At 38.1% G+C, this 121896-nt stretch overlaps 5 protein-coding genes across 11 annotated transcripts; 2 read left to right on the plus strand and 3 right to left on the minus strand.

Annotated features, from left to right (window-relative positions):
• Positions 1-2155: 2155 nt before the first annotated feature.
• Positions 2156-46450, minus strand: loxl4 (lysyl oxidase-like 4). 3 transcript variants are annotated; one of them, XM_079636424.1, is made up of 16 exons: positions 46299-46429; positions 41108-41141; positions 38527-38760; positions 35346-35671; positions 34773-34987; positions 24809-24847; positions 24466-24679; positions 23329-23509; positions 17137-17291; positions 15560-15727; positions 14410-14572; positions 14077-14320; positions 7564-7679; positions 7343-7479; positions 5184-5295; positions 2156-5091 (listed from the first exon to the last, which is right to left on the minus strand). In XM_079636424.1, the coding sequence occupies exons 1-16, from the start codon at positions 46299-46301 to the stop codon at positions 5021-5023; spliced, it is 2412 nt and encodes an 803-aa protein (XP_079492550.1). In that variant the 5' UTR covers positions 46302-46429; the 3' UTR covers positions 2156-5020. The 3 variants fall into 3 exon arrangements, with proteins under 3 accessions (XP_079492550.1, XP_079492549.1, XP_079492548.1); XM_079636423.1 differs by having other exon boundaries at positions 38527-38827; positions 46299-46419; XM_079636422.1 differs by lacking the exon at positions 41108-41141 and having other exon boundaries at positions 38527-38827; positions 46299-46450.
• Positions 46451-49799: 3349 nt separating this feature from the next.
• Positions 49800-57892, plus strand: LOC307010582 (uncharacterized protein; the record flags this gene model as incomplete). Its single annotated transcript, XM_079635370.1, has 3 exons — positions 49800-51288; positions 51720-56731; positions 57076-57892. The coding sequence occupies 2 exons, from the start codon at positions 49800-49802 to the stop codon at positions 56216-56218; spliced, it is 5988 nt and encodes a 1995-aa protein (XP_079491496.1). The 3' UTR covers positions 56219-56731; positions 57076-57892.
• Positions 57893-60583: 2691 nt separating this feature from the next.
• On the minus strand, positions 60584-82898 carry LOC307010057 (uncharacterized protein). Of its 3 annotated transcripts, none has more exons than XM_079634428.1 (16): positions 82593-82898; positions 77761-77834; positions 73970-74050; positions 73717-73773; positions 72930-73115; positions 72698-72823; positions 70484-70532; positions 67451-67541; positions 67227-67368; positions 67022-67126; positions 65307-65385; positions 63946-63979; positions 63765-63839; positions 63576-63678; positions 63203-63306; positions 60584-62741 (listed from the first exon to the last, which is right to left on the minus strand). In XM_079634428.1, the coding sequence occupies exons 1-16, from the start codon at positions 82645-82647 to the stop codon at positions 62615-62617; spliced, it is 1488 nt and encodes a 495-aa protein (XP_079490554.1). In that variant the 5' UTR covers positions 82648-82898; the 3' UTR covers positions 60584-62614. The 3 variants fall into 3 exon arrangements, with proteins under 3 accessions (XP_079490554.1, XP_079490556.1, XP_079490555.1); XM_079634430.1 differs by having other exon boundaries at positions 60584-62784; positions 82593-82860; XM_079634429.1 differs by having other exon boundaries at positions 60584-62781; positions 72930-73117; positions 73716-73773; positions 82593-82777.
• Positions 82899-83615: 717 nt separating this feature from the next.
• On the minus strand, positions 83616-107643 carry pyroxd2 (pyridine nucleotide-disulphide oxidoreductase domain 2). 3 transcript variants are annotated; one of them, XM_079635529.1, is made up of 16 exons: positions 107535-107643; positions 100135-100154; positions 99946-100039; positions 99646-99719; positions 96114-96269; positions 95835-95988; positions 95622-95683; positions 94518-94615; positions 94293-94434; positions 93124-93258; positions 92605-92677; positions 90960-91116; positions 90577-90731; positions 84912-85018; positions 84649-84769; positions 83616-84486 (listed from the first exon to the last, which is right to left on the minus strand). In XM_079635529.1, exons 5-16 carry the CDS (start codon positions 96246-96248, stop codon positions 84416-84418), a joined length of 1410 nt encoding a protein of 469 aa, XP_079491655.1. In that variant the 5' UTR covers positions 96249-96269; positions 99646-99719; positions 99946-100039; positions 100135-100154; positions 107535-107643; the 3' UTR covers positions 83616-84415. The 3 variants fall into 3 exon arrangements, with proteins under 3 accessions (XP_079491655.1, XP_079491653.1, XP_079491654.1); XM_079635527.1 differs by lacking the exon at positions 107535-107643 and adding an exon at positions 101032-101270; XM_079635528.1 differs by lacking the exons at positions 99646-99719; positions 99946-100039; positions 100135-100154; positions 107535-107643 and adding an exon at positions 99132-99276 and having other exon boundaries at positions 96114-96834.
• Positions 107644-107736: 93 nt separating this feature from the next.
• On the plus strand, positions 107737-118374 carry slc25a28 (solute carrier family 25 member 28). Its single transcript, XM_079635530.1, has 4 exons — positions 107737-108127; positions 114158-114386; positions 115506-115562; positions 116780-118374. The coding sequence occupies exons 1-4, from the start codon at positions 107762-107764 to the stop codon at positions 117316-117318; spliced, it is 1191 nt and encodes a 396-aa protein (XP_079491656.1). The 5' UTR covers positions 107737-107761; the 3' UTR covers positions 117319-118374.
• The last annotated feature ends 3522 nt before the right edge of the window (positions 118375-121896 follow it).

Below are 121896 nucleotides of genomic sequence, written 5' to 3' on the forward strand. Positions count from 1 at the left end.
TGGGTTTCCCCAGACTGCCTTTGCGCAGCGCGATTTTATTCTCGCTGAAAGGCAGTCTGGAAACCATGGACCTGTTTTTCGCCTCGTTTAGGGAACCAATCACAGAACGGGGAGGGAGCAGCAAGACGATGACGACATCTTTGCGACACAACTAAGCAGTTTGTTTATATCTATGGAGTCAACATGGCAGCAGACGCGAAGCTACCTTTTGATGCAGCCTTAGATATTGTTCTAAGTAGTTTAGATCGCAATTTTATTTAGAAAAAAGAGCAGCGTTTGGCGTTAAACCATTTCTCTACATACGTCGTCTGGTATAATGGAAACGATTGGCTATGAGCTACGTACAGGCGCATTTGATAGACATTCTTAGCACCCAATAAACGGCGCCGGCGCATTCGTAAACCACGCCTCAAATACGAGAAAATGAACATGTGGTTCCCAGACCCAAGTCTCAACGAGAATTGGGTCTGGCGTTAGCCAGGCTAACTCGACACCAGAGCTGACCCTACTCGCTGAGCAAATTCAAATTGTGCTCTCGCGAGAACTCTGGATTTCCAGGTAGTGCCATATGTGCAGAATAGACAAATGCATTGATATGAGGGCTGAACTGTGAGGTGTCTCGTGAATGTTCAATGCTTTCAGTTACACAGACATGCTGAATGTGTGCAATGTCCTAAGTGGCAGTTGCAACTTTGGATGAGCATTTTCCATATCTCTTACAGGAACTAGGTCTACAGGGAAAACTTAGGGTACGTTTACATGACAATGATGTACTAAAAAGTTAGCATTTTCAGGCCACCAAAACGCTGCTGTTGTGTAAATGAATTTTCAGCATAATTACTACTGTCTTCAGGGTCACACGATCCTTCAGAAATAATTCTAATGCTTATTTGATGCTTAAGAAAAATTTCTTATCAATGTTGAAAACAGTTTTTATTTTGAAAACTGAGACGCATTTAAGGATTCTTTAATGGATAGGAAGTTCAAAAGAAGAGCATTCGTTTGAAATATATATCTTTTGTAACATTATAAATGTTAGTGATAGTTCCCCCCAAAATGAAAATTAGCCATTGATTTACTCACCCTGAAGCCAGGTGTATTTGACATTCTTCAGAATTACATAAAAAAATGTCCTGGCTCTTCCAATTTTCACATTCACAGCCGTTATTTTAAGCCATGTCCACACGGACACGGGTATTTTTATAACCGTTTTTCCTCCTGCGTTTTTGAAAAAATCTCCGTCTACATGAAAACGCAAAAACACGCTATCAAGCGCCGTCAAGAGCATTCCACACCAGCAGGCGGCGATATAACCCTAACCGTAAAGCCATGTTGGCCAATCAGAAGCCGTCAGCGGCGCACAATCTGACGTCAAACACAGCGGGTAATGGCGCACACTTTGACGTCGCAAGGCAAAAACTCCGGTTTTACTGTCTACACGACAACACTGCAACCGGCGTTTCTGAAAATCCTCACCCTGGCAGGGGTTTTCAAAAATGTTCGGTTTCAGTGACCTGATACTGCGTTTCCGCGTGGACGAACGGGCGAACCGCGTAAAAAAAGTCACTGTTATAAAAATACCCGTGTTCGTGTGGACAAGGCCTAAGTCGATAAAGTTTTAAATATGAATATTTTTCTTACAAAAACTTCAGAAGGCATTTATTAACCCCCTAGAGCAGCGTGGAGCACTTTTATCATGAATGGATGCACTTTGATGGACTTTTTTTTAATATAACTCCGATTGTATTTGTCTGAAAATATTATGTAATACCTAGGATGGCTTCAGGGTGAATAAATCATGGGGTATTTTTATCAGCTATCCCTTAAATGTCATTTTTGATCAATTTATAAAATAAAAGTCGGTTGCGTTTACTATTATATAACTGATTATTAACAGTTACAGAGATTATATCATTAATTACAACTACAATATAGTAGAATTATAAAATATGATGCGAGTACCGGTATTACTAATTTTGTATTTGCTTTGTCAAAGTAAAATGTTTCCGTATATGCCGTCTTTTTTACTACAACGGTTTCAATTTTTTTTCCCCCTCATCTAAAGCAGCAGCTTAAATGTATTACATTTGTTTTTTGGTATGAAAACAAAAACAGTCATTCACAAACACACATTTATTGATAATGGAGTCCCTGTGCAATGGATCACGGTACACAGTGAGCAGAAAAAAACAGAGTATAGGTAGCTAAAGGAGACCTGATACGCCATATTTATTCACATTTGAGATCAGTTGTTTGCATTGACCACTGTAACACTCATCACAAAACAGTAACAAGAGTTTTACATCACGTTGCAGTTTCTGGAATGATTTGGGTATTACTTTCCCATTTATTTGTGTCCTGGCTGTCCAAGTGATCTTAAATAATTTCGAACACACAAATTTCATCCCTGAGAGTATTGCAAATTACAATAAGAGCTTAAACTCTCCGCTACTCCATGAAAAACTCCCAGACAAGTGCACAATTAGCACCAGAAGATAATAATATATTATGGACTGAAATCAATTAATGCACTAATAATATTAAGATCATATGATAACATGCAAATCATAAATAAAAGTATAGATGAAATAACAGTTCAAGAGTAACATGGTGAACGTAAAGGTACACAATAGAGGCACAGAATAAGTCATATTTATGATCTTACAAAAACAGTATTTCGTGAAAAGGAAAGTTGATCTATGCACATAAAATGGGCACAGATGAAAAATCACTCGTGTGTTTATGAAATCGACCATTATGGATTATACTTTGAGATAAATAACATGAGGATTTGAGATAAACAGTAGGAACAAAGGACATATCAGTTTATTACATGCACAATAACCATTGTTTAACAGCGTCTTGTATGTACTGTGCAAATAATTACAAACATAAAGACTGATACAGTACAGCAAAAAAAAAAAAAAAAAAACTTGTTAGATGTATAGATTAAGAATATATGTAATGCTCTGGCCCATAGATATTATTGAAGCTAGATTTGAACTCATCATTAAATGCTGTGAGCACTTCATAGTATTCCCAGCATCCCTTTTATGCTTTACACTACTTTTGTTTTTTTTCAGGGCATTGTGACAAAATACTCCTTATATTTATAGATTATAAAAAAATCTTCAAGTACACGCTAGACTAAGAAAACAAGTTCCATTCATCCACAAATCAAAGCCCCAAGATGTTAAATGACAATTAAAGCAGTCAAGCATTTATTAACTATGAATTGTCAAACTAATAAAACTCTCATCCAGAAATTTTGTTTTTAACAATGTATTAAATAAATTAATCTTTAGCATATACAACATCCTTTATTATCGTTTAAGATTTAGGAAATTCACTGAAAAATAACGAAAAGGTCTATCAAAAATGGAAAGAAGGTATACAATAATTAATTTGTTAATAAACAAACAAACAAAGAGATGTGTGTTGAAATATGGTAGTGAAAGACCCATTTCTACCAGAATACTGACGGTTCATCAATAAAGTGCTTAATTCAAACAGCAGAATTGAAGTTATAAAACTAAAGATATAAAAGTCATGAAGATATAAAACCCATAAATGAGCAGAAAACACACTGCATTTGGATGTCATATTAAATAGATCATATTGTAATTAAATGTAATGGGGGTTAAATGTAATGACAAATTAAACATTATACAGATGCATTTATTATATAACAACATATTTATTGTTCTATAATGTCAGGAAATAAATATGTGTACATGTAGACAACAATAAAAAAAAAAGTATTTTCTAATACTAGTCTTATGGTCCCAAAAACTAAAAATTTTCTCTGAAACTAAAAAAGTCTCTGAAAACAACGTCCCAGTTACTCAATGGATAATAACTAAAGCATCAGTTCACCCAAAAATACAAATTCTGTTTTTATTTATTATTAGATTCTACTCTTATGAGTATAATGGGAAAAGACTGTGGCTATCAAGCTCTAAAATGACAAATAATGCACTATAAAAGAATATTCCATGTCTTCTAATGCAAAGTGATGTGTGTCATGAACAGAATGAGAATTTTAGAGTGAACGAATCCTAAAGTTATATTCTTTCGATTGATTTTCAAACATCTGCTAGACTAAATTCAATTCCATGGACAAAACCATTTAAAGGGGTCATGATATGATAAATCTAATTTGCTTTGATCTTTTGAGAAATAAGAGGTCTTGTTACCATTAAAAAGTCCTGCAAGTTTCATAGTTAAAAAACAAAACATTTATTTAATCAAGCGTTGGGATATTTCAAGCGTTATTGTTTGGATATTGTGGGATTTGTTCCATCACACAAGCAAATATATTTGCATATGCCTGACTCCAGTTATACCTCATCACACCATAGGCCCCAGCCACTGGCGCTCAGTCGCTTAGTGGCTACATGTTTGTCCGAAGCCTTTTGTTTAGTAAACCAGGCACAGTGTAATGGAGCGTTGACAAAGAAACTTTTTTTGAAAGATGAAGCGGCCAACTTTTTTTAAAATTGACAGCAGCTGCACAAACCGAGAGTAAATGATTTCATAATGCTTTGTCTGTAAATTACGGTTTTATGTGGAAAAGGTTTCAAAACACTTACTCGTGTGTAATAGCGAGTGGACGTTGATACTATTTCTTATGCAATGACATTAGCCAATCATAACAGTGGCCATTTACAGACAAACCTTAAAGGAGCCGCCCCTTAAAACTGATCACTTCAGACAGAGGGTCAGAATAAAGGTGGAAAATATTTGTTTTTCTGCATGTATATTTGTTTGTGTGTGTATGTGTGTATGCAACAACACTTTATTAACATCATAAGTGAACCTCAAGAAACATATGAAACCAATCAAAAAAATCCATGTCATGACCCCTTTAAAAATGTAGCAGATCTCTTCCAATGTGGTGCTACTGGTAAACTGTTCTGAGATCAGTTGACAAGATCTCTTTGTCTTTCACACAGTTTATTGTCCAGAAAGCCACATTTCCAGGACCCATCCCTTCCTCTCACCTATCTTTACTATGGGCTCAGATGAAGTTATTGCTGATCTGACGCTGATGTTCAAATAAATCCTCGATTTCAGCGCTGTAGGCATCACCTGTGAAAGAAGAGTGCATCAGACAGGGAATTTAGATACTAGTGCGCTTGAGCATGCATGTTGTGAATCATTCATCGATATGGGGATCATACCTGCATGGCAGCCGTACATAAACACTCTGTGTCCGTCATATTTACATCGACAACGCATGACGTTGTTCATAAAGTCTGATTCAGCCATATCCAGGGACGGATTAACCTCAACCTGACAAAACACACACAAGAATGAATAGAACCGGTCGGTAATTAGGTCAATTTGTAGGGCAACCCAGAGGGACAATTTACCATGGGTTCCCTCTGGAATCACTATTAAAAAAAAAAAAAGTGAATGAGTGATTGTGTGACCCTGCTGCCCAAATGAGCTTTTCTTGGGCACATTAATGGGATAGTTCACCAAAGTTGTTCCAAAACTGTATCAGTTTCTTTCTTCTGCTGAACACAAACGAAGATATTTTAAAGAATGTTGGTAACCAGACAATTGACGGTAGCCATTGACTTCCATAGTTTTGTCTTTTCCTACTATGGAAGTCAATGGCTTCTATCAAATGTTTAATTGCCAACATGCTTTAAAATATCTTATTTTGTGTTGAACAGAGGAAAGAAACTAATACAGAGTTGGAACAATTCGAGGGTAAGTGATGACAAAATGTACATTTTTGGGTGAACTATCCCTTTAATTTAGCAATTTCTATAGCATCCTTCCCATGGGCATTTAATGATTTTGACTTTTCAGTATGAGTTCATTCTCTTTTTTTGGCTCATTTTACCTGTAAAAGAAAACCTGCTCAATACGTATGCACATCTGAATGTAAGCCGTTTTACACTTACAGCCCTCGCTAACAATTATAGATCACTTCTTATAAATTATTATATAAAAAATAAATAAAGTAGTTATTGGGTTTGGAATTGGTCATATGCTTGGGGAAAAAAAATATGATCAAAATATCGACTTGCCTAATAATTATATAATGAATTAAGGATGACCTGTATTAAATATAGACGTGTTTTTTTTTGTTTAGTTTTTTTACAATGCCAGCCTGAAATAATACTATTGGTATCATTTAATTATGGCATTGTAAAACTTTCAAAGTTCCAGACATGCAGAACCAATAAGGACGTGGAGCTTGTAAGGAAATGTTATGCAAACAGTTTGCACATCAAACCACTTTACAAATTGGCTCCACCAAACCAGACTCTCAAATTACTGTTATAAAAACGCATTATAATAATTTAATAGTCCAAAAAGATGCTGTAAGCAGGGTAAGAAGTCAAAAGAGCAGCTTTGAGCAACAGTACGTTATAAATTGAATGTGATTATGCCTACTAGGCTTGAGAACTTTTTAAACGCTGATACAACAGCTTTTATTTTCAACTCCTAAAATAATATTCTTAGTAGCCGAAGGTAATTATTCTTGAAAGCACATTCTAGATGAAAGTATCACTTATCTTTTTTTTTTGTTTTTTTTTGCACTTTTAATGACGCTGCAACTTTAACTCTGGACTGTAGAGATCTGGGTCTGTCTGAGCATATGTTTGAGTGAGAAAGCGCCCGTGAAACTAGCGGGCGTAAATTACTCTGAACGTAATTGACCATGTCTAATAGAGGGGGATATAGCATGCTTTTCTCCTCCAGCAGGGAATGCTTAGCATTGGGTTATTTTTGGTGTAGAATTAAAGACAAGCAACTCAAGGAAAGAGCAACAAGTTTGTCTGGTTCATGAAGTATAGATGCTTCATTTACACAGCGCCTTTGCTTGGCATGGGATAGCTGGCGTCATTCTACATGGAGATGGTAACTCTGACCTTTTGACTATCACCACGGCTCCTTGCTGTGCCATATATAGCGGCAGCCCGATGCCGGTTTGTAATTAGCATCTGACAAACGTGCTTAAAATACATGCAAATCTACCGTGGCGACATTTCGAGCAAATAAATCTTCAAAAAGGTCAGAGCGAAGGTACACTGTAATTAAAACAAAGCTTCGCATCAACCTATATTTTACAACTGGGATGTATAAAAGGCCTCTTGATTGGCCCCTAAAGCGGCTCTTTGATTGGCCGGTTCTGCATGTGAAGCTCAGCTGCGGAAGTGCCCACAGTGATTTGGATGATTAACACGTTTCCAAAGTTAATGACAGAGAAAAAGGGGAAAAACTGCATCCTGAAAAGAGAATCCACTCTTGAAAGAATTGTGAGAAATGTTTTGTGCGTGACTCCCGTCTTCCACCGTTCAGATGTTCTGAATCATTTCACCTGCATGATGTAGTCTCCAGGTCTCACGTCGGTGATGTCTATCCACTGGCAGTCGATGTCGTGGCGGTACGTGTCCCAGCAACCCACAGAAATGCCTTGATCTCCATAATTGTAGCATGAAAAGCGTTTGTGAAGTCCTGGAGATAAACACAAAAACAGTTTCATTTGCTCTCGTAAACCAATTTGCATTAGTATAAGGTTTAACGTAACTAGTCTTTTACCCTCAGGACAGAAGGTGTCTTCCAGACAGAAACTGGCTTTGTGTCCTTCAGCCACTCTGCTTCCGTTGAGTGTGAGGAGGTCATAATGCGTGAACACTTCAATGCTGTGATAATGCCTGCATAAAAAAAAATGTAAGTACAAGTAGCATTGTATAATTAAGTGATTGCCAAGGCAAGAATCACTATTGCCCGTACTGTACATACCTTCACTGCTCGTGCTAAGCACATAAAAGATCATTTAAATCATGCAACTTGTTCGAGGACGATATTGAGAATGCATCAAATGCAGACTTGAAAGAATCGAACAGTTAGAAATCCCAGAAGACGCTGCGGACGGAAGCCTGTAAGCTTTAAACTTCCTGTATTGACTGTACGATTTCGTCAATCCTATAAGATCATTACAAATCACACTGTACAAAATGGATCTAATAAACTTTGTGCAACATGTATGTAGATCGTACGATGATGACGCCTATTGAATAGTAGGCTACGCCGCAAGTTAGTACAGAAGAATAAAACGTCATCAGCATGCGTGGTACACAAATAGAGCAAGATTAATCACACTTTGGCAATTGTGTTTTTTATGTGTGCTGAAAAAAAAGAGGAGGGAGGAGAATATGGATGCGGTCATGACTAGGGAAAAGAGTTGGCAACTTGGCATGCCAATTTTGCAAATGGAGCTTGAGGTAAGTAGTTTTAATTTTTAGCTCCATGTCGCAATGATCAATACGCCATTTCATGTTGCATTTTTTTGGGTTAGTCAGTAAACGTAGGTCGTAGCAGCAAACACACTGTGAGATGATCATGCTAAATTTCTGACACTGTCAGAAAGTTATCGCAGGTCGCAAGACAGTGACAAATTCTCTCACTGCACGACGTTTAGGATCCACGACCACAGAAATCACAACGATTAGTAACCTTTCATCTGGGACAGCCCAAAACCGGAGAATGTGTACCGGGCAAAAGAGATTCTTGCTGCAAGCTCACAAATACGTGATGACTCGTGAACATAAACATTTGTCTGTTTGTTTTGCCTAATTTTAATAAAGTAAAGACCTAAGAAGGACTGCAGTATTTTTGGGGGCACATTAAAGTCCCCATGAACAGGAAGTTGCAACCGACTTTACTTCCGTGTTGTGACGTATTTGAATATTCCGTGAAACAGAATATTGAATAGAGGGCAGGGTTTTATTTTAGCGCACCTCCTCTCCATCCCTCGCTCATTGCAGACTGACGGTTGGAGGGAGTGGTTAAAGATATTCAACCCAAGCCGTCAAACCGACGTCATCATAGACGGAACGCCATTCCAGACCGAAAGCAAATTTTCTGATTTTGATTAAAGATTACCATGAAAAACTATTTTTTTTCTGTGTATTAACTTAATTAACACAAATGAATTGTTCACCACAAGACTAGTAATGTGCGCTTACAAAGTAAATAGGGTCAATTGTGATTTCATGACGACTTTAAAATAAATACCACTCAGAATTCCTTAGCAACTGCATAGTAATGTTTTAGTAACACCGTATAATCATGTTAAATATGCTATATACCACCAAAGACTTTAGATATACAAAGACAGTGCACTCATATTACTTGAAGAAAGAGGAAAGCACAATGTGGCGGAATAAATCCTGCCTTCTAAATAAAAGAGCCACAAGCTAATTGGTAAATTCATTGCGCGTTTAGAACTGCATGTGCTTTGGCTGGTCAAACCTTGAAAATAAGTTTTTTTTAACTCCATTTAAGCATAAGAAACAACATTTATGGGACAGTTCATGTCAGATTGTGTTGCCGATTTTAAATGTTATTTAATTGGGAGTTCAGTGAACAGTTTTTGAGATTTCAGGATTCCCCCATTCAAGTAGATAGGACTTGATAGGATCCCCGAAATACAGTATCTGCCCGGAGGCGTCGCAAATATTGGCGCAGAGTGAACAGACTTTCCTTGAAAGAGACTTTGATACCACTCACCCACAACACCATAGAAAAATGGCGGGAGTTTTCCTCAATTCCAAAATATGTAAATATGTAGTTGACTTATATTTCATGCTAGCTTGTGAACATGGGCAGAACAAAGGTTCACTATAGACCACTGTCTAATGACCTCACTGCTCCTACATGAAGGTGTTGGCTGCTACGGTAACACCCTATACAGGAAGTTGTTGTTATGCTGACAGGGTTACGCTTGCTGAGTTGTTTATTCAGCTCGTCTGAATAGACTGCTTTCAAATGCCAACTTCTCTGGTGTTTTTAAAAGATTAATAAAACAGGTTTGGCCTGTGAACACGCAAAGCCCACAACTCCTCCACAACAGAGTGCCTTGTTCCCACAGAATGGGTTTGCAATTATGTTCAGAACACATGTAAAGGGAGTGGAGGTGCTCAAAGCAGTTAATTAATCTGAAAGATGACGGCAAGCTTTCTGACCACCCATGACCGGTTTTATAAACAGGAGTGTACGTTCCTTTCATTGCACATGGAAATGACTGAGTGAACTCAACTGAAAAGAAATGTACCCACAAACACTCTTCTAGAATAAGATTGTCATACGTCAGGGTCATTCCAACATTATTTAGTTTCATGTGCTGTCTGCATTATTTTAGTACCCGAGTTATTAAAAGAATATTATGCAAAAGCTGGTTCTGAGTGTTCCAGTTGTGGAGGATGCAGAAGACTATCATGATGTTATCAATGTACTTTACTGGTGTCACATTGTTAATGTGTTTTCTGTTGTTTATCATGGACTTTTAGTTTGTTTTCCATCTTCAGTGTTTTCATCATCTCTGTCGTCATTTTCATTAGTTCATTTTCGTCACCTGTTTAGTTAATTAGTCTTTGTTAATCATCATCATCATCACCTGTCGTCACTCGTTGTCATCTGTGTATTTAAGTTCCTGTCTCTCACCTTTCAGTTGTCGGTCAATGCTTATGCTAATGCTTATGTTTGTTTATGTTACGTTGTATGGAGAGTGTTACCCTTGCCTGTACCAGTTTTGTTTAAGTTTTATTATAGTAAAAGTTTGAATTGGAACCTTAGGCCTCTGCCTGTCTTCATCCGCACCATACCCGTGACAGATTGACCGACCACTGAAGTAATGGAGGACGCTATGGAGGCATTTCTGTTTGATCAGAATGGGAGTTCATTGGAGGAGTTTGTGGATGTTTACCTGCATCTACATCAGGATGTTTACTGGGAGGAAGAGTTTCTTAAGCAACGGTTCTGGAGAGGACTTGATGATCCACTGGCCCAGATATTGCTGCGCAGGGACTTAGATCGACCGTTTATTGAGTTTATGGACAGAGCTCTTTGGGTTTGTGGTTCCTCCCTCACGGTAACACCAGCCGATCCAGAGGCACCGCTGGTCCCGTCCAGCCCAGAGCTTCCTGCACCGCTGGTCCCGTCCAGCCCAGAGCTTCCTGCACCGCTGGTCCCGTCCAGCCCAGAGCTTCCTGCACCGCTGGTCCCGTCCAGCCCAGAGCTTCCTGCACCGCTGGTCCCGTCCAGCCCAGAGCTTCCTGCACCGCTGGTCCCGTCCAGCCCAGAGCTTCCTGCACCGCTGGTCCCGTCCAGCCCAGAGCTTCCTGCACCGCTGGTCCCGTCCAGCCCAGAGCTTCCTGCACCGCTGGTCCCGTCCAGCCCAGAGCTTCCTGCACCGCTGGTCCCGTCCAGCCCAGAGCTTCCTGCACCGCTGGTCCCGTCCAGCCCAGAGCTTCCTGCACCGCTGGTCCCGTCCAGCCCAGAGCTTCCTGCACCGCTGGTCCCGTCCAGCCCAGAGCTTCCTGCACCGCTGGTCCCGTCCAGCCCAGAGCTTCCTGCACCGCTGGTCCCGTCCAGCCCAGAGCTTCCTGCACCGCTGGTCCCGTCCAGCCCAGAGCTTCCTGCACCGCTGGTCCCGTCCAGCCCAGAGCTTCCTGCACCGCTGGTCCCGTCCAGTCCAGAGCTTCCTGCACCGCTGGTCCCGTCCAGCCCAGAGCTTCCTGCACCGCTGGTCCCGTCCAGCCCAGGGCCTTCGCCGCTGGTCCCGTTCAGCCCAGAGCCTTCGCCGCTGGTCCCGTCCAGCCCAGGACCGCCTTCGCCGCTGGCCCCGGTCAGCTCAGAGTCCTCTTCGCCGCGGGTCCAGTCCAGTGCTGACCTCCCCAAGAAAATTTTGGGGGGGGGCAATAAGTCCTCTGAGGGGATCGTGGAGGCCCTTCCGACACGGTCGCCATGGCCGCCCGAAGGGTCCTCACCGCCATGGCCGCCCGAAGGGTCCTCACCGCCATGGCCGCCCGAAGGGTCCTCACCGCCATGGCCGCCCGAAGGGTCCTCACCGCCATGGCCGCCCGAAGGGTCCTCACCGCCATGGCCGCCCGAAGGGTCCTCACCGCCATGGCCGCCCGAAGGGTCCTCACCGCCATGGCCGCCCGAAGGGTCCTCACCGCCATGGCCGCCCGAAGGGTCCTCACCGCCATGGCCGCCCGAAGGGTCCTCACCACCATGGACGCCTGAGGGTCCGTCTGCTCCGCCCTGGAGGCTTCCTGCTCCAGATCGGTCACCTGTTCATCAGCCTCCAGGGCGCCCACCCTCCCACCCCTTTGGATGTTTTACGGCGCGAGGACGCGCCTGGGGGGAGGGGGGGGTTCTGTCACATTGTTAATGTGTTTTCTGTTGTTTATCATGGACTTTTAGTTTGTTTTCCATCTTCAGTGTTTTCATCATCTCTGTCGTCATTTTCATTAGTTCATTTTCGTCACCTGTTTAGTTAATTAGTCTTTGTTAATCATCATCATCATCACCTGTCGTCACTCGTTGTCATCTGTGTATTTAAGTTCCTGTCTCTCACCTTTCAGTTGTCGGTCAATGCTTATGCTAATGCTTATGTTTGTTTATGTTACGTTGTATGGAGAGTGTTACCCTTGCCTGTACCAGTTTTGTTTAAGTTTTATTATAGTAAAAGTTTGAATTGGAACCTTAGGCCTCTGCCTGTCTTCATCCGCACCATACCCGTGACAACTGGGACTGTACACCGAAAACTGCGCTTGACTCACCACATGTCTGGATGGATATATGCTGCACTTATAAGACTTTACATTGCCATGAAAAAGAGTAAGAAAAATAATTTTCATATAAAACTCATTTAAAAAAAAAATTTAAGAATAAGTCATAAAAAATTTATTTTAAAATTGATTGAAATTAATAAACAGGGGAAAAAAGCAAAAAATAAATCATATTATAAAAATAATAAGAACAATAGAATAATAATACATGATGATAATATTAATAATACATTATATATATATATATATATATATATATAAATGGGCTTGACATTAACTTTTTTTGCTCAGCATTTTCACTGGCCACAATTTTGACATCGATACCATGGGGAAAAACTGCCGTTTAGACATTCTTAATATTATCTCATTATTTGGCAGCAGGTACACTATATTAGACTGCTGTCACTTTAAGACCTGACACAAGGATCTATTAAACTGTTACACGCATTTTCTTTCTCAACATAAAACAAAGGACTGTGTTTATGTGAATACTCGTCAAGACCGGCATTTTGACATTATTTTCGGTGTATTTGACTGTTTAAGAGCAATAAGCAGTGAAAAAATAATGCAATTTAGTACTGAGAGGTGGCTTTATGTGCGCGTAAAGTGAGTAAATGGTGTGAATGAGAAAAATTATGGGAAATACGGCAATCCCATGTCGAAATTCAAGCCCTGTAACACCAACAATATTCATCCAGAGCAAATGAAACGAGTGAGTGAGGGGAGGCGGGTTTGTGTGTCAACTCGCTGTCGGAGTGATGGGGGAACTAGAAAATGTACAGTATCGTGTATCTTTTCTGTGGACAATGAGTATTGGAAGCGTTTCAGATATTTCAGTATTGATATGTATTGAAAAATCAATATTTTTGACAACACTACATTGCATGTGGTTTATTATTTCAGATACCTTTTTGAAAGACTACAATTTGAAAATGTATATATTATATATAAAATTCAACCCACCAAAGTGGCTAGTAGGAGTGACTGCGTTACTCGCCACTGCTGAAATGAAGATGAAAATGAAATATATAATGCATATAAAAATATATTTTAAAAAACTATTAAAAAGAATATGCAACACAAACAATATAAAAATAAATAAAGCAATAGATAGACAGGAAAAGAAAAAAGTGAAACAGGAAAGAAAAAGTCAAAATTATAATATAAAATTATTATTAATAATAATAATCTGAAGAGAATAAAATAACTTTAATAAAAAAATAAAAAAAATTGAAGTACTCATTGCAAACTGGATTGCAGGTAGCTAATGAATAAGATTCAGTTTTTGTCACAGAAGCATCTGTGCAAATGTTTCGTGGTTTTGGGGTCCAGTTTCCGCATCATACTGTATTCTCAGCAAGGGGAGCTTTTTATTAAACAAGATGACCAAACTATGTTTTCCCAGCAGCTCCCAGGCTGTTGTTTGATTCTGTATAGATAGACAATAAAACAGAAGAAAGAAGGAAACCCTCACCTGTGGCACTGGTGCCAGGTCCAGGACTCTCTTGTGGAGCGTGGACGGAAGTCGGCTCTGCCCAAGTTCATGATACGAGAGGAGAAACGCAGAAGCCGGCGGTGTCCGTAGGGCCACTGCATACGGCTGGCAGAGGAGGAGAGACAGTTCTCCTCATGAGCACAGGTGAGCAGGTGCAGAGGCCTGTCTTCCAGGTAAGCGCTCTCCTGCACGAGCTGTGCATCCAAAACCAGGTCAGGTGCCGCTAAAACAAGATGTTGATTCATTCATTGGGATCATTCAGTGCAGATAAAATGATAATATGCATCAGATTTGATCATTCCAATCACTTACTTTCCGAACAGGTGACACCTGCCGCTTTAGCCCCGCCTCCTCGAGGGCAGTGGATGTGATTATTCCGACGGCACTGCTGGATGGACATTTCTGTTCCCACACAGTGAGTCCCACTCAATGTCACTTCTTGTGCCGAAGGGTCTCCTTGCCAATAATATGTGTCCTATACAGAAAAGCCTAATCTTATTTGTCTGCATATGGTATGCTGCTTAAAATGCAAGACACTATGTATAGGTAGGTAGTTGACATTAAATACGTTTGGGAAGATGATATGCCCTCTAGTTTCACAAGTTATGAATAATCTTAACTATTTTAATTCAGCACATCCTACAGTTCTTAATTATGATTTGTACTTAATATGATTATGCTGTATGTATGCAGCATTTAATAGTTAAGTGAAGTAACAAGGTGAAGCTAACAAGTTAACCAAAAGAAAATGAAAGAATGAAGAGCTACAAGACTTAGGATACACATACACCTATATTAATTCATATTCATTTTAACTTAAAATCTACACGATTATGTAAAGCTACTTATTTATGGGTCCAGAAATAATGCAATTTTACCCTTCTTCCATTTTTTTGTGAAAATGAAGCACATTAATTGTCCAATTCTCGTCCAAAATATAGTATAAATTATACTGAATTTGTACTGAAAACACACACCAATCCTGAATTTATTTAATGCAGATTATTTGGAGGAAGAAAGATGAAATGATTTCCATTACAGTTTTAAAACAATTCATTTTTAATGAAGTGAATGCTGAACAATGAATATAAATAACCCTAACTTCCTTCATTCATTCATTTATTTGGGGTGATTTGGGGTTGCGATATGACCAGGACATTTATTTATGAGATTTCGTAAAACAGTTTAGTTCTCCACATGCAGTACAGAGATAGAATCAAGGTAAACTGTGAAATGAGTATAAGTATACTGTAACTGCCTTGATTCCTGTTCTCAACTATTTCTAAACCTGCCCCACCTCTTCATCTTCACAAAACAACTACTGTATAACACTTATGTTTCCCAGAAGTATCCTAACCCCTAAACATGCACAGGAAGCTCACAAATGCACACAGACTGAGGCAACCAAAGCAACATATTCAGAGCGATTCCTGGAAAACACAACATTCTTCAGCAGTCTCACCTGATGGGCACGTGAGGCGAAACCAAAGCCCAGTTGCCTGCACACCACCATAGCTTCATTTATTCCCCAGTTTTCACTGCAAATCGTCCCCCAACGCTTTCTGCCCCCCACCTCCATGAGCACCTCCACACGACCCTCAGCCGAATCCCTGCCGCCTGCCAACCGCACCTGAAACACAAACATGCTCAAAGGAGTGAAAACTGTGGCCTCAAAGAATATACAAACACTTTAGCAAACAAATGATGCTAGAGCTTTTCTCAGAACTAACTTCACTTTCCTAGGTGGTGTTTAGTGGATTAAGTGTGTATATTTAAAATAAATACCATAATGCATTTAAACGTACATATTTACATGAAGCATTTGGCAGAAACTTTCATTAAAAGCTTATCTATTTATCAGTTTGTGTATTCCGTGGGAGAAGAACCCATGACCTTGGTGTTGCCAGCGCCATGCTCTACAGTTTGAGATACCGGAATGAATAACTACCATATAATACATTATATAAAATAGCAAAGTCTGTATATTTATTTAAAGTAAATGTAATTGAATGCACTAAATGCAAAGACATTTTAAATAACGTATATTTTAAGAGTGGCCAAAATGTGTACTTCTCAGCTGGCAAAATGGGCTTTCAATAAAAATTTGAAAAATAAGAAAGGTGATTTTTCAAAATTATTATTATTGGTTCTTACTGACTATAGAAAACAGAGAAAAAAATGCTGTTGTCTTTTGCCAAATAGCTAGGGAAACTTTTAACACCCATAATGCACTGGGCATGTTGGCGACCAAGGCCACTCCCACCAGTCTGCCATGAATTTGCTTACGAGAGTCAAATACCGCTTTACTTTAGTAGAAATACTTTTTTTTAGCAAACGTTTAGTCACTTGACTTGTATTGCTCCCGGATGCAAGAATTCAAAGAGTAAACATTTAGTAGGAGTGAGTTATTTTCAGATTCCAGTGAAAGATCCAGCGTGTTGTAGGTCGTGGCTAATTTAAGGCTGCAAAGAATCGTAAATACGGAGAGAACGGCGCAACGGAAATTTGTTAAAACCTCAATGTTTGTAGTCAACATTTCAAACTTGATGAGCACGAACACTGTTTTAGGCCAAACGGACGGGAAAAACTAAAAGAACGCCCTACCGGCCAAGGCAAAACGCTGTCGCGTACAGGCAAGAAAGCTGTTGTCAGTGTTCCATTTGTACCATAATGCAACATAATGTAAGACAAAACAATAAAGAGTAGTAAGACAATACCCTTACAATAACGGTTTTGTTAATAACCATCTGTTGATCTGACTGTCTGTGGCCAGGTATACAAAAAATGGAGAAGAATAATCCGTAGTTTTCACAGCTCTGGATCTGTAAAAAGTCCTTTTGCTGACAAAGAAACGTGAATGTCTCTCTCCAGGTAACATGGAGAACAAGTCAACATTATTCATTTACATACTGTATACTACCAACCGACAAAGCTACACTTTAAGAGTCCAAATATTTTGGGGGACTACTGTGCAGATAACATGACTGATAGGAGCTACCTGAAATATATCAGAGTAACCTGTGATCGTTTTTTGCTCACCATGGTGTCAACGCCTGTCTTAGGAACATAGCACTTGACAGAAGCATCCTGGCTGTGTTTGAATGTCCAGGGTGCGACTTCCTGGAAGAGACAATCCAAAATGGAGCGCTCTGTGCCAGTGCACCGCACAGAGTTAATGTGGATTGGCCCCGTCCCTGTAGAACAAACAAACAGTAAATGTCACTGGGGAATCACACGTTAAAAGTCTCAAATATAAAACAAAATAACAAACACCCGGCTTGTTTGAGTTCCCTCCGCCACAGAGAACACTAGATACTTTCTAACCGACCCTTTACAAAAATTGCCTTAAAAACATTACTGACCAACTGTAAAAACTCTAGAGGACAGTGGCCCTGCAGGACCGAAGTTGCCTATCCCTGTTGTAAATGGTCCATTCTTATGGGCAGTGTTGGGGGTAACGCATTTCAAGTAATGTGAGTAATCTGATTATGTAATCAGATTAGTTTCAAGTAACTATAAGTAACACATTACTTTTAAATATACAACAAAATATCTGAGTTACTTATTCAAACAAGTAACGCATGTTACTTTGTTTTCCCATTTATAAACGGACAACTCTCCTGCCCCCATGTTGAGAGAAACTCTGCAAACCTGCAATAATTATATGTTAGATAACACAAAAACACTTTATGTATTTAATCTCACATTATTAACCAATGTCTCTGCTGCTGACCTTCGATGATTCAATACTTATAAGCAAAAACTATTAGATAAACATCACATTTGTGTTTTATTTTTTTGTTTTTATTGCTGAGGTAAGTGTCAAACTTTCTCTTGCTGAACGGTTAGTTTGAGCTGAGCCTTCTACACAGACGTGAATTTACATTTCCTTCAACCTGAGGCTTATTCATGTCACTTTTGAAATGAGAAAGATGAGAAAAGGTGACGCAAAAAGTAATGCAATTACCCACTTTGGAAACACTTTACTTGAAGGGGTGTGCAAAAGACTGACATGACACCTTCATAATCAAATATGAAGGAGGTTTTATTCATGTGTATGACAACTGACATTAAGTGTAATTCGCTCAATTATGACATTTTTAATGCAAATATGACATTGTTTGAGATGTCTTTGTTATGACAACTTGACTAAACCAATACATCATAACCTGTCAGTGTCTTTGTCATGACAATTTGACATTACTAAGACAACATATAAATATGTCATAAACGGATCAATTATCAATTATTATTTATCAAACATGATAAATTAATTATCAAACTTAAGAAACTACTTCGCTTCCATAGTTAAGCAACTACTTTATGTCATTAAATGACATTTTAATGACAAATTCAATTTGTACCACTGTAGTTGAGGTCAAGAAAAACGTCACAGTTATGGCCTCATGACAGCCGATGTCAAAACCAACCACCTGACAGTTTAATGTAATGTTGTTAACCCATAAAGCTAAGTGGTTTCTTAAGTTTGATAATTAATCTGCTATGTCGTGTTTATGACATATTTATGACAATTTATGTTGTCTTGGTAATGTCACAGGTTATGATGTATTGGTTTATTGGTTACATCTCAAACAATGTCATATTTTCATTAAAAATGTCATAATTGAGCAAGTGACACTTAATGACAGTTGTCATAAACATGCATAAAACCTCCTTCATATTCATGACATGTGATGCAAGTCTTATGCACACCCCTTCAAGTATAGTGTTACCGATACTTTTATTGGGAATAACACAATATTGTAACAAAAAGTTACAATAATGTGTTCAAAAAGTAACTTTCCCCAAAACGGGGACGTTTCAAAAGATGTGTAGTGTTAAAGCAAAATTCCTCACACACCAGAGGGCCACACATGAGTCTGATATCTGATATATGAAATCATTATCATCACATTCTTGAGGTTCTATGGAGATAAAAAGCTTGAAAAAAGTATCAGATGTCACAGTTCATTTCCCTCTTTGTTTACTGTGACGCCAAAACATCGGTTGAAATCAGAGTCTGAGCAGTGTGCTAAAATTGCAAATCTGCAGCATAAATATACCAGAGCAACATTAGTGTAAGAGTAATTATATCGTTTTTCTCCCCGTCTCAGAAATACATGCTGGGGAAATTCAGGGTAAATGAAGTGGAGCTGTATGAACTGCAGTGGAAAAAACGTGATTATGTGCTATTGCGCTGCTCCCGGCTAAGTTTGGGGATCGTACTGATCAAAAAAGACCGATTTCTAACAGAGCAATGAAATAATGACCAGCTGTTTAGTTTCGAAGCAAAAATGATAGAGCACAAAAGCAAACACGGCACCCCGTTTGGCCTCGCTTCTGAAGCAAATTGCTAGAGATTGGCTAAAACCATGAGGATTAATATGGAAATGTTCCCTCACAGAGAAAAAATTATACATAATCAAGGATTTAAGCAAAGAGTGGAGACCGAAAGTAAAAGTTAAGAGTCATTGAAAAAAACATTGATCGACTACAGCAAAAAAAGAAGAAATGCATAAGACGTCTAATTATTGTTCATATCATTTCTCCAGTAGACAGTATGATGACATCATAATTTGGACTCAAATGGCTCAATCAAAACTTGTTCTTTGTGTCATGTGCTACTAAATATAGATATACATATAAATAAAGAATAATATATTGTTACAAAATAAATATACACTACCATAAAAGTTTGGGGTTACTAAGAAGCATCTAATGCTCACCAAGGCTGCATTTATCTAATCAAAAATACAGAAAAAAATAAAAAAATATATATATATGATTATACAACCTAAAATAGCTGTTTTCTATTTCGCTATATTTTAATTTATTCCTCTGATGCAAAGATTAATTTTCAGCATCATTACTCTCTTCAGTGTCACATGATCCTTCAGAAATCATTCTAATAATCTGATTTGGTGCTCAAAATACATTTATTGTTGTTATTATTATCAGTGCTGAAAACTAAATATTTTTGTGGACATTTAAAAAATATGTTTTATTTATGAACATTATACTGTGATTGGGTTTATGGTTACTTTTAATCAATGAATGCTTCCTTGCTGAAATATATATATATTTTATTTTTTCAACTTTTCAATATTAGCATAAATATAAAACCGTGTATGCACAAAAAGGCAAGTAAATAAGTAAGTATTCCAGAAGTGGCTGAAGGAAAGGGAGTGGTTCTGCGACTGACTGCAGTGAATAGTTTCACTAGAGTGTGGTTTACGGAAAATTGACATTTTCTTCTCCCTAAAATAAAACAACATATATATATTCCGCATTAATGGTGTGTTCTTTTCATGGAATGACTATAATCCCTATTTTAAGAGCAGATTAAATTGCTATATAAGAAATATTTCTCTTAGCCAAGTGCATGTGTCAGCATCAGTTCAAAGCCAGAGGAAAAACTCAGTGTGTACTACATACACAAATATATTCTCACCTACGTTTTGCCAGTAAAGCAAAAGGTGAACCGGTGAACGTGACTTTAAATGCCTTGTCTATAGTAAGGTAAAACGTGCTAATACTGCATTCAAACAAAACTCGAAACGCTTACTTACTGGGAGGTCAGACTTAGAGAACGCCTCAACAGAATGTGTTGCTTCACGCCGCATTGGCCTTAAAAGATCTACATTGTCATACAGGGTTCATGCTAACTCCACCATAAAACTATTTTTGAACAAAACAATCCGCAGAAAGAATGTGCTCCACAATGCAGCCACAATGACATCCAATTTTCAAACTAGTTTCCACCACTAAGCACATTAAAGGGATAGGTCACCCCAAAATGATGTAAATGATGACAGAATTTTCATTTTTGGGTGAACTTCCCCTTTATGTTATATTAAATGTCTGGAAAATCTGGCAGTGCAATAAGCACTGTACCAACACCATTATTCAGGATCATTTCTAAATGTGGTAACCACAGTCTGGTACATGTAGCCCATCTCAACAGATTTCCTATTTTTACCGCCTGTCCCAAACAGTCCAGCTCTGTTCTGTCATTGAAACACTCATTTGTGTCTCTTTTCACTCACTATATGTTTTTGTGGCCTCGGCTGCACTGGGAAAATTATACATGACATCTAAATACCTAAAGCCCTCGACGCTATAGATGGACAGAAATCATAAGCTTTGATCTCAAGTAGTCTTACATTCAAATGGGTGAATTAAAAAACCAGCAAGTGTAGTCACTTTCTAAAATAGCTTCTTTTTTTTGCCACACCTGCCGATGAAGGGTGTATATATATATTGTCTATTATTATTAACCAACATTAAACTATAATTTACATTATTTGTTTTATTTCAAATGTATGTATTTTTGTCTCAATGACAATAAGATTTAGCTGTTTTTCTTTGTGTGTTATAGACTTTATAGAATTTGATTTATATAACTTATGCTCACAAAGGCTGTATTTATTTAATAAAAAATACAGTAAAAACAGTAATACAGTATTACAATTTTAAATAACTGTTTTCTACTTAAACAGTGTATATTAGCTTACTTACCCTTACAAAAAAGTTGTTTATTAAGTGTGCTATTACTTCTTTAAACTAAAAATAACTATTTATTTATCAGAAATATACTTAAAACTATATAAGTATACTTGAGTTATACTGACAGCAAAATTCAGTATATTTGACCTATACAGATATATGGCCTCTACTTTTACTCAACCTTTTGATCGAGATATTTTCTAAGTATACTTGGCTTGTAGTTGTGTTCACTCTTTTGATTGAGTAGCCTATTAAATACTTTTTTCACAGTTTTATATACTGTGTACTATTAGTTTCCTGAGAGTATCCTTCAAAGTGTACTTTCATAAAATAAAAAGTGTGCTGCAAGTATTTAACTTGTAAACTATCAGTATACCTATAAGATCACTTGTACTGTAGGATAGTTGCAGTACAAATGAAAAACGTAGTTGTAAACTATGTGTACTCAACATTTACTACTGTTAAACTTAAAATATACTTAAAAGTTTAATTTATACACTAATTTAGTCCCAAGGAGTAATTCAATAGTACACTTACAAGTATACTTCTAGTACATTGATATTAGTATACTTACTACATAAACTATACCGGTACTTAAAAATATACTTGAACTTTACTTAAATATACTTAATAAAATTAAGATGTATACTTAATAAGAACTTGATGTATACTTATTTTTTGCAAGAAATATTCCATCCATGTGTAAAAATAAGCCTAAAGTGGTAACACTTAACAGGTACTTAACTGGTTGCTTTGAATTTAATTTTGAAGTTGCCATTCCTAAAAAAAATATCAGCCAGTAACAGGCAAGTAACACATTACATAGCCTATTACATAATTTGGCACTTGTCGAGTGTTAAATCAAACCTTGATTGGATTATTTTCATTAGATGAAAGTAGTCAACCTTAGGCAGGTTCATTTCAAGTCTGTACTTTCATATGAGTCACTACTGGTGCATTACAGCTTGTATTTTAAAGTAACAGACCCCTAAAATTATCATAATCCATAAATCAACATTTCATCCTTTCAGTTCTTTGAATGGTAGCACCTGATAAAACATAATTATGAGTCAATCGTCATTTCACTTCCTTCCTTTAAAAAAAAAAAAAATCTGCACAACATTAGTGGCTGTGTTTTTCATCAGTGCGATATCTGGAAGTCTTCAATAAATTGCTCCTGTCATCGCTTCACTCTGACCGGATGAGATAATTGCTCTGCCAAAGAGAAAAGCTGCCGCTCGGAATACAGATCAGCGTTGAGTTTTGTCTCCGTCGGCTTAAATAAACTCACATGCAGTGTGTGGATCTGAGGCAGAGAAGTTCAGGGAAAGTTCCCTGGCTTAAATAATCATTCAATCTTACATTCATGCTTTGCGCCTGGAGAGTGTGATTTCGCATAATGTAAGACATCCTCATGTCACGTCACAGACTTCATATTCAGCTGCAGACAGGCGTATCCCACAGATAGGCAGAGCTTTCCAATTAAGCTCAGACTCAGACTTCGTTGGAATCATGTGCCAAACTCAGTATAATAACCATGTTTGTAGTTATGAATCACCCTCTTCCCAAAAACACCATATTGGCAGATTAAAGGAATAGTTCATCCAAAAAGGAAAAATCTGTCGTTTACTTACCCTCAAGTAGTTCCAACTGGGATCAGAATTACGGTAAGTACATTTTTTTGGGTCAACTATTTCTTTAAGCTGAAACTTCTGTAATTCTCACCTTGACCCATGTATGCTCCGGAAAGAGCCTCTTTGGCCGAGCCGAAGCCCAGCTCTCTGCACACCACGCTGGCTGAGATACGGTCCCACAGGTGGTCAACCACAGTTCCCCACTTCCCCTCGCGCATAACCTCGACTCTGCCTTCTCCCAGACGTGGCCCTGACTTCAGGCGCACTGACAGCTACAAGAGGAGAAAAGAGATTGACATGGTTACTTTCAGGAAATCATATTTTTCCACCTCACTCCCAAAGTACCAGGGTAATTATAACCACAGACGTTTGAAGACCACTAAAAAATATCTGTTTATAACCCATGACATAACGTTTTTAAAAGTTTGTTACGCTCACCAAGGGTGCATTTATTTGATCAAAAATACAGTAAAATAATACTGTAATATTATGAAATGTTATTATAATTCACTGCTATTCTATTTTAAAATGTAATTTATTCATGCGAATTTTCAGCGTCATTACTCCAGTCTTCAGTGTCACATGATCCTTCAGAAATATGCAGATTTTTTGTCTCAAGTACAATTAATTATGATCAACATTGAAAACGGTTGTGCTGCTTAATATTTTAGTGGAAACCTTGATACATTTTGTTCAGGACTATAATGGCATAATGAGGGTCGAATTAGATTATAGTAATTATTAGTGTTATTAAGTGATTTATTTTTTGTGATTTTTGAGTTATGTATTCAGTATAACCATTAAAAATGTAATGATGATCAGTGGGGACAAATTGGTTATTCTGATACAAACATATCTTTTTTTATACATTATACAAACATAAAAACATATTTTTTCATTTTAAAAACGATTTAACCATTGAATACCGTATTAATACTTTCGTCATTTCCGTCACCGACTTTGACATTATCGTTGTGTGTCACATTAAGAGTGATGCAAAGGACAATTTGAAATCCGATTTGAGCTGACAGAGTGTCCAGACTGAGACGCATTCTGTAAAACTCTGATTGAAATCGCATTTCAAACCACCTCCAAATGTGGTTTAAATAAGGTTTGAAAAATTCAGATTTCATGTGGGGGGGTTTTCCTGTCCAGACTTTCAAATACCATCTGGATAAAATCTGGATATGCAAACAATCAGATTTTTGCTGGCAGTCTGAACAGTTACCTGCACAGGGTGAGGTGCCTGGGGTCTGCCAGAGGACATACGAGCAAATTGCGGTCCTGGGACACAGCGGACCACAGCATGGCGACCGTTCTTACAGGGGGCGGGGCTTCGCGGGATTGACAGCTGGGCGTGACACTCCGCTAGGCTGGGCTCTGTACCCAGACAATGTACTTTCTCAACCCAGAATCCCTTCTTCTTGGTCATCTGACTCAATCTAGGAGACAACATAGTTCACAAGAGCATTAGTATATTAAGGTAAATTATGAGTAATAAGATGATCTGATGTGAAGAAATATGCTTTAGTGTGCAAGATATTCGGCAAAGAAGAGTAAACTGAATTCACCTTGTTGTTGAATCCTTGACCTTTTTATCCCATATTTTTCTGTAAATGGAAAAAAAAATGCTGTTAATAATATAAAAATATTATTAATAATATAAAATATATTTGTATATTTCCATATTACACTGGAAATAAGGCGAAATAAATGTACAGAAAGCCATAAACCACATGAGATTTTGTCGTTAGGAGGCACTTATAGTGAGTAAAATCTCACTATTCCAGGTCTTGAGCGGTTCATTACCATTGTGTCTTTATTCAAAATACTTTAAACTAAAGATTCATCTGTTTACATTGCTGTTATAATAATAAAATGTATGGCCCACAGACACAGACATCAAAGAACATATGTTTTAACTTAATCTACCACTAAACTGGCTTTCAAATATGTACATTCTATAAACAGATATTTCCACTGGCATGTTGGTATCCCGGAATGGGCAGTAAGACTTCCCAAAAAACAAACATGAGACAAACTCGAGAGAGAGCGAGAGACAGAGAGAGAGCGAGAGAGAGAGAGCGAGAGAGAGAGAGAGAGAGAGCGAGAGACAGAGAGAGAGAGACAGAGAGAGAGAGAGAGAGAGAGAGAGAGAGAGAGAGAGAGAGAGAGAGAGAGAGAGAGAGAATGCACCTGTCATCACAGTGACACATTATATAATCACTGTCATCATCCACCGTCTTTCCAACTAACCCAAAGGATTTTACTCTGATTTAGCTGAATCTGTTTTTCTGACACACACAAAATAGTTGATCAAATGTCTACTTTAGTAAGGACTTTCAAAATATGTAAATTCAATACATATTTAATAAACTCATTTTCCTGACTGAAGCGTCTTAACGAATAAAATTCAAGAGATAATATCAGTCAACAGAAAAGAAACAAGTCAACTGCTGTGTGGAATCTCCAGTTTAATGACCTCATAAAATATTCTGGATGTTTCTACCATATGACATTCTGTAGCAGAGTAATATTCTAGTAACTCGTGTCTAAAGCTACAGAACTATCTTAAAAAAGATATTTACAGCTGGAATTCAAATAAATAATTGCATATAATTTATACATTAAGTTGTCCTTTTATATATCAAATGTAGTTCTCTGAACATGAATAGATACTTTACAATAACTCATATATATATATATATATACAGTCTTACAGTGGCTGGCACTGAAATACCCACCTGCTCATGTAATTAGTCCAAGAGTTCCACCCTTGGTTTACTGCTGAACCAAGAAAACTTAATGATAGAGAGAGCTGGTCTGTTTGGAGACAACAATCATGCCACTGTTTTAAGCATTAGTCTATACACATACACACAAAACTCAATCTCTCACTCTCTCTCTCTTAGAAATGCTGTTTAAGCATTTATTGAAACAATAGAGTACTCAAATCTCTCTCTAAATATAGTACATCTTAAGGACCAATCTCTACAGTCCTGACATAATACAATACAGGGACACAAGTTTTCATGAAAAGGTTTCTTTAACACCAGCCACTTTTATGTCTCCAGGGTTGATTGTTATTAAAAATCCACTTTCTTTATTTCCTATGTGCAGGTCATATATTTGGGCATCACCTTTAATTAGAAGCAAAATAATTGTGCCTCATCCTGTACAGTGTAGTGATATAGTACAACATATAAATAATGAAAACAATGAAAAATCTCTCACACCACAACACCGAATGTTGAATGCCTAAACTGATTATTGTGCTTGACCCTCAAAGGTGATTCTCAATGGACTGAAAATGTGTAAATCCTGCAATTAAATGACACTGAGCCAAATATCACAGTACAAACTCCATAAATATAGAAGGTGATTTTTCTTTCTGAACACAGTCTGACTGCTTTCGACTGAAGGAACAGAATCCAAACCATGAAAATATTATATTTCATTTTTTGAGATGCTCGTCTAAGGATATTTGATTCTTATTGTGGTTTAAGTCTTTCAGTTTCCTCTGTGACAGAGTGTGTCCTGCTGACACAGCAGCCTATGAGGCGCAGCTATAATTGTAATCTGCCTTTCCCTTACTCGCCAGAAACGTGGAAATCTTCTGAGGGACCCAACATTTAATTACAGCATCTTCAGCTGAGGATCCAGAAGAAGCAGTGTCAGGGCGGGGTGGCTCGCGATCTCTGAGACGCTGAGTGGGAGCGCGAGGGATCGCTCTTCAGTACATCTGCCAAGTCTGGTGCTCTTTGGAGACTTAACAAAATGCACGTAATACATGGTGAGGTCAGGTACTGGGCACGCTCACAGACGAGGAAGAGCCAAACGGAGATTCTCTAGGACGTAAGCCACAAAAGCCACAGCTAGCTCTATAAGCTCTAATTTAAGTTCAAACAGCATCTTCAAGTTGCTGTTTGTGGCATGTCTTTGAGTCATGCATAAACAAAAGCTTGCTTAGGTGTTTCTGTGACCTCAAGATTAGGATTCTCAGGAAAAGAGGTACAAAGCCTAAAAAAAAGATAACAAAAACCTGTCAACGATTTTATCTGCAGGGTAAGAATTTGTTTTTGGTTTTTTTAGCATAAAAATGTAAAATTGCTCAACGCTCAAGCACATTTATCGGGGGATTTTGTAATGTAGCACCAGATAGACCTTAGGAGAATCATCAGCAGAAAGCACGTACAACACTTGCACAACGCCCCAGCACAAACCTAAAAAAGCTTGAAGGCCGCAGACCCATAAGATTAAGGTGGTGCTTTTTATAATGAGCACATGGGATGGCATGCCAGCATGGTCAAAGTCCATTCACACGATGGGAATAAAATAGTTGTGATGCGAGTGTGGTAACTCAAAAAAATGCCTCTGAACCACCACAGCATATAAGAGGAGCAAAATAAGGCAACAATGAAAATGAAGTGAGAACATGAATAAGAACGAAAAGTAGTAACTGTTAGGAAACCTATTTCAAACCAAATTATTAACTAAACTAAGAAAACCTGCTCAGAGTTAAATGGATTTACTGCTCAGCATGGTCATGAAATAAAAATGTGCTTGTGGAACAGACAAATAAGAAGGTTGGTTGGTAGGTAGGAAGGAGGGGAAGAATATAAGAAGGGAGGTAGGCAAATACTGTAGATTTGGTGGATCGGTGGATAAGTAGTTTGGGTAAATGTAGGTAGGAAGATAAAAATGGTAGATATGTAGAAAGTAGGTAAATGATAAGTAGTTAACCCAGAAGGTAGGTAGACAGGAGGGGGATGAAAATAAGTAGGAAGGTAGATAGTAGATAAGTATTTAGGTACGTAGGCAGTTTGGTAGGAGTGTAAAAAATTGGTAGGTATAAAGGTAGGTACATAGGAAGGTAAAAAAATAGGTAGATAGGTAGGTATACGTAAATTATACGTAGATTACTAAGTAGGTACAGTAAGTAGGTAGATAAGTAGGATGGTAAAAAGATTGATAGGTAGGCAGATGGATAATGTGGATAGGATTATAAGTAGTTAGGCAAGTAAAAAGTAGAAAGGAAGGTAAAAAAATAGGTAGATATGTAGGCACTTAGGTCAATTATAGGTTGTTATCCAAGTAAGCAGGTAGGAGGGGAAGAAAATATATAAGGTAGATAGATACTTTAGATGGGGAAGTACAGCAAGTTAGTTTGTGGATATATGAAGTAGGTTTAAAAAAAGTAAGTAGGTGTAGGTATTGGAAGGTGTAAAGATAGGCGAGTAGGTGAATGATAGGCTGACACATGGTTGCAGGCAGACAGATGAAGAAAGAAGGCAAGTTTATTTATATAGCACATTTCATACACTGTGGTAATTCAAAATGCTTTACACCGAAAGGAATTAAAATAATCAAAGGAAAAGGGAAATTAAAACAGTTATAAAAGGAATTAAAAGAGTAAAAAGATGATACATAGATAAACTTCTCATCTGGCAAAACACCGGATGTATCATATTTTTCACAGCTCCAAGTTTTACTCTGAGATTTTCTCATGGTGATTACACTGTGTCTGTGGTGTTCTTTCGGCGCGCCTAAGACATCTATTGGATGTCTCCAATAGACCCGATTTATCCCTAAAATCAGACAGAAGGAGCTCTAGGACTGACTCACAGGGGTAACCCCGGGTTCACTGCCTCATCAGTCCGCACCCAAAAGATTTGTTCGGAGGCTCTAGGAATGGAATCGATCCAGTCCACACCCCACAGAACCTCGGGTTTAAAGCTGCAGTCCGTAGTTTTTCCTCTTTGTCGCCATCTCTGTTCGAAATCTGCAATTGCAGTTATTCGTGGAATGATCAACTTTACGCGAGTTGTGTCTCGACACGGCACAGCGCGGATGAATCCAATGTTTTGAGGAGAATGTGCGGCTGTCAATCACCGCGCCGGTGTGGATACTAGAGATGCGCGGTTGGCGGTTACAGCCGCGGACTCCGCGGATAAACCGCGGATCGGGCGGATGACGTGACGAAAAATTATATTTTAATTAAATTTGGGCGGGTGGCGGGCGGTTGAACCAATCAAATGAAAAATATATGTATACATTGTTAAATATTGTTATCTGACTATACCTACATCCAAAAAAAGAAAATAGGGGAATTACTAACGCGCGTGCTCGGCAGAGAGGGAGAGAAAGAGAGCAAGAGACCTCGCGTGCCTCGCGCGGTCTCTTGCTCTCTCTCTCCCTCTCTGCCGTGCACGCGCTACGCGGTTTGGAGCACAGTCTCTATCTCGCGGGCGCGCTCGCTCTAGATTCCGGGAGATTTTAACTAATGCGGGAGACTCCCGGAACTTCCGGGAGACTTGGGATGTCTGCAATGAAAATATTGTACAGTAGCCTATCAGATAAGGTCAGGTTTGCCGAAGTGCGTTTATTTTAGGCTATTTATTTATTTGTGTCCCTGTGCGCCGATCGGAGACGGAGTTCACCGCTGATATTCTGAGGTAAGAGCTTTCTAGTCTTGCGGCTGTCATCAGCAGCGCCTTGCATCGCCCAATCAGCGGATAGCGGGCGGGTGCGGTTTTGAAAATCGGTCAAAAATGTTGGTGCGGATGGATGGCGGACGGATGATGAGTTTTGTGATGCGGTTGCGGATTAAATAATAGCCCATCCGCGCATCTCTAGTGGATACTGTCATTCGGAATCACAGATTCTACTTTTTGGAAGTATGACCAACTTAAGCATTTTCACAGGAAAATGTCATCTGAACAAGTAACATCCACTTTTGTTCCGACCAACTAATGGAAAAAAGCATTGCAGTAAATCGCGCTGATTAAATCTAACGATCGCTTATCATATCACATCAAACAGTGCAAATTATAATTTGTTCTCAAATTGTTAATGTTAACAACATCAGCATTGCGTGACTACATTTAATGCCCTTCCGATATTTATCCTTGTTTTCGCATGGGAGTCTCTTTTTCTGTAGCCACTCCGAAGTCCAAAGTCTTTTGCATTTTACAACGGGTGAATCTCCAGTTGTCACCGGTGATTGTCGTTTGAACCTTTCTGGATCTGCCATCAAATTAATAAGTTTAATTATATCAAGTGCTGTGAGAAACTGCTATAAATCTCTACCTCCAACATCCTCACACGCAATATAGCCTGCTAGCCGACTGACTCCTTCTTTATGTGTACAGATGTGACGTAATCACGCTAATACATGCTCTAATTTCCTGCAGAAATCCACCAGTACCACTGGAATTAAAAACCTTATAACAAGCTTACCGTTTAGAATCGAGCTAAGGCCAGCAGATAGTTTTGAACACTTGCTGGTCATGTACTTGCTCCAAAATTTATTTTGGATCATTTTTTACCCCAAAAAGTTACGGACTGGAGCTTTAATTACACGTCAAACTCACTACTCCACCACAGACCCACGTCATCAGCATTGTTTCATCTCTCAATTTCTCCAATTAAGTAATTTATGTTTGTCTCTTACCCAATTCTCAGTGCCATTTGAGTTCAGTTTAGAATCAAAAGGAGGAATACAGTGCAATAAGTTGGACATACAGTATATACAGTTATATAAAGAATTAAAATAGTAAAAAGATTTTACATAGATACATAGAACTTCTCATAGAACTTCTCATCTGGCAAAACCCTCGGGTTCACTTCCCCACCAGTCCGCAAAGAATAAGAAGAATAAAGTTCCAACATGAGTTTGATAACAAATATCCAATTGGTAAACAGAAGGTGGCATCACACATAATCGTAAGACAGACCAGGGGTGCGTTTCCCAAAAGCACTGTTAGCCAACTATGTTCGCAAGTTCCGTCATTATCAGCATAGTTCAACGAGTCGGTGTTTCCTGAAACCATCGTTCCAACGAACATTCGCAAACAGCATCGCAAACTTGTGTGGTTGGAGTGACAGCTCTCGACCAGTCGTTAGAAGCATAGTTTTTAGGTTACATGACATGTGGACTTAATAAATCCTAATCTTGAGCCAGATAAGCAAGCTGACATTCAGTACAATCTGAATCTTTTATTTAGAATACAATCAAATGTTTGTAGTTTGTCAAGAGATTTAAAGCGTCGTTTTTTGAAGAGTGTGTGAACTACGTAAGAACGAGCCTATGATTGAATCTGGAAAAAAAGCAAAATAACTGAGATAAATGAGAAATAGACCTCAGGTGGGCCCTATCTTGCACCCATCGCAATTTACTTTGTACACCGACGCATGTATCATTCCTATTTTGCACCCGCGCACAGCGAACTTTTCCCTCCACAGACGCACGTCGGTAGATTAGGGAATGAAGTTGCGCTCCCGTGGGGCGGTTCAGTGAAAAGAGGAAGGCGTGTTCCGGCGCAAGGGTTCCATGGTGCTATTTTGCAATTTCAGAAAACAATTCCGCCACTGACCAGGAAAAACCTAGTCTAAAGACAGTAGCGAGTTGCGCGTTAGTCATATGCTATTTTAAGGGTGCATGCTTGGCCATTGTGTAGCGTGTGAACAACGCACATACACTTTGATTCTCTAATCTAAACAGACGCAGCAGTTTTCATTTTTGCAAATCATACATTATTACAAGGAAACATATTAACACACGAGGGAAATCATTGTTGTGTCCATGAAGATGTGAAAAAAATAGGCATAAATCTAGCTCACACATTTACCCTAATTATTATATGCCTCTTTAACCGAAGCTTATTTGGGTGGGTTTCTCCCATCCCCATACAATGTCACTTCTTTGTCTTTTACGGCCCTGACGAGAACGTCAGTCTCCTCGGCTGTGAACCGCTCCTGGCGTGCGCCGGCAAATCCGCCGTTATAATAGCAATCAGCCATGGAACAAGTGCGCCTGCTCTGAAAGGGAATGTGAGAGGACGCTCTGATTGGTTTATTTCACGTTACGCCTAAACCACACCTATGAATAATGAAGCTACTTCAGACCAACCCCTTTTAGATTTGCGTCGGGCGCAAGAGTCATTTATCCCGCCGGTATAATAGCAACAGCGCCCGAGATCCGCCCACAAAGTTACTTGCGTTTCGCGTTTGATACTTGCGTTTCAGATCGTTAAAATAGGGCCCCATGTCTGTAATTTATATCAAAACATTTCGCGTTGATCTCAAACAGTTTCATTAAAAGAAGTTATTACTCAACCACCAAGTGCGTGACGTCATAAACCAAGGTGGTTGAATGACCACTTTGCGACAACATGGTTTCGGGAAACAGTCGTGAGTCGTGACTAGCTAGTTGATTTCTCCAACGATGCATCATACTATGGAAGTGAAGCAGCGAGTTACGTATTTGTACGGGAAACAGACCCCAGACAGAGAATGAACGTGAGGGAACAACTTATATAGTGACGCAAACAAGACGATTAATAGAACACAGCTGAACCAAACAAACTCATAATGACGATGACCATGGTAACAAATGAGCGGTGGGAAAATCAAACAAAGCAACATGAGAATTAATGAAAACAAAGTAAAAATCTATGATAACTAAGACAAACTGAACATTACTGTGACAGTGACTAGGTCTAACCCGATGGATGGATGGATGGATGGATGGATGGATGGATGGATGGATGGATGGATGGATGGATGGATGGATGGATGGATGGATGGATGGATGGATGGATGGATGGATGGATGGATGGATGGATGGATGGATGGATGGATGGATGGATGGATGGATGGATGGATGGATGGATGGATGGATAGGCGGATGGATAGATGGGCGAATGGATGGCCGGATTGATGGGCGGATGGATGGGCAGATAAATACTATAGATAAGTGGATAAGTAGTTTATGTTGGTAAAAAAGTTAGGTATGTTCATATGTAGGTATAGACAACAAACATGAGCACATAATTGCTCCAAGAAATTAATGTTTTCTAAAAATATCCGTAATGGACCTGGTCATCTCTGATTCAGTATGTATGCTCTCTAAAATATGCTCTCTAAAATATATCATCCTGTATCCTGACTGTAGGAATCAAGATCTAGTAGAAAAACATTCACAGTACCATCACTGTTACTGTTATGTATAACCCATTATGTAGACAACCTGTATAAATGCCCTTTTAGAATAAGAGCTATAGTGAAATATAGCCCAGAAACTCCCAACAGTAATCTGCTCTTTACATACCGTACTTAAAACAACTGATCAATAAAGACAAGACTGTGAAAGCACAGCTTGGTTGGAAACACTCTGTGAGGAGGCAGGAGAAAGTCAAGGGTGACAATGTCAATAAAATCATTAAACAAACCTGAAACTCTTTCTCCAACAACAGACACTTTGAAGGCTTTAAACTGATGTCCTTTTCCAATAACAATCAGCAGGAATATTAGACTTCTTACTTAAATCTAAGCGTTCAGAACAGACCGTTCATTTCACGAGCACTGGGGTCTAGATAGCATCAGTACGTTTGAAAGATCTTTTAATCATTGCTTAAGTGCTCAAGTTTGTGAAAGGTGCCTGGGGAACAGAGATAAGGGAAACAGACATGCTATTCCAACCAACAGAGGAGGTGAATCTTTCACTTTCCACTACATGCAGAGACAAACATCTCTTTGTGCTTAGAAACGTTTTCTACTCGCAATATCATCATCCTGTGTGGTCCAATAAACATAGAAAATCCAAAAACAGACAAAACAAGGGGAAAAAATAAATAAAGATAGGATCACTTCAATAACAGGTATCAGTCTTTCTATACATATAAAACTTTTTTTTTATTATTAATTTTAGGTCCCAATTTATATTAAGTGGTTTTAAGTACTATGTACTTACATCAAAAAATAAGTACAATGTACTTATTGTGTTCATGTTGTATTGTAAAACACTTTTGCTGCTATTGCGGTGTGATACGGGTAAGGTTAGGGACAGGTGTGGTGGTATGGTCAAGTTTTAGGGTGGGTTAAGGTATAAGGGAAGGGTCAACAGTGTAATTACAAATGTACTTACATACATTAATTACAGCTGTAATTACATGCAGGTATTTAAAAAAAATGTATTTATTAAAATTTTTTACATTTAAATCATTAAGGTTATGGAGTATCTTTTTTCCTCAAATATATATATATATATATATATATAATATTTCACAATATTACTCTTTTTATTGCATTATTTTACATAAATGCAGCCTTGGTGAACATAAGAGACTTCACAAACGTTCAAAAACAAAACAGACCCTAAAATTTGTCATTTTAAATTTAATATCAATTTTTAACCAAATTTTAGCTGTATTTACTTGAACCTTAAACAGCGTGTAAAAATAAAACTGTTGCTGGCTGCTACAATTCTGCTACATGTGAACCAGACAGTCTTTTCCTGTCCAAGTGGGCAGTTTTTGGACAGAATATGCAGCAGTCTGGACTATTTTATGTTATTAGTCAAAAGTCTGGGAAACCCTGTACTAACACAATGACATTCCCAAAACTAATATCATCCAATAACAGGGAATTAGCGCTAAATGTTGGATTTTAATATAATACTAATTATCTCAGGACCAAAACCTCAGAGAATAATGCCAGTGCACATGTATTTTTCATTAGAAGTGCAAGACTCACTTGTAGGTGTTCATGTTGGGCTGCTCCGCGTCAGGAAAGCCAAGCATCCCACACACAACTCTGCTGCTATTCAGACTCCAGCCTTTATCACACACCTGTCTCCATCTCCCAGCATGCTTTACTTCCACCACACCCTCCGTGACAAGAGTGCGCCTCTTTGTAACCATCAAGACTGGCTTGAGACGGACTTCATCAATCCTCACCCTACTGGCAGACTAGACAACACAACATTTTCTCATGAGCATACATGCAAGTTTGCCCAACAATGAAACATCTCATTGTTTACGTCATATTGATCCAAACCCTGTATTCTTTCATGTGATTCATATATACAAATGGCATAAAAGTACTATAAAAGTATTGGAAAAAGTGGTCAATTGCAACAAGTGCACTAGATTCCAAGTAGGATATTCTTTAAAAAGTATTATTTTGTGTTCCACCGAAGAACAGAAGTAAGACGAGTTTGGAACAACATGAAGATGTTGCAGATGAGATTACTTATGGATTAAAACGTAAAGGATTCAGTTTAGGGTTAATCATAAGCATTTCAGATCAACTTCATTCTCTGTTTACCGGATTATGAAACTGCTGTCTGGAGAATTGATCCCATCCGGTATGAACCTGGGAATGTCCATTGCCTTGCCTGAGATGTGCAAGTGTTCTTGAACCGGAGTAAATGTCCTGCCAACGGTTGGAGGAGACTGCGTTTGGTCTGAGAGCGATGGTGTGCCCTCTTCTGGTGACTCCAGCATGCACTTGGTCCAGCCTTCTCTCTGGACTACAGACCACCCCGAGATCCTCAGTGTGTTTGCAGTCATGAACACCCCACCCGTTTGACTTGCAGTCTTTCACAGTTTTCTCTGTTCCTTCACACCTCACATTATCCATCCAAATGGGGCCTGTGGCAGATGTTACAGGTTATAAAAGCACTAGATGAAAAAAACATCAGTTATGAGTTTTAAATGCCCTTATTATGCTTTTTTTTAATATATATATTACCTTTCGTGTAGTTTGAATTTAGCTGGTTGTGAATGTAAAATGTCTTGCAAAGTTTCAAAGATCAAAGTGCATGACAAATGGAGTTATTTTCTCCCAAAAGAAGGAACCGTTTATGAACTGCCTGAAAAAAGTCATCAGTAATTCCAGACAGTCTTAGGCTGTGTTTACACCTGGTGTTAAAATGCGTTTAGTTGATCGGATCACAAGTAGATGAGGAAGACACATACCCGTTTACACCTGGTGTTTTAATCCTTCTCTTTTGTCCACTTCCAACCACCTATAACCTGATTTCTTTAAGGGGAAGATGTGTATGTGTTTTTGTTTTTTTTCTTCAGATCTTTCGATCTAATGGCCAAAATAAGCTTGCGCAATTTACATACGAATGTGACCGGAGACTATGGAAAGAACACACGGAGAGCATCAGTTTTCGTTTCTGCTCTGACAGCCGCAAGTCCACGCCAAACATGGTGAGTGTGTGTTAGAAATCAGGAATGGTAAGAGAACATTGTGCTTGGTACGTTTTTCGTCTTCAAACAAAACTTGGGTCTCCAGCCGACAAAGTTTCAATCCCGTCTGGCAAGCATGCGTCCCATGAGAGTGAGTAGAAGGAGAGTAGGCGGCATTTTGTGGCTGTTCGAACATATTCAACCACATGAGCGTTTACTCTACAACAGCACTGCCATCGAAAGCATTTTCTACTATCTCGGGAAGTGGTTGAAAGTGGACAATCTCAAAATGTTTTAGACCCAGTTTACACCTGTATTTAGCGTCGTCCACTTATGATCTGATCGACCAAAATGCCTCTTAATATCGGGTGTAAGCAGGGCCTTACTTCCTACTTTAACCTACGCAAGTTTGTAACAAATGTGCATAATGCCAGCCAATGGTCCTCATTGGCTGCCACAAACAACGTCTACTTTGATCTGCCCTCAAACACTAGTCGTAGCAGAGGCATGGAAAAGTTTGGTTCGTGTTGTCAACATGTCGAGGAGACCGTTTTCTAAGCTGAAAAAGCAAATCCACTTTGCATGCACTTCCAAAAGATGTGGACTCGAATTGATATAGTAAAAACGATGCCAGTATCATTATATGGAAATGGACGTTTTGTTTCCAACATGCACTGTAAGCGGTAGACCAGTCACAACAGACTGTGGCATCTAACCAATCAGAGTAAAGTAATTTCTTGGAAAGGAGGCGTTTAGAGACACCGGACTGTTGATCAAACCATTTCAGACACTGTAGCAGAAAAAGGTGATGCTGCAATGTATATTTAGAGAAAAATAAAAAAATGTGTGTTTTTTGTTTTACCTTGGATGCATGTAAACCTATATAATATGAGACCCCAGAAGCAAAAGTAGGAAAAATATAGGAACTTTAAAGAAATAGTTCAACCAAATATGAAAATTATGTCATCTGTTACTCACCCCATTTGCCATGTCGTTCCAAACCTGAATAACTTTCTCGTTTTAACACAAAAGGTGAATTTTGACATTTTTGTATGATAAAATTAGTCTGTACAACTCATATATTCTGAAGTCATATGTCATACGTTTTGTGTGACGAACAGATCAAAAGTTGTTATTCACTGAAAACCCTGATATTTGAAAGTTCATATGAGAAGTAAACTAATCATTCTTTTAAGTCAAATATTTGCAGTGAATCAGTCGATCCAGTTCAAAACTGGTCTGAATCATTAATTTTAGTATCAGACTTTAGAATCAGAGTATGGTTCTCAAGTTGATTCACATTCAAGGAGAAGATTCATTATCAATGAATAATGACTTAACTGTGTGTTATGTCCAGACCACAATTGATCATATCTGCTTGGAAGACTTGAAATACAACATACAAGTCGCACCGACCACTTCTGTGAGACACTTATGTTTCTTTCGACATTTTTTTTAGTGTAAAGCTTCAGTCTCAAATCGTTAAATAAAGCAATCACTATAAAACGTATTTTGTGTTATTTTGTGAAAAGAAAGTCATAAAGGTTTGGAACGACATGAGGATGAGTAAATACGGGAAAAAATTTGGGTGAACTACTTTTAAGCGAGATACTACCAATAGTTCAATTATTGTCATAAAATATATATTTTTTAAGAAAAGGTACATAAGTATACAGCAAAAGTCTGCAGACATCATTTACACAACACTTCTTTAATATGGGAAAGACGTTTCACCAACAAAAGCATTACAAAAGAGCTCTGGTGAAGCTGTCTGAAGGGTTTGTTTTAGTTTTAATGACAATGTTGTCCTGCCAACTAAGTGTTATACATGCTTTGGGTTAGTGGCTGTCTTTATAGCTGCCTTAAAGTGAAATTACAGGGAGCGATTTGGGCGATGTAAAGAACAGTAGCTCTGTGCACTTGCACTAGTGAGAAACAGCTATTTAAAACAGCAATGCGCCTTCATACGCAATTGCGCTCAAGCCTTTCACATAATCCACAGTTAAATGTGAAAATAACAGAGATTAAAACTCTTAAACATCAGCTATTCAGACAGCAAGTTTTTAAAATACTTAAAGGAATAGTTCACCCAAAAACTCAAATTTGGAGCATGGCTGCTTTCATCATTCATTTATATTGTATGGAAAAGAGCAGCACTGACATTCTGCTAAACATCTTTCTAAATAAAGAAAGGCATTCAGGTTTGGGGCAACAGTGAAGGTGAGTAAATGATGACAAAATCTTAATTTTTGAGTCAAAAGAGATTCATAACCCACATTCCATGTATTTTAATAGATAAATTCACTCACCCTCTCCCTCTCCGTACTTGGCACTGTGCGCCCATGTTATGCCACTTTGGAAACCCAGTTCCCTGCAAACCACATTAGCGAGTTTAATATCGACCTCGTCATCGCAAACGGTGCCCCACGTCCCGTTGTGCAGGACTTCAACTCGTCCCTCGTTTTCTCTGTGGCCGATACCTGCCAGCCGCACTTTGGCAGCGGGAGCACGCCTTGACCGGACAGGCGATTCGGGACGTGCATCTGTGCACAAATAGAGGAGCACAAAGGGAAAGATGGCCCGAATCATGACTGCACACAGATGAAGCTTCTGGAATAGAAAACAACAGGGGTCCATGTTAATAAATCAACAGCTGAGTTAAATTAACAGTAATTAATACTGTAAGTTGCACTGAGTGAGTGATATAGATAAATTGAGTAGTATTCGGCTGGTCATGTGATCTCAATATGGCAGCCTCCATGAGGTGAGCCACTGCATGTACAATGAAACTGCTTTTATTAAGCTACTGATATGAGTCTTTGTCTAAACATGTTTTACAAAAGCAATATTAAAATAAATATTAAAGAGTCCGAAATTCTCATCCGAAATTTTCACGCGTTAAAAAATAAATACGACCTCACGTTGTGTCAATCACGTTTACTTTCACGCCTCCAAAACTTTCATTCGTCATAAAAAAATAGGAACGGGTTCAATTTTCTGTGTTTTTCGCATCCGTAGCAACTAGCAAGCATTTTGAGAGGCGTTTTGACAAATCAGAGCCACCGAATGACAAATATTTTAGACTTAGTGTGCTAGGCAATTTGACCATTTGACATTTCACTTTAACGTCAAAATAAAAATGTAACAAATTATATTTTTTAATAAAAACAAATCTATTTGAAGACATCATACATTTTATTTTACATTTTTAAATCTTAAAGCTGCAGTCCGTCGTTTTTCCTCTTTGTCGCCATCTCTGTTAGAAATCTGCAATTGCAGTTATTCGCGGAATTATTAACTGTGCGTGGGTAGTAAATCGGCATGAAACAGCGCGGATGAACACAATGTATTGAGGCTGCCGCGTCGCTGTGGATACTGTAACGTTACTGTCATCAGCAATCTCAGAGTATACTTTTTGAAAGTGTCAACATTAGAATTTTCATCGGTAAATGTCATCTGAACAAGTAAGTAACATTCACTTTTGTTCTGACCAAATTCGGGGGTGGGGGGAAGCATTGCAGTAGCTATATCATGCTGATTAAATCTAACGATTGCTTATATCACGTCAAAACGTGAAAAATATATTTTTTCTGTAGCCAATCTGAAGTCCGAAGTCTTTGGGTTTTACAACTGGTGAATCTCCAGTTGTCACTGGTGATTGTCGCTTTAAACTTTCGGGATCCGCCATACCAAGTGCTAAGCTAAATCTCCACCTCCATCATCCACACACGCTAGCCGGGGACTCCTTCTCTATGTGTACAGAAGTGACGTAATGACGCAAAGACATGCTCGAAATTCCCGCGGAAATCCACCAGTACCACTGGAATTAAAATCATTATTACAAGCTTACCGTTTTGAATCGAGGTAAGGCAAGCAGATCGTTTTGAACACTGGCTGGTCACGGTTTTTTTCAAAAATGTCTTTTTTGATATTTTTAAACCCAAAAAAGTGCCGGACTGCAGCTTTAAGTTCCATCCCAAATGACGCACTAAACACTATGCACTTACATAGTTACTAGATTTCTAATTAAAAATGTAACATTACACTCTCTCAAGTCGTATTTATCACTGGGAAGCTTGGGAATAATTTTAACACCCAAATTCACGAGTTGGTCAGGCCACAAACTTTAAACATGGCGGAGGAGAGAACTTTTGCTGCTGTGACTGGGGTTATTTATTCGTTTTTTCTACAACAGCAACATCGCCTTGTCTTGTCGTTAAAGTAGTGCATATTTACATGTATAAATAACCATTTGAAGCATATTGTATGTTTTATACACAACGAAAATTTGACGTATTTGACTGAAATTCCAGAATTGTCAGCAAGCTGACTATATGTAGCATGGTGAATGTTTATGGTTGTCAATGAATGGGAGCTAAATATAATTTTGGCTTCAATACAATTTTACCAATAAATAGGCAAGAATAAACCTGCTGTCCTCCATGATTTATGTTCTTTCCGACAACAAAGCACTTGAATGCGACGAGCTCGTGATCACAACTTCAGAAGTGGGAAATTGTATGCATGTACTCAACCGTGTAGTGTACGAATTTGATAAGGTTATTTTGTCAATCAACAACAATGACATTTTATCCAAACAACAAACATGAATAATAAGCTATTATTTCTCAATCTCTATATATGGAGACACATTATTAGAGATACAATTAGATATCAATGTGTATATAGATATCAATGTCAAATGCACATAACATTTCAACCTCATCCAGGTAAGTGGCCAGAAAACATTGGCCTAATTCATGAATGAATCAATAAACCCCACTATAACATAAAGCATGCACTAAGAAAAGAAGAAGAAACACAAATTCAATAATATCATTAGGAGCCCAAGCAAACGCACCAAAGAGTTAAAAGTCAAATTTCACTCACCTGGCAGCCACACGTAAGTCACGTCAGTCACGGACTGCAGGAAAATGAATGAAGGAGAAAGTTGAACATACACTCTGTCCCTCTCCTCCCTCTCCCTCTCTCTCGCTCCATCACTTCTACATCCCTCCCACAGATGTCTCCATCTTTATCTCAATGTGTTTCACATCAATGCCTCTCCAGCAGAATTGTGAATTTTTTTTCTCGTTTTGTAATATATTTGCATATACGTTTTATACAGTACATACATTCATATGACAATTTACCTAGGCTACCTAATTTGTACCATTTATGTACAAATATGCACTCTTTAGGTACAAAAGTGTATATGTGTGTGTGTGATCATTTTCTTCTAAATAACTCAGAGCATATGCATGTTTGCTTTTTAGGTCAATGAGACTCTAATGAACTTTCTATTATATTATAGAAAATTAGAAATTATATTATATTTATAGAACTTTGTATGATATTAACATTCTATTATACTTTCATAAAAACAATTTACATTTAACTAAGAGTTTTATGTAACGCATCAAATAAGAAGTTGCTATTATAGTTTGACATTTGGCATTTTAAATTGTGATCTGCTCACACACAAACTTTTTATGGCCAACTTTGTAACACCGAAGCCACAGCAAGATCTCGAGTCCTGAATAACTCCATATGTCACAATTCCAAGTAACTAAAAGAAGCTGCATAACCACATAGTAGATGTTTCTTCAGTGAGCTGACCACAAACCTCACTCCCAAAAAAGCAAGACATCCTTCTCTTTAAACCACAGTAAGGATTGTCTTAAATATCTCCAGACTCACCTCGTCCACACTTCGTTTGGTAACTCTATAGATAAACCGGACAGCAACTTGTTTTTATTTGCAAATACTTTAAATGTTTACATGTCTGTGAGATTTATGAGAGAAAAGTTTGTGACAAAATTAGCATGTTCTGTTGATAGTGTATTTCAGTTTTAACAAACCTCAGAAGGACTGGTTTAGATTCACAGGCATATTTCTAGCAAAATCAGATTCCATAACTGTGCGCAAGGTGGGCAGCACCTCAGAAACAATTACCGTAACTTCCATGCACAGATTTAGAAACAAACAAGAGAAATTTTAAATCGCCCACAGGGAAAAATGCCCTACCATTAAGAGAAAATATTTAACAATTTCCTTAATTACCTAACCTCTGTTCACATATTCGCTGTCAATTGAAAACTAGCAATTTAGTTGTTTTTGTGCCAAAGTTGGTGTGACTATGTGCTTGAATGCAGGTCCTTCCCACTGGGTAAACCAAGACAGGAAGGGGGGGGTCACTGTTAGAACAGCGAATCAAAGAGAAATCTTGCCAACTGACTGGAAGAGAGAGCAAAAGAGCCAAAAATATACATCCCAGCACCTCAAATCAACAAGATTGCTATTTCTACCTATATACATATACATTATGTGTGACTCATCATGGGTGGCATATGTGACATACACTGGCTGCCAAAAGTTTGGACACACCCACTCATTCCTTATTATTACTGTTTTTCCACATTTTATAATAATGGTAAAGTCATAAATACTATAAAATAGCACAAACTGAATAATGTAACGATTTATATATACTCCGCAGCTTTCACTCAATCAACTTCATGAGAATTTACTAAATTAAGTTACATTGTGAGTTACAAAGTCGCAACTGTAACATTTTGAGATATACAGTAGATTTGCTATTATATATACAACAGATGTATCAAAACAGCCTGGTAATTATATAGTCACAATTACACAGAATATAAAATGACAATTGTGAGATTAAGTGGCAATTATATATTTTTAACTAATTATCATGCATCATCTGGATCGTCATCTGGATAAACTATTCAAAAAAATTATTATAAAAAAATGTGTTTTCTAAAAAAATTATATTTTATTTTTTAATGCTTTAAGCAAAGTGCTCAGTAAATTGACCAAAAGTGACAAAAATTATATTTCAAATAAAACATCCTGAACATTTTCCACAAAAACATTAAGCAGCACAACTGTTTTGAATACTGATAATAATCTATTCAATATTTCTTGAGCAGAAAATCAGCATATTAGAATGATTTCTGAAGGATCATATGACCTGAAGACTGGAGTAATGATGCTGAAAATTCAGCTTTGCAATCACAGGAATAAATTATACAATATATGAAGATAGAAACAGTTTAAATTGTAATAATATTTTACAATATTACTGTTTTACTGTATTTCTGATCATACATGCAGGCTTGGTGAGCATAAGAGAAGACATTTTACTATTAAAAATCTTACTGACCACAAACGTTTGTCTGCTAAGTACTTTCAATCATTTAAAGCATAAACCTTTAGATCAGAAATGTTTATAAGACCATGAGAAACAAATTCAGAAAAATGCATCCAAACTTTGACTGTTAGCATACTTCACCTAATATAATACAATGCTAGTAGAAGCATCATTAGCTGAGAACACAAGTGGCATCTTCAGCATGATGATGGTTCCTTAGCAAGTGTGTCTGTGCAGTATGTCTAATGAACATGGATGGCAAGTCCTCATTGACTGTGTGTGTGTGTGTGAAGGGAAAGCAGAGGCTCTTAAGAGACGCTGCTGTGGTTGGGCGCTGCCTCAAGCTCTGTAATTACCCACCGAGACCCGGCTCTGCCCTTAGCCACAATTTGCGGTGCCATGAAATAAATACATGCTCTTCAACAATAAACAACTGCCTTTTCAAATTACAGCACCTCCTCCGGTTTACCCCCACCGTCATCTCCTGTTTTCGCTCTCTTCTCATGAGTCGCAAGTTTCATAACGCAGGCCTCGCACGTCCATGAAGGGCACCACTGTCTGAGAAAATACTGCCATGGTTTTCACGAAACGCTGCATAAAGCACTGGAGTTTGTTTTTTAAGCATGCTGCCAGACTTCAGAGCAAAGTTAATTTACAATATTGCTGATGTGACAAATCACAGCACAGTTTTGTATAGTTGTTTAAAAAAAAGTGAAGATCATGTCACTAAAAAATATATTCTATTGTTTCTCTGTTTCCATTCGAAGTTGCGAATTTAAAGTCCCCATGAAATCAAAATTGAAGTTGTTTTTTTTTTTTTTTATATGTAAGCCTAATTGTTATCTATAAGCTAGTGTGCTCCAAAACAATGACAAAATTCACATTTAGAAGATATAAGCATTCAAAACTTACAGTCTCTCACCTCCACCAATATGGATCAATATTTTGTTGACATCACACTGCACTTCAGCTTCTCATCAGCTTTTCTGTCCAATCAAATGCTCTCTAGAATCTAAAATGTCCAACATTATAAATAGACGCTGAAGCTGATGCTAAAATCGGTCACTTGTTCACACATTTACTATTTTCATGGTGAATTGGACCTAGTGCACTATATAGGGGGTAGGGAACGACTCAGACAGTGTAAATATGCTTTCCATTGGGGCGAATGAAGTCTTGTTTCACGTTAGTGTCACTCGTGCGCAGTCTGCTCCGGTCCAGAGACATGATAGCACAAAGCGGATCGATTCGGCGCGGACCAGAAAACGTATCGGACCCATTCGAATTTTGCACAGAATTCTATATTGTAAAGCGATATGGAGGAGATTAGGTGGAAACTGCGGCTTTACTGAGCTCAACGGCTCTGGCCGAGCTGTCTTTGATATAAACTAAACACTATTGGCTATTTTTAATACATTGACTATCATAGTAAGAAAAAAAATACTATGTTGACATGAGTTACAATTTCCAGTTTATGTAGCCTACTACAATAACCTATTTAATTTGTGCGTCACCATTTAACTATGAAGAATTGCGCCATCAGCCAATTTCACGGCGTGGTTTCTCACAGAGTTAAATTAGTTAAAGCGGACATAAGGCCTTGAAACGTGACGTAAGCTACTGCCCAAACGAAATCCAAATTCTGAGCACTTTTTACTGTCTCAGTCTTTTTTATAGACACTTGAACTTGGCAAATAGGATGCACACAGTCGTATTGTGCCATCATCCCATTTTACGGCAGAGTTTCTGGGCCGTCACAGAGTATGTGTCAAAGCGGACATAAGGCCGTGATATTAGAGGTATACGGCCCTAACGGAAACCACATTTTGAGCAAATAGATCTTTATTAATGCATGCACATCCATACTCTCGTTTTCTTCATAGTAACATGGCAGTGGGCATTGGACAATGGAAAATCATCTCTAACAAAGTGTATTACTCTTATTACACAAATAAGAGATTCACTGTGTAGTCAGCTTCACGGATTAATATAACGGAACTTTGTGAGATCGCGTTCATTGAATGAGTGACAGCTTTTTAGTGATTATAAAGTCTAGGCTTAAAAAAGTCTAGGCCTCTTGTGCGCGTCTAGGCCATAGGATAATAATTAATATAATACATTCATAATTTGAATAAAACTTTTGTTTGCCATGCTTGACAGGAGACCATACATTTCAATACATAGGCCCAGCCGCATATAAATGCGGGATCCACTCTCAAAATTTAGATGACTAACACACGGCTAACAAGATCTCAACAATGTCTTCTCTCAAGTTTGCCAGAATTCTAAAGCCTGCAATCAAAATTGTGAAATCTCAATAAGAACCCTAATATTTCTCATCAAATTCTTTCAAAACCAATCTGAGCTGACATATCCACAAGCAATTTTACTTTCATAATCCAATAATCTATTGTATTTCAAAGAAACACACATTTAACAAGAAAAGTTGTGAGGCAACCATAGGACTGTAAGTTTCATCTTACATCATATTTTGATTAAAGATTATAAAGACAAACTATTTTTTAATTGTGGATGATTCAGGCAGATCAACCATGAAATAATAACACAGTCAACATTAAAGGGGTGGTTGATTATGATTAATGATTTCACTTTTTTAACTTTAGTTAGTGTGTAATGTTGCTGTTTGAGCATAATCATCTGCACAGTTACTAACAACGCTCAAAGTTCAAAGCAAAGAGAGATATTTTCTTTTAAAGAGATCGTTTTTTTAAGGACTACAACAAACGGCTGGTACACAAGCTTCCTCCCGGGTTAGTGACATCACTAACCCTAACATTTACATAAACCCCGCACCCTGAACACGATTTATATATTATCAAGGCAGAATGCTAATCAATGACTGGAAGATAACTACTACACATAAGCTACATAAATTCATCAACTAACCATTCAGAAATGTCCTGTTGCTTCTACATGTTGTCACTTCTTCGAGTCTCTCCTTTATTGTCTGAATCTGGTTTGAACATAAAAGGCTAAACGTTTTTGACAAGTTTTTGCATGTCTGTGTGAGTGCAAGCTCTTGAAGCTCCGCCCTCTGTGAAACGAGCAGCAGATCATTTGCATTTAAAGGAACAGACACAAAACAGTGTGTTTTTGCTCACCCTCAAGAAGTGACAATTTTAACATTCTATATAAAAAAAATATGTGGGGTATTTTGAGATAAAACTTCACATACACACTCTGGGGACATCAAAGACTTATTTTACATCTTGTGAAAAGGGCATTATACCACCCCTTTAAGAGCATGAAAAAATATAATTGGGTAAATAAGGTTTAATTTTTTTCATGATGCCTTTAAAGCTAGAGTAGGTAATGTTGGAGAGCTAGCCAGATTTGAAAGTGGCACCTCTTCTAAGCTCCGCCCCCTCCTGTCAGTGCTCCGTCCAAAGCTACGCCCCCCCCCCCCCCCCCACAAACATGAACGCGCATCCACATTTGGAGTCAGCTGCATGTACCTAGTGATGCGCGGGTTGATCCAAAATGTCATCCAAAAATATTTTTAATGATATTCGGGTCGCGGTCGGTCGGGTCGTTTACCTTTGTAATTTATATAGTACTAGACACAATGTTCTATGAAATACACAGGTCTACACTTTATTGGCTGAATGCGCGAGGATGACGTACGAGCAGTCTGCAGATGAAAGTGGGAAATCCTTATTTACCTTTTGAACGCTGAGCGCGTTATTAACTTTTGAATAAAAGCTGACGCGGGACAAAATGCCCGATTTCCCAACGCGTTGAACTGAGCAATGCCATTGTGCCATTTTAATAGGCTACTTTTAAGAGCATATAGCTCAGTAATGTCAGTTTTATGTAGCCTATTTGCTGAGAGGGGGCGGGGTTTTTGTTGGGAAAGTCCGGGGAGAGACGCACACGTCGATTAGACTGGATAAACACATGCAGCATCTTAAAGCAGCCCTCAGTAAGATCGGGATTTCTTTGTTGTATCCTCGCGTTTTGCTCGGAGGTTTCTCTCTAGAGCTCCCCCCCGCAGCTTCGGAATAGATATTTGACAACAACTGTTAAAAACTCGCTGGCTATTCTCAGACACTAGAGGCTTAGTAGATCAACGACATCAAAGCAGATGGGAAACTCTTTGCAACGTCGTCTTCATTCGGGTTCCAACAGCGTGAGGGAGCGCAATAATGACAGCATTATAGTATGACAGCCGCCGGCCCAAAGTTGCAAACGCTGTTTTTCCGCTCACGGGCACCAGGGGGGTGCGAAACCACCACCATTCAACCCAAAATAAGTAATATAACCATTCTAGTGACTCTGAAGTTGATCAGTTAAGGTAAAAAAGTTACTTAGTTCACCTTTAATTGTTAAGAAAATGAAACGAAATCCCCTAGTTCCTCCGTCTATGGCCCATGGCATGACGCGATGAGCATTTACTATAGCTATTTTAAAAAACGCGGGTCAGGTACAATATTTTCTTTCTTTTTTTTTGCGGTCCGAGTTACTGGCGGGTTAGTTGAAAACGTCGGTCGGGTGCGGGTTGTTTATTGACCCGCACATCACTGCCGCGCATCACAGTGGTGCTCGGGCACGAGACATGAAGGCATCTGATTGGTTCTTTACATTCGCACCGAATGGCAGTGATTGGTCAGAGTTTTTACTGTCCTACATGTAACACAGGTTAGAATTCAGCTATCTAAGAAACAAAGAATATAATATAATTTTAAAATAATTATATTTCTAATAAAATACTGAAAGTATTAAACAGAAAAACTGAATAAAGTCATTGCAGTTTAATAAAATAAATTGATAAAATAACTAAATGCCTAATTAACATATTCAGTCTGGACAGAGACTGCGCGTGACGTCATTGAGACGAGACGCGAAAGCAACGAGAGACGCACGCATTGCTGATCGCGAGAGGAAAAAAGCTAAGATAAATCTGAGGCAAATATCTAAATAATCCTTGCTAATATTCAAATAATATGATGTATATTATGTTGCAGACCTATTATTTAACTATATTGGGTTATTTTTAGAACGTGATTGTTGATATTGGCGCTGACGATTGTTGATTGAGAACCCCTGTGAAATCCAATGTGGGTTAAAAGCATATGAACCCCGGATTTGGTGAGTTTCTAAGTAATATTTGTTCAACTTACTGAAAACTGAATGTTATAATTGTTTATTGAAGTTTTCAAGCGCTTTATGTTTGTAATAGTTTCTGAATGAGTGTGAAATGTGATGTAATATTCCAATTAAGCACTTACATGTTATATTGAGCATAATTACATGTTCTGTAATTACATATATCTTTTATATATGCTGAATATGAAAGAAAAGGGTTTTTGAATACTATTTTCATATAGATTGATAGATGATTGATTAATGTGTAGTGTGTGTATATTGTGTTGTTCTAAAGGAAATGGTGTGTAAATGCTTTTTGAAACTTAAGACGCTATTTGTATAAACAGGTCAGGTTTTTTGTGTGATTGGATCAAACCCTTCATACAACGAGATGGCGAGCCTCCCAACCGAACCCCTGTGAACTTGAGAAGTGCAGACGGAGTAATCCTGTGCGTTCCGATGGATTAGTGCTTCTACTGATCAGGTGGAATCCAATTTATTGCATATTCTGACTGGTAGGACCTGACTAGTCAATTATTTGGCACTATTGACTGTTGATACAAAGCTTTCATCTACACCAAGAGACTTTTGCACACGCTAACATATTTTTTTTTACCTTGGATGACCGCGGAACATTCATTTATACACATTGTTGGAATTGTGGAATTGTTTTCAAATTGTTTCAAATTGAACCATTGTAATATTTTACTTTTCTTTTCTTATTTCAATTGTTTTAATTTGGGTTTATACTTTCTATGATCTTTTATATAAAGATATAAAAAAACCTAAAGATAAGAAAAGATCTTATTAAACTAACAGTTAGTAAAACTAAATATCTATAAACCGAAATAGAAACTAAACAACTGAAATATAAGACGAATACCTAGAAACAAATAGAAAAGAAAGCTATTTATAAACCTATTTAAATAGCGAACAGAGCTCAAGGGATACCAAAAAGAACAATTATTTCATTTGTTTTTATTTATTTTTCTTCTATTGTTGTTGTGGTTGTATTACATTTGTTTTATCGTTATTACTTTTGCACCAACAAAATACATTGGGTCATTTCCAGCTATTCCCTGTGTCCTTGTGTGCCTTGACCACTTACCCTCCTGTAACGAACCTAGTCACTGGTCCAATATCAGGTGCCTAAAGTAACCTGTCCCTGTGTCAATTAACTCTTGTGTTACAAAAGTGGCGAGCCAGCAGCCAGGAGTGGTATAGTTTGTAAATTTAAAAAAAAATTAGGAAGGGCACAAAAGTAAAAGGAAAATCAAACTAAGTGGTGCAATTAGAGTCAAAATGGAAGTAGTTGAGCTTGAAAACGTTATAATTGAAAACTCAGTAATAATTAGTGGACTGACCGACACAGAAATTGACGAAGATCTAACTGACTTCCTGAACAAATATGGTTGTATCCATAGACACCTTACCATAGACGATCCCAAATCGCCTTACCATAAAGAAGTCATCGTAGAGTATGGAAGTTGTTCTGCAATAGTAGCTCTCAAACCCCTGTTGCCCTACACTTTCAAGAGCCCACACAACGTTGCTTACCACATAAAGCTTCTATCAAATGTCTATACCTCAGCAGTAACTGAAAGTGCCACAACCCATTATTTTGCTGAATTGAAGAGGATAGCAAAGCTCAGTGGCAGAACTTTCGACGATCTCTTGAAAGAGCAGCTTCTTGCAAACGCGACTGATGTCGCTGACGATCCGACTAATGCAAATGATCTTGAGTCATCTCAAATGACTGGTCATTCTTCCTCTGACATTCCGCTTCTAACCAAGCGAACTGAGCATTCAGATGAGAGACGAAACTCAGATACAGTCCAAAAATCTAGTACAGGAAGTTTTTCACCCACACTTGAGACAAAAGATGTGAACCCACCTGAAGTCCAAAGGATGATCATTGAGCATATTTTGAAAAGTGCTGATGGCGCTTCAACCTCTAGTGCATCAGTCAGGCTAAGAGTGTTCTCAGGCAAAATTCCCCGACCTGTTGGCGAAGTTGATTATGACACCTGGCGGAACAGTGTAGAGTTAATTCTCCAAGATTCTTCACTGTCTGACTTACATCGTTCTAGAAAGATATTAGACAGCCTGCTGCCGCCAGCGTCAGAGATTGTTAAGCAGTTAGGTGCAAAAGCTTTACCTGCCGCTTACCTCGATGTCCTAGATTCTGCTTTTGACACTGTAGAAGATGGTGATGATCTCTTTGCTAAGTTTCTGAACACGCTGCAGAATGCAGGGGAAAAACCTTCTTTGTACTTGCAACGATTGTACACCAACCTTCTCAAAGTGATGAAAAGAGGCGGTATTCCTGTTGATGAAACTGATCGACAGCTCCTGAAACAATTCTGTCGGGGCTGTTGGGATGACACGCTAATAGCCAACCTTCAGCTTGAACATAAAAGGAACAAACCACCTCCATTTCCTGAGCTACTTCTGCAGTTGCGCAGTGAAGAAAACAGATACTTCACAAAAGAAAGTCGCATGAAGCAGCACTTAGGAGTGCAGAGACAAAGAGCCAGTTCCCATGTCGTCACTGCTAATCATCTTGATCTGAATCACAATGAAGTGTCAGAACATACAGAAGTTGCCGAATTAAAGAAACAAATCGCTAAACTTGAGAGCCAGCTTGCTAAGCAGAAGAGCAAAACGACAAGACCAAGTGAATTGTCATCAAATGATGCTGTTCTTGAGCTAAAGCAGCAAGTTTCAGAGCTCCAGAGTCAGATGACAAAGCTCAGTGTACAAAAGAACTCAGAGTCGAAGAGCAATTCAAGTAAATCAAAGCAAACGCACACACAAGTTCGCAAAGACCCTCCTACAACTGACCATAAACAACCTCACAGGCCTAAGCCAGGCTATTGCTTTCGATGTGGCGAGGATGGACATGTTGTTTCAATTTGTGAAAATGATCCAAACCCGTCTCTTGTAACTGATAAGAGAAAGCAGTTGAAAGAACGTCAAGTCCTATGGGACAGTCAGTATGGTCCAAGTTCCTCAGGAACTTTAAACGCCGCCCAGCCCTGGTAACGAGACGTACGAGGGCTGTCACTTGTCAGAATAGTCTCAAGAAACCAGTGAACATCAGCAACTTGAAGTCCCATGGTATAAACCGTCTAGTTGCTCTACCCAAAGGATTAATTGGTACAAAATGCACTGCTCAAGTGAACATTGAGGGAAAACCTTGTTCTTGTCTACTTGACACAGGGTCGCAAGTGACCACCATTTCCCATTCGTTTTATGAGCAGAATTTGCCTGGACTAAGCATAACTTCCCTAGATGACCTGCTGGAAATTGAAGCAGCCAATGGTCAAGCAGTACCCTACCTGGGGTTTGTTGAAGTAAAGATTGCATTCCCCAGAGACTTTCTTGGATCTGACGTTGAAGTGTCTACTCTTGCCCTGGTTATTCCAGAGACCAGAGGCACTGCTCAACCAAAGGTGCTAATAGGCACAAACACCTTGGATCTCGCATATGACAAACATCTTGAAACAAACGATTCAGTCTGTCGAGCCGTCCCATTTGGTTACCAAGCTGTAATCCAAACCATCGAGCACAGACGCCAACAGAAAGTAGACAGCAGCATAGGAATCGTTAGGCTTCCTGAGATTACCCCTACTGTTGTTCCTGCGGGTCAAAATGTTGTTCTTGAAGGAGTGGTGAGTGTAAAGGGACAAGTAGCTGAAAAATGGGCTGTGATGGAACCCCCTTCGAATTCACCTTTTCCAGGAGGATTGCTAGTTGCCAGTTGCTTACTCAACTTACCTCAGCATCCATCACGTAAAGTTCCAGTGGTGTTGAAGAATGAGACAGAGCATGATATCATCATCCCTGGAAAAAGTGTGATTGCAGATATTCATGCACTGCAGAAAGTGATGTCAGACAATAGTGTGCAAGCTGATTGCTCAGAGTCAAGTAGCCATGCAAAATCCATCAAAGAACTTAGCTTTGACTTCGGTGATTCCAGTTTGCCAGAAGAGTGGAAAAGAAGAATCACTCAGAAACTGCGCAACATGCCCGAGGTCTTTGCATTGCACGACATGGATGTTGGACAAACGAGCAAAGTGAAACACACCATCAAATTACACGACGAAACCCCCTTCAAGCACAAAGCAAGACCGATCCATCCCAACGATCTTGAAGCTGTCCGCAGGCATTTAGAGGAATTATTAGATGCGGGTATCATCCGTGAATCAGAGTCATCTTTCTCTTCCCCTATTGTTGTAGTAAGGAAGAAGAACGGCGATATAAGACTTTGCATCGACTACCGCAAGTTGAATACGCAGACCATCAAGGATGCATATGCCTTACCCAACTTGGAGGAAACCTTTTCAGCACTTCGAGGTTCAAAATGGTTCTCAGTGCTCGACCTCAAATCTGGGTATTACCAGATCGAACTAGAAGAGAAAGACAAACCCAAGACTGCTTTCGTATGCCCATTAGGTTTTTGGGAGTTTAATAGGATGCCCCAAGGTATCACAAATGCTCCCAGCACATTCCAAAGGCTGATGGAGAAGTGCATGGGTGACATCAACCTCTCAGAAGTCCTAGTGTTCTTGGACGATTTGATTATCTTCTCAGATACCCTAGAAGAGCACGAAAGACGTCTTCTTCGTGTTTTAGGACGTTTGAGAGATTATGGATTAAAGCTTTCGTTGGAGAAGTGCAAGTTTTTCCAGACGTCAGTTAAATATCTCGGTCACATCGTCTCAGAAAACGGTGTGGAGACTGATCCCCAGAAAATAGAAGTCATCAAGACCTGGCCAAGTCCGAAGAACTTGAAAGAGTTGCGTTCCTTCCTGGGTTTCTCCGGTTACTACCGGCGATTTATTAAGGACTATGCAAACATAGTAAAGCCATTGAATGAACTTACTGTGGGATATCCTCCACTTCAGAGAAGTTGCAGGACGAAAAGTAAGGAAAGGACTTACCTTGACCCCAAAGAACTTTTCGGAGGGCGATGGACAGCTGACTGTCAGCAAGCATTCGAAACGCTCATCTCAAAACTTACCGAAGCACCAGTGTTAGGATTCGCAGATCCTGGGTTGCCGTATGTGCTACATACAGACGCAAGTACCACCGGACTAGGTGCAGCGCTCTATCAGGAGCAAGAGGGAGTGCTACGAGTAATTGCATACGCCAGTCGAGGGTTGTCAAGAAGTGAAGCCCGGTATCCTGCTCACAAGCTGGAATTCCTAGCCTTGAAGTGGGCAGTGACTGAAAAGTTTTGCGATTACCTCTATGGAAACACTTTCAAGGTGATCACAGATAGCAACCCCCTTACTTATGTTTTAACTTCAGCCAAGTTGGATGCAACAAGCTATAGGTGGTTGTCTGCTTTGTCTACCTTTTCCTTTACTCTCCAGTATCGACCTGGGAAGAACAATCTCGATGCGGATGCACTTTCGAGACTACCTCATGGTGATCTGGTAAATGATCCTACATCTCAAAAGGAACAAGATCGAATACGGCAGTTTACTTTGTACCATTCACCGGAAACAGCCAATTCCATCTCAGTTTCCATGGATGCAATCCAAGCAGTCTGTGACAAACATTCCTTACATCAAGCAGGTGGCAGTAATGGTATCACTCTCGTTGAATCACTTTCCATGAGTCCAGACGCAATTCCTGAGGATTACGAGCAAATGGAAGGATCTCCCGTTGTTTCCTGCATGTCTGAACAGGAATTGAAAGAAAAGCAGAGAAATGATCCAGCCATGCGGGAAATAATCATTCAGTTGGAATCAGGATGTACTGTCTTACCTGCCCTTAGACGTGCATTTCCAGAACTTCCTTTCCTGTTGAGAGAATGGAAAAGACTTGAGTTAAAGGATGGTATTCTCTATCGCAAAAGAGCTGATGGAGACTGTACAACTTACCAGCTTGTTCTACCACTTGACTTAAGAGCCATGATCATGGAGAGTCTACACGATTCCATGGGTCACATGGGAATAGAACGGACCCTTGATCTCATCCGGTCCCGATTCTATTGGCCCAGAATGGCCATGGATGTCGAAAATAAAGTCAAGACCTGTAATCGCTGTGTGTGTAGAAAAACCTTACCGGAAAGAGCCGCACCTCTAGTGAACATCCAAGTTACCCGGCCGCTAGAGTTAGTGTGCATGGACTTTTTGTCATTGGAACCCGACCGTAGCAACACCAAAGACATCTTGGTAATAACAGACTTCTTCACCAAGTATGCAGTTGCAATTCCCACCCCAAACCAAAAAGCCCGAACAGTTGCTAAAACTTTGTGGGAACACTTCATAGTGCATTATGGTGTGCCAGAAAAACTCCACAGTGATCAGGGACCCGACTTTGAATCCAAAACGATCAAAGAACTCTGTGACATTGCTGGTATCAAAAAGGTTAGAACTACACCGTACCATCCTAGAGGGAACCCGGTCGAGCGTTTTAACCGCACGCTGCTAGGAATGCTCGGTACCTTGAAAACTCAAGAGAAAACCCGATGGAAAGACTTTGTGAAACCACTTGTACATGCCTACAATTGTACAAAGCATGAAACGACAGGATTCACACCGTACGAGCTAATGTTCGGACGACAGCCAAGATTGCCAGTTGATTTGATTTTCAACACTACAGTGAGTCAAGACAATCCTAAGTTCCATTCGCAGTATGTGCAATCACTGAAAACTCACCTTCAAGAGAGCTACAAATTAGCTCAAAAGAATGCAGCCAAATCTGCAGAGAGAAACAAAATCCGTTTCGACCGTAAAGTAACGGAGTCATCTCTCGAGGAAGGTGACCGTGTCCTGGTCAGAAATGTGAGAGTACGCGGAAAACACAAATTAGCTGACAGATGGGATCCCGTGGTACACATTGTAGTGAGTCGTGCTAGTGAATTACCTGTCTATACAGTGAAACCCGAAAGACAAGATGGTCCCTTACGGACATTACACAGAGATTTGTTGTTACCTTGTGGATTCTTATCTCCGCTGAGGGAGGATGAAACTGATGTAACAAAACCTCAGAGAAAACGAGTAACCAGACAACACAGAGAGGAGGAAACTGATGAATGTCAGGAAAACTATCAAAGTTCTGATGAAGATGACTATGTACCCCAATTCTCTGAAGTTCCGGCCATTCCTACACAAAGGGTCATCAGAGAGTACAATGTGGTCAGAAAACCTAAAGACGGTTCTTCTAACTCTGATGCTGAAACTCAATCATCTGTTCCAAGTCATGGTACAGAGACTGTGAATGCAAGAAACGTACCCAGAAGAGATGATTCATCTGAAATGGACCGCTTACCTGATATTCAGTACTTACCTGAAACCCAGTCTTCATCCTGTGGGACAGGACCTGTAAAGGAAAACCTGAAAGAAAGAAGCCACTTACCTCAAGTAGAGCAGCAAAAACTGGATGTACCTGATGGAAACGAGAAGGGCAATGACACACAAGCTGTTCAAGTTGAGGAAAGTGTACCTGATGTTCCATTGAGGAGAAGCAGAACAGAATTTGCTGAACTTACTGAACCTGAGGAAGAAACAGATCAAAGTGCAAGTGAGGATGAAATTCAGTTAAGAAGGTCAAAAAGAGTGAAGCAGAAGTCAAAAAGACTGACTTACCCAGAAATTGGAAACCCAATGATATCCATTATCCAATCCCTGCTTCAAGGGCTGAACACTGCTTTTGTAGAAACACTTGCAGAACATCCCAAACCAGTAAGACACCCCAAGCTCTAAAGTCTTAGGTTTTAGCCATGCAAAGGGACTTGCATAGGTTTAAGGGGGGAGGGTGTAACACAGGTTAGAATTCAGCTATCTAAGAAACAAAGAATATAATATAATTTTAAAATAATTATATTTCTAATAAAATACTGAAAGTATTAAACAGAAAAACTGAATAAAGTCATTGCAGTTTAATAAAATAAATTGATAAAATAACTAAATGCCTAATTAACATATTCAGTCTGGACAGAGACTGCGCGTGACGTCATTGAGACGAGACGCGAAAGCAACGAGAGACGCACGCATTGCTGATCGCGAGAGGAAAAAAGCTAAGATAAATCTGAGGCAAATATCTAAATAATCCTTGCTAATATTCAAATAATATGATGTATATTATGTTGCAGACCTATTATTTAACTATATTGGGTTATTTTTAGAACGTGATTGTTGATATTGGCGCTGACGATTGTTGATTGAGAACCCCTGTGAAATCCAATGTGGGTTAAAAGCATATGAACCCCGGATTTGGTGAGTTTCTAAGTAATATTTGTTCAACTTACTGAAAACTGAATGTTATAATTGTTTATTGAAGTTTTCAAGCGCTTTATGTTTGTAATAGTTTCTGAATGAGTGTGAAATGTGATGTAATATTCCAATTAAGCACTTACATGTTATATTGAGCATAATTACATGTTCTGTAATTACATATATCTTTTATATATGCTGAATATGAAAGAAAAGGGTTTTTGAATACTATTTTCATATAGATTGATAGATGATTGATTAATGTGTAGTGTGTGTATATTGTGTTGTTCTAAAGGAAATGGTGTGTAAATGCTTTTTGAAACTTAAGACGCTATTTGTATAAACAGGTCAGGTTTTTTGTGTGATTGGATCAAACCCTTCATACAACGAGATGGCGAGCCTCCCAACCGAACCCCTGTGAACTTGAGAAGTGCAGACGGAGTAATCCTGTGCGTTCCGATGGATTAGTGCTTCTACTGATCAGGTGGAATCCAATTTATTGCATATTCTGACTGGTAGGACCTGACTAGTCAATTATTTGGCACTATTGACTGTTGATACAAAGCTTTCATCTACACCAAGAGACTTTTGCACACGCTAACATATTTTTTTTTACCTTGGATGACCGCGGAACATTCATTTATACACATTGTTGGAATTGTGGAATTGTTTTCAAATTGTTTCAAATTGAACCATTGTAATATTTTACTTTTCTTTTCTTATTTCAATTGTTTTAATTTGGGTTTATACTTTCTATGATCTTTTATATAAAGATATAAAAAAACCTAAAGATAAGAAAAGATCTTATTAAACTAACAGTTAGTAAAACTAAATATCTATAAACCGAAATAGAAACTAAACAACTGAAATATAAGACGAATACCTAGAAACAAATAGAAAAGAAAGCTATTTATAAACCTATTTAAATAGCGAACAGAGCTCAAGGGATACCAAAAAGAACAATTATTTCATTTGTTTTTATTTATTTTTCTTCTATTGTTGTTGTGGTTGTATTACATTTGTTTTATCGTTATTACTTTTGCACCAACAAAATACATTGGGTCATTTCCAGCTATTCCCTGTGTCCTTGTGTGCCTTGACCACTTACCCTCCTGTAACGAACCTAGTCACTGGTCCAATATCAGGTGCCTAAAGTCACCTGTCCCTGTGTCAATTAACTCTTGTGTTACATACAGCTGCTACAGAGGTCAGATTTGTTTCATTCCTTTTTCTGAACACATAATGTATTGACTACTATCAGAATGGAAGGACCATTTCACCCAGTATAAAAAAAATGTTTCTGAACAGGATTACCAACCCTAGCTTTAATTAAAACAATGCCTATTCGTTTTATTGAGAAGAGCAACACAAAATAAAATAATAAATAAAATGAAATAAATGGGTATTCATTGAGATTGTTGCTCAATGCAACTGAAATGCAATAAAAGATGAAATGCTTTACACGTAATGCTTAATAAATCAATTCAGTATAAGAAACACACATTTCCTGGAAAGGTCTGACTTGGGTCACGGACTGAGGCCTCTAACCAACAACTGTATTATCAGAAGACTTTCATAAACAATACATACAGACCACAAACCACTGGCTCCGGGCCACAACAGCAGGCTGGTGGTTGGTTATGCTGTAGGTCGCATAAGTCATATTTTTTCCCCTCATGGAGTTAAAACTTGCTTTTAGACACAGTAGAATGTTCTCTGATTCTAATTATTCTCATTTGCAAGGTGCTCATATGGGACGCCTGTGATCACACAAACCACGGGTCACTTTCAAGTGCTGCTGATGAAAGAAAAGCATTTTGTGATGCTATAGTATTTGGACATTTATAGTCTGACGCTCTCTAGAGATACTAGATATTTACAGAAATTAAGACATTATTCAGTCACATTATATCAAGATTTATGTTGGATATTGGAGCTTTTTTTTTTAGTATAGGCCTTAAAATGTATTGTGAATCCTGCGCAAGAACTCCCCCTAGTGTCAGCGGATATACACTTGATTTTGGAGTTATTATTCAAAGGTGGAAGAGGACTCTGCATCTACCGATAACGTTCAAAAGTTTGACGTTGGTAAGATTTTGGGAAGTCTCTGAAGCTCACAAAGGCTGCATTCATTTGACCAAAAAAACAGGAAAAATGCAATATTGTGAGATATTATAGCCTACAATTTAAAATAGTAGCCTATAAAATGTCATTTATTCCAGTGATGACATGGCTACAATTTCAGCAGACATTTACTCCAGTCTTGTGTCACATGAATCGTGAACATTCAGAAATCATCCTATTTGGTGTTTTGTGCTCGTGAAACATTTATTATTATTATTATTTATGACTCTTTCATGATATTTTTTTCCAGCATTCTCGAAAGAACATAATTTATTTGAAATGTAAATCGTTGCATGTCTTTTTATGTAACTTATGATCAATTGAATGCATCCTTGCTGAATAATCTAACAGACTGCAAAACATAGCCTATTTGAACAGTAGGCTATAATCGATATTGTTTTACAATTACAGTTCATTAGTTAATGCACTGTAATAGATAGGCCTACCACTTGTAAGTTTAAAAATGTTGAAATTACCGTATTAAAAAAAACGCAGAGTAGAGTCTGCTGGCAAACAGAGAACGTGACAGATCTCGTAATAAAATAAGATTCAGCATTGTTTTGGCTTTTGGGGTATGAACTGAGGGATTTAAAATGGTTTAAAGGGCACGCGGAGGTGGTGTTTTTATGTGGGGTAAGGTATTTAACTGAATAGATAAATTGCCATATCTAACAGAGTTTATTGTAAAGCATTATCTATTGTAAAGGGTCATTTCATTATGGTTGAATTGCTGTGCTGCCATTTTTTTTGAAGGAAGTACTGTCCGTTACGAAACTTAACCATGGTTTATAGTGAAAGTGTGGCAACCTACACATTTTTACTACAAATACCAGGGTTAAATATGGTTTATGTAGCAAAACCATGGTTTAACTACAATAACATGTTATTTTGGGGTATATTTGTAGTAAAACCATGGTCAATTTCCATAAGAGGTATATTAATGGCCATAGAAGTCTTCAGCTGTCCTTTCCATCTAAACCGATTATATTTTTTTAAGCCTAATAGTGAATGTTTTATGAGCTGTAGGATAACTTTTGTAATGTAACTCCCATTATAAAGCTTGGAAGAGCCAGGATATATGTTTTTAATAGCCTAACCTATCGTGTTTGGCTGAAAGAAGAAAGTCATACACACATAGGACTGCTTGAAGGTGAGTAAATTATGGGATCATTTTTGGGTGACCTAACCCTTTAATATCAGTGTTTCCAATTAGTCAAAGCAACAGCATAAAATATTGCACTTATGCTATGATGAATGTTTGGTTTTCACAGGTGCCATGAACCATATTTATCTGCCCAGTCACAGAGAGCCGAAGCAAAATACTGGAGTTTTGTTTTTTAACCGTTAGATGGCCACAAGTAATAGTGTACTTTTCACATTAAGAGTGATAAGTGTTGTATAGTTATCGTTCATTGCTAGTTCATGTTAATTATAGGTAACAAATGATGCTTATTGTAAAAGTTACAATACAATTCTACAGGGAATCCCAGTGGCCAAAGAGGTGTAGCATAAAACAAGGCATCCAGTGTGAGGCGAATGTAAAGGAAGCTTCAGACTGCCACAAGTTAAACTGTACTTCATGTCCATGACAACTGGACAGCAATTTCTGAATTAAAAATGAACATGCCATTCCTTTTCACATGCTACTGTACAGTGCAGCAAGCTACAAACTCTGTCTTATTGAATTGCACCAAAAGAAAAGAAAAAGAAAAAGAAAAAAAGAGGACGAACAAGTTTCAATACATTTATTAATGACTTTTTCCATTGCCATGCTAAATAGGGGTAAAAAGAAAACATGATTAGAATATGTAGCATGAATGTGACTTAAAAGTTGGAACGAAGAGAGAGAAAATGGAGAATGTGACCTCCAATTTAATTGTGGAGATCAGCAAAACCCTTAAAGATTTCAAGCAAAATGACATAGAAAATCTTCCATTTGAGTGATAAATGTCCTTTAACGCATGACTGAGTTATTAACTGCTCTTTGAGCAGCACAATGAGGAATTGTCACTGTCAGACTAATTTATTTGAACAAGGTCTTTAAAAAAAAACTAAAAACAAGAATAATGAGAACCACAGCTGTAATCTTCAATCCCAAATCAACATGTGACAGACACACGTAACTTCGCTATTATTTAGTTTGTCCCCTATTTCACAGCCTAAAATAAAAATCACCTCCTTTTTGTTCATGGGGGACCTCAGCTTAAATATTAATGCTAAAATAACCCGTCTGATAAGAAAGCAAATGCTTTTAAGGCACTCTGGACTGTCAAGGTACCAAAAGTAATGACGTTTAAAGCCCAATACAGCACTAGTGTGACTATAGACTGCATAAAAGCCTACGCAGTCTTAACTAAAAACTGAGGAAAAACTCCTAAATAGTGTAATGTACAAAAGTAGCAGATGTGTTTGTCTGGGGTACACTAGGTAAACATTAGTGTTTCTTTGGTTAAGTGTGTCAGAACAGCACAACGAGGTCATACGAGTTTTCAAATGCATTGCAACGAGAATATTGCTTGATGAAATCATTATCATACTTAAAATAATATAAACAAAAATGTGCATGCTGTTCTACAAGAAAATGTCATGAGGTGGAAGATATGACGAACAGTCTCAAACAGCCAGCTTCCTTCTCTTCCACTGAACCAAGAGCAAGAACGTTAAATAAAAGAGGAAATGATGAAAACCGCCCGATCAATTTTGAGCTGACGGCATGAAAAGTGCCAATGCCAAGGCAAGAGTTTCCTGTGTCTCGGAGCTCTTGCATAATATACACAGAAAACCACACGATTTTCTGCATTGTGTTGAGCAGCATGACACCATCTACAACTGAAACCTGCGTTTGTGATCACATGAATGTAAAACCATGTTCATATTTATAGATAAATGTAAATAATATCTATAAGGCAATGACACGCCATTAGAAAATACCACGAATCATCAATACTTTTAGCAACATGACTCTGACTCTACTCATCAAACATCTACTCTTGGGGTGGGGGGGGCACCATCCACCATAGTAAAGTGCAAGACTGCAAGAAAATCAAAAAGGAGAACTGAAAATAATTTATGAAAGATTCAAACAATTGCTCCAACCCTTTGCAATACTGATATGCCCTCGCAGGTCTTGAATTTAGCCGGGAAAAACATCTTTAGTCCGATTAGAGATGACTACAAACATGATGAATGAACAGCTGGAGTGTGTTTGAGGTGGTGGAATCAAATCAAAACACACAACGCAAAACTAAGAAGCTAATTTTCCCTGAATGCCCTTTTCTCTCTCTCTATTTCTCTCTCAACGTTAAATCCGCATACGGCATAGTATTATTCTTTGGTACGATTCTCCCATCCTCATTTTGAGGCTTTGTGACCTCAAATGCAGTGTGACAGTCATTCTCTCAGGATGAACTCGAAAGTCAGACCAGATCTACGGCTCTTCTTTGGGGTTGGTGGTGTTGGCACAGGAAGAGAGAAGCGAGCGTATGATATGAGAGGCCGTGTAAACCTCAGCAGACGGTGATGCGGTGCAGCGATGCTCTGGCACCACCCAAACCTCGCCTCAAAAAAGACACTTTTCCCATAGTCCCGTCTGCTTTGAACCCCCGTGAGGTTTAAAGCGCTTCGGCCTCAAGAGAGCTTTCGTAAGATGCTGATCCACAATACTGGTCCTGACCTACAGATAATCAAAGTGAAGATTAGAGTCCCTACAGTCATGCAGTCAACTCCCAGAGTTCTTAGGGAGAGGAAGAGGGGCTAGTTGACTCAAGGTTGCCAGTCTTTGCCTCGATGATCGGGAATGTGCTTGTAGCGACACCTATCTCCAAAATGACAGCCGGTGGTCCTCCAGAAGTAACACTCATCTCCGTTGACAGGACCTCTGCGTCTTGGCCTGGAAGTAGTACAGATTGGTGTGGACATTTCTTTCAAATCTTCTTGAAGAAGAAAATAACGGCATCAAAATACATTAAAACAATTGAAACCTCAATTACTTTTCTCATTAAATGGATAGTTCACCAACAAATGAAAACTGTCATTTACTCACCCTTAAGTTTTTACAAACAAACCTGCACAAATGTCTTTCTTCTGCTGTACACGCACACACAAAAAAAGAGATATTTGTAACCAAACAGTTATTGGGCTCCATTGACTTCCATAGTATGGAGAAAAAAATAATAATATTGAAGTCAAAAGGGACGATCAACTGTTTGGTTACATATTCTTCAAAATATCTTCTTTTGTGTACATCAGAATAAATAAACGTGTACAGGTTTGTAACAACATGAGGGTGAGTAAATGACCATTTTCATTTTTGGGTGAACTATCCCTTTAATAGCATAGAGACTGAATTACCCAGCAGCCCCTGCAGGTTGCTGAATGGCAGGTGTCGGGAGGACTTTCTGAATCCGTCGATCTGGATATCGAACCACTAGCCGGGTATTCTCAATAAAATGTCCCTGTTTTGCAAAAGGTTTCGCATTTAAGTATATAAACAATACATAGCGCTCAAAAATGGCTTCATTAAAATACTAATAATAATACTACTAAATTTGTAATAAATATACAGCTCAAAAGGCTTGTTTACAATTTTATTTACCGGTACTATAATTATTATTATTTGTAATAGTATTTTAAACAAATTCAGGATCAAAATAACTACAAACAATATAATACTAACAGCAACAAACAATGAATAATAATGAATTATTATAAGTGTTTCACTCACGTTGAGGTTCTCCATTGCACGGGAGGCCATGTTGGCATTCTTAAAGTTAACAAATGCACAGAAACGTTCATGCAGAACCCGAATGCTGTCAATTTCTCCGTAACTGGCAAACATCATCATCAAAAATTAAAACCAAATTCATGGGAAATCATTTTAGAACTAAAATACTGCAAAAGCATCAGATCTCACGATTTGAACAGGTCCCGCAGATGTTTCTCTGTCAGTTCTGTGGTCACGTTGCCCACCCACAGGGAATTACAAGGACTTGTGGAGGCGAGTGAGAGCAAGACAAAGAGAAATATGGAGATAGGATTAGAGGGAAAGAACAACATAAAAAAAAATATGAAAATAAATACTGCAATCAGCTTACCTCGGCAGGAGGAGAGCACAGTCCTGATTTGAAGCTGTAAAATATATAGATTTTTTATTACAACATGACCAATTATTAGCCATGATAAATTAACCGTTTAACTGCTGAGTTATCAGAGGGGTGTTATAATGTGAAACAAAGTTGAGTTGTTTATGTTGGCAGAGCAACATGGCAACTTGCTCAAATAATATAGACTTTAACTGATTTATTAAACAATTAATTTTAACATTTTAGTTGTACTCAAGTTGCACAAAGTTAAGCTTCTTTTGCATTAAAGTAGGGCTGTAAACGATTAATCGCATCCAAAATAAAAGTTTGTGTTTACATCATATATGTGTGTGTATTGTGTATAGTTATTTTGTATATATAAATACACACACATGCATGTATATATGTATATTTGAGAATATGTATTTTATATGTATATTTGAGAAATATTTGCATTTATATACTGCATATATATTTTTATATAATTTATATTATATATAAATAGAACTATTTTATAGAACACATTTTTCTTAAATATATACATGCATGTGTGTGTATTTATATATACAACATATTTATACACAATACACACATATATTATGTAAACACAAACTTTTATTTTGGATGCGATTAATCGCGAATAATCGTTTACAGCCCGACATTAAAGCGAGACTAATTAATCATTTGTTATGAATAAATATATTTTGGTTTATATCCATCAGGTTTGAAATAAAGAGAAAATAAATTAGATAAAAGGAGCTTTTATTTGTAAAGATTTGTTTATTATTATTTACAGGCTAAATAACTTGTATATAATACTATACACAGTACTGTCAAAAACATTATATACACTACCATTCAAAGTTTTGGTTTTAATGAAATTAATACTTTTATTTAGCAAGGACACATTACATTTATCAAAAGTAAAGACTTATAATAATAAAAAATATTTCCTTTAAAATTAATGGTTTTCTTTTGAACAATTGATTCATCAAAGAAGCCTGAAAAAAATGCATAGTTTCATCAACAACAACAACAAAAAGCAGCACAACTATTTAACATGAATAATAAGAAATGTTTTTAATGATGTGATGATGTAATGATTAAGTAGCTGAAGTAATGATGCTGAAAATTCAACTTTGCCATCACAAAAAATAAATTACCTTTTAAAATATATTAAAATAGAACACATTATTTTAAATTGTAATATAATATAACCGTTTCTACAGTACTGTGTGTGATAAGAATGACTTGTACTGTGAATTCTGGTCATTCATGGCCCATTATTTTAAAACTAAATTGGCTTGTAGCAATAGCACCCTCAAGTGGTTCATTTCAATGAGAAATCAGACAGGAAGACAAGGAGCTCTTACCCTTCGCTGCCACAACAGCCTGCACTGTATTGTATTTTTCCAGCAATTGAATACTCTGCTCCTCATCATATCCAAAGTCCTAATAAGAAAGGAAAGAAGAAGCCTGAAATTATATTTGTTTCTTTTGCATTATTCCTGGATTGCATTATTTTTGCTTCCAAAGAAGTATTTTTAAAGCTAACCCCGTTCTAAACGGAAGTTCAAAGGAATAATTCCCTAGTAAAATGATTTACTAATCCTGTTGTTAATCAAAACCTGTTTGAATCATTTTCTTCCATGGAACAAAAGTTGTTTTTATTCCAACCAAAGTTATGCAGCTCTAAAAATTACATTTGGATGAGTCATACTGAAATGTTTTTTTGTTTTTTTCATTGGTGTTCCACTTAAGGGGACACTAAGTAGGAATTACTCCCATCTAGTGGTGAATTCGTATTTTGCATCCAAACTAATTTTGCTCTCCAGCGCCTCGCTTTTTCAAATGCGCATTGCATCTACGGTAGGCGATATGCACCAAAAAGCTTTGACAGGATGTCTTCTAATAGCACTTCGTCGAGGGGGGGTGTTTTGAAACATTGTTATTTATAAAAATAAATCATGAGAACATGAACTTCATCACTGCATGTACAGGAATTGTAAAATCTTTTTTCTTATTAACTGAAGTAGCCTAACGCAATATTTTTACTCTAATAGCTTATCTTTCCCCACACATGAACTGTGATCATGCAATAACGTTAACTTTACATCGCGATGCTGAGCTACAGTGAAATGATAGAAAAGACATTTTCTGTGATAGCAATTCGCCTCATTCGCGCAAACTGGGGTAGAATGAGGCTCGCTTCTACCGCGCCGCGCTAAACACCGCGCCGCAGGACCTCTAGACGCGTCTTTACATTGAAATCACTCGCGCCAGACGCTCAAGAGTGAGTGAGTAATCATTTTTAAATAAAATTGACTTTAATCAAACCACGGATCCGTGATAAGTTTTGTTATCCGTCTGTTAGCACTATGATCACTTTGAGGGGAGAATAAATTAATCATAAAAATAAAATAAAAATAAAATAAAAATAATTAAGCAGATACGTTGACCAGAAAGGGGGAAATCCCACGCATTTTACGTTCTTACGTTCTTTTGACTTTTTTGGCGACGATGTTTTCTTCTCCTGAGGCTGGGCATATGTATGGTCCATAATAACAATGCAATCCAGACTTTTAAACTTGCCGGTGCAGTTTCAAGCGCCTCTCACTGCTCTGCACCTGCGGTTCTGCTGGTTTCGGCTGGCTCTGAACGAAAACGCGTTGTGGAAACGCGTTGGCTTAGTACTTTTTGTCCCTCTCTGCCATTATAGTTTTGCAAGATGGCGGAACTACATGGAAGCCTCCGTGGACCTACCCGTCCCATGTATATAAAGATAATAAATTCTTCATTTATAAGGATAAGTCAGATAATTGGCCGATGTATTTGTACACCATTAAGGACATATTTATGAATAAAAATATTGATTTTAGATAATAAAATACCTAAAAAGATACTTAGTGTCCCTTTAAAGAAACAACAAAAAATAAGTAAATGATTTAGGACTAATTATCCTGTGCTTTTATGTGCTTTCTCATGACAATGATCTACAACTTTGTGCATTCATGGGAATCGATCCAAAAACCTTACTAATAGTTCAATGGTATACCAATTGAGATACAATAAGAGATCCAGTCCTTACCGTAAGTTGTTGCACTTTAGAGTACAAGAGGTCATTGACGGCTTCTTCACAATCTTGATCTAGTTTTAGCACCTGTTCCATGGCTTTCTCAGCTTCACTGTACCTCTATTACAAACAAACACACAAGCAAAGTTATTGATACTCACCTAAATGCAGATTCACTCCATATACAGGGAGACAAAACAAAAATGCCAATGGGCCGCACCTTAAGCCCCATAAGTGCACTTCCCCTACGGTAATAGCCTTTGGGCCAATCAGGAGCCATGTGGATGGACTTCTCAGCATCTGCGAGGGCCAGAGGGTACTGCTCCAGACAACAGTAGCAGTAGGAGCGATTCCCAAAAAACCTGATAACAAAATAGAGTGAATTCATGAAAACAACAAAAATGGAAATACATGTGATATGGTTTCAGTCACACAAAGACTCACCTGTAGTCTTTCGGGTCACATTTAATGGCCTCTGTAAACAGACTAACAGCTTGTGTGTACTGGCCCTCCTGAACGAATCGAATCCCTTTTTCTGGAGTGAAAAGAAAGACAGACTTATATGGAGGAGACTACATTGGTAAAGAATAAAAGCACAAATGTTTAAAAATGATTCATTGTGAAACTCAAGAGTGAATACACAGTTCACCTAAAATACGGTATTTAACTCAACTTCATGTCATTCCAAACCTGTACTGACTTGCTTCCATGGAACACAGTATATTTATTTCAGAAGATCATCCTGGAAAATCTTTTTCAAATAATGAAAGTGAATGTGGACTGGGGCTGTCAAGCTCCAAAGTAAGGAGCCCCTAAATGGGACATGGTGAAGGGGGGAAAATGAGATGGGAGGAAAACATACATTTCATGTTTTCATCCTTTGTGTTGTCTCGCAAAACTTTTAAACGCCTCTGTGGGCCAGGTTTGCCCTATAGGCACAAGAGCCCATTCCACTAGAGGTATAGCCTTGTCATGGGCATGGTCCTATGGGTTTCCCAATTAAGGACAATTGTGCAGCGGCCGGCTGAGGTTTTACAACATGGAGGTTCCTTCCCTGCAGGCGAAGGTCCTTTCTGTATGATTATGACTTGACTAGTCTGGTCTTATCTGTATAATTAAGTCACTGTTCATAAGCACACTATCCCTTACTATGAACCAGCCTCTGGCTGTTTTTGGTCCCTGTATCATGTATTAGACCCGAGGGTTATGGTCTATTGGTAAGTTATTGGGGTTATGAGCTTAGTAGCATCATTGTATACCTGATTTAGACCCGACGGTGTCTGGTCTTATCAGTATATCATGCATGTATACACATATATTGTATTCTGGCTTGTTTCATGGACTCCGGGGTCCTGAGTTTCATGTTTGGCCAGTTACTTATGTTACGGCATTTTACATGGCGTCCCCACTGCGTATATCTACACAATACGAAGTGACATTTCGATAGGGAACTACTCGGTTACAAACGTAACCTTGGTTCCCTGAGATAGGGAACGAGTATTGCGTAGCCTGCCGCACTATAGTAACATGGCAAGTTTGTCGCTTCAGTCGATTTAAACCTGCAATAATGGCGAATTCGGGCTCATTTTATACTCTCTGCCACGCCCTGTTGGTGGGCTCTGACGTATGTCGGCATGCTGTTAGCTGATTGGCGCATACGTTGGAGGCGCCTTCGCCATTGGATGTGCAGTTGCTGCAGCACAGCCAATGAGTGAGCCAGTCTCACACTGTGCTAGCTGTGCAGCTGCAATGTGCTTTACATTTTAAGCTTCAATAAATCTGAGGAAATGAGTTTCCCCATTGCGTATACAGTAGCTACGCAATACTCGTTCCTTATCTAGGGAACCGAGGTTACGATAGTAACCGAGTAGTTTCTCAGGCTAACGCAGAAGGTTTTACGAGGAAACCCAAAGTTTCTCGGGAGAATTCAAAGGTTTTGCGAGGAAACCGAAAGTTTCTAGGGAGAATGCAAAGGTCTTCTGAAGCCAATTGATGAAATTTAATTTGTTTTCCAAAGAGTGTCCAGGACTATTTCAAAGTTTCTATGCTCCATGGAAGAAAGAAATCATAGAAGTTTGAAACAACATAACAGTAAGCAAATAATTACCATTTTAATTTTAGGCTGAACTACAAGAAAACATTCACATACCTCCTTCCTCTAATCTGACAAGTAGGGGTGTGACGAGATCTCGTGCCACGAGATCTCGCGAGACTAAAATGTGACGAGATGTCTCGTCGACTGAAAAGCTGTCTCGCGATATCGCCATAATTAGAATAGAATATGCCACCGCTACATTCACATTACGGTGTACACCGCGGCACCGGCCGCCTCCACTGTCGTTTTGCTATTGTAAACGTCTCCTCTGCTCATCCAGCATGAGTTGCAGTCGCACACAGACTGTGACAGTGCAGCAGGACTCAGTTCACTGATCGCGTTACGATGGCGGAGGATTTGTTGCGCAACAGAGAGTCGATCTGAGATGTCTTAGGGCGGTTCACACAGAACCTTTTTTCCATTCCAGTGCGGTACTTTTCCATTATTTTTCTATGTAAACGCGCTAGACGGATGTGTAACCTTGCGCTCGCGTCTTGAATCTTTTGCAGCGTCTCGCGCATGACACAGCGTTCTAAAAATGCGGCGCTCAAGTTAAAATCAGTTCCCCCATTCTACGTAGTATCACATTTTACAAAGCAAAAACGCACTCTGTGTGAATGGCCCCTTATCTTGTAGAACGCGCGTTCAGCACCGCCACTATGGAGTGAAAGTGAAAGTAAACACGATGCGCGCAAATTAGACTGCATACAATAACCCGTCTCCCAATAGACTGCATACAATAGCCCGTCTCCCAATATCAAACCTATCTCTGGACGGTGTAGTCGTGGCTCTGGTCTCTGTTTTGGTCTCTGTTTGCACTTTGAATACAGAGAGAGTTGGCCTACTTTGATTATGGTTGCCCTTGCACTTAATTATCGTTTGCACTAATAAGAAAAACTGTTGATTTATACTGTTTTTATTTCTATTTTCAATTTGTGGAAAGTAGTTTCATTTGGAGGTCACACAGCCTCAATCAGAAGTTCTGGAAGCTCATAATGTACAGTAAGATCTGAAGAGACTCGTGTGAAATCATACTTGAGAGAAGCCAGTCAGTTGAGTTTGTGTTAAAACCTTTACAGTGCTTCTATATTGTTGTATTTCAATGTATTTGATAATTCATACTCATAAAGTAGAACTGAAATGACATTCATTACAAGATGATTTAGTTAAAACATTTCAAAATCCACCTACAGACTATTTTTCCAGTCATGAATTTTGTCATTGGGGATTTCTATCAAATATTGTGCAAAAATCTCGTCTCGTCTCGTTCTTGTGAACCCAATCTCGTGTCTCGTCTTGTCTCGTGAGATAAGGGTCTCGTCACACCCCTACTGACAAGTAATGTGTTTTTTTGTGTGTGAGAAAGAAAAAGAATTACACACCTACTAGTAAGGCACTTCTTTTAGTTTTATCATCTGATAAGCCAATGACCTGTTAAAAAAAGTACAATATAGTATATTAATGGCAGGTTAATGATATATTACAATAATATACAAGGATAATATATTAATTACGGGTTATTTTCAACAATGTCCATGCATCGCATAGACATGCTACTGATTACCACTGAAATAACGGACTTATCTCTATTTCGTTAAAGCGAAAAGGAAACATTTAAAACTGCATGAAAGACATTAAAATATGTAAATACCAAAAGTATGAACAAACTAAATGTTCTGCTGTGTGACAAAATCAGGAAGAATGTGACAACCCAAAAGCATTGGCTGCATCTCAATTCTAATAGTCTACTCACTGTTTTTCAAAAACAGTTTCATGGCCGGTAAAAAATATCTATGGCCGGTACATTTTCTTATGTCCCTGGCCATTGGCATGTGCGTCAAAAAGTTAGTTTTAGGCCCTGCTTGGAAGGAAACGCCCAGTGCTACAATTGCCTGGGTAGCAGCTTTGCATTTTAAAATTTAAACATCCCGCCATTAAACGAGTGGAATTGTTTTGAAAACTTAGATGTTGAAAAATATCTTGAATCTTAAATGTTTACCATTGTTGGCAAATGGTATAACTATATGTGTATTACAAATGGTTCATAAGTCATGTTTGTGGCAAATAAAGTTGAAGTATCATATTTAAAGTTGACAAAAGGAAGACTTGGTGTTTCGTGTTAACAGAATTACGAATGAATATACCATTGTTTGTCACACTGTCTTTCTTATTGGCTATTCTTATGGGACATTTCTGTCTGATCCAATAGTCATCGCTGCATCATCTTTTATTTTTAGTCTCTGAAAAGCCTTTATTTGACAAATAAAGTTCATACACATTTCCTTAATGTTAAGGATCACAAGGAAGGAAATGCAAAGACTTTTTTCACAACTTGGCACTTCAAAATGTCTTGTAATCCTCAGAGGAATCACTATAGCTTTATTGATGCAGAAATCCTGTGTTTGCGGCTGTTTTGTATTTACTACTACATGATGTGCAAATTGGTGGGCGGGGCTAAAGAGGCAATGATGTAGAAGTAGGAGTTGAGCTTCTGCTGAGCAGGTCTTTCGTCGCACTATGAAGTAATAATGCGACAAAATCCGAAACATTTACTTTTGGAAGCTTGGTTTTAAGCTGTTGATTTTTGAAATGTACAGGATATTTGTATAGTACAATGACCTCTTGTATGTCAAAAGATCAAAGAACATTTGATTTCTCAATTCATGACCCCTTTAAAATATCATATTATTTTAAAATGTATTTAATTGATGCCAAAGCTGAATTTTCAGCATCATTACTCCAGTCTTCAATGTCACATGATTCTTCAGAAATCATTCTAATATGCTGATTTGCTGCTCAAGAAACATTTCGTATTATTATCATCAGTGTTGAAAACAGTTGAGTTGATTAATGTTTGTGGAATCCATGATACTTTTTTCCCAGGATTCTGTTATGAGAAGAAAGTTTAACAGCATTTATTTGAGATAGAAATCTTTTGTAACATAAGTTTCTCTTTTGGGCAATTTAATTCATTTAACTTGATGAATAAAAGTATTTCTGCAAAAATGTTCCTGTTCCCAAATGTTTGAACGAGTGTACACTAAATGCAACTAAGAAAACAAAACAAATCAAACATAAGGAAACTGCGTTATTTAACAAAATATTTCACATCAACCACAAAAAAAGACAGCTGTTGTGTACAGTTTCATGTATCAATTCCCATTTGTGTGTGGTTAGTTTGTAGTTTGTAGACCAGACAGAGTTGTCTGTGATTCCTCCTATTGAAATGTCGTGTATTATGTGACCCCCTGTCGTCGATCCGTTGTGTTATGTGCACACAGCAGAAACTAAACAGAGACTAGACTGTATTGTAGCGTGTGAAAATCGAGCAGTGTGCATCTGGCATAATATGAACTGGGCTTGCTGGGTAGACGCATAGTATGGTGAAGCATGCAATCTGTCACAACAGTGGCAGCTCTACCAGCTGAAAGAATAAAAGATGTCATAAGTCCACTATGACCTGTAACCTTACAGATTTAGAAACTACATTAATACCCAATAATCCCAACATAGGCTCCACCTTTATGACACAAGAGTATGTTCAGCCCCACAGATGGCAACAAACGACAGGACACTGAATAAACACTTAAACTCACTTCTCCAGTCCTGCTCTCATTTTCCTTGTTCTCTTTCGACTTGTGAGCTCCTTTACTTTTAGCTTTGGGTCGAATGTGATTGACAGCATTGGCAACAAAAGCACTGTTCACATCCCACCCTGGGTCCTGAACACAAGGGAACAGTGTCAAAGTCAGCAATTTAAACAATAAACCAGTGGCAAACTCTGAAAGTCTATAAGCTATGGCAGTATAGTTGTATCTATTTTCATACCTCCTCACTATCACGGGCCGTCGGCTGCCGGTTGCTTTTGTTCCCTGAAGCCAGAGGAGGTCCAGAAAGACTTGGAGGAGCGACTGGCTTCTCTTCCACCTTTGAAAGGCCAATATCTTCCACCTCCTCTGGCTCAGACTCATCAGACTCGTCCAGTTCAGAATCAGCTCCAGCATTCTCATCGTCCTCAAAGAAAAGAAATATCACATTTTTAAAAGTGTGTGTTGATAGAGCTAGGGGCGTATATATAAAATGTAAAGTATATTCAAGACAAAGTGCCTCTGTTATAGAACTAGTACGCTGCATTTAAAGGGTTAGGGATCCTGTTTGGTCGTCTTGAGGACCAAACCAGCATATTAGAAAGATTTCTGAAGGACCATGTGACACTGAAAATTCAGCTTTATCCTCACAGGAATAAATTACATCGTAAAATATTAAAATAGAAAAGAGCTATTTAAAATGGTAATACTATTTTACTGTATTTTTGACTTGGTGAGAATCAGACATGAAAATAAAACGTACGTGTGTGTGTGTGTGTGTGTGTGTGTGTGTGTGTGTGTGTGTGTGTGAATTAGTTTATAAGGAAATTACCGTCTCACCCTCAGTTAATTCTGATTGGTCCATTGTTTGGTCCTTTTTTTTTTTTAAATACTCAATAAACGTTGTTGAAAGAGGAAAAGATGAGATGCACTGATCTGCAGAAATGTTTTTCAAAAAAGTGCAGAAGGAACATCCTGTGTCAAAGCCCGCTCACACCATCCTAACCATTAAACTAGTTTCAATTTACCTGTTCAGTACTTTCATCCTTTTTAACCCGTTCTAGTTTCTTCCGCTGCCGTTGACGCTAAAAAGAAAAAGAAATCTTTTTTTTTTTTTTGGCCGGCAACACAATGCAATAAAATCCATCTTATTTATGGCTCGGATCACAATAAGAACACAATTTAAAAAAACAATGCATAATAGATCTGCCCCGACAGTAAACTCTGTGTTAAAGGTGAATCATTCTTATACTTAGTGTGGCAAAGTGTATCTCCTCTCACCTTCCTCTTGGCTTTGCGCCTCTCTGCTTTCCGTCTGGCCTTCTCTTCCTCACTAAGACCCTCCTCACCATTTAAGACATCCTGTAGAACACACAAACCCAAATGAGACAGTATCAGGAACAAACAGACATGCAGGTACTTTATTGGTTTCAGAAGAGTTAAACTGAGCAAAATAGCCGCAAACAGAGGTCTGTTTCTGCATGTCCTTCATCAAAGTGGTTTAAGAAAGGAATTTTACCCTATTTGAGAAAGACTTCTTTAGTTGTAAGCGCTAAAACAAGGTTGAAAAATGTTACAAAACCACTGTGGAGGACTTTGGCCTCTATAAATCCATATGCTGATTGACAAAGCACAAATGTTTGAAGCCAGTGTTGCGCCCACTATGAGTGGTTAACCAAATAAAATGTAACTTAAAGCTTGAAATTCTTAAAGATGACCGCAGGGTAACAGTTTTGTGTGAGCAGACAACTATTACAGTGTCTGGTATTATACACAGTCTGTAGAAGAATGCACACTATCTGACTATCATGGGTAGATAAGACCGTTTGAAAGTTTCAGCAATGAATGTGAAGCATTCACCAAAATAACACAGTGTTTCTTGGAACAAAAGAGCCTCAAAACAACTGCAAACAATATGCTGGGGAGTAAATGTTTGGAGCACACCGACCCGACCTTGACCCAACTGATTTGTTGAGACATGACTAGAAGATAAAGTTCATTCACTTCTTTATATTTCTTTATAAGTCTTTAATGCACATAGGCAAAAAATAAAAAGTAATTTTGTTTTGAAATCTTATTACAATCTAAAATAACTTTTCTAGTTTAATATATTTTACAATGTAATTTATTCCTGTGATTGCAAAGCTGAATATTCAGCATCATTACTCCAGTCATCAGTCACATGATCCTTCAGAAATAATTATAATATGCTGATTTGCTGCTCAAGAAGCATTTTTATAGTTAATGTTGATAACAGTAGTGCTTCCTAATGTTTTTGTAGAAACAATGAAAATATTTTGTGCAAAAAAAAAAAACGTTTTTTAAGGATTCTACGAATGGAAAGAACAGCATTTAAAAAAAAAATGTTTTTTACATTGTAATGTATCATAAAATGTCTTTGCTGTCAGTTTTGATCAATTTAAAGAGTTTTTGCTGAATAAAAGTTCATTTAAAATAAAGAGCAGTTGATATACAAACCCGATTCCAAAAAAGTTGGGACACTGTACAAATTGTGAATAAAAACAGAATGCAATAATGTGGAAGTTTCAAATTTCAATATTTTACTCAGAATACAACATAGATGATATATCAAATGTTTAAACGGAGAAAATTTATAATTTTAAGGGGAAATAAGTTGATTTTAAATTTCATGGCATCAACACATCTAAAAAAAGTTGGGACAAGGCCATGTTTACCACTGTGTGGCATCCCCTCTTCTTTTTATAACAGTCTGCAAACGTCTGGGGACTGAGGAGATAAGTTGCTCAAGTTAAGTAATATGAATGTTGCCCCATTCTTGTCTAATACAGGCTTCTAGTTGCTCAACTGTCTTAGGTCTTCTTTGTCGCATCTTCCTCTTTATGATGCGCCACATGTTTCTATGGGTGAAAGATCTAGACTGCAGGCTGGCCATTTCAGTACCCGGATCCTTCTAAGCAGCCATGATAATGTAGTTGTGGTCTGGCATTGTCATGTTGGAAAATGCAAGGTCTTCCCTGAAAGAGACAACGTCTGGATGGGAGCATATGTTGTTCTAGAACTTGGATATACCTTTCAGCATTGATGGTGCCTTTCCAGATGTGTAAGCTGCCCATGCCACACGCACTCATGCAACCCCATACCATCAGAGATGCAGGCTTCTGAACGGAGTGCTGATAACCACTTGGGTTGTCCTTGTCCTCTTCCTCTTTAGTCCGGATGACATGGCATCCCAGTTTTCCTAAAAGAACTTCAAATTTTGATTCGTCTGACCACAGAACAGTTTTCCACTTTGCCACAGTCCATTTTAAATGAGCCTTGGCCCAGAGAAAACACCTGCGCTTCTGGATCCTGTTTAGATACGGCTTCTTTTTTGACCTATAGAGTTTTAGCCGGCAACAGCCAATGGCATTCCTGTATGTGATGCAGTGCCATCTAAGCACGAAGATCACGGGCATCCAGTATGGTTTTCCGGCCTTGACCCTCACGCACAACGATTTTTTCAGATTCTCTGAATCTTTGGATGATATTATGCACTGTAGATGATGATAACTTCAAACTCTTTGCAATTTTTCTCTGAGAAACTCCTTTCTGATATTGCTCCACTATTTTTTGCCGCAGCATTGGGCGAATTGGTGATCCTCTGCCCATCTTGACTTCCGAGAGACACTGGCACTCTGAGAGGCTCTTTTTATACCCAATCATGTTGCCAATTGACCTAATAAGTTGCAAATTGGTCCTCCAGCTGTTCCTTATATGTACATTTAACTTTTCCGGCCTCTTATTGCTACCTGTCCCAGCTTTTTTGGAATGTGTAGCTCTCATGAAATCCAAAATGAGCCAATATTTGGCATGACATTTCAAAATGTCTTACTTTCAACATTTGATATTTTATCTATATTCTATTGTGAATAAAATATAAGTTTATGAGATTTGTAAATTATTCAGTTCCTTTTTTACTCACAATTTTTTACTTGTACAGTGTCCCAACTTTTTTGGAATCGGGTTTGTGTGTGTGTATATATATATATATTTCCTTTTGGTATTTTATTTTAAAAAAGGCAAACATTTGATTTCAAAAGGCTTTCATTTGATCAAATACCAACAGAAAAAAAAAAAAATGACAACCTCTGCTGGACAAATGAAGAAAAAAAAAATGAAAAGAGCTTTTTGCCAGTAACACTTAATATGGGTTTGGTTCATACAAGGATAAAAAATAACCCCATGTGCAAAATGAAATACTCTGCTGTATCTTTAATGCTGTGGGCCTAATTTTCTGCTGGATGTCCTGGACATCTTGTTCAGATACATGGCATCATGGATTCGATCAAATACCAACAGATAAAAAAAAATCAAAACCTGACAGCCTGTGCTAGAAATCTTATAAAGGGCCATGTTTGGATCTTCCAACAGGACAGTGATCCAAAAACAAACATCAAAACAAAAATGGGTCACTGAGCACATAACCAAGCATCTCCCATGGCTATCCCAGTCCCAGACCTGAACCCTATAGAAAATGAGTGGGCTGAACTGAAGAGAAGCACCAAAATGGATCTGGGAATCTGCAGGATCTGGAGAGATTCTGTATGGAGAAATGGTCTCTAATCTCTTGTCAGGTGTTCTCCAAACTCATCCGGCATTATAGGAGAAAACTCAGAGCTGTTATCTTGGGAAAAGGATATTGCAAAAAGTAGTTAATAAAAGGGGGCAAATAATTGTTCCTAACGAGTTATGGAGAAAAACATTTATATCATAATGTTGATTTCCCCCCTTTTTCAATTATTTTACTTCAATGAAAGGTTAGATTTTTGCTCTTTTTTTTATATAAAATATCAAAAGGATTGCATATACACTTTTAAGGCCACTATCCATGTCGCTTTGCAGGAATCGATCAGGAATAGTTAAAAAGATAGCCAGTGAGTAAAAGACCTGAATTAAGTTAATTAAATTTCAGACTTAAAACTAATGGTCAGAAAACACATGAAAGCAGTTCATTCAAAAACAGCAGGTAAACATGCAGGTCTTTTGACCTCTCATTCTCATTTCTGATTTAATTTAGCAATTCATGAAAAAAGCCCAGTGTTCTTGTGTACCTGTGAAAGCATGTGGTCATTCTGCCCGGGGAGAGCACCTGTGTCCATCTCCTCTGGCCTTTCATCACTGGAGCCTGTGGAAAGATCCAGAGAAAACAATCCATAAGTCCAAAGTCCCAATTCAAGCAAAGAGAATCACTATAGCCTTAGCCAACAATCACACTTTTTGAGAATTAAAACGTTCAATAATGCAGAAAATAGAATCAACACAAGCCACTTGTTTTGTGTCATGTTGTCAAATCCTAAAATTTACCATTTCCTAGTTCTTTATTCACTCCAAATGCTCACGGCACACTCACAATAAGAAAATCCCTTTCATTTGTGACTATGAAATGACATTTCAGTCAAATTGTTACAAACCCATGAAAACTTCTCACAATGAAGTATTGGTTTTTACTTCTCTAATTGCATAAACCACTAAAGCCTATGTCATATATTTTTAACCTTGACTGCTGATGGTTTTGTTTAATTATCAGTTCCAGGGTCCAGCTGTGCAAAGATTTAATTTCACATCATGTCTGCCACAGAAAAGCCAACTAAACCAGTGGGAAAAGAGTTATCAGCAAAAAGAAAAACACACTCCCTCAACAAACATGGGACCTAAAGCCCTGTAGGATTGCAATTCATTTGTCAGCTATCCTAAAGTTCCCTTGCAGCAATGGCAAAATTAGACCTTGCAGACATTTCTCCAAGCCACACGGCCTCACATAAACGACACAGCTCAAAACATTCCACAAGAAAGACATTTAAACAACGGCCTAGTAAAACAATACTTTCTCTGAAGATCGTCCAATGACACATTTTTGGATTTTGCCATTAGCTAATCTAAGCAAATGGTTTTCAGACTAATTTTTCAGGTTTTGTTTTCTTTTACGGGATTCATGAGAGCTCAGTGATAGTTTTATCCTTGTTTCAGCCAGCCCAGGGTTTTGATGATCATAATACGCAACCAGCTGCACAACGACCGAAAACCTACATAACAAAATTTCCAAGTCCATTTTTGTTATTCTTTTACATTTCTTAGCCAAACAATAACATTCCTGTTTCAGAAAGAGACAGAACTTTACAACCTTGCTAACCGTTTCCTTACAGAGAAGTGAAGATACATTAGGCGCTCAAAAAACGCTGTTTCCGTGTCTTCAATAGCCATTACAACACTCTTAATATCCCACGTGGGTGTTCTCATGCATCAAAGAGATGCACACAGTTTGCCTTCAGTTATAAATCACAGCCAAAGTAGCACCACAAATCTCAGGCGAATGCAAATGAAGCAGGCCGTGATCTGAGACGAGTCCTGCGGTTGCAGAAAAGTGATGCATTGACCAGCAAACTTCCCTTTAGTGACTCATCTCACACTTCGATGGCCTCGTGACAATGGCGGTCAAAAAACGGATTTACCTTGGTAAGATACAGAAACCGCAGGTGGCCCCTGGCTAGTCACGTCTTCCTTGGATCATGCAAACTGTCCCATGCAAAAGATCCCCACTGATACGGTTTTCACTGCCACCAGTCAAAATGCTGAATCCATTTGATTAAAACAGCAGTAAAGGACTATAAGGACATGTCACAATGTTAACCAAAGATGTTTATTTAAGCTACCGGTACTTGGTAGATTTACCCTGTCAACCTTCCACATCTCCGATCATTTTACTGTGAATGCAACAGACAGGAAAATAGCAACTTAGAGCAACAGCCTTGGTGGGAAAAAACGATGTACACTTCAGCATTTAATGATGGATCATGCTCTTAAGTATATTTACATTTCTACCGCCAACTTTGAGTACAGCCCAATATTAGACAACACAAACTAGCAGTACTTCATGTAATGACAACACACACCCACACAGACAAAAAAACTCAATGAAAAATAAAGTATCCAATTAAAAGCTAACGGGACTTTACAGCCTGATGTCATTGGGAAACCTTTTCAAGTTCCCTAAAGATTTTTCATTCTCTAGCTTTTTATAAAACCATCCATATATTTGTTCTTTAAAGAAGCCAGACACCACAACTCTGGTCTGAAAAATCCAGTTTAAAGGGTTAGTTCACACAAAAATGTACATTATGTCATACTCACCCTCATGTCGTTCCAAACCCGTAAGACTTTTGTTTGTCTTCTGAACACAAATGAAGATCTTTTTGATGAAAACGGATAGCTTTCTGTCCGTCCATTGACAGCTACGCAACTGACACTTGATGCTTCATAAAGAGATCACAAAACTAATCCATATTAATTGAGCGGTTTAGTCCAAATTTTCTAAAGAGACGACTGTTTTACACAATGAACAGATTGAATTTAGGCTTTTATTCACATATAAACATTGGTCAGCGAACATAAATAGTAGCTCAATCGGACCCGAATGACGCTCCAGAACAAACGAACATGCATGTCAAGCGAACATGCTTGAGCTTCTGTTCACCACAACTGATGTGCGAGTTGATGAATGTTTATATGTGAATAAAAGCCTAAATTAAATCTTTCATCACATAAAGTGATTGAGTCTATTCAGAAATTTTAGACTAAACTGCTAAATTCATATGGATTAGTTTTACAATGTCTTTATGAACTTTTTGAAGCGTCAAAGTTTCAGTTGTGTGGCTGTCAATGGAGGGACAGAACGCTCTCAGATTTCATCAAAAAGATCTTTTGTGTTCTGAAGACGAACGAAAGTATTACGGGTTTGAAATGACATGAGGGCGAGTATGACAGAATTAAAATTTTTGTGTGAACTAACCCTTTAAACTGGTAGCTGTGTTTTGGAACGTTAAGGACGTGTCCACCAAAGCGTTTTTAGCCATTTGAAAACGGCGAGGTATGTGCGCTTGAGAGCGTTTTTTTTTGGCAGCGCAGTTTTTTTCTTCAGTTGAGGCGCTTCGTTGCTATGATACAGACTATCCGTTGGTCGGTGTGGTATTAGTCCCGCCCCTCCTCTACTGTGATTGGACGGTTGGGTAAAAAGTGACAGTGATGAGCGCTGCGTTTTACCCAAAGTTGAACATTCTTCAACTCTCGGCGACCTGTAAAAAACGCTGAATGCTCAGCACTTCAGCGTAAAAAAGACGCTCGGCGCCTCGTTACGCTCAAGCGCTCCCATTGAAAACAATTGAAAAAACACACCAGCCACATTAAAAAACGCTTTGGTGGACACACGGCCTAAGAGGTTTCTATCTGATCATTGGCTGGCCTTCCCATGTAGATGCCACCGCTCCAGACACGACACGTCAGCCATCTTTTCAGAGGCCGTCATCACTCACAGTTGCCACAAAATTGCTCAACCTCTGGTAGTAAAAACCACTGAGATTTGAAATTGGATAACCTTTCACAGATGGGAATGTGTTGATTTCTACTTTTATAAGTATTAACTCAATATTACTGTTTTTTTTTTTTACTATGGTAACCGTTTAATGTAATGTTTGCCAAAGCCTTTGTCTTGTGTAAGTTTCACAAAGTCATCTGCTGAAGTCTACTACAGATTTAGATATTCATACATGCGTCTACCTGAGGTTGCAGTCAACTTGCGCTCAAATGTTCACAAACCGACTTTGACCGTTCCAACATATGGCTTACGTATAGTAGCCAACAGCTGCTAATTAGGCATCTACTTTATGTGCCTCATTTATACATATACATATATATATATATATATATATATATATATATATATATATATAAGACTTCAGATGCAAAAGCCTTTAAGTACCATCTGAAATTCTCTTCTAAAATTATCATTTTTATCAAGCTCGTATATGTAGGTTCAGTAATCTCACTTTAATAGATAATTTTCATTGCCATTAAAGTGAAATAACTGAACAAATACAAGCTTGATAAAAATGATAATTCTAGAAGAAAAATTCAAATGGCACTTAGAGGCTTTTGCATCTGAAGTCTTCACACACACACACAATATATGTATATATACGCACACACTATGGGACTACCAGCTACCACATTCCAAAAACTAGGAACCAGTGATCATGTTCCAAATGGAGCTACCAGCTAGGATTTTCCAGCATAGATCAAGAACTTTTTTAAATCTCCAAAGAATCATATGGGTAACTTAAGATCCCCAAATGGTCTTTGATAAGAAGGATTGTTGATTATCCTAAAGAAACATTGAAGAACCTTTATGTTTATTATTGTATGAAAGGGCATTTTTTGCCATTACACTTGAGGTAGCCTTTAACTAATTTGCACTTAAATTTACAAGAATGCTTAACCATTACAAATTATAACTAAATTATGATGCATCTAAATTGGTTTGTCTGAAAATGTTTATTCTTAATAAAAACACACTCAAACAGGAAATCAACAGCAGATAAAATCTAATTAAGTGTGTCTGTGATTCACAGGCCTGTTGCATGCGATTTCTAGCATTTGAATTAGTTTAAAATAAAAAGCCTGTGGTAAACGTATACATTTAATTGATTTAATTCATTGTCAACTGAAATAAATGAATACAGAATGTGAGAGATTAGGCTAACAAAGTTTAACTCGAGTTCGTTGGCTAGTCTTTGTAATATTATTAAACATTAAATATGGATTTGACACATACTAAGGTTTAGACAGAATTACCATCGACAAATAGTAAAAGCTAGCCGGATGACAACCGCAGTTACATATTAGCCGAAACAACAATCGCATAAGTGGCATCATGATTTAATAAGCTTTTATATCTATATAAATCTGACTCACATTAGATCCCACAGCCACTAAAGCGCGTTACGGCGAGATAAGCATATCGTGCCTTTTGTTTTACGCTATGATTCATGGAAAACTAACTTTATAACTCGGACAGACAGAAACAAAGTTTCCATGCAGTCGTGAAACTCACCGCTGAGCCCCAGCAACCGGCCGAAATCCAAACTGAACTTCATTAGTCCAACCATCCAGCATTATTACCCTCAATAACACCACAGGAACATATACACGACAGAATACATGTTAAAACAACAAATGAGTCGACATCTTTAAACTTGTGGCAACATTTCTCTTCCTGGGCGTCGAGCGGAGCGTCAGGAGGGCGAACTGCACTCAAGCGCCTCCCAGAACAAGCGTCTTAAAGGGCCGATGGGGCCATGTGTCCTGGAGCCACACTTCTCGCTGGTCAACTCAAGAGCATTTCATTTGTCATTTGCACAATTACACTGGGGACACTAGCCACTGAAATAAGTGACGATGCTCAGGCTTACAGTAAGATTAACAGGACTACAAATTTAGTAAGCATAACCACAAATATAAACAAATGATCGGGCACTGGGATATTAAAGTGCTATTTCGTAGGCATAACAATAAATAAGTGGCAGAAACAAATAAGATAAAGAGTAAAAAATAAAAGTATTAAGAGTTAAGCAGCCTAGCTAGTCCTGAGTACGAATATTAAGCGGCAGTAAAAAAAGTGTCTGTAAAGTGTTGTAGAGTTAAATGAATAGGTGGCAGTGACAAATACAATAAATAGTAAAAAGTATTAACACACTATGGCATAAAACTGCTCCTAAATTTCAGAATCATGTCTGGATATTTCCATCATAAGTTGCATCTTAAAGTCATTATGAAACCAAAATTCTTATTTTTATGGAATATTGCCATTTTTATAATAGAAACCGTACACTTTTTTTTATTTATGTTCCCTCTTTAAATATCTTCCCCTCCCTCTTTCAGCAACATCTCTCCTGTGATAATGTGTTTACTGGCGGGAGGGCGGGACAACCTGTCACTCACATGAGATCGACCAATAACAATCCACAACCATCCAACCAATCCCCAATGGACAAAATCAAGTCCCGGCCTACTTTTCTGGTTCAAGAAGTTTCACTCGTATCATGTCACAATAGGAAAGAAGACAACATTGCATCATGCGTTTCATGTTGACTTTAATCCAGTTACCATTAAAAAAGGATTTTGTAGATTTTGGCAAAACAATCAAACAAGTTAATCAAGAGATGTTAAAAATCATGGCTGAACTTCTTCTGATCACGCTTTGTGCTCATTTGGCATGTGTAGGCTACTGTATGTATTTTCTGGATGTTCAAGTATACATGACATTTGCATACTGTGTGTAGTTGTGTGTAGCTACTGTATATACTATAGAAATAGGAAGAGTTGTACTCATCATGTTAGAAAGTTATAACGGACAAAGCCTTAAATTAATATTTGCAAGTATTGCCTGTGTGCTGTGATGTACATTGAGGAATGACAAGCATTAAAGAAATAATTTTATATTATTTGTTATAATTAATTTATTTGAGATGAAGTCTGCAGTCCTGCACCACTGGCTTCACAGAGCAGAATTACAAAAATTAAGAACTTAGAGGAAAACTTCAATGACCTTTTACTTTCATAGCACCAAATTAGTTTCTTATCTATTAAGTTATTATAAAAACAATGTCATAGCTTTTTGTCAGTTATATTTATTATAATTGATAACATGATCTCAAATTTCACACAAAAAATGAGGCATTTTGGGAGTGTTTTAAAAAAACTGTGCAAGACAGAAAAAATATTACAATGTCAACAACACTTAAAGGGATAGTTCACCCAAAAATTTAAATTCTGTCATCATTTCCTCCTTTTCCTCCTTCTGTTGTACTAAAAAGAAGAGATTTTAGACTTCATCTCATCCCATTGGAAAGTGATATTCCCCAACGAAGGCTGAGATCACAGTCGCTTGAAATCTGCCAGAACATTGAGAGCTGAATTCCAGCCGGCTGCACCCATAACACCTCCACCTGAATGAGACAAGCTCAGATAAATGCTGGAGAACACAGGGGAGGTCATGCACGTCAAGCTCAACATTTACCTGACCTGGTTTTATGATACGTGATATCACACTGATGACATTTCTAAACCCAATACGTACTGTTTTAGCTTTTATTTATTCAGGCACAGACCTGGATGGCTGCCACTGCCACATAAGTACAATCCTTTGACGGGGGAGCGGTAGTCTGCGACAGAGGGCAAAGGTCTCGCCAGGTAAAGCTGATCCAAAGACATTGAGCCATGAAATATATTCTGTTGCATAAAAAATGCATGTAATTAATGTTTGGAATGATATGACAAGATCACATTTACAACAATTAACTGAGATTGAACAATACATTTATAAAAAGTCCATGTCAATGTCTATTAAATGAATTAAATGATGTGTTTATACCCCTCCAGTGAGACCAAAGACCCTCTCAAGATCAGGAGGGGTCAGGATGTCTTTGCCCACTATTGACTTTTTAAATCCAGGTGCGTAACGTTCAACCCAGTCGAATGCTGTGCAACGGGAAACAAAGAACCTATTACAACAAAGATCGTATTACTTCAAGGCATGTGATATCAGCACAAACTGTGTCACTGGGTTTAAAAAGTAGGTAGTTCATGCCCGCCTATCAGAGTAGGAATGTTGGGGCGGTCTTTAAAATGCAGAAAATGTCACATAAGAATCTAGACAAGAAACCCTGTTCATGTATTATACATTTTATATTTGATATTATACATTTCTGAAAGATCATGTGATTTTATTGTATTTTTACTGTGTTTTTGATCGTATAAATGCATGCTTGGTGAGCATGAGACTTTTCAAAAACAGTAAAAATAATCATTTATTTTAATCTTTTGACCGGTAGTGTATTACAGTGTTGGGGTTAACGCATTCCAAGTAACTTCATTTTATGAGATCAGATTACTTTTTTTTGTTGATGTAACAAGTAAAGTAATGCACTTTACTTTTCAGTTTAATTAACATTTATGCTGCTGATTTAAAATGATCTCTTTTCTCCATAATGTAGTCACTTATACACAGTTGTACAGAATGTAATATAACCCGTATGTTAAAGTCTCTGTGTAGTCAATAATTTGATCTCTTAAAACTTATCTTTGAAAAAAAATCCTTGAAAAAGAAATTCCTTGGAAAAAAATGATTCATTTTTGCTCGCAGGTTTCTCTATAGAGCTCCCCCTACAGCTTCAGAATAGATATTTGACAACACTGTCGAAAAACGTGTTGTCGACTCTCACATACCAGAGGCTAGTAGATCAACGACATCAAAGCAGATTGGACATTCTTTAAAACTTCTTCTTCATTCGGGTTCAAACAGCGTGAGGGAGCGCAATAATGACAGATTTTTTTTGGCCGTAAAGCAATTTGTTACATCGCGAGACCTAATATCACGTGATACTTCCCACCGGCCCAAAGTTGCAAGTGTGTTTTTTCCGCTCACAGGTGATAGGGGGGTGCGAGACGACCACCATTCAACCCGAAAAAAGTAATATAATAGTCATACCATTCCAATGACTCCAAAGCTGTTCAGTTAAGGTAAAAAGAACTGCATAGTTCACCTTTAAAATAGCTTGAATGTAACTCTACACCCTTGCCTAATTTAGTATATGTGGTCCTATGAATATGCAAATGAGACTGTCTTTAGCCGCGTTTCCACCGAAAAATTACCCGGAACAATTTGTCCCAGGAACTTTTTTCCCAGGAACTTTTTTTTGCCCCAGACCAGTTGCTTTCTGCGTTTACACCGCGGCCTAAAGTACCAGCAGAGCCCGTCTACGGAGAGCCTGTTCACTCCCTATTAAGTCCTATTGTACCGAATTTTGGTTGTAGTTCCACCAGAGTTCCACTGGGGGCGATCACCCCCGAGTGCAAAATGAATGGGAGTCTATGGGGCTAGACGGCTAAATTTGTCCCTTTCAGCCGATTGCCGTTGAGAAATCTCAGATTTGATTGTAGGTTTGGCAAGTTCAACATGGGTTATAGGTCGAAAATTGAAAATTGAGTACTTATGTCCTTTCGATTTCTTACAGGTTGAGTTGTTGTTGCCCATAACACGCTAGCATTCTGCTAATGAACGCTGATTGGTCAGTGAAGGACTGGTTACGACCAGAGATACCGCTTGATGGCATCATGGCATCCGAAGCGGGAACAGAATGTACTCTACCAGAAACTCTTCTAGCACGTGTGTTTACCTGTGTCAGCTGTGCTGGCGATGCCTCGAGAGAAAATAAAGTGCAGAGCGCGAAAGCACCACAGTGACTGAAGGATTGCAGTAAAGAAGTATCTCTGGTCGTACGATGTGTATGACGTCATTGACATTTTGAAAGACTTTTTAAAGCAAATAAGTGACTCTAAAAAATCTAACACCCAGCAATGTGCAATTTCTTTGCATCTCCTTTCGAATACAACATTCAAATTACTAGACAAAAAATTATATCTTGAGAAAAGTGGATTTTGAGGGGTATAGCTCCATAGACCTCCATTCATTCTGCACTCGTCCTGTGAGCGCCCTCATATGGAATCAGAGTGGAACTGCAACCAGTCAGAAGCCGGAAGTGTAGCGAGAGTGAACCTTCTCCCCTTATTAGACATTCTCTGGTACCAGGGAGATTATAAACTGCGCGCGACTGCTCCTCCCAGTGTGCGACGGACAGTAATCAGTTTTGAACGCCACATTTATAATAAGTATGAAGGAGATTCAAACTGTGCTGCAGTTGTTTGTGATGTAGGCCTATTGGTTTATTAACGAGGTAATTAACAAAACGGCAGAAAGGAGACGAGCACTGATATTGCTCTGACTATTACGGACATTGACCGTGAGATGGCTGGGACGAACACGCTGAAAATTTCCTCTTCCACAAATACGCTTAATAAAGCCTGAACCTCGTCGTCGGTCCAGCTGTGTGTTTTTTTAAAATTAAATTCCATATTTGCAGACAGACAACTCTTACTGCAATGAAGCCACGAACTGCAATAGATTTTTAAAAATGCCGGTTAAAATAGAATGCTGCGTGGAGTCATCCAATAAAAATGCGGCGTGAACACAACCAATCAGCATGTTCAGCGCACAAGTCCCGCCCCCGAAAGTTCCTGAACTTTGATAAAGTACTACCTCGCCAGCAGGGACTTTCGGAGGGGGAAATATTTACCCGGAACTTCATTTAGACCCTGGTTCCTGCGGTGTAAACACACAGAGTACCAGCCCAAAGTTCCTAGTTCCTGGGGAAAGTTCCCGCGGTGGAAACGCTGCTTTTGGTTCACTGCAGTTTTAAGGAGAAAATACTCAGCAATGCTGTTGACTTATAAATTTGCATATGGTTTGTCTTAAAGCATATTAAAAACTCCACATAGACATATAAACAACATTAAAAGCTTGATTTTCACCACAGGAACTTTAAGAGGTCTTTTGTTTGTCATATATAGTTCTAGGGGTCAGGAAATATTCTAAAGCCGCGTTTCCACCGAAATTACCCGGAACAATTTGTCCCAGGAACTTTTTTCCCAGGAACTTTTTTTGCCCCAGACCGGTTGCTTTCTGCGTTTACACCGCGGTCTAAAGTACCGGGAAGATTATAAACTGCGCGCATCTGCGACGGACAGTCTGCGACGGACAGTAATCAGTTTTGAGTGCCACATTTATAATAAGTATGGAGGAGATTCAAGCTGTGCTGTAGTTGTGTTTGTGATGTATTGCGGACATGAGATGGCTAGGACGAACGCGCAGAAAATATCCTGTTACAATACGCTTAATAAAGCCTGAACCTCGTCGTCTGTCCAGTCCAGCTGTGTTTTTTTATTTATTTTTAATTAAATTCCATATTTGCAGACAGACAACTCTTAATGCATGAAGCCACGAACCGCAATAGATTTTTTAAAATGCTTGTTAAAATAGAATGCTGCATGGAGTCATCCAGTCAAAATGCGGCGTGAACACAACCAATCCGCATGTTCAGCGCACAAGTACCGCCCCCGAAAGTTCCTGAACTTTTAAAAAGTACTACCTCGCCAGCAGGGACTTTCGGAGGGGGGAAATATTTACCCGGAACTTCGTTTAGACCCTGGTTCCTGCGGTGTAAACACACCGAGTACCACCCCAAAGTTCCTAGTTCCTGGGGAAAGTTCCCGCGGTGGAAACGCGGCTTAAGCGGTCAGAATATAATAATATTCTAAATGTGTTTTAAAAGAAAATGAAGGTGTATGTTATATAAGGCTATGTTTAGGCATCACTTCATTAAACACTTGCAAAAAACATCTTCTCAGTAAAGAAAAAAAAACATCTGCAAGGCCTTTAAGAGAGCGAGCCTCAGCTAGCAGAGAAAAAGTAACGCACAAGTAATTTAATGCATTACTTTCCATAAAATGTAACGTTCACACTGACCGTTTTTGGGATTGAAAACTGCATTTACTTACAGGTGTGAGTCTTGAAATGTCCTGTTCAAACAGCAACGTATAGTGTCTTGAATACTGTCTGTATGAATGTGCAACGCGAGTCAAGCCTGTATTCTATGAACCATAGCGACATTGGCCAAATATCAAAGATGGCGACATCCATAAGACTGAAAAGTCTTATCACTCTTGATACGACAAGAGTCCAATCAAGCCGCGAGTTCATCCATTACATGTCCATTAACCGATAGCAGCTTTTGTATCTGGGTGGAGAGCAAAGCATATGAGTCGCACTTAGAACTATGCCAACTATGGTCGCAAGTTCCGAATAGTTCAACGAGTCTGTGTTTCCCGAAACCATAGTTCCAACTAACATTCACAAACAATATCGCAAAGTTGTGTGGTTGGAACAACAGTTCTCGACCTGTGGTTGGAAGCATGTATAGTTTCTAGTTTGCATGACATGTGGACTTCATAGATACGTATCTTGAGCAAAATAAGAAAGCTGACATTCAGTACAATCTATGTCTTTCACTTCGAATATAAAAATGTCATTTACGTCTTTTAGTATGTCGCAAGATTTGAAGCACCGTTTCTGAAGAGTGTGTGCGTATGTGCTCTAGTACGTAAAAACGGGAAAATAATCTGGAAATAAAGCAAAATAACTGAGAAAAATTTTAATTAGTCCTCAGATGCCATGTCTGTAATTTACAGCAAATAATCTGCCATTAATTAGTTCTCAAACGGATTGATTAAAAGAAGTTATTACTCCACCACCCAGACAGCAACATACTGTAGTGTCGGCCCAGATCCAGCCCACATCTGGTACACGAGAAATCCACACGTACATGTACCAGATGTGGGCCGGATCTGGGCCGACACTATGTTGCTGTCTGGGCAGTCTGCGTGTCATCACAGGTTTGCGACAATACAGTTTCGGAAAACAGTCGTGACAAGCTAGTTGATTTCTTTATCGAATAACGATGCATCGTACTATGGAAGTTAAGCAGCAAGTTAAGTCGCTGTACGGAAAACGCAACTCTGTATGACAGACAACTAGTTTAAAATTTACGGGTGTAAATTCGTTTATATAATGCAGTTATCACTCTCATATATAACTGAAGTGTGAACATAACCATATTAAGGACTTAAATACAGGATTGACAACTGTATTCTGCAGCTGTCTGAACGTGGACTAAATAATGTAATTAGTTACTTTTTTAAGGAGTAGCGCAATATTGTACTAGCCTGGTCCTACCAGACTCTCGTACATTTCATTTGTACAGAGAGTCTGGAGTTAACTTCCTTGTAGACGGGTACTCTGTTGAAGTTTAAAACTATTGGATCTGCCCAGAGATCTCAAACTCAAACTAGCGCACGACGTTCTCATCGTTTTTAGCCACTCCCTCTGTTCGCTGATTGGACCGGTAAAAAATTTACCAGAGAAAACCCAAGAATATACCACAAACCCAGACGACGTACTAAAGGAAAATGGAAATTGAGCGGAAGTACGTAGGAGGGCGGAGTCAGGCTAATATTGTACCACATTACTTTAAAAGTAACTTTCTCCAACACTGTATAGAAATCCGACACCTTTTACATACACAATCCTTATCATACCTGTGCCAGCAAACGGCACACAAGAATGCAAATAAGATACTAGGTACTTGTGTCAGCAAATCTCTCCCTGTCCTCGTCGGTCCAAGAGCGGCGACCCTCCATGAAATATGGCGTAAACTGGATGAAGAGAGACGCCACATGACAGCCGGGGGGCGCTAGAGTCGGATCTAGCACTGAGGGAATGGTCATTTCTATCATAGGCCTAAACAAAAACACCAGAAGATGAATCAGGATATAATGTAAATTGCTGTGGTTTTGGTGTAATGGATGGAAAACCATCACCATAAACCCCCGAAGCCAGAGCAACAGATGTGCTGTCTGTGAAACCCTGGTCATGACTTGCAAATTCACATATCCTGATGCCTTCATGTGTGTGTAATGTGCAAATATTAGTTTTTCCATTATATGCAGGACTGCAGGTTTTGCTGACCTGGAGGACGGGCGTCCCTGCTGGCCCTCCACGTAGGCCTCCTCCAGCACCTCCACACTCTCACAGTTCAGGTGGATTGAACACTGATGATGTGGACCTGGTTTTCCATCCGCACTATTCGGAGCAGCCAAGAAATTAGGCAGCTTGTCCAAAGCCACTGTGCATTTGCAAAAACAGAGATCAGATAATCCCATTCAACAATTTATTGTAAGGAGTCAACAGCTTTTGCAAAGCAGCTGTTTATATTCCTAAAATATCCTTAGAAATGTGTTCTACATATAAAAAAGCAACTTATTTAGACCCAAATGCTTAATGTACAAGTATGTCATTTCTGCCTAAGGTGTAAACTTTGTCCCCAGGTTTCACAGACAAGGCTTAAAGGCCAACTAAAGGGCTTTATAACGCGCAGCTTTGTATAATGCGTTGACATAATTTGCACTGAAACAGGAAGCTAAGGCGGGACATGGCTCCTCCCCCTTTTCAAATAGCCAATAGCGTTTAGTTTACCTCACAGACTGTAGCACCATGGAAGCGAACCCGAGCGCTGATGATACGTTGGATTCAATAGTAGAGGTGTGAATAAATTCTAGCCATTTAATTTTTAACTAACGTACAGTTGAAAAATGGAATAAAATTCAAGCGTTTGAGCAACAGAACACACATCTCCAACCCATATTGCTCCGTGACGTGTCAACGGTCGCTTTGGTCATGTAGTATTTATAGCATAGGGGGCTTTAGATTCTAGACTTTTGATTGGACAGAAGATGTGATGAGAAGCTGAAGTCTGCGGTGATGTCATAAAAAATCTGCGGAAGTGAGAGACAGTACGTTTTGAATGCTTATATCTCGGATTTAATAATAATGCGAATTTTGTCTAAGCCATGTTTTTGAACTCAACTAAGCTTAATCTAAGCCCTGTCTGTGAAACCAAGCCTATACTTTTTATTATAATACTAATTAGTATAAATGATTTAATTATTCGTTAATTATGAATTCATATTTATTTAAATTAATAATTAGGGCTGTGAAACGATTAATCGCGATTAATCGCATCCAAAATAAAAGTTTGTGTTTACATAATAAATGTGTGTGTACTGTGTATAATTATTTTGTATATATAAATACACACACGTGCATGTATATATTTAAGATTTTTTTTTTATTTATATATAAATATTTATATTTATATATAATATCAATTATAAATCTATAAACAGTATGTACATGCAAATATTTCTTAAATATATACAAGCATGTGAGTGTATTTATATATATAAAATAATTATACACAGTACACAATTATTATGTAAACACAAACTTTTATTTTGGATGCGATTAATCGCGATCGTTTAAGAGCCCTATTAATAATTAATATATTTTTTAATTAAATTAGTGACTGAATATTCACCATTTAAACTAAACGACAATGAATTCCAGCTGGTATTCTGTCATGCTTCTATTGCATAATAAATTATCTTTGGTCTTGTCTTGTTTGCTTCCTGTGTGTCAAGATAACAACAAAGCTTCCTGGAGTATTTACAAAGAACCAACAATCTTCTTTTGCTGCCTTGCAAACAGGTTTTTTTAATGAGAAAATGCACATTTAGTTCATTGAAATGAGGCGTTAAATGATCTGTAATCATACCGTTTATCTTGGTAACAGGAGAGGTGTAGTCGATCTGATCTATGGCTGTGATGAATGCCTCTGGCAGGACACTCTTTACCAGAACAACCACAGACATCAATTATTCAGAATTGTCATTAAGATTTAAGTAAAAGGGTTGTTAATTTATCCACATTGTTATTAATATTATTTTTACATTGGATTTATAAAAAATAGGTTCAATGGGATTCTTAATTTTTGCCTATATACTGTATATATATATATATATAGTTCTACTGTAAACCGAACTAACACTCGCAAGGACAGTGTTGTCAGTTAAAGAATAGGGTCACTCCTTGAGTAAACAGATAAAGTGACTCTCGCTCAAGGCTACAACAGCAGTTGACAGTAACTATGACAATAACTATGACCTAGAAATTTCTATAATCATGAGGTCATGACCCATATCTAAATGCACTGATGTGAAAGCAAACCCTACTTTTAAACATTTAAAAATTAGCAGAACTGGCATGATCTCGGGACATACCATCAGGCCTGTACCTGTGGGGTGAGCTGTTTGAAGGTGACGTGGGGAGTGGCGTTGGACAGAACCACTTTACTGCGGACTTCAGTTCCATCCGTCAGCACAACACCCTCGGCAGAACCGCCCTGACCGACAAGGACTCGTTCAACTTCCTACAGGCCCAAAGGCGACAGATTAAAGGGGTCATGACATGAGAAACCAAATTTGCCTTGATCTTTTGGTATATAAGAGGTCTTTGTACCATTAAAACGTCCTGCAAGTTTCATAGCTTACGTCCTCCCCATTATAAACGAATCATTTATTTAATCAAGCTCTAAATACAGCTCGTTCTGGATTCATGGTAAGAAGTGACGTCACGGTACGAAGTGACGTACCAGCGTTTGCATATGACCGCCTCCAGGCACAAGGCAACTACGCTTAAAGCGCAAGACAACTACGCTCATTTCGTGTCGTTGTCGCGCCCGCGCGCTGCGCGCCTCACAAGTGTTCAGTCGACGGACAGCGAGTGGGTCTGTGTACAGGGAAATTACGATGCTGCAGATGTGCTGTTCCTGGCTGTGGACAAACAACATCTTTGAATACGCTGCGAAAGATCCAGTCGTCAGGGGAAAATGGATGCACTTTATTTTTTGCGGACGTCTCAGTCACGGCAGTGTTAGTTTAAGAATGACTGTTTTGAGAACAAATCCCAAAATGATGCTGGCTTTGTCAGAAAACTGTTGCTCAAAGATACGTCCTTGCCGACTATTCTGGGCTTAACAACGACGACGCAAACTGTAAGTAATGTATTTAAAACTTTAAACTACTTTTTAAATACGCTGAATCCGCACAGGTTATGGCTGGGGGCGTTAATAATTGATGCATAGGCACTGACGTTAGCCAATCATAACAGTGGACGTTAACACTGAACTCTTAAAGGGGAAACACCCCCAAAACAGACTGTTTGAATCAGGGGATGAGAAACAGGGTGGGATAAGGTCATAAATCACTACATTTTAAAAGTTTTTTGTAAAAAAAAACTATAGTAATAGTATATTTGCACCTAAGGGAACATAATAATAAAATAAAAAAACCCATGTCATGACCCCTTTAATATCCGTGGGACAACCGGTTCCTTTGAATCAATATGGCTTGTACGGAAACAATGGCTCAAGAAAACGGTTACACCTTCTTCCTGAATACTTACTCTGTCTGTAAAAATATCTGCTCCGAGAGATCGGGCGGAGCGGGCGATTGATCGTGACACCCCACCCATTCCTCCCTCCACGTAACCCCAGGCACCTTTCTCCTTCTCCAGCTCACCCATCACATGGTGCAGCAGGACATATCTACAAGATCAAGCAGTTTATCATACAGTATCCACAACGCCAATTACAGGACATTCTGAATCATGTCAAACTATCCTCCTCACCCACTTCCAGGATTATTTGGGCTTGTGTTTGCGCCGATCACAGAGTCAGTGGCTAATGTGGCTATCAACGGCTCTGATTCAAACCAGCGATTGAGCACCTACAGACAAAAACAACTGAGATTTCAAGAAAGAAAGCTGCTAATGCTGTGTGCATTTCAGGAAACATCCTCGAATTTTAACTAATTTATCGGGCAATGCTCAAAATAAATGATGCATTTTAAATTATATGTATTTTTAGATCAAACTTGTGAATATACACAACTCAAAAAAGTTCGGAAGTTTTTAGTACTTTTGAAAAAGTTTATTATGCTCACATCACACATAAACACACACACACACACACACACGTTGGTGCAACATTATGAGGACTCTCCAGAGGCGTAATGGTTTTTATACTGTACAAACTGTATATTCTATCCCCCACTGCCCCATCCCTAAACCTACCCATCACAGGAAACATTCTGCATTTTTACATTTTTAATAAAACATCGTTTTTTATGTTTTTTTAAGCTATTTGAATTATGAGGACTCATGAAATGTCCTCATAAACCACGTTTAAGTTGTAATACCAGTGTAATACACATGTCATTATACAAATGTGTCCTCATAAATCACATAAACAAACACACACACACACACACACACACACACACACATATATATATTTCTTTATTATTGTTATTATTTTGTTGCATTTTCTCATATTTTTTAATGAGAAAATGCATATTTAGTACCGTATTAAATATACACTGTGTGTGTATATAATGTATATATAAATATAGTAAAAAATCCTAATATTGTGAAATATTATTACAATTTAAGTTAATCTGCATCCATCAGAGGACAACAGACCTGATTTCAAGATATAGATATGAGCAAATGTAAATGTATACTGCTTGACCACTAGGGGACACAGTACCTAAACACTGTTAGTTTTACTTCTTGTTTGGCTTTGTGTCAAATGTCTAAGAGAAAATATAATTAGCAAATTCACATAATTGTTTTTAGATTGACCTTCATAGGGTCTGGTACTTATTCAGTCAAATATATTCAAAAATGTCATGTATTTCTTTTCTGTCAAGGTCAGGAGGAGGCATAACCCACCTTCATAACTGGAGCAGTGACAAGTTCATAGAAATCTGGTATATTCTTTCCCAACTTCAACCCTTTAAACACAGAAGCACATGGATTTTACTTTATTGCTTTAGTTTTATAAGCCCTAGATTTACAAGACTTTCTGGCTTATTTCAGCAGCAAAAAAACATTTTGCGGAAAATCTGGTTTATAGTCTGTTATATAACCACAAAGCATCATTACCAGACTTCACCAAAGGTTTCAAGCTCCTCAGGGCAGATATTTTCTTTCTCAAAGAGCCTTGAGTCAGTCCTGGAATGTCAACGGGTGGAGCATCTAAAAGAGGGTGGATGGCACAGGCCAGTGTTTCCAAATAGGTTAAAAACTCAGGATAGGCCTTTAGTGATAGGACAGAGAAGAAGAAAAAACACATATCAAATCCATATTGAGTTCTGTCACATGCAAGTTCATGATCAAGTGCTCTTGCTAAAATCGAAGTCCTCTTGACATTGACATAAAAACCTTGGCATCTTTCTCTGAGAATTTGCCAATCTCTTTCTGGGTCATTGCCATGTCAGCTCCAAGCAGTAAAGACCGTGGTGGCCGCCCTCCTACACCCTCCTCCAGCATGGGGGTAAATGAATAGGGGTCCCTCATGTACACCTTCAGGCCGTGTTTCTGCACAGAAAGACACACTTCTGTCATCTTCGATTAAAAGAAAAAAGCAATTCATCAAAAAATAAGTGTGCTATTATTAAAGGAGAACTCCGGTCAATTTTAACATTGAGCTCATTTTTTTGTAAATTTGGAGTGCTGTCAATACAGAGAACAACGACAAATATCGGTGTTCCCTACACTGTGTTATCCTCTTTTTAAAATTTGCTCCCTGTGTTGACTTCAATGGGGCACGTTATAAACCTGCTTTTTGCCTCTTAACATCTTTGATGTGTCATTACAAGTGCCCAGCCATGTTAGACGATTCCTTCAGAGTGAACACGAGTGAATCTGACTGCATTAGATGTGAAAGATATGAATAAAAATGATGTTATTTCAGCCAGCGCAAATACCTGTATTTAGTTCCTGTTTTCGTCCAAAGTAGTCCAAAGTAGTCGATTGTCGAGTTCACGCGCATAGGTTTAGTTACCTATGATCACGCGCGTGAACTCAACAATATTTCAATGAAACCAGGAGAAATTATAAAATGACATACAGTATAAAGATTTACTTAAAGTCAGCATAAAACCTGACAATCCAAGGTTTTTATTTAACACTGTGGCTAGATTAACAAATAAACAGACATCACCTGAACAAAATATTCCGTTACATTTTAATAGTAATGATTTCATGAATTTCTTCACTGAGAAAATAGAAAGCATCAGAAACACAATTGTAAATGTACAATCTTAATTATCGCCCCTCAAGAACAACTACAGCGCTTTACAACTATAGGACAGGAAGAGCTAAATAAACTTATCACTGCATCTAAAACAACAACATGTTTATTAGATCCATTACCCACTAAACTACTGAAAGAAGTGTTGCCTGTAGTGGAAGAGCCTCTTCTCAATATTATTAACTCGTCTCTATCTTTAGGACATGTTCCAAAAACATTCAAGCTGGCAGTTATAAAACCTCTTATTAAGAAACCACAATTAGATCCAAATAACCTAGCAAATTACAGACCCATTTCAAATCTTTCATTTATGTCTAAAATACTAGAAAAAGTTGTGTCCGCTCAATTGTGCTCTTTCTTGCAAGAAAACGATATCTATGAAAAGTTTCAGTCTGGATTCAGGCCACATCATAGCACAGAAACTGCGCTCGTTAAAATTACAAATGATTTACTTTTAGCTTCTGACCAAGGCTGTATCTCAATACTAGTTTTACTCGATCTTAGTGCTGCGTTTGACACTATAGATCATAAAATACTCTTAGATCGACTTCAAAATTACACTGGTGTTCAGGGACAGGCATTAAGCTGGTTTAGATCGTACCTATCAGACCGTTACCATTTTGTCCATTTAAATGGGGAAAAATCAAAGATAACGTCAGTAAATTATGGAGTGCCGCAGAGATCTGTATTAGGCCCCCTGCTATTCTCAATTTATATGCAGCCACTTGGTAATATTATAAGAAAACATGGAATAAGTTTCCACTGTTATGCTGATGACACTCAATTATACATTTAATCAAGACCAGATGATAACACTAAATTATCTAAAATGACAGAATGTGTTAAAGATATAAAATATTGGATGACGTGTAATTTTCTTCTATTAAATTCAGATAAAACGGAGGTATTACTGATTGGTCCAAAAAACTGCCCACAAAACCTCTTACAATACAACCTTAATCTAGATGGACGTCCTGTTACTTGATCCCCTACAGTAAAAGACCTGGGTGTTATACTAGACCGCAACTTGTCTTTTGAAAATCATATTTCAAATGTCACAAGAACAGCCTTTTTCCACCTTAGAAACATTGCTAAGCTACGTAATATGCTATCAGTTTCTGATGCAGAAAAGTTAGTTCATGCATTCATGACCTCGAGACTCGATTACTGTAATGCTTTATTAGCTGGTTGTCCTGCATCCTCCGTAAACAAGCTACAGTTAGTCCAAAATGCAGCTGCTAGAGTTCTTACTAGGTCAAGAAAATATGATCATATAACACCGATCTTATCATCTCTACACTGGTTACCTACACTCTAAAAAATGCTGGGTTGTTTCAACCCAATTTTGGGTAAAATATGGACAAACCCAGCCGTTGGGTTAAATTTTTACATTACATTTTTAACCCAATGTTTGGGTTTGTCCATATTTTACCCAAAATTGGGTTGAAACAACCCAGCATTTTTTAGAGTGTATTAAGTTCCGTATCAATTACAAAGTATTGTTACTGACCTATAAAGCCCTAAATGGTTTAGCTCCTGTGTATTTAAGAGATCTTCTATCGCCATATAATCCATCGCGCTCTTTAAGATCGCTAAATTCGAGGCTTCTGGTCGTACCTAGGATATCTAAGTCCACTAAAGGAGGGAGGGCGTTTTCACATCTAGCTCCTAAACTCTGGAATAGCCTTCCTGATATTGTCCGAGGTTCAGACTCGCTCTCCCAGTTTAAAACTAGATTAAAGACGCATCTCTTTAGCCAAGCATTCACATGATGCATCTCATACCTTTTATACTACAGTTAAATCAGATCAAATGCATTCATATTATGAACAGCAGCTACGCTAATTATTTCCCATCTGCCTTTTTTGTTGTTATCTCGGGACGCCTGTCAGCTCAAGCTCCAGTTATGTATCCAGCCTCTCATGGAGACTTCAGATGCCCCAACGCCTGTGATGAGACGACTCGACGCCTGTGAAGAGACGACCCAATGCCGGCGATATGTTATGCCCTAAATTTTATGATTAACTAACTGTATTTTTGTATGTATATTTTTGAAATGCATTTTCTGTAAAGCTGCTTTGAAACAATATGTATTGTGAAAAGCGCTATACAAATAAACTTGAATTGAATTGAATTGAATTGAAAACCGAAGTTGTGATAGTCTTTACTTCCCTATTGTGCCGTACATCCGAGTGAAGCTGCTTCTCGAACAAGAAAAAATGTAACGTGGGACTTTATTTTGTCCTTTGGGAATTGATTGGATGGTTGTGGTTTGCTATTGGTGTGATGTCATATGAGTGACAGGTTGTCACGCCCTTACGCCAGTAAACACATCATCACAGAAGAGAAGTCACTGCAAGGGTAGTGAAAGTTATTTTGAGTAAAGATTACAAGAGCACATGAATTAAAAAAAAATAATGATGTTCACAGATCATCATTTATAGTAAATACTGCAATATTCCATAAAGAAACAAGAATTGTCAATTTGGATTTCATGGAGACTTTAAGTCCCACTTAATCTTTTTAAAGTAGGCTATATTACTTTAGTAATAAGTAGGCTACTCCATGCTAAAGTGTACTTCTTTTTCACAAGGTTTGTCAGGTCTGTCTAAAGCGCTACAATAGATAGTCAAAGGAAGAAGAGAATGGGGCATGTAACACCTTGAGCTCCAGGTCCTGGTAGATGTGTGGACGCAGCAAACTGAGCAGATACGAGGCCCTGGAAAAGTGGAACCCTGAACATAAAAATAAACAGCCCATTACAGTCATGCAAACTACAGTGATCCAAAGCAGCTCTTTTTAATATTTCTTTAGGGTCAATCATATTCTTAGAGTACATATGAGTTCTGAGTTTGTAATTACTAATGAAAACAAAAGTGTTTTGAGAACCAGAACTTTGGCCACCAGTCTGTAAGGGATTCAGGCAACCTTGGTCTGGTTGATATAAACCATAACTCACACCTGGAATAATCTCTTCAGATACGGCTGCTCCTCCAAGGACATGTCTGCGCTCCAGGACTGCTGTTTTCAACCCTCCCTTCTGTAGATATGCTGACTGGGCAAATTACAACAGAACGTTTCTTGAGATGAAACTGTTGTGCAACCATTGGTAAGCAACATATATTGAGAAAATATCTAGCGTATACTTACAGCGATAAGGCCATTGTGACCTGAAAAGAAAGAAAAGGGTTTTAGGCTGTTCAAAAGAGTCTGAATTCTACATATTTTACTATTAATTAAGTGTCTTTGATGACTAAATAACTGTCTTTGATGTATTGAATGCTTGCAAGTTTTGCATTTGAGACAATAGAGATTCTGTAGCTATAGTGCTACACCTCATGAATGTAGCATTATTTTCTCCTGAAACATGATTGTGAAACAGTGTGTGAGTGTGGTTCAAAGTATGCAGGGGTTTGAGACAAACATTTTTAGAAATTATAAAAAGTAGAACACTGCATGTTTTAATTTACAGTACACAAACTTTTATTCCTGCAGGGGGAGCATGGGGGCTCAGCAAGGCGAATTACATATTAAAGCACATTCAAATCTTTGGACGTTTTTGGTCTCACTGGGGACGTTTGTAAACAGAAACCCTTAATCGTTTAAAAATATCGATCCCAAAGATTAGCATATGGCATACACATTTAAATACCCTCAAGTTTCTATTAAATTATTTTAACCAAAATAATCCTCACAACCGCTCATACACGACTGTGATTGGCCCATTCTGAGGACCGATGAGAAAAGTAACAAGTCCCACGTGACTAAGTTGTCTATGCGACGCTTCCATATCAGACTGAATAATAATTTATAGTCAATAAATAGTAACAATTTAGCCAACGACACTGGGAAATGTAAAATAAAAGAAATTCACAATGAGGAGTTCACATAAAATAATTATTATATACAACCATGTTATATTATGACCAATCGGAGAAAACGCGCGGGCAGTAAGCCCCGCCCACTCAAGCACTCAATTCCGTGCACAATTGCCATGCTACATTTTTATTGTGCTTCTTTTGGCCATGCATGAATGTCATAGCCTACCTGCGCCGATAATAATCGCGTCATATTGAGGTTTGAGGGCAGTGCAGCTGTGGTTACCGCGCCGTGTCACTGAAATAAACCCTCTGTGCGCGCGATATGCCCCGACAGCCGCAGCCATTACGAGTCCTGACAGCCCTCAAACCCGACCCGAAGCTTAAACTCCTCAACTCCTCCCCTCAACACTTGGGGGAAAACTCCTATGGAAAACTCCCAAGTCCAAGGTGTTGTTCTCCTTTTCTGAGAACATCCCGCCCCCACATGTAAGCTATTCTCAACAATCAGAGGCTAAAGATCAGAGGCCCGCACAATAGGGGATCTGTGGAAAAGCATGGTAAAAAAATAAAAATAAATTAAATAAAAAATGATACTAAATAGCCTAACTAAATAATATTAAATTATTTTAAAATAATAATAATAATGGTTATGATATATATAAATATATATATATATATATATATATATATATATATATATATATATATATATATATATATATATATATATATATATATACAAACAAATATTATGTTGTTGGACATAAAACCATGCACCATGCATGTTTTTTGAACTAGGGCTGTCATTCACATTCAAGTTTGGTGGTGACCTCACTTTAGTAGCCTATAGCATGCAAAAAAAAAAGTTGCTGTCTTAAATTTTTAAGTAGGCCTATAATTAACTTGGATGTTTAAGTAATTTCAACTTAAATGACATTAAACTGACTTAAAAATTAGTTGAACCTAGAATCACTTAAAAAAAGTAGCAAATTGCTTAACTTATTTTGATGGGTTACAGCAATGTAAAAAACACATGTTGTCATAACTTATTGATCATATAATATCTTACCGTGTAGCACACATAATAACTTTTTTCCAAGCAAAATCTGATTTTTTTCTGGATTTTTTTATAGCATTTTTGCATTTACTAATAAGTAGAAAGTGAAGTGAAGAATTCAGTTGGATTCATTGTAAAATCGCCAATCTGTCAACTTGGTAAATCGTTATTCATTGTTAACTGCATGTTGTTTTGCGTGTCTGGATAACTATTCACACACTGAACATCTAACTTGTTGATAGTGTTAGATCAAGGTCCAATGTAAAGTAGAAATGTTGATGGTCAAAGGGTGATTTAAAATAAACCTGGTCTTTTCATTAACCTTAGATTGCATTAACCCTGTTTTATAATCTGTACTGATGGCATGTCTCAATATAAACAGTTGACATAAAGGGAGAGAGCGTTTACTCCTTCATAGAAGCATGCATAAGTAAAGTACACATCAAGATAAGTTATTTGAAAGAGCTTTGTCCTTTAATACCCTGGTACTCCAGGCACAAGGGAAAATCACAAGACAGCGCCAAATGATCTCAGATCAGAGCCACAGAAGCTCCATTGTCTTGATCTGCTTCTTAAACTGATTATATAAGATACACAGATATCACCTGTCTGTGGCATGCATGCGTTCTCAGAGTTTGCTGTGACCAACCCATGTGATCAACAACAAAAAACCTTTGCAAACTAAATTAGAAGCACATGGTTCTTTGACATCATCTCATTTAAGAGGATAGTTCACGCAAAAAACGAACATTTTGTCATCATTTTCTCACCCTCATGTTGTTCCAACCCTGTTTTGAGTTCCTTTCTTCTGTTGAACACAAAAGAAGAAATGTTAAAGAATGTTGGTAACCAGACAGTTGACGGACCCATTGACTTCCATGGCTTTTTTTTTTTTTTTTTTGTCTGGTTGGTAACTGTCTGGTTACCAACATTCTTCAGCATTTCTTCTTTTGTGTTCAACAGAAGAAAGAAACTCAAAACAGGTTTGGAACAGCGGAACAACATGAGGGTGAGTAAATTATGACAAAGTTTTAATTTTTGGGTTAATATATCTTTAGTTTTGATTTAACAAAATATTAAAAAATGAGAGGTGAAATGACATACAAAAGAAACAACAACAACAATTCAGATAAAACATTTTTTTATCAATTCACTTTTATAAGTTCATGTGCAACAGTTCCCTTTTATATATGATTTTATAAACGACCACCACAGCTGTTTAATTTGAATTATAGCATACAACTATTTTTTATTAAATACAAATATTTTTAAATATTTATAATGTAGCCTATTATTTAAATAAATGTATTATTTGAAATAAACAAATAAATGGTTAAATGTTAAATCATTTTTAAAATATATATATATAGCCTAATTATGGCTGGAAACAGGAATGATTTGGAAACAGGAATAACTTTGCAACTTTAGAAGAAGAAGAAGAAGAAGAAGAAGAAGAAGAAGAAGAAGAAGAAGAAGAAGAAGAAGAAGAAGAAGGCCACATTATTTTATTCCAGTAGGTGGCAGCAAAGACTTTGAGATGTCACGGGCAGGACTCTTCCTCAAGATCCTTCATTTAGAATTTAGATCGTTTAGGCCTGGTTTCACAGACGACAGGGCTTAGATTAAACCAGGATTAGGCCTTAGTTAGCCTACATTATGGCATTTAAGTAGCTTTTATAAACATGCTTTAGAAAAAACATTACTGGTGTGCCTCTTGAGAAAACAATGGCACTGTCAGTAAGTTGCTTTGGGTTAAAAAAGCTCAAACATGCATTTTAGTCTGGGACTAGACCTTGTTTTATTCTTATAGATAGGCCTAATCGTACCTGAGCTATTTAGTATATTGAAGTATTACTTCAATTCATTAACACCTTACAATAAGGTTTCAACAATGAACAATAACATTTCTTAATCGTAATGTCATTTTCAACATTTACCAACAATACAGTTTTAAAATCAATATCTGTTGACATCAGTTAATGCGCTGATTGTATTTTTATTAACTAACATTACCAAATTAATAAATGCTGTTAAAAAAAATATGAATACAAAAATGTATGTTAGTTCATGTTAGCTAGTGCATAATGTTAACAATATAGAATAAACCCATATTGTAAAGTGTTAGCTGAGATTTACTGTTTCAGCCTTTTATATTAATTCTTGTTCACTTGACCTAGACTATTTGAGACGTCACAGTTAATTCAAAGCTTTCAAATACTGTCTCCTATTATAAGACGCATCAAATAAAGATGCTTCAAGGCCATGCCATCAGACGAATACTTAAGAAATGCTCTCTTCAGCTAAGAGAAATCATCTTGACTGAAGAGCCCGTCTCTTCATATCGTAAGTGCTTCTTTCTCTATGCTAAATATTCGAAGAGATGATGCATGGACGTCATGCTGATGGGACTGCAGACAGCTTTCAGAGACACCTTTTAAAAAAAACAGGACGCTTGTGGCTCTGTGCATTCCACTCAAGTAACCGAAGATAACCAAAGCTTAGGCCTTAACTGAATTAGAAACTCAATTCGAGGCTGTGTGATGTGTAATTGCTGTGACGCGCTCCGCAATATCATTGAACTTCTATTTGTTTTGCTTATGCTGTGAAAAACAACTCCTATTGATTCAGGTTCTCAGAAGGAAAGGGGAATAAAGTAGCCTGCTATTAGACAATCTAGGGTTTCCCGACACCTCTATCATCGGGGAATTATGGTCAAGACGGAGAGATGCTCGACAGGCACGCCAGCTTGGCTTTCCTTGAAGGAACACATCTGGTCAACACACAGTCAACGTTAATTTGATCAAGGCCAGGGAATTTTGTTCTTGTAAGCGAAAATTAACACTTCATTCCCTTCGTCGGCAGAAATTCGACACCGTGGGCTCGCGTCCAAAATTAAATTATCTGAAAATGGTCCTGCTTTAAAGTATAATTAGCTCATTGTTAAGTAACCTTATTAATTTTCTTCCAAAGAGATGATTTTGAACCTTTGGGTCAAGATGATGATGATGTTGTTGATGTTTACTGTTGAGTCTCTGTACTGAAGGCTGATTTGTGTTATTTTTATAATGAGTGCTACAAAAAAAGCTGGTATTCAAAATCTTATTGTAAAAACTGCATGTAGAAGAATAACTGTATTGATATCTAAAAATGATGGCCAACTGCAAAAGTGAATGACATTTGGAGACGTTTTTTTAAATATTTTTTTGTGTTATTCAAGAACGGTTTGACTAATCAACTTGAATTCCGTGACATTTTGTCAGCATGGTATGAAGATGATCTGAGCCAATTTTCGAGAAAATCAGATCAACGGTCTAGGAGTTTTTCCTGAAAATGCATAATGGTGGAAATATGGTTAAAGCGATTGTTTAACCAAAAATAAAAATGTTGTCATCGTTTTCTCATCCTTATGCTGTTCCAATCATGAATTGCTTTGTTCTGCTGAACACAAAATAAGATATTTTAAAGAATGTTGGTTTTCAAACAGTTAACGGTAGCCATTGACTTCCAGTATGGAAAAAAATACTATGGTTGACATTAACTCTTTGGTTGACAGAATTCAAATTTTTGGATGAACTATCCCTTAAAGCTGGTCTATGAGCCTGGCAGAACTATTATTATCAGGCCAGTTGGTCTCATCCCAAAACCCCTCTAAAACTATCAAAATAAAGACCAGCTAGGACCAGCAAGCCATCTTAAGATGGTTTATGTTAAGTACATTTCCTTAGTTTTTTGTTCCTTAGTCAACCAGTCTGAACAATGAATCAGACCGAGCAGAAAACCGATGAATGATCTAAAAGTATCAGAACGAACTTGATTGCATCACAGTTTTATTGACATTCATAAGAAACAGAATTGATAAATACCTTTTAGAAAATATATGTTTTCAGCAAAGACATAAATTAATTTTAATATTGTTTATAGTAAATGCAAATTACATTTAGTCTAATTTAATTTTAAGAAATGAATCAGTGCTGAAACACAATTAACACCCTTTTTAATAATAGCCTAAAATATAATAGAAATTGTGTCATCCATTGTGTAATGGTTTCTGTACATTTCTGGGATAAATCTTGGCATTTTTTGTGTTGACCTAGGCTGATGGAGTTGACAAGTGCTCACAAAACGCTTTAGTGATATCATTTTCATTTTATTATTGCATATGGTGAAATAATCTATTGTTTCATGATTTTATTTACATATATATTTTGCCTGATTTACATGCCTTATAAGGCATCTTTACATCTACTGTCACCATGAATTCAACATTTCTGATTCTTGTTTTTATGGAATATTGCAGTTCTTATTATAAATAAATAATTTGTAACATCTTTTTTTTTTTTTTTACAACCTGTCAAATCCTGATATAATGGACTTCATGGAGAGCTAACATGCCAGTTTCCCACATGCAGGTCAGCACAAATAAAATGTATGTAATTGATGCAGTTTAAAGACAAGCTACAGATCCTTTGAATTCACAATGGGAACATTTCTATTGCTAGAGCAGCACATAATAATGCGTACCAACCATTACACTCTCAACCTAATACACTTCTTGTATGTGAGCTGCTGAAGACCCAGAATGAGATAGGCCTACTGTATTGTAAGGAGAAAAACAAACCACTGGAAGGATTGTTGTATTAAATTGCATATTATTTCAAAAATTAGTTTGTTGTCTTAATTTGTTGTCTTGTCAATTATTGTTGCTTCAGTTGACCTTTGTCCTTCAGTTTTTGTCAACTCCCTCAGTATTTAACACCGTCAGATGAAGGTTTCAATTAATGTGAAATAAACATTTTATTCTTTTTTTCATTTATTGTGTTAAAATATTAAACCATCAACTGAACTACATGATATTATGTCTGATTTATCTAAGAACATTGGAACAGTTAACAGATTTAAGGAATTTAGGAACTTTGGGTTTCACTTTATTTGGATGGTCCTGTTAACACATTCTGTTGTCAAAGTAACATTGCCCCTTCATGACTACTAACTATCATTAGTGTTAGTAGAGCATTAGTAGACTGGTAGGGTTAGGGTTTGAATAAGTTGACATGTAGTTGCAAAGTTACTTATAGTCAGTAGAGTCTGTTGGAGGAGCATCGCAATAAAGAGTTTGCAGATATTAAGCAGACAGGAATAGTCTAATGAGAGTTAGTTGACATGTATTTGCACAGTTAGTTAAGAATGTTCAAAAGGGACCATCAAAATTGTTATTAATAACCCTTACCCAGAAGAAAAAAAAATGTAGAGAATGTATTTTTTTTCCACTTAGCACCTTTACTGAACACCATATTACATAATTGAAGACTTTACGCTGTTGTTGGATGGACCAAATTAAAAAAAGCATTATTTTTAATGCGTCTGAAGGAGTTGACACAAATTCAGTTATGAAGTGAATTAATGTACATTTTTAGAAAAAAAAAATCAGAAAAACCTGTTCCCTTGCCCGGTTCATTAGCTGAGACCTGTCTACAAATCAGTTAATTTATTATTAAATAATAAAATCTCATTTCTAAAACATGTTTTGTCCCTTATCTCAAGAATCAGTGATTATATATGTATTTATTATATAGGCTTATGTATAGGCTACTGTATGCATATGTGTGGTGTCACTGTGTGTGTGTGTGTGTGTGTGTGTGTGCGTGTGTGTGTGTGTGTGTGTGTGTGTGTACCTAGCTGCTTTCGGTGTTATGTCACTGCGCGCGTTCTGTTTTGAATGGCAACGGCGTCTTCCAATCACAGAGCAGGACAGAGTAAGAGGGCGTTTCCGTTTCCCTCCGCGGCCTGCTCTGTCGGTCACCTCCTGCTGCGCAGTTCTCGCTGAACGAGACGCGTCCTCTCCCCGGTGCGCAGGCGGGAGAGGCCTGAACGGAACGCGTAAACATCGGGCGTGGGACGCATGATTTTAAAGGACAGGGTGCTGCAAATGGAAGCGGATGGTTTTGTGCGCAGGCGGCGGATGACAGCGGACACATCGGGCGGCGATGCCGCGGTGGCCGGAGCTTCCGCGGGCGCGGAGATACACTGGCTCGGCGGCAGATTCTGGGGTGTTTCGGAAAGTCTCGTTGGCACTTTGACACCTCGGTTAGCAGCAGAACCGGAGCTTCATGTTGGACATTTCTATGGCTCCCAAGAGGCCACTGATCTCTCGGAACCGGACTATGAGGGTTTACCCCAGGGCGCCTCCACCAGCACGCACATGTTGGCAGGAGCAGTGGCAGGAATCATGGAGCATTGCCTGATGTTCCCTATTGATTGTGTGAAGGTAAATAAACGAGAGATGAGAGTTTTATAAAGAATTTTTAAAAATAATTAATTAACAGGACTGATGTGACCAGCAGGCCCTTGAAAGATCCAGCAAGATGGCAAGGTCGTGTTAGTTTCCCCTCTGTGATCTCCTCTGTGTTTTACAGACTAACGTTACATACTTTTCAGACAGTAATTTCCCTCACGTCCTTTCTCAGATTTTAGTTTTTGTACTTCTAGCTAAACTTTACTACTGCACTTCATCGTCCTCGCGGTTATTAATGGTAATGCTCATTTGTAGTTCTGTAATCTCTTAAACATCAAGATCTGTCTGGACTAATCTGGTAATAACTAACTAAAGTCCCTAGTATGTAATTCCAGCAGCAACTTGCCTCTTTTTTGTGTTGTTGTAATATGATTGCATCCTGTGGTTGGGACGGGGAGTGTTTGTAGTACCTTTCTTTCTGCGAGGTGTCATTATGAAACATGAACATGAGATTAGAAGGTCACACGTGGCTCCGCTCTTAAACCACATGACCATGTTGACGCTGCTCTGGGCTAGTGCGCATGCGCATTGATTCTGCTGTATGGTCTGTATTTAGATTTTCTTTTTTTTAAGTTAAAGGTCAGCATAGAAGACAGTACACTAAAGTAACTAAATATAATTGTTTTTTATATGCACCACAGCAGATCTGTGATATGCTCTAGTTCTTACTAGACCGATATCAGAATGCATAAGGCTGGGTTTAAAAGTATCGATTTTGATGATCCCATGTGGAATAGATCTAAAGTGCTGTTTTCATTTGACAAATGTACACAACTTTGTAATGTGCCTCCCATTCAATACATCGCAGTCATTTCATTTAGCAATGAAACAAAGTCTCAGATTTCAACTTCTGTCAATTTTATTACAAAATTGAAACACAAAATATCTTGTGGCGCTTATATTAATATTAATGTGGCGTGGCAGATCGCTGTAGAGCCTCAGTTCAAGTGGCAAACTGATAATCTCTTCCTCTTTACTACTAGTTATAGCATGAAATTAACTTGAATGAACATCAGAAGGTATGTTGAAAGAAATGGTACAGCTTATCGAAATACGTTTCATGTCTAATATAATCGCTCAGTCAGTGTTTCAATCACAGAAAGACATCAATAAAAATAAAAGAAAACGTTTAAACAGTGTCACGCGACTTAACATTTACCTCAGAAAAGCCATTTATGTCTATAAACTTGATAGTCAGCCAAGAAAATAAAGTCTAGAGAGAAGCATTTTTATAAATCTATGCATTATTCATTATATTTTTCCTTAACCTGTCCTGTTCTAAAGTATATAGCCTAATGTATGCTTGAAGAAATCTGTCATGAAAACACGTTTTTATGACAGCCACCAATTAAATGTTTATATTTCAAAAAGCAAATTGGAGTAGAAACATAATTGTCATTTAATTTATTATTCTAACGTTGTTATTATACAAAAACTTGTGTAATTTTTTTTTTTTTTTAACTGTACTTGATGTTTAGGTCTATCTATATTCTCAATATCAAATTCAATTGTTCTCAAAATAGAATTGAATCAAAAGCTTGGGAATCAAAATCAAATGGAATCAAATCATGAAATGTGTGTCAATACCCAGCCCTAATTCCTACTCTAAAACCATTGTTTCCCTGAACAGGACACTTGTCATTTGTTACGTCATATGTTAGGAAGCTGCTTTCTCAGTGCTGAATTACGATTATTATTATTTTTTTTATAGCTGTTGACGTTGTTTTATTGTGGTCAATATCAGATTCCAGTGTGCAAAGATCATGGTCCTGGACTGAATGGGTGGGTAAAATCTGACTCCCATTAATTGTGAGGAATGTTGATCTCTAGAGAGTGATGTAAATTTTGCATGAATTCTGATTTGACTGTTCAGACTGAGGTCGCATTGCAAAACATCTGATCACCTGTATCAGATTTAGGACCACTAAAGCCTTGTTCAGACTGTCAGTCCAAATCCGATTTTTTTGTGCATATCCGATTAAAATCCGATCATATTTAGCAAGTGTAAATGTAAAAAAATCACACAAAATGCAATATTTACGAATCCGTTTCGAGCTACATTCATATATGGTTTGAAATCTTATTCAAATTGCATTTCTGGAAATCTGTTTCAGTCTGAGCGCTCTAATGGGATTTAGCTTGGTTTGTCACTTTACACGCCACGTAAAGCATACACGTCAGACGTTGTTATAGTAAACATGCTGAAAGTTGCTGCAGAAACAAGGTTGTGTTGCCGCAAAGTGCGGGTCTAGCAGAAAATGATGTGTATATTAGAGACATGCTGAATTTTAAGACCGGCTGCGATGACAGAGCGGAATAAAGTCGTTTAAAGTCTGCTATCTTTCTGCCACTGCCTCAGAAGACGTAGTAGTCCAGCGCGGCGGCGGCTACACATCGTAATGTTGTAAATTAAAACAACATCTGTATTGCTCTGCACACACCCCTCCACATTGCTGTTGCTGTTGTATTTGGCGTATGCCTACTAACTAACGCAAGGTCATTCATTGCTGTAGAAACCAATGCAGATATTCTGGAAAATGAAAGTGCGCCACGGAACATGCAAATCAGACCCAAACAGTTTCGATACACAGTTTGGACAGAGTGTCAATAATTTAGACCAGGTAGTCAAATAATCAGATTTGGACTGACAGTCTGTGATCTTGAAAAAGATGAGATTTGATGTGGTTTGTGCCATTCACACTGTTATGGGAAAAGCAGATATGAGTCTCATATGAGCAAAAAACTCCGATTTGGGCTACGTTTAGGCCTACCTGCAGTCTGAACATAGCCTAAGTGAGCCTGTGAATGCACGGATCAGGATGCCTTTGGCAAACTGTAAAGAAGTGGCTTTGAGTGTTCAGCTGCTCTTGTCAGGATAATGTGAAGGGTTCTTTACAGACAAAGACACTTTATCATGTCTTTTACAGCTGCTCTCTCCTAAATTAGCCAGTCCAGATTGTGAATCTAAAACACTTTGTATATTTGAACATGTATTTTTTTGTTTAACCCTAAATATAAATATTTGCCATAGCCTGCCCTACATGTTTGGCCTTTTTTCCTCAAATTTTCATATGCTCAGAACGCCACAATGCTCCAACTGCCACACATTTTACAAAAATGTAAAATTCCCTTCACCTCTTCATCTACCGATCAGAGATCACGTGTTATGGTGCAGTCAGTTTTTAATATATCAATCTATCAAATCAAGTTCGCGCCACGTTTTTCTTGTTGGATGAATATCTTAATTTTGAAATATGTTAGTAGTAAAATTGGTTGTAGTATTTTCCTGTTAAATTTTGTTGGTCTGTGTGTATCTTTGCAAAACATGTAAATTCCAAGCTGAGGTTGATTCACACCAGTATGAGTCATTGGGGAAGGTAAACGTAGAAGGATTTACACTTCAGTCAAAGGTTAAGTTAAATCACTGAACACACAGGGTGGCACACTGCACATTGCTCCTGTTTAGAGAAGTGAATTAGAACAAAGTGTAGTAGAACATTGAAGTAACTGCAGCACCTGTTCAGTCCATCATTTACCTTTTTTAAAATAAACAAAAAAAAAAAACATGATTTCAGCACAAGAATCTAAAAATGATGCATTGTACATAGAGATTATAGCACAGGCTTTTCAGTTAAAATAAATAAAAAAGATTACCGGTATATATATATATATATATATATATATATATATATATATATATATATATGTTTGTATACATGTATGTGCGTTGTGAATCAAAAAAAAAAAAAAAAAAAAAAAAATTATTATGCTTCACTATAAAAACAAAACACATAAAATTAATTAAAAAAAATATTCAGTAATCACAAATGACAAAAATTGTATGGAAGGGAATTCTCTTTGAAAATGGATTTAGTCTTAGTATGCTGTTTCTTAATGGAAATGAAATAATTTCCTTTGTTGTAATAAAAGTTCAGTTCTTTGTTTTGCACTGTTGCAGATCTAATCTCTGTACTTTAGTCTATTTTGCAATCCTGAGCAATCTTGGAACTTCCTGTCGGAGGTTGCAGTTCCTCACTCCCCTGTCATGAGGAACTGGTTTTAGATATGATTTACGCACATTTATTGGCAAATATAATTATTTCCCGGGCCTTTTATAATGGAAGTACTGTTTCCTTACAGATGCTACTCATGCAACCACTGCTGCCATCTCAAATTTCACCACATTGCAGCCGCTGTTCTGAACTAATATTTTCAGCTACTCTAAATCTGACCATGTCAATGCAAACATGACTTTTGTGGTAGTCTAAAGTTCACAAAGTTAACCTACTAAACATGTTGTGCATTACTGGCTGCTTCCAACATTTCGTTTTCTACTGGTTGAAAGCCAGTGTTTCTGCTTCAGTGTTTTAGTCCGCTTCAGGCACTGATTTGCATCCATGTTTCTGATGTACATCAGGTGATACAGTAGCGCTTCTGGAAAAGAGGATTAGGTTAGATTAAGTCCCTGTGTGACCTTCTACAAACTTCGGTTCTGATCTACAGATCCAATGACTCGGCGTTGTAATGCATTGTTTGCAAAGCTTTATTCAATCATATTTTGTTTTAGTTTTTGCGGTCTACTGTTTGTATGGTCTATTTTAAATCGACTTACATTAATTGTAAACCTTAGGCTATGCGTACTTAATTTAAACAAAAATTGTGTTGCATTGATAACACTTTTTTGCAGGCTTGAGATAATATATAAAAAATGTTGGTGTACATTTTGGGACATTTGCCCTCAGGGCCATCGCTAGAAGGGAGAAAGGTTGTGGCGATTCTCGGGGCCCCTGGCTTTTGAGGGGCCCCCCGTGATTTAAACTAAGGGGGAATAAACTCTCTCCCTCCGGAATGCAATTCCAACCGAGGGGAATCACTAACCTGACTACGTCAGACTTCCTACTTCCGCTAGGGAATCACCACCAACCTATACAATTATGCAAATCCTGCAGATTTAAATGTCAGCAAGGTAGTATTTTGCCTGATTTTAAACTTTAAATTGAATTCACAAAAAAAGACAAGTAAACAGTCAGTAATAAAATAAGAACAAATAAGCTATATTTACAAGGTAGCACAAATAAATAGAATAAAGATACAAATAAAATGCTATACCGGTAAGTTTTTTTTTTTTTTTTTTTTCAGGTAGGTCTAACAGTAGTATTGAAGTAAGACATTTTAAAGAAATTTAATAAGGAATCAAATGTAAAATACTGTATGGTCTTCTCTAAATAAACTAAATACATTAGTCCTTGCAATTAAGGTTACAAAAGTTAGTAATTCAAGAGCAGCACGTCATTAATGTCCATCAAACAATAAAAGACAGAAAAAATCAGAGCCAGCATCAGGATTATTTGGCTGCTGTCACTTTAAGACCGAATGCACGGCCACGGATCCAACGGTTTACTTTCACTTCCGACAAAACTCTTCCGACTGTTTATGTGCAATGTGCATACTCGTCAGGACGGTAATTTTGCACGTCGTATACATTTGTGTGTATTTTACGTTTAAGCGCAATTTGGTACTTGCAAGCTGTTTGTGAGTCGGCCGTATGTATGTAAGCTTTGACTGTGCATAAGCGCTCCGTCTCTAGGAGAGCGCGTGAGTGTTCTGTGGTTTGAACACAGGCAAGACATTTTCAAATGATAAACTTTAGTGACACTGCCTCGATTGTGCAAGTCACAATTCCTGTGTCAAGTGTGCAGCTCGCATATCACGAGTTTGCGTCATCTGATTGGCTCTTCTGATCGGCCTTGATGCAGTCCACCAAGGGATTGTAATAACATTGAAAAACATATTTCTAGCTATTTTTGCAATTAAATATATATATTTGGTTGTAGCTTATAAAGGTAATGAAAAATTGCTAAAAACTTGGCTTTTCGTTTTTTGCGTGGGACAAAGAAGGTATCAGCAGGTCTGAATTAAAAATCCACATTTCTAATAATTGTATTTATACTAATGCATTAATCTACATTCCGTTTGTAAGTAAACAATTGTTCTTTGTTGCAGACACGCATGCAGAGCCTTCAGCCAGAGCCAGCTGCCCGCTACCGTAACGTGATGGACGCTTTGCGGCAAATCGTGAGGACAGAGGGAATCTGGAGGCCAATCAGGGGCCTGAATGTTACAGCTGTAGGGGCGGGGCCTGCCCACGCACTTTACTTTGCCTGTTATGAAAGGTTGAAAAAGGTCCTCAGTGATATCATCCATCCAGGAGCAAACAGTCATTTGGCGAACGGTACCAGTTTTCTTGCCCATCAGCACTGCTGATTTCCTCTTACCAGCACACCCACAATTCAGACTGTTAGTTGGCAATCGGTAAATGTGTTAAGTTGAGGTCTTTTTTGCTTTTTCATAAGGCCTTTTTTTAATGAACTGTATTCACATATTAGATGCATTGGTAGTATCCAAAGTAACTAATGCCTTGTTTACACCTGGTATTAAGATGCATTTTGGTCCGATCGACCAAACCAAACGCATCGTATCACCAGGGGTACACACAGCCTTAAGTTCAGCAATGGACAACATTCTGGAACTAGTTGGCTGTGGCTTTGTTATTTTGTATGAATCAGATATTTCTCTAACATCTGCCCATGTCTTCTCTTGCATGATTCTTTTAAAAACTCTCTGCCCATAAATTTATCGGTCTGACATGGAAACTCCTACAAATGCATATGCTATAAGGTCAAGCACAAGTACAACTGTGTCCACGCCTTTTCATCGCTAATTTCTCACAGCGTGTCTTTAGTAAATACTGACTGCAGTTTTTTTAACTGCAAAAGAGGATTTGTGCTGGCGCAATCTGTTAGTCTGGAGCTCATGGTAAAAGTCATTGTTGGTGTTGCTGTAGTGTCTCTTTTCTTTCTCTTTCCTCCAGGTCAGGGTGTAAGGGTGGTAAGTAACTGCTGGCATATTACCGTTTACCAGTAGAATACACAGAAAATGGATAAAAATAATTATTTTGCATCATTTTTTATTTTTTTTGGATCATTATTTGCCGGAAAATGCCTCATGTCCTGTTATCATCTCTGTATTTTGATTTTATTCTCAGAAGTAGCAGCGGCAGTTTTTGCTTTTTACCGTAAAACGGACACGATGAGTGAAGTAATTGCCAGTATTCTGAACAATAGACTCTTTCTCTCCTAACTCCACATTCCCCCGAGTTTATCCAGTCAATCCCTAATCTCTCTGTTAAATCATGGGGGGTATTTGGTGGCTGTTCAGGTTTTTTGAACAGTTTTTGTTTGTCTGTGATCTGATCCATCTGTATATCTGATTGTTGTATTTTGATTCCAGTGACTGTCCACTGTGTGCATGCCCTAATTTAGGTGCTAATGTCTGAGGGTCTGTGTTACAGGGACAGCTGGATGCGTTGCCACATTGCTTCATGATGCTGCCATGAATCCAGCTGAAGGTATATTAGCTTTAATCTTCACTTTCTATTAGAAAAATAATTAATGTATTCTGCCGTTCAAAAGTTTGGGTCAGTAAGATTTTATTTTCTGGTAGGTATACTTTTATTTTAAGATGCATTCAAATTGATCAAAGGTGACACTAAAGACATTTATAATGTTACAAACTATTTGTATTTCAAATAAATACTGTTCTTTTGAACTTTCTATTCATCAAAGAATCCTGAAAAATGGTTTCCACCAAAATATTAAGCAGCACAGCTGGTTTCAATATTGATTTTATTAGAGATGCACCGATGTATTGACCGGTGATATTTATCGGACGATTTTTTTTAATCAATTTAAAACCATCGGTTATAACATGAAAAACACTTTGCATCTGTATCTAGTTTGCATGGATGTTTTTTTTTTTTTTTACTTGTATGGGTCCCCTTAGTTTTTATATACATATAGTGTGTGTGTGTGTGTGTGTATGTTTGATTTCATGTCATGGCAATACAATTTTTGGGGCACATACCATGGTAGGAGAAAAAGATAAAAAAAAGATAAAGATGATTTTTGCAACCAGATGATGTAGCTAACTGTCCCATGCTAATTAGTAGGACTGTGGCTGCTTATTATTTTGGTAACTAGTCTATTTTTTCTGTAATTTATCAACAAAAAAAAACTTTATTCCACATCCTGCGCAAAATTCTCCTCCAAATAATGCACAAATTGTGCAACAAACCTTAACCTCCCAGCCAGGAGGTGGCAGAAAAGATCTAAATTTACTATAAAACTTTCTCTCTCTCCCTTAAAAAAAAAAAACCACACATTTCCGAAAGACATCCTTGTGAGAGCAGATTGGCCTTGCTCTAATGAACAGCTGTGCGATGTTGAAACGGTAGCATTAGCCGAAATCCCCCAGTGGCCCGAGTCTCGGTCAGACTGCAGTGTCTGTTTCTGCACTCTTGAGGCTCAAGGTTAACAGCGCAGGTGCCAGACTAAGACCTCGCGTAGACACCTGCTCTCCTTCTCCCGGTCTGTTCCCAGCAGACCGCTTGACTGTAGGTCACACGGGAGGCTCGTTTGATCCGCTCGCGTCCGGATGAAACGGACATTTCTCCTTTGATGGGCCTTACTGTATTTCAATCATGACTTGTACACGCACTTGATTAACGTCCCCCTTCCTGTCCTCTTTTGTTTCCTGTCTGGACTGCGATGACCTCCCCTTGTTCAGTGGTGAAGCAGAGGATGCAGATGTATAACTCGCCATACCGTGGCGTCCTGGACTGTATGCGCTGCGTGTGGCAGCGGGAGGGGATGTTGGCCTTTTATCGCAGTTACACTACGCAGCTCACCATGAATGTGCCCTTCCAGGCTTTGCACTTCATGACCTACGAATACCTGCAAGAGCTGCTGAACCCCCAAAGACAATACCACCCCTCGTCCCACATGGTGTCGGGCGCGCTGGCGGGCGCAATCGCCGCCGCCGCCACAACGCCGCTGGACGTTTGCAAGACGCTGCTGAACACGCAGGAGTCTCTGGCTCTCGATTCCGTCAGCCAGAGCGGAAGACACATCTCAGGCCTCGGCCATGCCTTCCGGACTGTCTACAGGCTTGGCGGCCTGCCCGCTTACTTCAAAGGCGTTCAGGCCAGGATCATATACCAGATGCCCTCAACCGCCATCAGCTGGTCCGTCTACGAGTTCTTCAAGTACATTATCACCAAACACCAGCACGAGAAGCGCAGGATCCAGAGGGACGGAGAGAAGTAACTGGCAAAACCCTGGCATAACCAACCTGATAAGCACTCGAGCTGCAAATGGACTGATTAATAAATGATACGCACATATAGAGTCGCAACACTCATGTCTGTTTACTTCTTTTCATTCAGCATTTAATACTTTCCTGTATAATTCAGCTAATAATCATGACCTAAGTTTTCACTGTGACAGCTCCAAAATAAAAAAAACATCTTTGTGAGTCCCACAAGAGGGCATCAGAGGCCTCTTCAGACTTGATATGCTAATGAGGGGGCGGTCCTTTAAATGTGTGGGTGGGCATCAGAGTCTCTAGACTTCTCCAATTCCTTTTTTTTTTCATCTAAACAGTACCCAGAAGAGCAAACCTGAAACAAATTTTTTAACATACCCAGCCAAAACCAATGCGCACAATTGAAGACCTGTCTGTACATTCAAATTGGGATTTTAAATGTCATTTAAATCATTGTTTATTGCAGAATGTAGACCTGTACAGTAATTTATTGCCTTCTCTGGATGAATAGCACTCGGAGATTATGAAAGATATCTGTTAGAGGTATTTTTGTAGTATGCATTTCGTCAGCACTTGTGGGAAACGCTCGTGCAGTTGTTCCAAAGCTTCGAGGCGGAGATCACTGCCCCTCCACAACTTCTAGAAATAGTTTTGAGGTCTCTAGGGGATGCCCGCATAGATCTGTATGAGAGCTTTAGAAAGACACCCAGTCCTTTCTGCCCAGCATTAGTATTATCCAGTCAACAATGCCTTACACTTGCAGATCACATGGCCTGAGTGTCATTTAAATCAGATTCTTTATTTGTTGAGGTCCTTCTGAGTAATTAAATGAATATGAATTGGTTTGAGTTATTTCTTGATGGACACTAGAATGTATTTTGGTTTGCTCTTAACTGAATTTGAGCTCTTGTTTTTGAAAGTTTCTGCTGAAACGTTCACCTGGCAGTTGAACACGTATGGAGTTTTATTGACCGCAGTCTGACTGCCCCGTTCCATTTTGTTCCTCAGCTTCCAATAAATTCGCAGTGCTGGAAATTCCTTGGCATGCATAAAGCTGATGTCTGTGTGATTTCAATTATTCATCTGTAAACTCTAATTTAAGTTGGGAGTTAAATAAATGTTCTGGGTTAACACATTTTTTTTTCCTTTTTTTTTTACTGGTTTGTATATATAAAAAAATTGCACTCACTATATCATTTGGAAGTTTGGGGTTGGTATAATTTATGTTTTTGTAAGAAGTATCTTATGCTCAATTTATTAGAGGAAAAATACAGTAAAAAATAGTCCAGGTGAAACTCGAAAATTTTTAATATCGTGCAAAAGTTAATTTATTTCAGTAATTCAACTTAAAATGTGAAACTAATATATTATATAGTCTCATTACACGCAAAGTGAGATATTTCAAGCCTTTATTTGTTATAATTGTGGTGATTATGGCTTACATCTATGAACACCCCAAATTCAGAATATTTGAATATTGTGAAAAGGTTTTGGCTGGAAAGGCTTGAAATATCTCACTTTGCATGTAATGAGTCTATATAATATATTAGTTTCACATTTTAAGTTAAATTACTGAAATAAATGAACTTTTGCACGATATTTAAATTTTTCGAGTTTCACCTGTAATATTCTGAAATATTATTGCAAACTAAATTAATGGTTTTATTTAAATATGTAATTTATTCCTTTATCCACATGATCCTACAGAAATAATTACAATATACTGATTTGCTGCTCAGCAAACATGTATATCAAGATGTATGTATAATGTAAAGTATATATAATATAAAGTTAACATTAAGAAACATCCATCCACAGTGATTACAATGGTAACACATCCACCTTGAACAGTAGTCCCATATAGGCTACTGTATATGGCAACCCTTGATTCATTTTTAGATTTTTTTTGCAGATTTTATACTTGTTTCATGTGTTAACTTTCCTACTTGGATGCTCATAAGTTAGTCATTACCTCCTGAAAAGCTATCCAGTATATTTAGATACACGACTTGGCCTAATTCCTCTGTGTGGATTGTGGAATTCCTCCGCTGGTGTCCTCGGGAATGAAGGAGCAGCACTTCTTAAGCAGTACGAGTTGAAAGATCTCTGTTGGTGGCAAATTCAGTGTTTGGTCTAAGACGCAGGTGCACATGTGACCTTTGACTTCAAGTTTCCGAACAATTGCCAGGGGTGTATACATGGAGGAGCTCTCACTTTACCTGCATGCTAATGTCTGGACAAGAGGGTTAAATGTGTCTTTTTTTTTTTTCTTTTTTTTTTTTATGAGACAGTCTCTAATGTGGCACTAAAAGTATTTGGACACTTACACAGTTTCTCAGTCTTTTTTGTGTGTTCTGCTGTCAAGCACCCATGTGTTAAGTTTTTAGAAGATGTATGAAGTCAGTTCCTCTCAAGTTTGCACAGGTGTAATTTATTTATTAATTACCGGTATATCATATTATTAACCATTAACTTTTTGACCATCACAAAGTGTGTGTGTGTTGGAATTGTGTATTTATATATAATCAAGAGAGACAAAAAAAGACATTTAATGTTATAAATGATCTCTATTTCAAATAAAGACTGTTCATTGTTCAAAGAATCCTAAAAAAAAATCATGATATTTTATTTTACACCAAAATATGAATCAGCAAACACTATTTTCAACATTGACAATCAGAACCATTATTAATAACTGAGCACCAAATCAGCATATCATAATTATTTCTGAAGAATCATGTGACCCTGAAGAATGGAGATACAGCTTTGACGTCACAGGAATAAATTATGATTCTATATGTTGTTTATGGTTTATAACAAAATGGTCTTTCTTTAATGTTTTTCCTTGAAAATGTTTAAAATCCATATTGGTTTGATAATGAATAATGAAATAATGTTTTTTTAAGTGTATATATTATTTTAAAACCTGCCACACTAATGTCCTAATGATGTAACATAGGTAACAGCATGCCGCTGATGATGGGGTTAAAAGAATCCTCCCTTTTCTCTAAAGCTATGAGAGAGAGCAGATGACAGATGAAGAACCATCAGTCCCGCTCCTGAGAGCCGCAGGCTCAGCCGGCTGAACGTGAACTTGACTGTCAGTCTGCCAGGTGGAAGAGCTGGACTGTAATGGAGACGCACATGGATGTCACTGAGAGTCAGACCTGATTCAAATGCCTAAGGCAAGGGATAAAGAGTCAAATTATCTCAATGCAATTTTGCACTGGGTTTCAATTCAACTGTAAACTAGATTGTTAATCTGGATGCTCTTGCACAGTTTATTTTCTGGGACTAACCATAGAGTGTCAAGGTGGTGTTGACTTTAGTCTGCCATTTCTAAGAACTTATAGAATTTGAATACAAACCTGACATGGAAATCAGGTCTGGAGTGCACCTTTCTATCCTTGGATGCCTCAGTGGATACACAGGTCTAACGTCACTCATAACCTGTGTGTTCATGTCCTTCAACTGACTTTATATTATCCTGTTTGCAAAAAAAAAAAAAAAAAACACACACATTGCAGGACATTAAATTATTTGCTTTCGGAAAGAATCCATATCCCCTTGCTTTATATTACTGGTGAAGTTAGACATCATTGTTCTCTCTTTTAAAGCAATACGGGATTTAATGAGAACATATCATTGAAAATATATGTACAAAGTTGGATTCCAAAAACAAAATCTGTGTGGTTTTGCTGCTGGTTCCGTTTGCAGGTGCAAGATGATACTTTTTTATAGTCTTTATTCTCTACTCCAGACGTATATCTTGTGGTAGACATCTGTTCAAACAGGGAGTGTTAATGAACACTCTTTGAATGTCTGAGAGTGTGTGATGGTGTGTTTCACCCCACCCTAGCTTTCGTTTATGTCTCTCCTCCCATCCGTGTCGCGGGTGGCCCGCACGAGCTTGCCCACAATGGTGCTGATGAGCTTCCTCTGCAGAGTCGGTAGGGGATTATGAGGAGGTGTTTATGGTTCCTGATCCATCCAGTGATCGGCCCTGCGCAGTTCTTTAAGGAGTCAGAGATGGTAAATGATGTATTTGTAGGGAATTAGGTGATGTTATTGTTGTTTTAGAACATGTGCCTGGGCTGATGTTTGATCAGCTGAGTCAGAGACAGACTTGGAGTAGTTTCCTAAGTGGGAAAATGTGAGAAAGTGTGTGTTGCTTTAGTTGTTGGACTGCTGACAGACGGTGGAGTGTTTGCTTTATCTTCGAACTCTAATAAAGAGCCCTCACGGCCTGGTAGAGGATATGTCTCATGAGACACGTGTTTGTTTGGGTTATTCTCCATTGATTTACCACACACACACATTAACGTAGTTTTATTGCATTTGATGCTCAGCATTTCTGCATGCAAGATTCCGATCAATCAAACCAATGGCCCAATTGGTGTTACTAGCACCGTGGCTCTTTGAGTCAAAACTGTATATACCCAATTGGTCTTGATTTTTTTTTATGCCTTTATGATTATCAAATATGAAATGATTATTTATCAGTCACTGGATTGTCCTGCAGTGAAGCTCTACGTTGTTGTATTCTTCCCCACAATTGTTCAGTGATATGAGATCAACTG

Source organism: Phoxinus phoxinus, assembly GCF_949152265.1.
Source record: "Phoxinus phoxinus genome assembly, chromosome: 14".
NCBI classification, from domain to species: Eukaryota; Metazoa; Chordata; class Actinopteri; order Cypriniformes; family Leuciscidae; genus Phoxinus; species Phoxinus phoxinus.

What these genes read in the sequence shown, in the direction of transcription:
- pyroxd2 (XM_079635527.1), bottom strand. Translation starts at nt 101,149, where the DNA reads ATGGCTGCGGCTGTCGGGGCATATCGCGCGCACAGAGGGTTTATTTCA. An exon ending in GGAGAGATTTGCTGACACAA is followed by an intron (nt 85,019 to 90,576) that starts GTACCTAGTATC and finishes CCCGTTGCACAG; the next exon opens with CATTCGACTGGGTTGAACGT. An exon ending in TGGCAGTGGCAGCCATCCAG is followed by an intron (nt 84,487 to 84,648) that starts GTCTGTGCCTGA and finishes TGTCTCATTCAG; the next exon opens with GTGGAGGTGTTATGGGTGCA.
- slc25a28 (XM_079635530.1), top strand. Translation starts at nt 107,762, where the DNA reads ATGATTTTAAAGGACAGGGTGCTGCAAATGGAAGCGGATGGTTTTGTG. An exon ending in TCCCTATTGATTGTGTGAAG is followed by an intron (nt 108,128 to 114,157) that starts GTAAATAAACGA and finishes TCTTTGTTGCAG; the next exon opens with ACACGCATGCAGAGCCTTCA. An exon ending in TGCCATGAATCCAGCTGAAG is followed by an intron (nt 115,563 to 116,779) that starts GTATATTAGCTT and finishes CCCCTTGTTCAG; the next exon opens with TGGTGAAGCAGAGGATGCAG.
- LOC307010057 (XM_079634428.1), bottom strand. Translation starts at nt 82,647, where the DNA reads ATGGTTGGACTAATGAAGTTCAGTTTGGATTTCGGCCGGTTGCTGGGG. An exon ending in TGTGACCCGAAAGACTACAG is followed by an intron (nt 67,369 to 67,450) that starts GTGAGTCTTTGT and finishes TTTTGTTATCAG; the next exon opens with GTTTTTTGGGAATCGCTCCT. An exon ending in CAACCTGCAGGGGCTGCTGG is followed by an intron (nt 62,742 to 63,202) that starts GTAATTCAGTCT and finishes TACTACTTCCAG; the next exon opens with GCCAAGACGCAGAGGTCCTG.
- loxl4 (XM_079636422.1), bottom strand. An exon ending in AGACAGGCGTTGACACCATG is followed by an intron (nt 15,728 to 17,136) that starts GTGAGCAAAAAA and finishes TTTGTGTTTCAG; the next exon opens with GTGCGGTTGGCAGGCGGCAG. An exon ending in AGGTGTCACCTGTTCGGAAA is followed by an intron (nt 14,321 to 14,409) that starts GTAAGTGATTGG and finishes ATCTTGTTTTAG; the next exon opens with CGGCACCTGACCTGGTTTTG.